Consider the following 144,179-nt stretch of genomic DNA (forward strand, 5'->3'; position numbering starts at 1 on the left):
AATGAATTTTAACACATGTAGATATTCATGTAACCACCACCACTACCAGGATACAGAAGTTTCCACTATCCCATTAATCTCCTTTATATCATTCCTTTATAGCTACACCTTAACCCTACCTCTAACCACTGATCTATTTTTCCATCCTTATAGTTTAAGGAATGAATGTCATAAAATATGTAACCTTTTGAGGCAAGCTTCTTTAACTCAGCATAATGCCTTTCAGATTCTTCTGTTGTTTTGTGATCAACAGTTTGTTCTGTTTTATTGCTGAATAGCATTCCATTGTATTGATCTACCAGTTTGTCTATCCATTTAGCCATTGAAGGACCTTTAAGTTGTTTCCAGTTTTTGGCAATTATGAATAAAGCTGTTATGAACATTCATATCCAGGTTATTGTATCCACTTCTCTAGGATAAATACCCAGGAGTGTGATTGCTGGATTATATGGTAAAATCGTGTTTAACTTGATAAGAAACTTCCAAATTATTTTCCATAGTGACTGTACCATTTTGCATCCAAACCAGCAATGCTTGAAAGTTACACTTTTTCCACATCTTCACCAGCTCTTGGAATTCAGTAATTTTTATTTTAGCCATTCTAATAGGTGTTTAGTGATACCTCATCATATTTTTTCCCTAATAGCTAATGATGTTGAACATCTTTTTATGTGCTTATTTGTCATACTTAAATCCTCTTTGGTAAAATGGCTGCAAATTCTTTTCTCTTTTGTAATTGTGTTTTTCATTTACTTATTGTTGGGTTTTCAGAATTCTTTAAATATCCTGGATCCAAGTTCTTTGTCAGATATATGATTTACAAATATCTCCTGTCAGTCCATAGTTTGTCTTTTCATTCTCTCAACAATATCTTTCAGAGGAAAAGTTTTCTATTTTATTTATTTATTTTTTAGGCCACGCCATGCAGCATACAGGATCTTAGTTCCCAAACCAGGGATCGAACCCATGCCCCCTGCACTGGGAGTGTGGAATCTTAACCACTGGACTGCCAGGGAAGTCCCTTGTTTTACATTTTTATAAAAAGAACAATTCATCATTTTTTTTTCTTCTATGGACTATGCTTTTTTGCATTATATCTAAAAATTCTTTCTCCAACTCAATGGTTCTTAACTTTGTCACCAGGAACATTGGGCAATGTCTGGATACATTTTTGGTTGTCATGACTTGTGGGGCATGGTGTTACTGGTCTCTCATGGGTAAAGGCTGGGAATGCTACTATATATCCTACAATGCACAGCAAAGTTTCCATGACAAAGAATTATCAAGCCCAAAATGTCAGTGGTGCTGCTGCTCAGAAACCCCGATTTAACCCTATGTCACAAAGATTTTCTTTTACATTGATTTCTAAAGGTTTTATAGCTTTATGTTTTAATTTTAGATCTATGATTCATTTTGAGTTAATTTTTGTATAATGAATGAGGTTTAGGTGAAGGTTCATTCTTTAGCAAATGTATATCCAACTGTTCCAACATCATGTATTATAGTAAAAAAAGGTTGCTTTTATCACTGAATTTTTTGCACCTTTCTCAAAAATCAAACACCCATAATTGTGTAGGTCTAATTCTGAACTCTCTACTCTGTTACATTGTTCTGTCTCTCTCTTCCCCAATAACCACACCATATTCATTACTTTGTAAGCTTTAAAGCAAATTTTCAAATTGGATGTTGTGATTCTTTCAGCTTTATTCTTTTTCAAAATTGTCTTAGCTATTCTAGTTCATTTGCCCATGAAATTTGAGAATCAGTTTGTCTGTATGTACAAAAAAAATCCTGCTGGGATTTTGACTGGTATTGAGTTCAATCTACAGACCAATTCAGAAGTGACATCTTTACTCAGTTGATACTTCCATTCCATGAATACCATGTTTCTCAATTTGCATGATTTCTTTTATCAGCATTTTGTAGTTTCTGCCACATAGAATTTGTAGATGTTTTATCAGATGTATACCTAATCATTTCATTTTGGGGACCTACTATAAATGGTATTTTAAAGTTTTAATTTACTTGTACATTGTCAGGATACAGAAATGGGATTGATTTTTATTTGTTGATTTTGTGTTCTGTTACTTTGTTAAGCAAACATGTTAGTTCTAGGAGTTTCTCTCTCTCTTTTTTATTGTAGATCCCTTGATATTTTCTACACATATGGTTATGTCATCTGCCCAAAAGAAGTCAGTTTTACTTATTCTTTTCAAATCTGTATTTTTTTTTACTTCTTTTTCTTGTCTCATTGCACTGGATAAAACTTCTAGTATAATGTTGAATAGAACTGGTGAGATTAGACATCCTTGCCTTGTTTCTAAGGCAAGGGGAAAGTATTCAGTCTTTCACCATTAAACATGATGTTACATGTAGGTCTTTGGAGACAACCTTTATCAGGTTGAGAAAGTTTTTATCTATTCTTAGTTTGTTGATAATTTTTATCATGGATGAATGCTGAATTTTGTCAAATGCTTTTTTCATATCAATTGATATATGATTTTCCTTCTTTAAACTGCTAATATGATTGATTACATTGACTGATTTTCAAATATTGAACCAGGTTTGCATTCCCAGGGTGAACTTCGTTTGAGTCATACTATTTCTGGATTGGATTTGTTAAAGATCTTGAGTCTATGTTTATGAGCGATACCGATCTGTAATTTTCTTTTTTTATACTGTCTTTGTCTGGTTTTGGTTATATGGATAAAGCTAGCCTTGAAAAATGGGTTGAAGTGTTCCCTTTTCTGTTTTCTGGAGAGATAGTGTAGAATTGGTGTTAATTCTTCTTTAAATGTTTGGTAGAATTCACCAGTGAAACTACATGATAATGGAGACTTCTCTGGGGGGAGGTTTTCAACTATGAATTCAATTTCTATATTAGTTATAGGACTACTCAGATTATCTATTTTATCTGGATGACATTTGGTAGTTTGTAGGTTTCAGGGAATTGGTCCATTTCATCTAACTTGTCAAATTTATGTGCATAGAGTTGTTCTTAGTATTCCCTTAATAGCCTTTTAATGAATATGAAGTCGGTAGTGATTTCCCCTATTTCATTCCTGATATTGATGATTTGAATCTTCGTCCATTTTTCTTTGTTTAGCCTGGCAAAAATTTACCAATTTTACTGATCTTTGCAAAGAAGTGGTTTTGGGTTTCATTGATTTTCTCTATTTTTTCTTCTGTTTCCTATTTCATTGATTGTTGCTGTTTCTTTCCTTCTGCTTGATTTATTTAATTCTTTTTCTACTTTAAGGAGGAAGCTTAAGTTATTGATTTCAGATCTTTCTTGTTTTCTAATATGAGCATTTAATGCTATACAGTGCCCTCAAACCACTGCTTTTTGCTGTATTCAACTAATTTGATATATTTTCATTTTCATTCTGTTCAAAATATTTCTAATCACTCTTCGGACATTTCTTTGACACATAGATTATTTAGAAGTATATTATTTAATTTCCAAGTGTCTGGAAATTTTACTATTATTTTCCCATTACTGATTTCTAGCTTAATTCCATTGTGACTAGAGAACACATTCTGTAGGAGTTCAATTATTTTTAATTGGTTAAGGCTTGTTTTATGACCTAGGATATGGTCTATCTTGGTGAATGTTCCACGTACACTTAAGAGAATGTGTATTCCTGCTGTCGTTGGGTGGAGTAAAATATCAGTTGGATTCAGTTGATTGATGTTGTTGTTCATTTCTTCAATATCCTTTCTGATTCTGTCTGCTTATTTCCATCAATTACTAAAACTATAATTATAGATTTTTTCCACTTCTCTCTGCTCTGTCAAGGTTTGCTTCTTGAAATTTGAACTTCTGTTATTAGGAGCAAATACATTTAGAATTATTAGGTCTTCTTGGTGAATTGACCCTTTTATCAATATATAATGTTGTTCTTTACCCCTGACAATTTCTTTGCTCTGAAGTCCATTATGTCTGATGTTAATATAGCCATTCCAATTTTTTTACATTAATTTTTCTCTGGTTTATTTTTTTAATTGAAGTATAGCTGATTTACAATATTATATTAGTTTCAGGTGTTACAACATAGTGATTGAATATTTTTATAGGTTATACTTCGATAAAGTTATTAAAAAATTATACCTATATTCTCTGTGCTGTACAATATATCCTTGGAGCTTATTTATTTTATACAAAGTAGTTTGTACCTCTTAACTCCTTACCTTTATGTTGCCTCTCCCCTCTTCTATCTCCCCACTGATAACCACTACTTTCTTCTCTATATCTGAGTCTTTTTCTGTTTTGTTATATTCATTCATTTTTTTAGACTCCAACATATAAGTGATAACATACAGTATTTGTCTTTCTCTGTCTGACTTATTTCACTAAGCATAATACCCTCCAGGTCTATACATGTTGTTCCAAATAGCAATATTTCATTCTTTTTTAAGGCATTTCATTCATTTCTTTTTCTTTTTAATGTCTTAATTTGAGTATAATTCCTTTACACTGGTGTGTTAGTTTCTGCTTCATAACAAAGTGAATCACTTATACATATACATATGTCCCCATCTCTCTTCCCTTTTGCATCTCCCTCCCTCCAACTTCCCTATCCCACCCCTCTAGGTGGTCACAAAGCACTGAGCTGATCTCCCTGTGCTATGTGGCTGCTTCCCACTAGCTACCTATTTTATGTTTGGTAGTGTATATATGCCCATGCCACTCTCTCACTTTGTCCCAGCTTACTATTCCCCCTCCCTGTATGCTCAAGTCCATTCTCTAGTAGGTCTGCATTTTTATTCCTGTCTTGCCCCTGATTCTTCATGGCCTTTTTTTTTTCTTCTTAGATTCCATGTATATGGGTTAGCATACGGTATTTGTTTTTCTCTTTCTGACTTACTTCACTCTGTGTGACAGACTCTAGGTTAATCCACCTCACTAAAAATAACTCAATTTCTTTTCTTTTGATGTCGGAGTAATATTCCATTGTATATATGTGCCACGTCATCTTTTTCCATTCATCTGTTGATGGACATTTAGGTTGCTTCCATGTCCCAGCTATTGTAAATAGAGCTGCAATGAACATTGTGGTACAAGACTCTTTTTGAATTATGGTTTTCTCAGGGTATATGCCCAATAGTGGGATTGTGGTGTCATATGGTGGTTCTATTTTTACTTTTCTAAGGAACCTCCATACTGCTCTTCATAGGGGCTATATCAATTTACATTCCCACCAACAGTGCAAGAGGTTTCCCTTTACTCTACACCATCTCCAGCATTTATTGTTTGTAGATATTTTGATGATGGCCATTCTAAATGGTGTGAGGTGGTACCTCACTGTAGTTTTGATCTGCATTTCTCTAATGATTATTGGTATTGAGCAACTTTTCATGTGTCTGTTGGTGATCTGTATATCTTCTTTGGAGAAATGTCTATTTAGGTCTTCTGCCCATTCTTGGATTGAGTTGTTTGTTATTTTGATATTAAGCTGCATGAGCTGCATGTAAATTTTGCAAATAAATCCTTCTTCAGTTGCTTCATTTGCACATATTTTCTCCCATTCTGAGGGTTGTCTTTTTGTCTTGTTTATGATTTCCTTTGCTGTGCAAAAGCTTTTAAGTTTCATTAGGTCCCATTTGTTTATTTTTGTTTTTATTTCCATTTCTCTAGGAGGTGGGTCAAAAAGGATCTTGCTGTGATTTATCTCATACAGTGTTCTGCCTATGTTTTCCTCTAAGAGTTTGGTGGTGTCTGGCCTTAGATTTAGGTCTTTAATCCATTTTGAGCTTATTTTTGTGTATGGTGTTATGGAGTGTTCTCATTTCATTCTTTTACATGTAGCTGTCCAGTTTTCCCAGCACCACTTATTGAAGAGGCTGTCTTTTCTCCACTGTATTTTCTTGCCACCTTTGTCAAAGATAAGGTGACCATATGTGTGTGGGTTTATCTCTGGGCTTTCTATCCTGTTGCATTGATCTATATTTCTGTTTTTGTGCCAGTACCAGACTCTCTTGATTACTGTAGCTCTGTAGTATAGTCTGAAGTCAGGGAGCCTGATTCCTCTAGCTGCATTTTTCTTTCTCAAGATTGCTTTGGCTATTCGGAGTCTTTTGTGTTTCCATACAAATTGTGAAATTTTTGGTTCTAGTTCTGTGAAAAATGCCACTGGTAGTTTGATACGGATTGCATTGAATCTGTAGATTGCTTTGGGTAGTAGACTAATTTTCACAATGTTGATTCTTCCAATCCAAGAATATGGTATATCTCCCCATCTATTTGTAACATCTTTAATTTCTTTCATCAGTGTCTTATAAATTTCTGCATACAGGTCTTTTGTCTCCTTATGTAGGTTTATTCCTAGATATTTTATTCTTTTTGTTGCAATGGTAAATGGGAGCGTTTTCCTAATTTCACTTTCAGATTTTTCATCATTAGTGTATAGGTATGCAAGTGATTGCTCTGCATTAATTTTGTATTCTCCTACTTTACCAAATTCATTGATTAGCTCTACTAGTTTTCTGGTAGCATCTTTAGGATTCTCTATGTATAGTATCATGCCATCTACAAACAGTGACAGCTTTACTTCCTCTTTTCCAATTTGGATTCCTTTTATTTCTTTTTCTTCTGTGATTGCTGTGGCTAAAACTCCCAAAACTATGTTGAATTGTAGTGGCAAGAGTGGGCAACTTTGTCTTGTTCCTGATCTTAGTGGAAATGGTTTCAGTTTTTCACGTTTGAGGATGATGTTGGTTGTGGGTTTGTCATATATGGCCTTTATTATGTTGAGGAAAGTTCCCTCTATGCATAGTTTCTGCAGGGTTTTTATCATAAATGGGTACTGTATTTTGTCGAAAGATTTCTCTATATCTATTGAGATGATCATATGGTTTTTCTCCTTCAGTTTGTTAATATGGTGCATCATGTTGATTATTTTGCATATATTGAAGAATCCTTGCATTCCTGGGATAAACCCCACTTGATCATAGTGCATGATCCTTTTAATGTGCTGTTGGATTCTGTTTGCTAGTATCTTTTTGAGGATTTTTGCATCTATGTTCATCAGTGATATTGGCCTGTAGTTTTTCCTTTGTGACATCTTTGTCTCTTTTTGGTATCAGAGTGATGGTGGCCTCGTAGAATGAGTTTCCTCCCTCTGCTATGTTTTGGAAGAGTTTGAGAAGGATGGGTGTTAGCTCTTCTCTAAATATATGATAGAGTTCACCTGTGAAGCCATCTGGTCCTGGGCTTTTGTTTATTTGAAGATATTTAATCACAGTTTCAAATTCAGTGCTTGTGATTGTCTGTTTATATTTTTTATTTCTTCCTGGTTCAGTCTCAGAAGGTTGTACATTTCTACAAATTTGTCCATTTCTTCCAGGTTGTCCATTTTATTGGTATATATTTACTTGTAGTAATTTCTCATGATCCTTTGTATTTCTGCAGTGTCAGTTTTTACTTCTCTTTTTTCATTTCTAATTCTATTGATATGAGTCTCCTGCCTTTTTTTCTTGATAAGGCTAGCTAATGGTTTATCAATTTTGTTTATGTTCTCAAAGAAGCACCTTTTAGTCTTATTGATCTTTGCTATCATTTCCTTCATTTCTTTTTCATTTATTTCTGATCTGATCTTTATAATTTCTTTCCTTCTGCTAACTTTGGGGGTTTTTTAGTCTTCTTTCTCTAATTGCTTTAGGTGTAAGGTTAGGTTGTTTATTTGAGATGTTTCTTGTTTCTTAAGGTAGGATTGTATTGCTATAAACTTCCCTCTTAGAACTGCTTTTGCTGCATCCTATAGATTTTGGGTCATTGTGTTTTCATTGTCATTTGTTTCCAGGTATTTTTTAATTTCCTCTTTGATTTCTTCAGTGATCACTTGGTTATTAAGTAGTGTGTTGTTTAGCCTAAATGTGTTTGTATTTCTTACAGATTTTTTCCTGTAACTGATATCTAGTCTCATAGCGTTGTGGTCAGAAAAGAGAGTTGATACGATTTCAATTTTCTTAAATTTACCAAGGCTTAATTTGTGACCCAAGATATGATCTATCCTGTGGAATGTTCCATGAACACTTGAGAAGAATGTGTATTCTGTTGTTTTTGGATGGAATGTCTTATAAATATTAATTAAGTCCATCTTGTTTAATGTATCACTTAAAGCTTGTGTTTCCTTATTTTCATTTTGGATGATCTGTTCATTGCTGAAAGTGGGGTGTTAAATTCCCCTACTAGGACTGTGTTGCCACCAATTTCCCCTTTTATGGCTGTTAGTATTTGCCTTATATATTGAGGTGCTCCTATGTTGGGTGCATAAATATTTACAATTGTTATATCTTCTTCTTGGATTGATTCCTTTATCATTATGTAGTGTCCTTCTTCATCTCTTGTAATACTCTTTGTTTTAAAGTCTATTTTGTTTGGTATGAGAATTGCTACTCCAGCTTTCTTTTGATTTCCATTTGTGTGGAATATCTTATTCCATCCCCTCACTTTCAGTCTGTATGTGTCCCTAGGTCTGACGTTGGACTCCTGTAGACAACATATATATGGATCTTGTTTTTGTATCCATTCAGCCAATATATGTCTTTTGGTTGGAGCATTTAATCCATTTTCATTTAAGGTAATTATTGATATGTATGTTACTATTACCATTTTCTTAATTGTTTTTGGTTTATTATTGTAGGTCTTTTTCTTCTCTTGTGTTTCCTGCCTAGAGAAGTTCCTTTAGCATTTGCTGTAAAGCTGGTTTGGTGGTGCTGAATCCTCTTAGCTTTCGCTTGTCTGTAAAGCTTTTAATTTCTCCATCAAATCTGAATGAGATCCTTGCTGGGTAGAGTAATCTTGGCTGTAGGTTTTTCTCCTTCCTCACTTTAAATATGTCCCACCACTCCTTTCTGTCTTGCAGAGTTTCTGCTGAAAGATCAGCTGCTAACCTTATGGGGATTCCCTTATGTGTTACTTGTTGTTTTTCTCTTGCTGCTTTTAATATATTTTCTTTGTATTTAATTTTTGATCATTTGATTAATATGTGTTGTGGCATGTTTCTCCTTGGATTTATCCTGTATGGGACTCTCTGTGCTTCCTGGACCTGATAAACGATTTCCTCTCCCATATTAGGGAAGTTTTCAACTGTAATCTCTTCAAATATTTTCTCAGTCCCTTTCTTTTTCTCTTCTTCTTCTGGGATCCCTATAATTCGAATGTTGGTGCGTTTAATGTTGTCCCAGACGTCTCTGAGACTGTCCTCAATTCTTTTCATTCTTTTTTCTTTATTCTGCTTTGCAGTAGTTATTTCCACTATTTTATCTTCCAGGTCACTTATCCGTTCTTCTGCCTAAGTTATTCTGCTATTGATCCCTTCTAGAGAATTTTTAATTTCATTTATTGTGCTGTTCATCACTGTTTGTTTGCTCTTTAGTTCCTCTAGGTCCTTGTTAAATGTTTCTTGTATTTTCTCCATTATATTTCCAAAATTTTGTATCATCTTTACTAACATTATTGCGAATTCTTTTTCAGGTAGACTGCCTATTTCCTCTTCATTTGTTAGGTCTGGTGGGTTTTTGCCTTGCTCCTTCATCTGCTGTGTGTTTCTCTGTCTTCTCATTTTGTTTACCTTACTGTGTTTGGGGTCTTCTTTTCGCAGGCTGCATGTTTTTAGTACCCATTGTTTTTGGTGTCTGTCCCCAGTGGCTAAGGTTAGTTCAGTGGCTTGTTTAGGTTTCCTGGTGGAGGGGACTAGTGCCTGTGTTTTGGGGTATGAGGCTGGATCTTGTCTTTCTTGTGGGAAGGTCCACATCTGTTGGTGTGTTTTGGGGTGTCTGTGGCCTTATGATTTTAGGCAGCCTCTCTGCTAATGGATGGGGCTGTGTTCTGGTCTTGCTAGTTGTTTGTCATAGGGTGTCCAGCACTGTAGCTTGCTGGTCGTTGAGTGTAGCTGGGTCTTGATGTTGAGATGGAGATCTCTGGGAGATTTTTGCCATTTGATATTACATGGAGCTGGGAGGTCTTTTGTGGACCAGTGTCCTGAACTTGGCTCTCCCACCTCAGTGGCACAGCCTTGACGATTGGCTGGAGAACCAAGAGCCTGTCCTCCACATGGCTCAGAATAAAAGGGAGAAAAAAAAGGAGGAAGAAGATAAAATTTAAAACAATAAAGTAAAATAAAATTGTTATTAAAATAAAAAATAGTTATTAGGAAAAAAATTTTTTAATAAAAAAAAAACGGACAGAGAAAACCCTAGGCCAAATGGTAAAAGCAAAGCTATACAGACAAAATCACACACAGAAGGGTACACATACACACTCACAGAAAGAGAAAAAGGGAAATATATATATATATATATTCATATATATATATATATATATATATTTTTTTTTTTTTTTTTTTTTTTTTTTGCTCCCAAAGTCCACCTCCTCAATTTGGGATGATTCATTGTCTGTTCAGGTATACCACAGATGCAGGGTACATCAAGTTGATTGTGGAGATTTAATCTGCTGCTTCTGAGGATGCTGGGAGAGATTTCCCTTTCTCTTCTTTGTTCGCACAGCTCCCATGGTTCAGCTTTGGATTTGGACATGCGTCTGCGTGTAGGTCACCTGAGGGCGTCTGTTCTTTGCTCAGACACGACGGGGTTAACGGAGCAGCTGATTCAGGGGCTCTGGCTCACTCAGTCGAGGGTGAGGGAGGGGTATGGATGCCGGGCAAGCCTGAGGCAGCAGAGGCCTGCATGACGTTGCACCAGTCAGAGGCGTGCTGTGTGTTCTCCCAGAGAAACTGTCCCTGGATCACGGGACCCTGGCAGTGGCAGGCTCCACAGTCTCCAGGAGGGGAGGTGTGGATAGTGACCTGTGCTTGCACACAGGCTTTTGGTGGCTGCAGCACCAGCCGTAGTGCCTCATGCCCATCTCTGTGGTCCACGCTGATAGCCGTGGCTCATGCCCGTCTCTGGAGCTCATTTAAGCGGCGCTCTTAACCCCCTCTCCTCGTGCACCAGGAAACAAAGAAGCAAGAAAAAGTCTCTTGTCTCTTCGGCAGCTCCAGACTTTTTCCCGGACTCCCTCCCGGCTAGCTGTGGTGCACTAGCCCCCTTCAGGCTGTGTTCATGCAGCCAACCCCAGTCCTCTCCCTGGGATCTGACCTCCGAAGCCTGAGCCTCAGCTCCCAAACTCCACCCAACCCAGCGGGTGTGCACACAAGCCTCTCGGGCTGGTGAGTTCTGGCTGGTACCAATCCTCTGTGCGGGATCTCTTTGTTTTGCCCTCTGCACCCCTGTTGCTGCACTCTCCTCCATGGCTCCGAAGCTTCCTCCGTCCGCCACTCACAGTCTCCACCCGCGAAGTGGCTTCCTAGTGTGTGGAAACTTTCCTCCTTCACAGCTCCCTCCCACTGGTGCAGGTCCCATCCCTGTTCTTTCGTCTGTTTTTTTTCTTTTGCCCTACCCAGGTACATGGGGATTTTCTTGCCTTTTGCAGGTCTGAGGGCTTCTGCCAGTGTTCAGTAGGTGTTCTGTAGTAGCTGTTCCACATGTAGATGTATTTCTGATGTATTTGTGGGGAGGAAGGTGATCTTCACGTCTTACTCTTCTGCCATCTTTTTTGTTTTTGTGTTTTTTTGCTTTTTGGTTTGCGGTACATGGGCCTCTCACTGTTGTGGCCTCTCCCATTGTGGAGCACAGGAGCCGGATGCACAGACTCTGGATGTGCAGGCTCAGCGGCCATGGCTCACAGGCCCAGCCACTCTGTGGCATGTGGGATCTTCCCGGATCGGGGCACGAACCCATGTCCCCTGCATTGGCAGATGGCCTCTCAACCACTGCACCACCAGGGAAGCCCTCTTCCGCCATCTTGAAGCTCCTCCTCATTCATTTTTGAATGCTATCTATTTTTTTCCTTTTGTTCTCAACCTATTATATTTGAAGTGAGTTTCTGTAGGTGACATACAGTTGGGTTGTGGTTTTAATCCATTTTAATTTTTGTCTTTTCATTGGCGTTTAGACCATTTAATATAATTATTGATATGACTGGATTTAGGTTTGCCATTTTACTATCTATATTCTGTTTGTTTCCTCTGAATTATTATTCCTGTTTCCCTTCTCCTGCTTTCTTTTAAATTATTTAAACATTTTTTCATAACAAATTTTAATTTATTTATTGTGACTTTGACTTCTCTTTGTCTAAAATTTTTAGTAGTTGCTCTAGGGATTACAAAACACATACTTTTCACAGTCTATTTAGAATCATTATTTTACCACTTTAATTACAATGTAAAACCCTTTCTAGCATTTTGGGCCCTTTACCCTCTCCACTTTATGCTATCATTTCCTTACATATTACATCTACATACACTGAAAAATCCCATCAGAAAATGCTGTAATTTGCTTTCAATCAAAATTCAGGAGAAGAAAAATAGTCTATTATATTTACGCAGATTTTTACCATTTCTGTCTTCTTCCATCATTTGTAATGTTCCACTCTCCCTTCTGGTATCATTTCACTTCTGTATGAAGAAATTCCCTTGGCAATTCTTTTTCAGCAGGTCTGCTTGCTATGAATTTTCTTAGTTTTCCTTTATCTAAAATTGTGTTTTAAATTTTACCTTCATTCCTGAAGGGTATTTTTTGCTGGATTCTCTGGATTGATAAATCTTTCAACATCTGAAAAATTGTTTGTTGCTTCTTTCTGATCTAGAGTTTCTGATAAGAAATCTACAGTCATTCAAATCATTGTTCCCCTATACATAATGCATCATTTCTCTCTGAATGCTTTCAAGTTTTTTTATTTTTATTTTTCAGTGGTTTTCTTATGATGTATCTATCTATGGGTTTCTTTTGGTTTATCCTGGTAGGGATTTACTCATTTTCTTGAATCTGTAGGTTGGTGTATTTCACCGAACTTGGGAATTTTTCAAGCCATTATTTCTTCAAAGATTTTTTTTTTCAGCACTGCTTCTTTCTCCTTTTCTTCTGGATCTCCAGTGGCATGACTGATAGACCTTTTATCATTGTCCCATGTGTCCCTAAGGCACTGTTTATTTTTTCTAATCTTTTTTTCTGTTGTTCACATTACATAATTTCTATTTATCTACCTTCAAGTTTATTGACTCTTTCCTGACATCTCACTTCTGCTATTAAGCCCATCCATTGAGGTTTTTTTTTTAATTTCAGTTATTGTATTTTTCAATTCTGAGTTTCCACTTGTTTTCTACTTCTTTATATCTATTTATCTAATTAGACTCTGTATTTTAACATTTGTTCCAAGAGTGTTTATGCCATTCGAGTTTTTAATAGTAGCTGATTTAAAGTCTTTGTCAGATAAGTGCAACATCTGCATCCTCTTGTTAATATCTGTTGATTGCCTTTTGCCATGCAACTTGAGATTATCGTGGTTCTTTGTATGCCTGGTAAACCTGGAGTATATCCTGGACATTTTGAATATGACATTATAAAACTCTAAGTCTTGCTTAAATTGTATGGAAAACATTTATGTTTTTGCTTTAGCAGTCAATCTGATTAGGTTCAGGTCACATGTTCCCACCAGCCTTCCATGGGCTGATGGTTCAATGTCAGTTCAGTTTTCAAAGCTTTTGCAGTGTTATTCAGATCTGTCTGGTGTGTGTGTGTGTGTGTGTGTGTGTGTGTGTGTGTGTGTGTGTGTGTGTGTGTGTGTGTGTGACTAAGTGGTCAGACTGGAATCTAGATGGATGCCTGTTATCTCAGTTCTTTGGTATGCTCATTGGGATCTGATCAACATAGGCACAGGTTAGTGGTGGGTATCTAGGAGCTCATTAACAAAAAAACATTATGGGGTCACTTTCCTGAACTCCTACCTCTCCACAGTCTCCCCAGTGCTACTCCATTCCTGGGACTTCCCTTTCAGTCCTCCAGTTGGAAATTGTTCACTTCTGCAGCTGTGCCACATCTGGAAACAAGCAGTGAGAAAAGCAAGATTAAAAAAGGCAACAGTGTGTGGCTTAGCTCTCTTGTGGCCAGAGCTCCATCAGAGACTAAGCATTCCCCTCTCCAAGAGTATTGGTTCCTGAAGGCTCTCACTGCTGCCACTGTTGCTACCACTGCATGATTGCCTGAGGGTTGGGATGTGAGAGAAGAGAAATAAAGGGAAAAATGGAGGATTTCCCCCCTGCTCTCACTTCTCAAGCAAGAACTAGAGGGCTTCTCCTAGAGTTCTCTGCCTGTAGTACAGTACTCACTTCCAGGTTTCCAAATGCATTAAGTTCAGGTCAGGGAATGGGGTGGGGGGTGTGGGAAGCTCACCATTTTTTTTGTTGGCTTCTCAAATGCTGGTGTCCTTCTTCAATCTTCCTGCAGCTACTTACTTTTCAGAACTCTCAAACAGCTGTGCCATGAATTCTGTCCAGGTTTTATGATTGTGCTCAGTGACAGATAAAGAGCAGCAAGTACTTAACCATCTTACCCAGAACTGTAATCTAGAATCGAATTTTAAATAAATCACTCTGTTGGTTATATGGAGGGTGAAGTAGAAGGGAACAAGATTGAAGATGGGGAGACCAGTTAGGAAAGTACTCTAGTAATCTAGGCAATAGATGAGATCTCAAACCTGGGCAGTAATAATAGAGATTATAATGAAAATGCCAATTCAAGAGATATTTGGGAGGTAAAATTGATGAGACTTAACGAGGTCACTCTCTTACAAGGCCATAATTGAAATATGTAAGAAAGGAATTGACAGTGATCAAGACTGATGGCTCCATTAAAAAAAAATACTTAGGGATAAATATAACAATAGAAATATAAAAGTTACACTCTGATAACTATAGAACATTGTTAAAAGAAAGACTTAAATAAATGGAAAGACATACCATGTTGTAGTATAAGTCCTGGCATTTGGATTTTCTCTTTTTTGTAATGCAAATGTCTGACTTAAGCTTTGATTGCCCAGACATCCACTTCAAAGAGGCACCCACTTCAAAGATGGCTACCTCAAAAAACACATTGCTAGTCACCCCCACCCCAGTTCCTATTCCTTTGTTTTAGCAATCTTGCTTGATTACGATAATGACCATTTGGGCTGCTTTTTTTTTTCTCTTCTCTAGCTTCAAATTCCCCTCTTCTATTTTAAATTCACCAATAATGAGTGAGGCCCAGAATCCCTAGGTTCCCACTTTCAATAAAAGCAGCCCGCTAGGCTTGCTCACTCATTCTCTGTCTTTCTGTATGTCTCTCTGTCTCCCTCTCCCCTTTCTGTCTCTGTGTGTGTCTCTCTATCCCCCAACCCTTGACCTTGCTGTGTGGCCCCAGGTGTGCTGTGTATTTTCCAGGACCTGTAAGCAAAAAACTTATGTCTCCTTCAAAGTTTTTCTGATGGTTATTGCTGAGAGTATCTTGCAATCATAAGAACCACAGGGCAGGTCAAGCCACAACATTGGTTATGAACAGGATGAGACCAGCACAAAAGACATGTTCGTAGATTAGAATATTTAATATGGTTAAGATGGCAGTTCTCCCAAAACTGACCAATAAATTCAATGCAATCTCTATCAAAATCTCAACTTTCTTTTCAGAAATTGACAGACTGATGCCAAAATTCATATAAAAATGAAAGGGACCCAGAATAGCCAAAACTATCTTAAGAGGAATGAAGTTGAAGAACTCACATTTCCCAATTTCAAAACTTACTAAAAAGCTACAATAATCAAAATGTTATGGTACTGGCATAAGAATAGACATATAGGTAAATGGAAGAGAACTGAGAGTCCAGAAATAAGCTTTCACATTTATAGTCAATTAATCTTCAACAAGGGTGCCAAGATAATTAAGTGGAGAAAGTATAGTTTTTTCAACAAATGGTACGGGGCAACTGGATATGTTACCAAGGCTGTTGCCCCAGAATCATACCCCTGTCCCTTCCTGGAATGGAAACCATGTGCTCTTATCTAAGTTTCAGGAGGAAGCTGCAAAGAGAAAAACAAGAACTTGTTAGAACCAGCTAGGCCCAATATGGTGGAATATTTGACTTCCAGTAGGCCTTGAGCCTCACGATATGCTCAGTAGGCTAAATGACACACCCACCAGTGCCTTGACAGTTGACAATTGCCATGACAACAACCAGAAAAGCCCATACAAGGACTAAAAAGGAGTGTTGCCTCAGTTCTGGTCCAAACCACACTTCTGTTCTCAGATAAATCATGAATATTCCTCCCTCTCTTTCCAATTCCCTCCATTTTACATCAACCCTCCTATATATATGGTGTCTCCACCCAAATTGGGTTGAGAAGCTGATTTGCAAATGAGGTTCCTACTTCCCCATTCTTTGGCTATTGAATAAAGCTTGTGCTGTTCCAGTCTCAGCATCAGTTTCATTACTGTCGAATCTGATCGGAAAAAGAACCTCCCTGGCCAAGACAACAGGACTTGGCCTGGGTTAGGACCCCGGCGTGGGTCCAGGCGACCAATTCAGTAACATGTCCACATTCAAGAAAATGAAGTTGGACCCCTATATCACACCGTATACAAAAATTAATTCAAAATAGATTTAAGACCTAAATGTAAGAGCTAAAGCTATAAAATTCCAAGAAGAAATATTGGCGATAAATCTTCATGACCTTAAACTAGGTAATGGTTTCTTAGATAAATTAAACTCATCAAAATTAAAAACTTTTATGACTCAAATAACACAATCAAGAATGTGAAAAGACAATCCACAAAATCAGAGAAAATGTTTGCAAATCATATAAATGATCCAGATTATATAAAGAATTCTTACCACTCAATAATAAAGAAATAAATAACCCAATTAAGAATGGGCAAATAATTTGAACAGACATCTCTCCAAAGAAGATACATATATGGTGAATAAGCACAAGAAAAAAAAAATGTTCAACATCATTAGCCATCAGGGAAATGTGAATCAAAACCACAGTAAGATACCACTTCATGCCCATTAGAATTGCCATAATAAAGACGGATAATAAAGAGTGTTGGAGAGGATGTGGAGAAATTGGAACCCTCATACACTGCTGGTGGTAATGTAAAGTGGTCCAGCAATTTCCCTCTTCAGTATATACCCAAGAGAAATGAAAACACATGTCTACCCAAAAACTTGTACATGAATGTTCAAAGCAGAATTATTCATAATAGCCAAAAAGTGGAAAAAAATCCACATTTCCATCAACTGGATAAACAAAAGTGGTATATCCATACAATGGAATGTTTTTCAGCAATGAAAGGAAATGAAATACTGACACATGCTACAACGTGGATGAACCCTGAAAACATTATGCTAAGTGAAAGAAGCTAAACACAAAAGGCTACACATTGTAAGATTTAATTTATATGCAATGTCCAGAACAGGTAAATCTATAGAGACAGAAAGTAAATCAGTAGCTGTCTAGGGTTGGGGGGTGGGGATGGGGACTGACTGCTACTGGGTATGGGGTTTCTTTTTGGGGTGATGAAAATGTTCCAAAATTAGACCATGGTGATAGATGTACAACTCTGTGAATATACGAAAAACTATAGAATTATACACTTTAAGTGGGTGAATTGTATGATATATGAATTATATCTCAATAAAACTGTTAAAAATCCGTAAGGTTACAAAGAAAACCAGTTATACTGAACTAGAAGAATCAAAATATAAACACAAATTCTTGATAAAAAATAGATGTGCTTCTTTAGAAAGGCATTAAACAACAAGATCCAGATCTAATAATTACCTTAGTTCTGAAGTAATGATGAGTGTAAAATAAATTTTGAGACGTGCAATGATTATAACAAAAATGATTGATGGTTCTACTAGCACCTCTAAAGAACAATGGAGTTGGAAAAAAGGAGAGGAAATAAACCAGTTGTTTCCCCGATGAAGCTCCAGGATTAAAAAGCAGGTACAAACAAGACACTTCCTTTTAGTGAGGCTGGAGATTTGCAAGACAGCTTCCATCCTAGTGCTTTTAGCATGTTTACACATAGTTGGCTGTACCAGCCAAATCACTGCCAAGCAGCTTGGACCTCTGTGGCTGTACTCTTTAGTCATCCTGAAAGGCAGTGGGATGGAGCAAGAGGGAACCTAATGATATCTGGTCATCAAGGCAAAGCAAGTTGGGAGGGAGAATGGAAAACTGACACAATGGGTAAGAAAGCACTAAGACTATTTGCAAACAAAGTGACCAACAAGGGTTTAATCTCCAAAACATACAAACAGCTCATGCAGCTCTGTGTCAAAAAAACAAACAACCTAATGAAAAAATGGACACAAGATCTAAATAGACATTTCTCTGAAGAAGATAAACAGATGGCTAACAAATACATGAAAAGGTGCTCAATATCACTAATTGTCAGAGAAATACAAATCAAAACTACGAGGTATCACCTCACACTGGTCAGAATGGCCATCATCAAAAAGTCTACAAATAATAAATGCCGGAGAGGGTGTGGAAAAAAGGGAACCCTGCTACACTGTTGGTAGGAATGTAAACTGGTACAGCCACTATGGAGAACAGTATGGAGGTTCCTTAAAAAACTAATAATGGAACTACCATATGATCTAGCAATCCCACTCCTGGGCATATATCCAGAGAAAACCATACTTCGAAAAGATACATGCACCCCAATGTTCACTGCAGCACTATTTACAATAGCCAAGACATGGAATCAACCTAAATGTCCATCGACAGATGAATGTATAAAGAAGATGTGGTACATATATAATGAGCCATAAAAATGAATGAAATAATGCCATTTGTAGCAACATGGATGGACCTAGAGATTCTCATACTAAGTGAAGTACTGAGCCCACATGCTACAACTACTGAAGCCCGTGGGCCTAGAGCCCATGCTCCGCAGCAAGAGAAGCCACCACGATGAGAAGCCCATGCACTGCAACAAAGAGTAGCCCCCACTCACTGTAACTAGAGGAAGCCCGTGTGCAGCAACAAAGACCCAACGCAGCCAAATAAATAAATAAATAAATAAGAAGAATGAAATAATGCCATTTGCAGCAATATGGATGGGCCTAGAGATTATCATACTAAGAAAGTCATACAGAGAAAGACAGATACCATATGATATTGTTTATATGTGGAATCAAAAAAATAATACAAATGAACTTACTTACAAAACAGAAATAGAGGCATAGATGTAGAAAACAAACTTACGGTTACCAGGGGGGAAAGGGAGGGAAGGATAAAATTGGGAGATCAGGATTGACATATACACACTACTGTATATAAAATAGATAACTAATAAGAACCTGCTGTATAGCACAGGGAACTCTAGTCAATACTCTTTAATGACCTATATGGGAAAAGAATCTAAAAAAGAGTGGGTATATGTACATGTATAACTGATTCACTTTGCTGTACACCTGAAACTAACACAACATTGTAAATCAACTATACTCCAACTAAAAACAAAAACAGACTCACAGATTTCGAAAACAAACTTATGGTTACCAAAGGGGAAACATGGAGGGGGTAGGGATAAATTAGGAGCTTTGGATTAACATACACACACTACTATATACAAAATAACCAATGAGGATCTACTGTATAGCACAGGGAACCCTACTCAATATTCTGTAATAACCTATATGGGTAAAGAATCTGAAAAAGAACATATACATATATGTATATGTATAACTGAATCATTTTGCTGAAACTAACACAACATTGTAAATCAACTATACTCCAATAAAAGTTTTTAAAAAATAAAATTTGAGGAAACAAAAAAATAAAAAGTTTTTTTAAAAAAAGAAAGCACTAAGACGTCTAAGGGCATGGCATGCTCTCCCTCCTGTGTCCAAACCTTCAGAAAAGGAGATATGACCAGACTAGCATGGGGATTCTTGGGTCAGAATTGGGGAGTCTTCAATGACTGCCCCCCCTACCAGATATCCACCTCCAGGACTAATTTTCAAAATATTTGACAAGTGATAACAATCGGCCACAGAGCAATCACAACAGTTGCCAGCCACAGTACTAGAACAGAGTCTTGGAGGTCTCCTGCTATGACAGACATTACTTGATTCAGTTGCTAGATTGTGGGGAGGTCCCAGAGGTCCTAGAGGCAAGATTGAGGCAGTGGCTCTTCATCAACCGGCACAGAAGATGTTCAAGTCCTCTGTTAACAACTGAAGTACCTGTACCAGTACACATTACCCCAAAGATAGGGGAGAGAGAGAGAGTAGAACCTCCTTAAAGCTTTATGAATGAAGGATTGAGCAACTGGTTGATGCTTACATTCATGGGACATCTTGCTGATTTCACAGGTGGAAATTTCTTCTCTTGACTGAAGGACCAAAAGAGACTTCAGTGCACCAAAGTTTTTTTTCAAATTTAGATTCTAGAAAGCCACCTTACTACAAAAGTAGGGGTACATTTCAGTGACAATCCTTATCCCTACCTTTTCATCATCTAGGAAGAAGCAAGGAAAGCTGGCAACCTGAAATGGGGACCAAAGGGTATTGGCCCATGCTTCCAGCTGCCCCAGATCTGAACACTGAGGCCTGTCGGGTAGTGGGGTCTCTTTGGACTACCCCTCCCACCACCAGGATCCTCCTTCTACAGACTCATTCATCAGTTCACACCTAGCTCAATTCCTCTTCCTGTGAAGAGAAAGTCTCCAAACAGCGAGGGAAATTGGATAAGCTAGACCCTGAGGCACAGCCTTTACTAGGCAGGAAAGAAACAGGGCTACGTGTGGGGCTCCGGAGCAATAAGAAGGGAAGTGAGCCATTTTAACAACAACCATTAATTTTTATTAAATTTCTAATCAAATACAACAATAATTTCTTCTCTTTCATAAAAAACACAAATATTTACAACATTATCAGTTTGGGAAAAGATAAACAGTAAAAATGAAGAAAAGTGATGAAAAGACAAATTCAAGGACAGAATAAATACAGCTTATTTACACGCCTGCCTGGCCCCGGTGGCTGCTGCCAGAGTACCAGACCCTCAGCCTCAGAATTAGCAGCAGTTCAAAATCTCCTCCAGTTTCAACATGTCCAAGGGTGGGATTTGGGTGACTTCAAAGAAGACCCTGCAAAAGGAAGAGGGGTCTGCTCAGTGTAAAATAGCCCAAAGCAAGCAGGCTCCATGGAATAACTGGGACATAGGCCCTTGGTTTCCTATCTTGCTTTAACTCTGGAGCATAAATTAAGGTAAAAAGTACCTGAATCTTTCTTTTCCCTTAAATGAGGTTAGTCTGGGCCTCCCCATGACTGAGTGCAAACCCAACCTCAACTGGAGCTTGGTACTTACCGGTGGGAATACTTGGATTGCACAGTCTTGAGCCTATTGCCCAAACACAAAGTCAGCAGGACGTTCAGCTGCCTGACCAAGGGGTGAAGATCAGAGGTCTTGTAGCCACTGTAATACTCCAGGGTAGGAGCCTGGAAGAAGCAACATGGACAGTGACTTTTACAACAGGAAGCAGACACTTCGTGTCTCCAATACCCAAATCCAAACTTCCTATCCATAGTACAGGCAGGGAAGAAAGTCAAACAATTCAAAGACTCATAGAGCACAGACACCAACCAATAATCATAGGGTACTGCCTAGAAGACTATGTTCCAGCTGCAGGCTAGTGGTATGGCTATATCCATATGCACCAGCTGGATATTAGCCCTAGCCATAGGTATTTAAACTGAAATCCACCAAAGAATTTAAGGAACAGGACTGACTTTATTACTTACTCTCAGGTTAAGAGCCAATGGCCAGGCAAACCTCAGAACAAACTTGAGGTCCCAACTAAACAGCCAACAGGAACTTAAGGCTGTTCCTCCTCTCTGGCTCAAACAGCTATCATTTCATGCATTCATTTTCTCAGTCAACTTTAAGGATGCCTATCATGTGGCAAAAGGAATATAGCAGAGTGTTTAAGAGCAAAGGTTCTGGAGGCAAACTGCCTGGGTTCAAATTCCAGCTCCATTAACAGCATGGCCTTGAGCCAGTTACTTAACCTCTAGGTGCCTCAGTTTCCAAATCTGCCAAATAGGGATGATTACAGTAATTACATAATAGGCTTAAATGAGTTAACAGACATAAAGCACACGGAACAGAGTCTAGCACATACCCAAACAATGCTAGCTAGGATATTACCAAGCCCCATACAGGATGCTGGGAATACAAAGATGACTAAGAGATGACTAAGGCTCCTGCCCTTGAGGAGTCTGTAGTCTAGTGAGGGAGACAGACATGCACACAGAGAATTACAAAATGTGTGGGAAGTGCTACAATGGAAGGGAGCATGGACAGTGGAGCAACAGAGCTGCAGGACCCATGAATTTTGGCTGGGAAAGTCACAAAAAGCTTTGCAGAGGAGGGCACATCTTCAATAGGTACTGAAAGTCTAGTGGGAGTTCCACAAGTAGAGAAAAGAAAATTCATTATTCTGTGAAGCAGTGGTTTTCTTAAAATGTCTTAAATTATTTTCCCTGAAATCATGTTTTCCCAAATATCTTACCTGGAAGCCCAAATATCTTACCTGGAATTGGGGGCGGGAACTAAGAAGCCCACCAATTTGGATCCCTTTACCTTTTACATGGCCCCTGAGATACTTCTGCAGGAATCCCAGGGCTCTACTGAATACTCTTTGGAAACCACTGCCACAGGCAAAGGGCAGTCATTGGCATGCTGAGCAAGGGAGTAACACATGGGATAACACATCATATTGGGTGTGTTAATTAAGATTAACAGCCCTACTGTCACTGCCCCAATTGTTCACATTGTTCACATTGTTCAATTGTTCAACTGTTCACTGCCCCAACGCTTCACATTGATTATTATAAAAGCCCACTCACTGGTGTTGATACGTTCACATACGCTCTCTCATCTAACATACCTTCTGTACTGCTATATACTAGTACTGTTTCCAAAACATACAAACAGGAAGATGTCACTCCCCTGCCTTAAAAACTTGCAGTGCCATAGTGTAAAATGGATCTTTCAGCATGGCATCAAAGGCCTCTCACAATCTGACCACACTCTACCATTCTGGTCTCACCTCTCACCATTCCCTACTCATACGTCCTCTTCTCTATCCATAGGAAATGTCTTATTCTGCCCTGAATACATCACACTGTTTTCTTATTGCCTTCACATCTTTTCAATTATTGTTCCCTCTGCCTAGAATGTCTCTTCTCAAGGTTCCTACTCATCTCTCAAGACCCAACTCAAAAGTCACCTCCTCTGTGAAGCCTTTCTCATCTATAGCAGTATATATAGTGTAGAGGACTGTGGAGCCAGACTACCTGGGTTCAGATCAGGGCTGACACTTAGCTGATACTCACTGGTACAGCCATGCCAAGTGTTAAAATACTGAAATATTTTTATACTGGTTGGCAAGCAGTTTGCTGCCCTGAGCCTCTCAACTGTCCTCCCTCAGGACCTACCAGCCTTCCCCAGGATCCAAGGGTAAAAGCCTGGGTCAGCATGGGGCCTCCAAGATCCTGGCTCCGGGGCTACCGCCACATCCATTCTGATTATAGAGTAGGTATATTCTTTGAACAGACTCCTAGTTCCCAAAGCCTAGCTCTGCCTCTCATTAACCAAACACGGGAAGTTATTTCTTATCTGTACAATAGGGATAATAGTGCTGATCTCATAGGGTTGTTGTGAAGATTGAGTTAATAGACAAAGTGTTTAGTTCACTGTCTAAGCACTCAATAAATGCTAGCCATTATTATTACGTATTCTCATCGTCATCCCTGCCATTTACTTAATGCTTTCTCTGTCCCAAGAAATTTCAGTGCCTTGTCCAAGTTCACACAACTGTTTATAGGGTTCTTCCTCATCACACAGAGGTTTCTCCATCAGTAGTGGTGCTAGAACTTCTAGGCCGCAGGGGCTTAGGAGTGGTTGGGAAGAGTATGCTCATTTGCAAGCATACTCTTTCTATTGGATTGCATGTTACATGTCAATAAAAATTCATAGTTTTCTAAAGTTGCTTTTATTCACAATTTTTTATAAAATTGAGAAAGCATCAAATATGCATTTTATTTGTATTGGGTAAGGAGGCTGTGGGGGCCTTCCTCCTCAGAGAAGAGCACAATAGTATATCTCTGAGTCCCCTGTTATACACATGGACAGTTGCTTTCACTACTCTGTTCTCTGGGTCAGTGCTTTCCAAATCCTGTTCCAATGAGCTCCCTTGGGGGGCCAACCTTGCTGAGGGGACTGCAAGGAGCAGGGGTGGAATGGGGTCAGGCAAGAAGTGGGTCCACCCCACCCCCTGCTGCAATCAGAATAATTTCACATTAGTCTGTTTTGTGATACTGGGTTTTCAGGTAAGCTGTCTTTGGAAGAAAGGGTACTGTGATGAAGAAAAGTGAAATAAAATACTTTAAAACCATGGCTCTAGAAACCCTTTAGGCAGCCAGGCCCTTAAGATGTCAAGATGTTAAAGGATTCATAACGGCAGGTATGTAGTAGTTTTGTCACAGAGTTTCCCACAGCCGTAGTTTACACCTTCCTCCTGAGCTGACCCTGTGCTTTTAAATCCCTATCCCTGGGACTTTCCTGGTGGTCCACTGGTTAAGAATCTGCCTTCCAATGCAGGGGACGGGGGTTCGATCCCTGGGCAGGGAACTAAGATCCCACATGCTGCAGGGCAACTAAGCCCATGCACCGCAACTACTGAGCCCACACACTCTGGAGCCCATGTGCCACAACTAAAGAGAAGCCCGCGTGCTGCAATGAAGAGCCCACATGCTGCAACTGAGACCCGATGCGGCCAAGAATAAAATAAATAAATAAATATGTTTTTAAAAATCCCTACTCCTTCTTCCCCACCTCCCACAAGTGTTTACCAAGTGTCCGAGCTTCTTCATGTAGAGGGCCAGGAGGAAGGAGCCAGCAGCTAGCTTGGAAGCCCTCTCCTGGACATAGTCGTATTCCTGCAGGGTCATTTCACAGATGAAGCGGGACAAGGTCAGTGTCTTCATGTTGGCATGGACACACTAAAGGCAGGAAGAAGACTGGCTCAGCAATCAATTCAGAACACTGGCACCAAGCAGAAAACCCCCTGCACTCACTCACTCCAGTTATCCCACCTTGGGCCTAAATGGCTCTCTGCCTGAACAATGTACCTCTTTTGCCACCATGACTCACACTAAGGACCCTGCCCCCAAAGCACAGAATCTTTAGGAGGGGGGATTATGAAATTGGCAATGGTATTTGCCATTTTCAGGGTTTTAAACCAAATTATCAAGTGTGATTGTGGTACCCTCCACCTCCCCTTTCTGTACATGTCATCCTTTGAAGAGCCGAAGGCCTCCAACTGTTGACTTTTCACTGGGCTCCAGACTAGGAGGTATTCCATGCTCCCAAAGAACTCCTTCCCTTTTCTTGTTTGAATATATGTGTGTGTGTGTGTGTATACACACACACACACACACACAGATCCTACAACAAGACACACTTGTATAATACAAAGTGACTTCCCCTATAACCAATATTCAGGTGAAGGAAGAGAACTTTGACAGCATCTCCCCTAAACTTCCCAAGTGTCCCTTCCTGATCAAAGAATCTTCTTCCCCTCCCCTACTCGGCCCTCACCTCACAACTTTATAGGCATACCATGGAAATCTGCAATTTTCTTCCCCCCACACTCCATAAAGATTGCCAATCTAGGAGGGTGGACTGAAGAAGAAATTCCCCTGTCCCCAGTTGTCCCTTTCCCTTTTCCTACGACTCAAGCAGCCACTCTGGGAATGGAGGGGACAAACCCAGCAGTGGGAAAATGAAGATGTACCTCCCCTGTCTTACCTTAGCATATCTGCGCAGAAAATGATAGGCAATGGGAATGTTGATATCATATCTGAGGGTTTTTAGGATGCTGATTTCCATGGCGAGCATCTCATCTCGCTTATAAATATCATCACAGATGTACAGGAAGTCATCCACACAAGGTGGGCAGGTCTCCTATGGGTGGAGAGGAGAGGCAGTCACAACCAGGCAAAGACAGCCCACTCCTCTCTGCTTGGAGATGAAAGGCAGGGGAGGAGAGGGGTGAAGGATAGGAGGTAATAACATTCCCTGGCATGAACCTTCAGGGTAGCTCTGAGAGCCAGCTTCTGGTTTTTGAGTAGTACATCTGAAAAACAAAATCAGAGAGATAGGAGGAGAGAGGATAGGGCCTCTTGGGGTAGATTCTTATAGCACTGGAAGCGGCATAATATGGCACAGGGACTGGAAGCACTGATCTCTCTTCTAATGAGTGAGAGCCAGAAATAGGAAATCTAAGGCCTACTATGGGGGGAAAAGAGGGAAGGAGACCACAGGAAGGGAGCTAGAGATGGAAAATAAGCCCTCACTTTGTTTTCTTGTCTAAGGAATGAATAAGGATGTTTGGGAGGGGGCACTGCTGGGGTAATAGGCAGTGAGAGACAGAGAGAGATAGGCACAGAGGAAACCTAAGCAGAGACTGAAGACCAAGGGATGGGAGATGTGCAAGAGGGCTAGACTGGGAAGGTCCAAGCCAAGCCAAGGGTGAGAAGAACGTCCCCCCCTCCACAATCTGGGGTACCTTTCCATGTCCTGTCCTCTGCAGGTTGAACCTTAGTTTTGGGGAAAGAACTAGGAGGCAGGAAGACCCCTGAATCTTTTCTCTAGCTGCACCTCACTGCCCACTCCAGCCTTCTTCTCACACCTTTATTTTCAGATCACAAACTGGACCAACATTCTGGGTTTGCAGACAGGGAAATTGAGGCCCAGAGAGAGGAAATGACTTGCTCAAGGTCACATAGCAACCTAGTGACAAGACCAGGAAAAGAAACTCTCCCTTCCACTGCTCTACTCACCAGTGGCTCCTTCCTTTCTTCTCTTCTCATATCATCTCCATACCTCCCCTTGAAAAAGTCTTTCTGTACTTCTCAATCCTGTGAGGGGAAGACACCCCTGCTCCAAAAAACTTAGTGGAGGTCCTTTGTCCTGATAACCAGAAGAGGGGTGCTCCTGGTTCCAAAATTTGCTAACGAGAGCACCTTGCACACTCCTTCTCCCTCCTGCTCTTCATTGTCCAGGAACCCCCAGCTGCTTTTTTAACCCCCTTGAGGCTGAGACAGGGAGCACTTAATTAAGCCACAAGGACATCCCTAGGTAGGTGGAGGGAGGAGGAGAGAGGGAGAGACATAAAAAGAGAAAGGAAGGGGAGCAAGGGAATGAACCAGGAAGCCAGTGAGCAGGGAAGGAAATGAGCTAGAGAGCGAAGCAGGGAACAAGGGAGAGAGTGAGGGAGGAGGAAGGGAAAGAGGAAGAAAGGGAAGGAGGAGGCTAGGGAGCAAGGGCAGGAAGGAGGGAGGGAGGATGGGAAGGAGGGAGAGGACCAAGGAGAAAAGGAGCCAGGGAGGGAAAGAGGGTGGAAGGGAACAAGCATGATTGGATGGGAGGGAGTGACCAGGGAAGTGAATGAGAGGGAGCTGAGCAGAGAGGGAGCAGGGAGTGAGGGGGAGCAAGGGAACCAGGGAGCAAGAGAGTAGGGAAGGAAGTGAGCCAGAGAGGGAAATGGGGAAAACGAGGGAGGGAGGGAGGGAGGGAGGGAGGAAGAAGAGAGAGAAGGAGGAAAAAGGAAGGAGACAGGGAGGGAGGGTGGGAGGAAGTTAAGGTGGGGGGAGTCACGGTGCCAGAGTACCATGGAGCAAGGATGGGAGATATGGAGGGAAGGAGCAAACAGGGAGGGAAGAGAAGGAACCAGCAGAAAAGGAAGGGTGAGGGAGGAGGGGAAGAGGAAGCAAAGGAGGAGCGAGGGGAGCACACACTAGAGAAGCAACAGGGAGGAGAGGGAAGGAGGAGGAAGGGAGAGAGGGAGTGACAGAGGGAAGAGCATTAGCTAGGGAAGGAGAGAAGAGAGTGAACAAAGGAAAGGGACAGGAAGGGAGGAAGGGAGGGAGGGTGGAGTAGGAGGGAAGGCGAGATGGGGTGGGTAGGTGGGTGGGAAGGCATGGAGGAGTGAGGGATAGAACCTGGGTGGAAGGGAGAGGGTCACGGAAGGAGGGATCAAGTGAGGAGGGGAAGGAGTGAGCGAGAGGATAGAGAAAAGGAGGGTTAGAAAGAGCAACAAGAGAGTGGGTGGGTGGGATGGAGGGAGGGGCCCAGCATGGAGTGAGCGAGTGTACAAAACAGGGATTGAGGGATCAAGGAAGGGATTGAAAGAAGGCTAGAGGGAGGAAGGGAGCTACCGAGTAAGGGCAGAAGTGGAGCAAGGGTAGAAGTGGAGAGAGGGCAGGAGTGAAGAGAGGGTGGAAGTGCAGTGAGGGCCGGAAGTGGAGTGAGGGCTGGAAGTGGTGAGAGAGGGAGGCAACTAAGGAGCAAAGGAGGGGTGGAGTTAAAGAGGGAGGTACTGATCGAGGTAGGAGCTAGTGAGTAAAGGAGAAAGTGAAGAAGGGAAGCAGAAAGCTAGTTAGGGATAGAGCTGAGTAGGAAACACAAAGACGAATCCACAGTTCTAAAGGTTTTTGTACTCATAAAAGTTGCTACTTCTCTGTTTCTAAACCCTAAGGTTTTATACTATTAGCCTATCTGAAGGAAAAATGAGAGTAGAACAAGATCATTTAGCATCTAAGGAAGAAGAAAGACTCAGATAAAGTAGTTAGATGGATACGGTTATGAAGGAAAGGCCAGCTACATGCTTTTATACTGCTACTTCAAAAATAACTAATTTACTTGGACTCACTACCATCTACACCAGGCCATTTTCTCTTAAATGTCTCCAGCACCTAGATTTGGAAATGCTTCCTTATATGTGCAATTCAAGACTCCACTAGACGGAGGTGGAGTTGCTGGAAGAAGAAAATGGGGTGGGGACAGAGAATTATGGTCCAGAAAGAAGCTTTAAAAAGAACAATCCATTTAACAAGGAATATGCCCACCTACACACATCTTCAAAGAGGAAAAGGGAGAATTTTGTTGATGCCAGGAAACAAATACACCACCATTTGAACCCAACACCAGTTTCCCTGCTTAGGAAGACAAAAAATCAGTAGGAAAACTTATTTGTGTGCATGTATATAATTGTATACCCACACAAATACACATATGTGAATGTATACACATGTGTATATATATGTATATAATACATACATATACACACATTATACATATGCATGCATATACATATACATACATATGTAAATGCACATACATACATACATACATATATATCTGGCTTGGATAGAAACCGATTGTTTAGTTTCCTCCAGGTCCTATGGACTCAGGCTCACCTCAAATTTTGCTGCAATCAGAAAAGCAGTGGAACCAAGGAGTTGTAGCTTGTCCCTCTTGCATATTACCTCCATAAGGTAGTGATCTACCAGCTTCACTGCCAAGTACAGGGTCTCATGACTCATCTCAAAGGTCATCTGGAGGAACACACAAACAGGGCAGGAATCCACATATTGTCCAACTCCCAAGGCACATCCAGATAGGTGTAACTACCTGGTCTGTGGTATTGAGGACAGTGGTGCTACCAGGCCTGGCCAGCTGAAACTCTGCTATGAATGCAAGAACTCATTCAGTTAGGGGCCTATATCTCTAGTGCCTTTGAGGACCCTGGCATTATCTATCCCTACACATTTGGGTAAATGACCAATCTTACATCAGAGGGAGATGCTCTGCCTTCTCTATGAGCACCTTGAGTGAACACACCCTCTCTCTTTCATCTCCAAAACTTAGATTCTTGCTTTCCCCATTTGCTACTTTGTAGTGTAAACTCTGAAGGTTGACGTTTTGTAATGCAAGTGGCTGACTTAAGCTTTGATTGCCAAAGCATCCACTTCAAAGAGGCATCCAGATATTAGGGAGACATCTTCAAGATGGCAGAGGAGTAAGACGTGGAGATAACCTTCCTCCCCACAAATATATCAAAAATACATCTACATGTGGAACAACTCCTACAGAACAGCTACTGAATGCTGGCAGAAGACCTCAGACTTCCGAAAAGGCAAGAAACTCCCCCATGTACCTGGGTAGGGCAACAGAAAAAAGAAAGAACAAAGACAGTAGAATAGGGACGGGACCTGCATCTCTGGGAGGGAGCTGTGAAGGAAGAAAAGTCTGCACACACTAGGAAGCCCCTTCACTGGCAGAGACGGGGTGTGGGTGGGTGGGGGGGGATGCTTCGGAGCCACAGAGGAGAGTGCAGCAACAGGGGTGCAGAGGACAAACCAGAGAGATCCCCGCACAGAGGATCGGTGCCATCCAGCACTCACCAGCCTGACATGCTTCTCTACTCACCCGCCGGGGTGGGTGGGGGCTAGGAGCTGAGGCTCCGGTGTTGGAGGTCAGATCCCAAGGGAGAGGACTGGGCTTGGCTGAGAGAACACAGCCTGAATAGGGCTAGTGCGCCACAGCTAACAGGGAGGGATTCTGGGAAAAAGTCTGGAACTGCCTAAGAGGCAAGAGACCATGGTTTCAGGGTGCAAGAGGAGAGGAGATTCAGAACACCGCTTAAAAGAGCTTCAGAGATGGGCACAAACCGCCGGCTACCACTGCAGACAACAGAGATGGGCATGAAATGCTAATGATGCTGCTGCAGCCACCAAAACTCCTGTGTGCAAGCACAGGTCACTATCCACAGCTCCACTCCAAGGAGCCTGTGCAGCCCACCACTGCCAGGGTCCTGTGATCCAGGGACAACTTCCCCAGGAGAACAAAAAGCACGCCTCAGGCTGTTGCAACATCACTCGGGCCTCTGCCTCCACAGGCTCACCCCGCCTTCTATACACCTTCCTCCCCCGGCCTGAGTGAGGCAGAGCCTGCTAATCAGCCACTCCTTTTTTTTTAACATCTTTATTGGAGTATAATTGCTTTACAATGGTGTGTTAGTTTCTGCTTGATAACAAAGTGAATCAGTTATACATATACATATGTTCCCATATCTCTTCCCTCTTGTGTCTCCCTCCTTCCCACCCTCCCTATCCCACCCCGCTAGGTGGTCACAAAGAACTGAGCTGATCTCCCTGTGCCACATGGCTGCTTCCCACTAGCTATCTATTTTACGTTTGGTAGTGTATATATGTCCATGCCACTCTCTCACTTTGTCACAGCTTACCCTTCCCCCTCCCCATATCCTGAAGTCCATTCTCTAGTAGGTCTGTGTCTTTATTCCCGTCTTACCCATAGGTTCTTCATGACCTTTTTTTCCTTAAATTTCATATATATGTGTTAGCATATGGTATTTGTTTTTCTCTTTCTGACTTACTTCACTCTGTATGACAGACTCTAGGTCTATCCACCTCACTACAAATAACTCGATTTTGCTTCTTTTTATGGCTGAGTAATATTCCATTGTATATATGTGCCACATCTTCTTTATCCATTAATCAGATGATGGACTTAGGTTGCTTCCATGTCCTGGATATTGTAAACAGAGCTGCAATGAACATTTTGGTACATGACTCTTTTTGAATTATGGTTTTCTCAGGGTATATGCCCAGTAGTGGGATTGCTGGGTCGTATGGTAGTTCTCCTTTAACCACCCCCTGTCGACACCAGAGGGCAACCTACATTCAGAGGAAGGGCCAAATCCAAAGCTGAGCGCGAGGAGCTGTGCAAACAAAGAAGAGAAAAGGAACTTTCTCCTTGCAGCCACAGAAGCAGCAGATTAAACCTCCACAATCAACTTGATGTACCCTGCATTTCTGGAACACCTGAATAGACAACAAATCACCCAAAATTGAGGTGGTGGACTTTGGGAATGAAGAGGAAATAGGCAGTCTACCTGAAAAAGAATTCAGGATAATGATAGCAAAGATGAACAATCTTGGAAATAGAATGGAGAAAATACAAGAAACGTTTAACAAGGACCTAGAAGAACTAAAGAGCAAACAAAAAATGATGAACAACACAATAAAAGAAATTAAAAATTCTCTAGAAGGAATCAATAGCAGAATTGATTGAGACAGAAGAATGGATAAGTGACCTGGAAGATAAAATAGTGGAAATAACTACAGCAGAGCAGAATAAAGAAAAAAGAATGAGAAGAACTGAGGACAGTCTCAGAGACCTCTGGGACAACATTAAACACACCAACATTTGAATTATAGGGGTCCCAGAAGAAGAAGAGAAAAAGAAAGGGACAGAGAAAATACTTAAAGAGATTACAGTTGAAAACTTCCCTAATATGGGAAAGGAAATAGTCAATCACATCCAGGAAGCAAACAGAGTCCCATCCAGGATAAATCCAAGGAGAAACACACCAAGACACATATTAAACAAAGTATAAAAAATTAAATACAAAGAAAAAAATATTAAAAGAAGCAGGGAAAGCAACAAACAACATACAAGGGAATCCCGATAAGGTTAACAGCTGATTTTTCAGCAGAAACACTGCAAGACAGAAGGGAGTGGCAGGACATATTTAAAGTGATGAAAGGGGAAAGCCTACAAGGAAGATTATTCTACCCAGCAAGGATCTCATTCAGGTTCAACAGAGAAAATAAAACCTTTAGAGACAAGCAAAAGTTAAGAGAATTCAGCACCACCAAACCAGCTTTACAACAAATGCTAAAGGAACTTCTCTAGGCAGGACACAGAACAGAAGGAGAAGACCTACAATAACAAACCAAAAACAATTAAGAAAATGGTAATAGGAATATACATATCGATAATTACCTTAAAGGTAAATGGATTAAATGCTCCCAACGAAAGACACAGACTGGCGGAATGGATACAAAAACAAGATCTGTATATAGGCTGTCTACAAGAGACCCATTTCAGACCTAGGGACACATACAGACTGAAAGTGAGGGGATGGAAAAAGATATTCCATGTAAATGGAAATCAAAAGAAAGCTGGAGTAGCAATTCTCATATCAGACAAAATAGACTTTAAAATAAAGACTATTACAAGAGACAAAAAAGGACACTACATAATGATCAAGGGATCAATCCAAGAAGAAGATATAAAATTGTAAATATTTATGAACCCAACATAGGAGCACCTGAAAACATAAGCCAACTGCTAACAGCCATAAAAGGGGAAATCTACAGTAACATAATCATAGTAGGGGACTTTAACAGCCCACTTTCACCAATGGACAGATGATGCAAAATGAATATAAATAAGGAAACACAAGCTTTAAATGATACATTAAACAAGATGGACTTAATTGATATTTATAGGACATTCCATCCAAAAACAAGAGAATACACTTTTTCCTCAAGTGCTCATGGAACATTCTCCAGGATAGCTCATATCTTGGGTCACAAATCAAGCCCTGGTAAATTTAAGAAAACTGAAATCATATCAAGTATCTTTTCCAACCACAACGCTATGAGACTAGATATCAATTACAGAAAAAAAAAACTGTAAAAAATACAAACACGTGGAGGCTAAACAATACACTACTAAATAACCAAGAGATAACTGAAGAAATCAAAGAGGAAATAAAAAAATACCTAGAAACAAATGCCAATGAGAACACGACAGCCCAAAACCTATGGGATGCAGCAAAAGCAGTTCTAAGAGGGAAGCTTACAGCAATACAGTCCTACCTCAAGAAACAAGAAACATCTCAAATAAACAACCTAATCTTACACCTAAAGCAATTAGAGAAAGAAGAACAAAAAAACTCCTAAAGTTAGCAGAAGGAAAGAAACCATAAAGATCAGGTCAGAAATAAATAAAAAGAAATGAAGGAAATGATAGCAAAGATCAATAAAACTAAAAGCTGGTTCTTTGAGAAGATAAACAAAATGGATAAACCATTAGCCAGACTCATCAAGGAAAAAAGGGAAGAGACTCAAATCAATAGAACTAGAAATGAAAAAGGGGAAGTAATAACTGACATTGCAGAAATACAAAGGATCATGAGAGATTACTACAAGCAACTCTATGCCAATAAAATGGACAACCTAGAAGAAATGGACAAATTCTTAGAAAAGCACAACCTAACAAGGCTGAACCAGGAAGAAATAGAAAATATAAACAGACCAATTACAAGCACTGAAATTGAGACTGTGATAAAAATCTTCCAACAAACAAAAGCCCAGGACCAGATGGCTTCACAGGCAAATTCTATCAAACATTTAGAGAATAGCTAACACCTAACCTTATCAAACTCTTCCAAAATATAGCAGAAGGAGGAACACTCCCAAACTCATTCTACAAGGCCACTATCACGTTGACACCAAAACCAGACAAAGATGTCAAAAAAAACAGAAAACTACAGGGCAATATCACTAATGAACATAGATGCAAAAATCCTCAACAAAATACTAGTAAACAGAATCCAGCTATCATACACCATGATTAAGTGGTGTTGTGTTTATGCCAGGGATGCAAGGATTCTTCAATATATGCAAATCAATCAATGTGATACACCATATTAACAAACTGAAGGATAGAAACCATACGACATTCTCAGTAGATGCAGAAAACCTTTTGACAAAATTCAACACCCATTTATGATAACAACTCTCCAGAAAGTAGGCATAAAGAGAACTTTCCTCAACAAAGGCCATATATGACAAACCCACAGCCCACATCATTCTCAATGGTGAAAAACTGAAACCATTTCCACTAAGATCAGCAACAAAACAAGGTTACCCACTCTCACCACTATTATTCAACACAGCTTTGGAAGTTTTAGCCACAGCAAACAGAGAAGAAAAAGGAATAAAAGGAATCCAAATTGGAAAAGAAGTAAAAATGTCATTGTTTGCAGATGACATGATACTATACTGAGAGAATCCTAAAGATGCTACCAGAAAATTACTAGGGCTAATCAATGAATTTGGTAAAGTAACAGGATAAAAAATTAATGCACAGAAATCTCTTGCATTCCTATACACTAACGATCAAAAATCTGAAACGAGAAATTAAGGAAACAGTGTCATTTACCACTGCAACAAAAAGAATAAAATACCTACGAATAAACGTACCTCAGGAGACAAAAGGCCTTTATGCAGAAAACTATAAGACACTGATGAAAGAAATTAAAGATGATACAGACAGATGGAGAGATATACCATATTCTTGGATGGGAAGAATCAATATTGTGAACATGAGTATACTACCCAAAGCAATCTACAGATTCAATGCAATCCCTGTCAAATTACCAATAGCGTTTTTCACAGAACTAGAACAAAAAAATTTGCAATTTGTATGGAAACACAAAAGACCCCGAATAGCCAAAGCAATCTTGAGAAAGAAAAATGGAGCTGGAGGAATCAGGCTCCCTGACTTCAGACTATACTACAAAGCTACAGTAATCAAGACAGTATGGTAGTGACACAAAAACAGAAATATAGATCAGTGGAACAGGACAGAAAGCCCAGAGATAAACCCATACACATATGGTCACCTTAACTTTGATAAAGGAGGCAAGAATATACAATGGAGAAAAGACAGCCTCTTCATAAGTGGTGCTGGGAAAACTGGACAACTGCATGTAAAAGACTGAAATCAGAACACTCCTTAACACCATACACAAAAATAAACTCAAAATGGATTAAGGACCTAAATGTGAGGCCAGACACTATAAAACTTTTAGAGGAAAACATAGGCAGAACACTCTATGACATAAATCACAGTGAGGTCCTTTTTGACCCACCCCCTAGAGAAATGGAAATAAAAACAAAAATAAACAAATGGGACCTAGTGAAACTTAAAGGCTTTTGCACAGCAAAGGAAACCATAAACAAGACAAAAAGACAACCCTCAGAATGAGAGAAAATATTTGCAAATGAAGCAACTGACAAATGATTAATCTCCAAAATATACAAGTAGCTCATGCAGATCAATATCAAAAAAACAAACAACCCAATCCAAAAATGGGCAGAAGACCTATATAGACATTTCTTCAAAGAAGATATACAGATTGCCAACAAACACATGAAAGGATGCTCAACATCACTAATCATTAGAGAAATGCAAATCAAAACCACAATGAGGTATCCCCTCACTCCTGTCAGGATGGCCATCATCAAAAAATCTACAAACAATAAATGCTGGGGAGGGTGTGGAGAAAAGTGTACCCTCTTGCACTGTTGGTGAGAATATATATATATATATTTTTTTTTTCTTTTTTTTTTTTTATTTTACAAATTTAATCAGTTATACATATACATATGTTCCCATATCCCCTCCCTTTTGCGTCTCCCTCCCACCCTCCCTATCCCACCCCTCCAGGCGGTCACAAAGAACCGAGCTGATCTCCCTGTGCTATGCGGCTGCTTCCCACTAGCTATCTACCTTACGTTTGGTAGTGTATATATGTCCATGCCGCTCTTTCACTTTGTCACAGCTTACCCTTCCCCCTCCCCATATCCTCAAGTCCATGCTCTAGTAGGTCTGTGTCTTTATTCCTGTCTTACCCCTATGTTCTTGATGACATTTTTTTCTTAAATTCCATATATATGTGTCAGCATACAGTATTTGTCTTTCTCTTTCTGACTTACTTCACTCTGTATGACAGACTCTAGGTCCATCCACCTCATTACAAATAGCTCAATTTCATTTCTTTTTATGGCTGAGTAATATTCCATTGTATATATGTGCCACATCTTCTTTATCCATTCATCCGATGATGGACACTTAGGTTGTTTCCATCTCCGGGCTATTGTAAATAGGGCTGCTATGAACATTTTGGTACATGTCTCTTTTTGAATTATGGTTTTCTCAGGGTATATGCCCAGTAGTGGGATTGCTGGGTCATATGGTAGTTCTATTTGTAGTTTTTTAAGGAAACTCCATACCGTTCTCCATAGTGGCTGTACCAATTCACATTCCCACCAGCAGTGCAAGAGTGTTCCCTTTTTTCCACACCCTCTCCAGCATTTATTGTTTCTAGATTTTTTGATGATGGCCATTCTGACTGGTGTGAGATGATATCTCATTGTAGTTTTGATTTGCATTTCTCTAATGAGTAAAGATGTTGAGCATCCTTTCATGTGTTTGTTGGCTGTCTGTATATCTTCTGTGGAGAAATGTCTATTTAGGTCTTCTGCCCATTTTTGGATTGGGTTGTTTGTTTTTTTGCTATTGAGCTGGATGAGCTGCTTATAAATTTTGGAGATTAATCCTTTGTCAGTTGCTTCATTTGCAAATATTTTCTCCCATTCTGAGGGTTGTCTTTTCGTCTTGTTTATGGTTTCCTTTGCTGTGCAAAAGCTTTGAAGTTTCATTAGGTCCCATGTGTTTATTTTTGTCTTTATTTCCATTTCTCTAGGAGGTGGGTCAAAAAGGATCTTGCTGTGATTTATGTCATAGAGTGTTCTGCCTATGTTTTCCTCTAGGAGTTTGATAGTGTCTGGCCTTACATTTAGGTCTTTAATCCATTTTGAGCTAATTTTTGTGTATGGTGTTAGGGAGTGATCTAATCTCATACTTTTACATGTCCCTGTCCAGTTTTCCCAGCACCACTTATTGAAGAGACTGTCCTTTCTCCACTGTACATTCCTGCCTCCTTTATCAAAGATAAGGTGACCATATGTCCGTGGGTTTATCTCTGGGCTTTCTATCCTGTTCCATTGATCTATCTTTCTGTTTTTGTGCCAGTACCATACTGTCTTGATTACTGTAGCTTTGTAGTATAGTCTGAAGTCAGGGAGCCTGATTCCTCCAGCTCCGTTTTTCGTTCTCAAGATTGCTTTGGCTATTCGGGGTCTTTTGTGTTTCCATACAAATTGTGAAATTTTTTGTTCTAGTTCTGTGAAAAATGCCATTGGTAGTTTGATAGGTATTGCATTGAATCTGTAGATTGCTTTGGGTAGTAGAGTCATTTTCACAATGTTGATTCTTCCAATCCAAGAACATGGTACATCTCTCCATCTATTTGTATCATCTTTAATTTCTTTCATCAGTGTCTTATAATTTTCTGCATACGAGAATATATATTGATACAGCCACTATGGAGAACAGTATGGAGATTCCTTAAAAAACTAAAAATTGAACTGCCATACAACCCAGCAATCCCACTACTGGGCAAATACCCTGAGAAAACCATAATTCAAAAAGAGTCATGTACCACAATGTTCATTGCAGCTCTATTTACAATAGCCACGACATGGAAGAAACCTAAGTGTCCATCAACAGATGAATGGATAAAGAAGATGTGGCACATATATACAGTGGAATATTACTCAGCCATAAAAAGAAATGGAGTTATTTGTAATGAGGTGGATGGACCCAGAGTCTGTCATACAGAGTGAAGTAAGTCAGAAAAAGATAAACAAATACCATATGTTAACACATATATATGGAATCTAAAAAAAAGGGGGGGGTTCTGAAGAACCTAGGGGCAGGACAGGAATAAAGACGCAGACGTAGAGAATAGACTTGAGTACACGGGGAGGTGGAAGGGTAAGCTGGGACGAAGCGAAAGAGTGGCATTGCCATATATACATATATACACTACCAAATGTAAAATAACTAGCTAGTAGGAAGCAGCCACATAGCACAGGGAGATCAGCTTGGTGCTTTGTGACCACCTAGAGGGTTGGGATAGGGAATGTGGGAAGGATATGCAACTGGGAGGGGATATGGTGATATATGTATATGTATAGCTGATTCACTTTGTTATACAGCAGCACCTAAGAATGTAAAGCAATTATACTCCAATAAAGATGTTAAAAAAAAAAAGAAAAAGAGGCATCCACTTCAAGGATGGCTATCTCCAATGAACACAGTGCCAGCCCCAAGACTAGACAGAGTCAGGCCACCTCCCACTGAGGCTTCTTTGTTTTAGAGATCTTGGTTGGTTTTGATAAGTGACCATTTGGACTGATTTTTTTCTCTTCCCAGGCTTTAAATTCCTGCTCCTATGTTTTAAATTAACGAATAAAGAGTGAGCTCTGGAAACTCTAGGCCCCCACCCCTTGACTCAGTAAAAGCAGAACCCCCTGGCCTGCATGCTCATGTGTGTGCTCTCTCTTTCTGTGTGTCTCTCTCCCTCCCTCCAACCTCAACCTCACCATGTGGCCCCAGCTGTGCTGTGTAATTTCCAGGTTCTGTAAGTAATAAACCTGTATTTTTTCAAAGTTTCCTGATAGTTATTGCTGCAGGGCGTCTTGCTATCATAATAAGAACCACAAGGTGTAGTCCAGCCACAGCATTAGTTATTGATATGCTGAGACCAGCACACTACCTCATACAATGAACTCCCAAAAGAGATGTTTATTTAGCTCTAAAATAGAGACTTTTTATCAGTTTATTCACTCATTAGTTTCTCTTCCCAACTAGATATGCTATTAGATTATATGGATTGGGAGCAAGTACCAATAGCACCATTTGTAAGTGAGCTGAGGGACTAAAGAAGCCAGAATGAGATTAAATCATTAGCAGTATAACCCTCCTTTTCTTCTTTATCTTATTTATCCTTGTTCTTGCCTTCTCCAACTCCAAGAAACCATCTCCTATAGCCCTAGTCCCAGAGTTAGCAATGGCCCATATGGCATCTTTGTGCAAATTAGAAAAAAGGTGTCTCTTTGGGTGAATGCAGCCCTGCAGGCACACGTGTTATCAAGTAGACAATACTTTTATATAAAGTAGCAAAAGGTGCCCTTGCCTCAGTGCATAGCAGCCCCACAGTCAGAATGCACAGCTTGGCAAGTAAGGGTATGAGCTGGATTCCACTGCTTGCTTTTACCTTGGCTGGAAGCTGTGCATAGGCACAATTTACACTGTACACAGTGGTCCTACACAATCCTCAGTGATGCTTCTTCCTCACAACACCTTAGGTTCTTAGGATTCAAAAGCAATAAAATCAATACTAGCCTTGTAATAGGGAATAACAAATCTGACTCCATGTTAGATCTGTTTCTTTTACTTTAACCTTTGTATTCTATTGCTTTTGCTACAAGTTAATCACTAAAGGGATGTTGCCTATAGCTTAAGGTATACTTAATGGCCCATCTCTGGTAATCCTGCCCCCACCCCCAGGCCTGAATGTTAAACTAAAATACCTTTGTTCAGCTCAAAGGAAACATCCTGACCCAGCCCAGCTATGAATGGCTGCCAGAAATAAGAAACTAACACACCCCCTTACAGAATCTGGTGGAAACCAGGAAATATTTTCAACAGTTTATGGCCTTTTACTTTACCTGCTCACCTGTGCCCTCTTTGTTCTATAAAAAAAAAATAGCATCCAGACCCCAACAAGATGGTTCTCGAGGACACTAGTTCACTGTCTTCTTGGACTCCCAGCCTCCCAAATAAAGGTCGCTATTCCCTCATCTCCGAATTTATTGGCCTGTTTTGCAGCAAGCAGAATGAGCTTGGGCTTGGTAACAGTCCAATGCATGAATCCCCTCTTTAACATCTCCACCAAATATTCAGTTCCTGCCACAGAACCTCCAAATACAACCTGATTTCTCTTTGAATGGTTTTAACAGAAAATTCTTCCTTCTACTGAGTAGAAATCAACCTCACTGTAAGCTTCACTTACTTCATTGGGCCTCCTTTTGTATTGGCTACTCTTATTGACTGGAGCCTAGATGACCAAAAAGTAAGTCCATAAAAATCAGTGGAGAAATTGATGTATAATTGGATGGACAAATGATTATCAGAAGATGGCTGAATACATTGGTTCAGCAATTGATATATTACATTTCTGAATAACAGAAATACCATGAGGCTACTCTTATTGTTCCTGGGATATGGCCTTGGATCTTCTCAGAAATCTGGCTTTATTAGTTTCCTATTGCTTCTGTAATAAATTACCACACACTTAGTGGCTTAAAACAACACAGATTCATTACCTTACAGATCTAGAGGTCATAAGTCCTTGGGACTTGCTAGGCTAAAAAAAATCAAAGTGTTAGCAGGGCTGTGTTTCTTTCTGAAGGGTCTAGTAGAAAATCCTTTTTTAAGCCTCTAGAAGCTGCCCACATTCCTTCGTTTGTGGTCCCTTCCATCTTCAAAGCCTGCAATAGCCAGCCGAGTCTTTCTCACATTGCATAACTCTCTGCCTCCCTCTTCCACACTTAAGGACCCTTGTGATTATAATTGGGCCCACTTGGATAATCCTGGATAATCACCCTATCTTCAGCTGATTATAATCTTAATTCCATAGTCTAATTTTCCACTGCCATATAAGGTAACATATTCACAGGTTCTGGGGATCAGGATGCAGACATTTTATTCTGCCTACTACATTTTCCAAAGGAATGTCATAAGAAAGAAATGGTGAGAGTTCATGAAGATAAAGAGTAATGACTATCACCTCTAAGTATCAAAAAATTGAGGTCAAATAATTACAGAAAAAAATGTGTAAGAATGGAAAGCAGCAGTTCTCTGAGGATGGTGCCTTTGTGAGCAAATGACAAAGACAGTGCTTGTATAGCCTCCGTACAGCACCTCACATAGGTACCTGGCCAACCATGCAGCACACTGTTAGCAAATGGTAACATCAAAAAGTGTAGGTAATATCTGAATGAATGGCTGAAATTTGGAGTCAACAAATATTTAAATGAGCAGCTGTGTCAGTTACAGCAATCCTCCTTCCTTGAATGTGAGACAACACTCTTCTAACATAATTCTACCACTTGGGACTACATGCAAGTCTAATCCTGCTTGTGACAGCCCCTCAGCTATTGAAGACAGTTATTATGCTTCCTATCCATTTTCATTCTAGACCAAATAACTTGACTTCCTCTAACTATTCTTCACATGATATGGGTTTTTTGACCCCTCAGCATCAGGCTCCACATGAGGAGCCTAACTTTGTGCCAGTTAGAAAAGAGTGGCAGTGCTCTGGGTAATTCCAAGCAGCTACACCAAATGAGGACAAGAAGCCTTTAGCACAGTAGCAAGGTTCTCTCCCTCACGACTGCCTTTGGCTAGCATATCCTTCCAATTATTCAAAAACAACTCTTTTCCATACCTGGAAATGGATAAGAAAAAAACAAAAAGGAAGTGATAAATCAATCAAAACTATAGAAATGTAAAGATTACTCTTAATCTTGAACTAGGAGGTAAATATGACAAAATTCATCCCAAATTCAAACACTCAAAGACCATCTTCTACAAAGATGAATAAACAGAGAAAATTTACCAGATATATGAAAAAGAACAAGTAATTTTTCAAGGAGAAATGCTCTGAGGAACCAGAGCAAGTGTCTACATATGAAACCTTTTCACTCCAAAGAACTAGAATAAACTTTTTAAAAGTATACTGTCAACAAGGTCTAAGAGGACACTGAATCTATGAAAAGAGAACACTCCAGGATCTAGATAGGCTGATTTCTAATGAAAAAGAAGTTCCTTTAATAAAATGCAATAGGGGCAGTGAACAGTATATTAGATTATGATGAAAACCAAATCAATGATTCAAAGGCCACCTTAAGAAATTCTCCCAGAACTGAGAGGAAAAAGAAAGTTGAAGATAATGAATGAAAACTTGAGACCCAAGGAGAATAGATTCTGGAGATACACACACACACACACACACACACACACACACACACACACACACACACACAGAATCAAAATGAGAGAAAAGGTAGAAGAGAAATAATAAATAATAAAATTTTCTCTGAGCCAAAGAAAGACTGAACCTTTAGACTACAAGGACCCACAATATACCAGATAAATTTAAGGAAAACAGACATACATCTAGATGTGTAAAAAATAATTATTTATAGGGAAGGTAATATATTAAACAATAATAATATGGATTTAAAAATCTAGATTATTTTGACTAAAAATAGAAGAAGAAATAAACTAAAAGTATGCTGATTATCTCATCTTTCTTGAGGGTCAATTAATAGATCAGGTCCACCAAAGGAGTTGGTTAACTAAGTAACAACTATATCCATATGGTAGACTATTATGTAGCAGTTTAAAACAATGAGGTAGATCTATACTTATATGGGAAGATTACTAAGACTTATTCTTAAGAGAAGACAAGTTGCAGAGCAATGTGTACAGCATGACTTATTTATACAACAAAAAATACCAAAAAACCCACACTCAGTAAAAAGCTGTATTTTTATATGTGCATATATCATATATGTATATGCATTCATGTATTATTCAGATAATTTAAGATTTTTAAAGAAAGGATAGTCAAAAACTTAATAAAAGTGATAAGACACACAAAAAAGATCTGGAAAGATACACTCTAAACTATAGTTATGGGATTTCCCTGGTGGTCCAGTGGCTGAACTCCATGCTCCCATTGCAGGGGGCCGAGGTTTGATCTCTGGTCAGGGAACTAGATCCCACGTGCCACAACTAAGACCCAGCACAGCCAAATAAATAAATAAATATTTTTTAAGGTTGTTGTTTTGTACATACACACACACAAATATATGTGAATACATACATACATATTATAAACATGTATTAATTTTGTAGTTTAAAAAAACTGTATGGGACAGAGTGGTTAAGGTGAGATAGAGGGGGTGAAGAAATGCCAGGAGAAATTAACTAAACAATGATTATGGGTGGTTACCACATTGCTCTTAGATTTGATAAGTTAAGCAGAAAAAATAAATTCGTGTATAAATTATATAATTAAGCCAAAATTAATTGATATAATGATTTTTGTACCTTAAAGAGGATACATATTTTCTTCAAATATCAGTGAATTCTTTACAAAAACCCATTATATCTGAAGCTGTGAAGAAAATCTCATTAACCTAAGAAAAGCAGAAATTATCATTCAGGTCACATTCTCAATAGGCAATACAATAAATCTAGAAATGGGCAATAAAAGGGTAAACCAAATGAACTACGGAAAAGCAAGGCATCTGAAAAAAATGGTAAGCATTATTCCTAAAGAAAAAAAACAAAACCTGGGTCAAAGGGAAAATAAAAATTGTAATTGCAGATTATTGAGGGGAAAAAAGATAGCTACAACACTATCTTTCAAAACTAATGGGATGTAGTCAGAATTGTTACTTAGAAGAAAATGTATACTTCTGGAGCTTTTATTATGAAGTCAGAAAAAATTAACATAGACTAAGCATCTATTTTAAGAAGCTAGGGGAAAACAACAAAATAAACCTCAATAAAATAAGAATAAAATTTTTAAAATGAAAGAAGATGTTAATGAATTTTATTAAAAAGAAAAAGTTATACATTTACCCATGACCTGGTTCTTTGACCAGAGGACTGAATGAATCTTTTATCAGGAAAATTGAGGAAAAGAGTGTATACATGCATGCAAACACATGGGAGAGAGATAACACATCACACACAACATTTTGAATGAGAAAAGAAATAATTACAAAGGATTATAAAAGAATACCATGTACAATCTATAATAATAACTGTGCAAATATCCATGAAATGGGTGATTTTTAAGGAAAATATAAACTACAAAAATGACTCAAGAAGAGTAATAAAACCTTAGTAGGCCAATAACCATCAATGTTATTAGAAAATTTATCAAAGAATGACACACAAAAGGCATCATGCCTCAATGGGTTCATGGGCAAGTTCTTCTAGGAAAAGAACTTTTCTGTTAAATTTAATACAATAGGAAAATCTCCCTAATTAATTTCCCTTATTAATTAATTAATAAGCTAGAGTAATCTTGGTACCAAAACTTAATAAAGACAGCATCCTTTTCACCAAAAACTTATAATCTTATTTGTGATTATAGAAGCAAAACTCTAAGTATAAGCACACTAAATCCAAGAGTACATTAAATAAACCGTGACTAAATTCAACAAAGTAGATGAATAAAAAATAAATACAGAAACAATAAACTGCTTTCCTAATATACTAGCAATAGATTTTAAAATTAAAGGAAAAAGGACAACACTCATAACATTTAAAAAAATTCATCAATACCCAAGAAAAACATTTTTAAGTCAGTGAGACTGATATGAAGAGAATCTCTTAAAACTGAAAATTATAAAAGAAGGCCTGCTAATGAAATAGACACAACATAACTGGCTTGGAAAGTTCAATATTGTGAAATCTGTGATTTCTCCCTGAATTAATCCCTACAGGCTATTTTTGAAAATTTGACAAAATTATTCTATATCTCACCTGGAACAATTAATGTGTAAGAACAACCATGAATATTTTGTAAAAGGTTAGTAAAGAGGTAATAAATGTATTAAAAGTTATAATAATAAAAATGGCATACTACTGATGTTAGAATAGACAAACATACCAAAGAATAGAAAAGACCATAAACAAATCCAAGTATATATAATTAAAGATGTCATTTCAAACCAGTGGATAATGAAAAACAATAAATGGTATTAGAATAACTGGGTAATCATTGGGGAAAGGTGTATAAATGCTGACACCAAAACCAAAATAAATTCCAGATAAAGATTTAAATGTGAACATGAAACTAAAATGTTCTAGAAAAAATTCAGAGAAATATTTATATAATTATGACTAAAGAAGGCTTTTCTAAGGAAGAAACAAATCTTAAAATCATAAAAGAAATAACTGATAGACCTGACTACTTAAAATGCCAATGTTCCTGTACATCAAACTAAAATAATACATTAAAAACTTTCACTTAACAGAAAGCAAAAAATATAACATGCTATGTTGGTAAGATTATAAGAAAAGAATCACTTTCATTCGGTTCTGGTAAAAGTACAAATGGGCATGACACTTCAGAAGCACAGCTATCCACACAAAAATTTTAAATATGCATTGTTTTGATCTAATATTTCTATTTCTAGTAATTTATTCCAGAAAAACATGAGTACAATTATGACCAATGCAAATGTATGCATGTTCACAACAGGATTATTATTCTAAGAGCAAAATTTGGAAATAAGCTAAATGTCCATTAATAGGAGGGTGGGTAAATAATGACAGTTGAAGAACAGAATACTATACAGTTGACAAAACTGATGTAGAAATATGTCAATTTAACTGGAAAGATATTTGCAATTACAAGAGCATTGTTACATGAGAAAAAAAGCAAGACACAAGGCAATATAAAGAAGACATGACAATCCTAAATGTATATGCTCCTAACAACAGATTTTCAAAATACACAGAGCAAAAAAATGCCAAAATTGAAAAGAGAAATAGAAAAATTTATAATTATAGTTGAAAACTTCAGTATACTTCTCTCAGTAACAGAATTAGTGCACAGAAAATGAGCAAAAATAATAATGAAATTAACAACAACATGAACCAACTGAATCTGACATTTTATAGAACACTCACTCCATCCAACAACAGCAGAATACACATTCTTCTCAAGTGAACATGTCACCAAGACAGACAATATCCTGGGTAATAAACCTAAATTTTTTTTGAAGAATTAAAATCATACAAAGTGTTTTCTTTGACCACAGTGGAATTAAACTAGAAATCAATAACAAAAATAATAGTGAAATCTCCAAACAGTTAGAAATTAAACAACGCACTTCTAAATAATTCAAGTTGTTAAAGCAGTGCTTAGGGAGAAAATTATAGCATTAAATGCTTATATTAGAAAAGAAGACTCATCCACCAGAGGGCAGACAGTAGAAGCAAGAAGAACTACAGTCCAGCAGCCTGGGGAAGAAAAACCACATCCAAAGAAACAGAGACAAGATGAAAAGGCAGAGGGCTATGTACCAGATGAAGGAACAAGATAAAACCCCAGAAAAACAACTAAATGAAGGGGAGATAGGCAACCTTCCAGAAAAAGAATTCAGAATAATGATAGTGAAGATGATCGAGGACTTCGGAAAAAGACTGGAGGCAAAGACCAAGAACATGCAAGAAATGTTTAACAAAGACCTAGAAGAATTAAAGAACAAACAAACAAAGATAAACAATATGATAACTGAAATGAAAACAACACTAGAAGGAATCAATAGCAGAATAACTGAGGCAGAAGAACGGATAAGTGACCTGGAAGACAGAATGGTGGAATTCACTGCTGCAGAACAGACTAAAGAAAAAAGAATGAAAAGAAATGAAGACAGCTTAAGAGACATCTGGGACAAAATTAGACCCAACAACATTCACATTATAGGGGTCCCAGAAGGAGAAGAGACAGAGAAAGGACCGGAAAAAATATGTGAAAAGATTATAGTCAAAAACTTCCCTAACATGGGAAAGGAAATAGCCATCCAAGTCCAGTAAGCACAGCAAGTCCCATACAGGATAAACCCAAGGAGAAACACGCCAAGACACATATTAATCAAATTGGCAAAAATTAAAGGCAAAGAAAAATTACTGAAAGCAGCAAGGGAAAAACAACAAATAACATACAAGGGAACTCCCATAAGGTTAACAGCTAATTTCGCAGGAGAAACTCTACAAGCCAGAAGGGAGTGGCATGATATACTTAAAGTAAAGAAAGAGAAGAACCTACAACCAAGATTACAATACCTGGCAAGGAGCTCATTCAGATTCGATGGAGAAATCAAAAGCTTTACAGACAAGCAAAAGCTCAGACAATTCAGCACCACCAAACCAGCTCTACAACAAATGCTAAAGGAACTTATCTAAGCGGGAAACACAAGAGAAGTAAAGGACCTACCAAAAAAAACCCAAAACAATTAAGAAAATGGTAATAGGAACATACATATCGATAACTACCTTAAACGTGAATGGATTAAATGCTCCAACCAAAAGACACAGGCTTGCTGAATGGATACAAAAAAAAAAAAAAAAGACCCATATATATGCTGTCTACAAGAGACCCACTTCAGACCTAGGGACACATACACACTGAAAGTGAGGGGATGGAAAAAGATATTCCATGTAAATGGAAATCAAAAGAAACCTGCAGTAGCTATACTCGTATCAGATAAAACAGACTTTAAAATAAAGAATGTTACAAGAGACAGTAAGGACACTGCATAATGATCAAGGGATCAAAGCAAGAAGAAGATGTAACAATTATAAATATATATGCACCCAACATAGGAGCACCTCAATACATAAGGCAACTGCTAACAGCCATAAAAGGGGAAATTGACAGTAACACAATCATAGTAGGGGACTTCAACACCCCACTTTCACCAATGGACAGATCATCCAAAATGAAAATAAATAAGGAAACAAAAGCTTTAAATGATACGTTAAACAAGATGGACTTAACTGATATTTATAGGACATTCCATCCAAAAACAACAGAATACACATTCTTCTCAAGTGCTCATGGAACATTCTACAGGATAGATCATATTTTGGGTCACAAATCAAGCCTTGGTAAATTTAAGAAAATTGAAATTGTATCAACGATCTTCTCTGACCACAATGCTATGAGATTAGATATCAATTATAGGAAAAGATCTGTAAAAAATACAAACACATGGAGGTTGAACAATACACTACTTAATAACCAAGTGATCACTGAAGAAATCAAAGAGGAAATAAAAAAATACCTAGAAACAAATGACAATGAGAACACGACGACCCAAAACCTATGGGATGCAGCAAAAGCAGTCCTAAGAGGGAAGTATATAGCAATGCAATCCTACCTCAAGAAACAAGAAACATCTCAAATAAACGACCTAACCTTACACCTAAAGCAATTAGAGAAAGAAGAACAAAAAAACCCCCAAAGTTAGCAGAAGGAAAGAAATCATAAAGATCAGATAAGAAATAAATGAAAAAGAAATGAAAGAAATGAAAGCAAAGATCAATAAAACTAAAACATGATTCTTTGAGAAGATAAACAAAATGGATAAACCATTAGGCAGACTCATCAAGGAAAAAAGGGAGAAGACTCAAATCAATAGAATTAGATATGAAAAAGGAGAAGTAACAACTGACACTGCTGAAATAAAAAGGATCATGAGAGATTACTACAAGCAACTCTATGCCAATAAAATGGACAACCTGGAAGAAATGGACAAATTCTTACAAATGCAAGACCTGCTGAGACTAAACCAGGAAGAAATAGAAAATATGAACAGACCAAACACTAGCACTGGAATTGAAACTGTGATTAAAAATCTTCCAACAAACAAAAGCCCAGGACCAGATGGCTTCACAGGCGAATTCTATCAAACATTTAGAGAAGAGCTAACTCCTATCCTTCTCAAATTCTTCCAAGATATAGCAGAGGGAGGAACACTCCCAAACTCATTCTACGAGGCCACCATCACCCTGACACCAAAACAAGAGAAAGATGTCACAGAGAAATAAAACTACAGGCCAATATCACTGATGAACATAGATACAAAAATCCTCAACAAAATACTAGCAAACAGAATGCAACAAAATGATAAAAGGATCATATACCATGATCAAGTGGGGTTTATTCCAGGAATTCAAGGATTCTTCAATATATGCAAATCAATCAATGTGATACATCATATTAACAAATTGAAGGAGAAAAACCATATGATCATCTCAATCGATGCAGAGAAAGCTTTCGACAAAATTCAACACCCATTTATGATAAAAACCCTGCAGAAAGTAGGCAAAGAAGGAACTTTCCTCAACATAATAAAGGCCATATATGACAAACCCACAGATAACATCGCCTTCAATGGTGAAAAACTGAAACCATTTCCAGTAATATCAGGAAGCAGACAAGGCTGCCCACTCTCACCACTCTTATTCAACATACTTTTGGAAGTTTTAGCCACAGCAATCAGAGTAGAAAAAAATAAAAGGAATCCAAAGTGGAAAAGAAGAAATTAAAGCTGTCACTGTTTGCAGACGACATGATACTATACATAGAGAATCCTAACGATACTACCAGAAAACTACTAGAGCTAATCAAGGAATTTGGTAAAGTAGCAGGACACAAAATTAATGCACAGAAATCTCTGGCATTCCTATACACTAATGATGAAAAATCTGAAAGTGACATTAAGAAAACATTCTCACTTACCACTGCAACAAAAACAATAAAATATCTAGGAATATACCTACCTAAGGAGACAAAAGACCTGTATGCAGAAAATTATATTGCACTGATGAAAGAAATTAAAGATGATACAAATAGATGGATAGATATACTATGTCCTTGGATTGGAAGAATCAACATTGTGAAAATGACTCTACTACCCAAAGCAATCTACAGATTTAATGCAAACCCTATCAAACTACCACTGGTGTTTTTCACAGAACTACAACAAAAAAATTTCACAATTTGTATGGAAACACAAAAGACCCCGAATAGCCAAAGCAATCTTGAGAATGAAAAATGGAGCTGGAGGAATCAGGCTCCCTGACTTCAGACTATACTACAAAGCTACAGTAATCAAGACAGTATGGTACTGGCACAAAAACAGAAATATAGATCAATGCAACAGGACAGAAAGCCCAGAGATAAACTCACGTACATAAGGTCACATTATCTTTGATAAAGGAGGCAAGAATACACAGTGGAGAAAAGACAGCCTAATCAATAAGTGGTGCTGGGAAAACTGGACAGGGACATGTAAAAGTATGAAATTAGAACACTCCCTAACACCATACACAAAAATAAACTCAAAATGGATTAAAGACCTAAATGTAAGGCCAGACACTATCAAACTCATAGAGGAAAACATAGGCAAAACACTCTATGGCATAAATCACAGCAAGATCCTATTTGACCCACCTCCTAGAGAAACGGAAATAAAAACAAAAAAAAACCAAATGGGACCTAGTGAAACTTAAAGGCTTTTGCACAGCAAAGGAAACCATAAACAAGACCAAAAGACAACCCTCAGAATGGGAGAAAATATTTGCAAATGAAGCAACTGACAAAGGATTAATTTCCAAAATTTATAAGCAGCCCATGCAGCTCAATATCAAAAAAACAAACAACCCAATCCAAAAATGGGCTAAAGACCTAAATAGACATTTATCCAAAGAAGATATACAGACTGCCAACAAACACATGAAAGAATGCTCAACATCACTGATCGTTGGAGAAGTGCGAATCAAAACTACAATGAGATATGATCTCACACTAGTCAGAATGGCCATCGTCAAAAAATCTAGAAACAATAAATGCTGGAAAGGGTGTGGAAAAAAGAGAACACTCTTCCACTGCTGGTGGGAATGTGAATTGGTACAGCCACTATGGAGAACAGTATGGAGGTTCCTTTAAAAACTACAAATAGAACTACCATATGACCCAGCGATTCCACTACTGGGCATACACCCTGAGAAAACCATAATTCAAAAAGAGTCATGTACCAAAATGTTCATTGCAGCGCTATTTACAATAGCCAGGAGATGGAAACAACCTAAGTGTCCATCATCAGATGAATGGATAAAGAAAATGTGGTACATATATACAATGGAATATTACTCAGCCATATAAAGAAACGAAATTGAGTTATTTGTAGTGAGGTGGATGGACCTAGAGTCTGTCATAGAGAGTGAAGTAAGTCAGAAAGAGAAAGACAAATACTGTATGCTGACACATATATATGGAATTTAAGAAAAAAAATGTCATGAAGAACATAGGGGTAAGACAGGAATAAAGACACAGACCTACTAGAGAATGGACTTGAGGATATGGGGAGGGTGAAGGGTAAGCTGTGACAAAGCGGGAAAGAGGCATGGACATATATACATTACCAAACGTAAGGTAGATAGCTAGTGGGAAGCAGCCGCATAGCACAGGGAGATCAGCTTGGTGCTTTGTGACAGCCTGGAGGGGTGGGATAGGGAGGGTGGGAGGGAGGGAGATGCAAGAGGGAAGAGATATAGGAACGTATGTATATGTATAAGTGATTCACTTTGTTATAAAACAGAAAGTAACACAGCATTGTAAAGCAATTATACTCCAATAAAGATGTAAAAAAAAAAAAAAAAAAAACAGAATCCGCCTGGCAATGCAGGGGACATGGGTTCATTCCATGGCCCGGGAAGATCCCACATGCCGTGCAGCAACTAAGCCCGTGTGCCAGAACTACTGAGCCTTCGCTCTAGAGCCTGTGAGCCACAACTACTGAAGCCCGCATGCCTAGAGCCCATGCTGCACAACAAGAGAAGCCATCGCAATCAGAAGCCCACGCACCACAACCAAGAGTAGCCCCGGCTCAACACAACTAGAGAAAGCCCGTGTGCAGCAGCGAAGACCCAAGACAGCCATAAATAAACAAATAAACAAACAAACAATCCCAGAAAACTACAGTAATCAAGACAGGGTGGTATCTGCATAAGGATACACATAAACCTCGATGGAACAGAAAACAGACCAGGTATATCCACACATATATTATGAAGGTACTTGACAGAGTGTCAGGGTAATGCAATGGAGACATGATAGTACTATTCATCAAATGGTACAACGACCAATGTCTGCATGTCAAAAAATGAATTCTGAAAATAACCTCCAACCATACACAAAAGTTAACTCAAAGTGGATGTCAAAATAGTACTTCATATGTGCAAACATTGTCATTTATCCTATTAAATACAGATCATTCATCACTCCAGTGAAGATCATTCTGCTTCTTACTGGCCAGGTAATTTGCTATCCCTCCACGTTTGTGGGAAAATGTACTGTTAGGTCTGTCTTCCCAGCACAAAATCATATTTGTGAGGCGCCATGTCTATTCACTACGACAAAGTCTAAAAATGTTTCTTCTGAAAATGTGGGAAAGTTAACCACAAAATCTTTTATTCATTTATATTCTACTGTCACTAGTGCCTTTTATTTAAAATAACAGACTTTAGGGCTTCCCTGGTGGCGCAGTGGTTGAGAGTCCGCCTGCCAATGCAGGGGACACGGGTTCGTGCCCCGATCCAGGAAAATCCTACATGCCGCAGAGCAGCTAGGCCCGTGAGCCATGGCCACTGAGCCTGCACGACTGGAGCCTGTGCTCTGCAACGGGAGAGGCCACAACAGTAAGAGGCCCGCGTACCGCAAAAAATAAATAAATAAATAAAATAGCAGACTTTATTTTTTTTCAGTTGTATATATTCTTTTTTCAGATTTCTTTCCATGATAGGTTATTACAGGATATTGACTATAGTTCCCTCTGCTATACAGTAGGTCCTTGCTGCTTATCTATTTTATATATAGTAGTTTGTATCTGTTAATCCCACACTCCTAATTTACCCCTCCCCATCCCTTTCCCCTTTGGCAACCATAAGTGTGTTTATTACTTGTAGATATTTTGACAAAAGTCATTCTGACTGATATGAGGTGATACCTCATTGTGGTTTTGATTTGCATATCTATAATGATTAGCGATGCTGAGCATCTTTCATGTGCCTGTACGCCTTCTGTATTTTTTAAACCATTTTATATGTAAGGAAAAGTTGTGCAGGTAGTATAGAGATTTCCATATACTCCTCTCCCCTCTCAATTTTCCCTCTTATTAACATGTTGCATTAGTGAGACATATTTGTTACAATTAATGAACCAATACTGACATATAATTATTAACTAAGGTCAATAGATTCAGTTTCACTTTTTGTGTTTAGTTCTATGGGTTTCAACAAATAATATAATATTATTTACCTACCACTATTGTATCATACAGAATAATTTTACTACTCTAAGATATTTTTACTGTCTCCATAGTTGTCTTTTACAAAATACATCATGTAACATTTTCAGGCTAACTTATTTCACTTAGCAATATGCATTCAAGGACCCTCCTTGTCTTCTCTCTGTTTAATAACTTATTTCTTTTAGCACTGAATAATATTCCATTGCACAGATACATCAGAGTTTGTTTATTCATTAACTTACTGAATGAAATCTTGGTTGTTTCCAGGTTTTGATGATTATGAATAAAGCTGCTATAAGCATTCATGTGCAAAAAAAAAAAAAAAAAACTAAACATAGAACTAGCATATGACCCAGCAATCCCACTACTGGGCATATACCCTGAGAAAACCATAATTCAAAAAGAGTCATGTACCAAAATGTTCATTGCAGCTCTATTTACAATAGAAAGGTCATGGAAGCAACCTAAGTGTCCATCAACAGATGAATGGATAAAGAAGATGTGGCACATATATACAATGGAATATTAGCCATAAAAACGAATGAAACTGACTTATTTTTAGTGAGGTGAATGGACCCAGAGTCTGTCATACAGAGTGAACTAAGTCAGAAAGAGAAAAACAAATACTGTATGCTAACACATATATATGGAATCTAAGGGGGAAAAAAAGGTCATAAAGAACCAGGGGCAAGATGGGAATAAAGACACATACCTACTAGAGAATGGACTTGAGGATATGGGGAGGGGAAAGGGTAAGCTGTGACAAAGTGAGAGAGCAGTATGGACATATAAACACTACCAAACGTAAAATAGATAGCTAGTGGGAAGCAGCCGCATAGCACAGGGAGATCAGTTCGGTGCTTTGTGACCACCTAGAGGGGTGGGAGAGGGAGGGTGGGAGGGAGGGAGACACAAGAGGGAAGAGATATGGGAACATATGTACATGTATAACTGATTCACTTTGTTATAAAGCAGAAACTAACACACCATTGTAAAGCAATTATATTCCAATAAAGATGTTAAAAAAAGAACAAAAAAAGAAACTTACAGACCAATATCACTGATGAATATAGATGCAAAAATCCTCAACAAAATACTAGCAAACAGAATCCAACAACACATTAAAAGGATCAAACACCATGATCAAGTGGGATTTATCCCAGGGATGCAAGGATTCTTCAATATAGGCAAATTAATCAATATGATATACCACTCCCCACGGATACACCAGAAATAAAGCTACACATGGAACAACTCCTACAGAACACCTCCTGAATGCTGGCAGAAGACCCCAGACCTCCCAAAAGGCAAGAAACTCCCCACATACCTGGGTAGGGCAAAGCGGAGAGATCCCCACACAGAGGATCGGTGCCAAGCGGCACTCACCAGCCCGAGAGGCTTGTCTGCTCGCCCGCCGGGGCGCGCAGCGCTGGAAGCTGAGGTTCGGGCTTCGCTCAGAGCGCAGGGAGAGGACTGGGGCTGGCGGCGAGAACTCAGCCTGAAGGGGGCTAATGTGCCACAGCTAGCCGGGAGGGAGTCCGGGAAGACTCTGGAGCTGCCAAAGAGGCAAGAGGCTTTTTCTTCCCTCTTGGTTTCCTGGTGCGTGAGGAGAGGGGATTAAGAGCGCTGCTTAAAGGGGCTCCACAGACGGGCGCGAGTCGCGACTGAAAGCGCGGAGCCCAGTGACGAGTGTGGGACGCTGGGGCTGCTGCTGCCGCCGCCAAGAAGCCTGTGTGCGAGCGCAGGTCACTGCCCACACCGCCCTTCCGGGAGCCTGTGCAGCCCGCCACTGCCGGGGTCCCAGGATCCAGGGGCGGCTTCCCTGGGAGAACGCACGGCGCGCCTCGGGCTGGGGCAACGTCACGCTGACCTCTGCCGCTGCAGGCTCGCCCCGCACTCCGTGCCCCTCCCTCCCGCCCGGCCTGAGTGAGCCAGAGTCCCGGAAGAGGCTGCTCCTTTAACCCTGTCCTGTCTGAGCAAAGAAAAGACGCCCTCCAGCGACCTACATGCAGAGGCGGGGCCAAATCCAAAGCTGAGACCCAGGAGCTGTGAGAACAAAGAAGAGAAAGGGAAACCTCTCCCAGCAGCCTCAGAAGCAGCGGATTAAAGCTCCACAATCAACTTGATGTACCCTGCATCTGTGGAATACATGAAGAGACAACACATCATCCCAAATTGAGGAGCCCGGAGTCAGTGCTGTGCCTCTGAGGTGGGAGAGCCAACTTCAGGACACTGGTCCACAAGAGACCTCCCAGCTCCACATAATATCAAACGGCAAAAATCTTCCAGAGATCTCCATCTCAACACCAGCACCCAGCTTCACTCAACGACCAGCAAGCGACAGTGCTGGACACCCTAAGCCAAACAACTAGCAAGACAGGAACACAACGCCACCCATTAGCAGAGAGGTGGCCTAAAATCATAAAAAGTCCGCAGACACCCCAAAACACACCACCAGACGTGGACCTGCCCACCAGAAAGACAAGATCCAGCCTCATCCACCAGAACACAGGCACTAGTCCCCTCCACCAGGAAGCCTACACAACCCACTGAACCAACCTTAGCCACTGGGGACAGACACCAAAAACAACGGGAACTACGAATCTGCAGCCTGCAAAAAGAAGACCCCAAACACAGTAACATAAGCAAAATGAGAAGACAGAAAAACACACAGCAGGAGAAGGAGCAAGATAAAAACCCACCAGATCTAACAAATGAAGAGGTAATAGGCAGTCTACCTGAAAAAGAATTCAGAATAATGATGGTAAAGCTGATCCAAGATTCTATTTCCCAGATCCAAAATCTTGGAAATAGAATAGACAAAATGCAAGAAACAGTTAACAAGGACCTAGAAGAACTAAAGATGAATCAAGCATCGATTAAAAACACAATACATGAAATAAAAAATACTCTAGATGGGATCAATAGCAGAATAACTGAGGCAGAAGAATGGATAAGTGAGGTGGAAGATAAAATAGTGGAAATAACTGCTGCAGAGCAAAATAAAGAAAAAACAATGAAAAGAACAGAGGACAGTCTCAGAGACCTCTGGGACAACATTAAACACACCAACATTCGAATTATAGGGGTTCCAGAAGAAGAAGAGAAAAAGAAAGGGACTGAGAAAATATTTGAAGAGATTATAGTTGAAAACTTCCCTAATATGGGAAAGGAAATAGTTAATCAAGTCCAGGAGGCACAGAGAGTCCCATACAGAATAAATCCAAGGAGAAATACGCCAACACACATATGAATCAAACTGTCAAAAATTAAACACAAAGAAATCATATTAAAAGCAACAAGGAGGGCCTCCCTGGTGGCGCAAGTGGTTGAGAGTCCGCCTGCCGATGCAGGGGATGCGGGTTCGTGCCCCGGTCTGGGAGGATCCCATATGCCGCGGAGCGGCTGGGCCCATGAGCCATGGCCGCGGAGCCTGCGCGTCCGGAGCCTGCGCGTCCGGAGCCTGTGCTCCGCAACGGGGGAGGCCACAACAGTGAGAGGCCCGCGTACAGCAAAAAAATAAAAAAAAATAAAAAAAAAAAAAAAGCAACAAGGAAAAAACAACAAATAACACACAAGGGAATCCCCATCAGGATAACAGCTGAACTCTCAGCAGAAACTCTACAAGCCAGAAGGGAGTGGCAGGACATAATTAAAGTGATGAAGGAGAAAAACCTACAACCAAGATTACTCTACCCAGCAAGGATCCCATTCAGATTTGATGGAGAAATTAAAACCTTTAAAGACAAGCAAAAGCTGAGAGAGTTCAGCACCACCAAACCAGCTTTACAACAAATGCTAAAGGAACTTCTCTAGGCAAGAAACACAACAGAAGTAAAAGACCTACAATAACGAACCCAAAACAATTAAGAAAATGGGAACAGGAACATACATATCAATAATTACCTTAAATGTAAATGGACTAAATGCTCCCACCAAAAGATACAGATTGGCTGAATGGATACAAAAACAAGACCCATATATATGCTGTCTACAAGAGACCCACTTCAGACCTAGAGACACATACAGACTGAAAGTAAGGGGATGGAAAAAGATATTCCATGCAAAAGGAAACCAAAAGAAAGCGGGAGTAGCAATTCTCATATCAGACAAAATTGACTTTAAAATAAAGACTACTAGAAGAGACAAAGAAGGACACTACATAATGATCAAGGGATCGATCCAAGAAGAAGATATAACAATTGTAAATATTTATGCACCAAACATAGGAGCACCTCAATACATAAGCCAAATACTAACAGCCATAAAAGGAGAAATCGACAGTAACACACTCATAGTAGGGGACTTTAACACCCCACTTTCACCAATGGACAGATCATCCAAAATGAAAATAAATAAGGAAACACAAGCTTTAAATGATACATTAAACAAGATGGGCTTAATTGATATTTATAGGACATTCCATCCAAAAACAACAGAATACACATTTTTCTCAAGTGCTCATGGAACATTCTCCAGGATAGATCATATCTTGGGTCACAAATCAAGCCTTGGTAAATTTAAGAAAATTGAAATTGTATCAAGTATCTTTTCCAACCACAATGCTATGAGACTAGATATCAATTACAGGAAAAGATCTGTAAAAAATACAAACACATGGAGGCTAAACAATACACTACTTAATAACGAAGTGATCACTGAAGAAATCAAAGGGGAAATTAAAAAATACCTAGAAACAAATGACAATGGAGACATGACGACCCAAAACCTATGGGATGCAGCAAAAGCAGTTCTAAGAGGGAAGTTTATAGCAATACAATCCCACCTTAAGAAACAGGAAACATCTCGAATAAACAACCTAACCTTGTACCTAAAGCAATTAGAGAAAGAAGAACAAAAACATCCCAAAGTTAGCAGAAGGAAAGAAATCATAAAAATCAGATCAGATATAAATGAAAAAGAAATGAAGGAAACAAGAGCAAAGATCAATAAAACTAAAAGCTGGTTCTTTGAGAAGATAAACAAAATTGATAAACCATTAGCCAGACTCATCAAGAAAAAAAGGGAGAAGACTCAAATCAATAGAATTAGAAATGAAAAAGGAGAAGTAACAACTGTACAGAAATACAAAAGATCATGAGAGATTACTACAAGCAACTCTATGCCAATAAAATGGACAACCTGGAAGAAATGGACAAATTCTTAGAAATGCAAAACCTGCCAAGACTGAATCAGGAAGAAATAGAAAATATGAACAGACCAATCACAAGCACTGAAATTGAAACTGTGATAAAAAATCTTCCAACAAACAAAAGCCCAGGACCAGATGGCTTCATAGGCGAATTCTGTCAAACATTTAGAGAATAGCTAACACCTATCCTTCTCAAACTCTTCCAAAATATAGCAGAGGGAGGAACACTTCCAAACTCATTCTACGAGGCCACCATCACCTTGATACCAAAACCAGACAAGGATGTCACAAAGAAAGAAAACTACAGGCCAATATCACTGATGAACATAGATGCAAAAATCCTCAACAAAATACTAGCAAACAGAATCCAACAGCACATTAAAAGGATCATACACCATGATCAAGTGGGTTTATTCCAGGAATGCAAGGATTCTTCAATATACGCAAATCAATCAATGTGATACACCATATTAACAAGTTGAAGAAGAAAAACCATATGATCATCTCAATAGATGCAGAGAAAGCTTTCGACAAAATTCAGCACCCATTTATGATAAAAACCCTGCAGAAAGTAGGCATAGAGGGAACTTTCCTCAACATAATAAAGGCCATATATGACAAACCCACAGCCAGCATCATCCTCAATGGTGAAAAACTGAAACCATTTCCATTAAGATCAGGAACAAGACAAGGCTGCCCACTCTCACCACGCTTATTCAACTTAGTTTTGGAAGTTTTAGCCACAGCAATCAGAGAAGAAAAGGAAATAAAAGGAACCCAAATTGGAAAAGAAGAAGTAAAGCTGTCACTGCTTGCAGATGACATGATACTATACATAGAGAATCCTAAAGATGCTACCAGAAAACTACTAGAGCTAATCAATGATTTGGTAAAGTAGCAGGATACAAAATTAATGCACAGAAATCTCTGGCATTCCTGTAGACGAATGATGAAAAATCTGAAAGTGAAATCAAGAAAACACTCCCATTTACCATTGCAACAAAAAGAATAAAATATCTAGGAATAAACCTACCTAAGGAGACCAAAGACCTGTATGCAGAAAATTATAAGGCACTGATGAAAGAAATTAAAGATCATACAATTAGTTGGAGAGATATACCATGCTCCTGGATTGGAAGAATCAGTATTGTGAAAATGACTCTACTACCCAAAGCAATCTACAGATTCAATGCAATCCCTATCAAACTACCACTGGCATTTTTCACAGAACTACAACAAAAAATTTCAAAATTTGTTTGGAAAAACAAAAGACCCCGAATAGCCAAAGCAATCTTGAGAACGAAAAATGGAGCTGGAGGAATCAGGCTCCCTGACTTCAGACTATACTGCAAAGCTACAGTAATCAAGACAGTGTGGTACTGGCACAAAAACAGAAAGACAGATCAATGGTACAGGATAGAAAGCCCAGAGATAAACCCACGCACATATGGTCAACTTATCTTCGATAAAGGAGGCAGGAATGTACAGTGGAGAAAGGACAGCCTCTTCAATAAGTGGTGCTGGGAAAACTGGACAGGGACATGTAAAAGTATGAGATTAGATCATTCCCTAACACCATACACAAAAATAAGCTCAAAATGGATTAAAGACCTAAATGTAAGGCCAGAAACTATTCAACTCTTAGAGGAAAACATAGGCAGAACACTCTATGACATAAATCACAGCAAGATCCTTTTGGACCCACCTCCTAGAGAAATGGAAATAAAAACAAAGATAAACAAATGGGACCTAATGAAACTTCAAAGCTTTTGCACAGCAAAGGAAACCATAAACAAGACCAAAAGACAACCTTCAGAATGGGAGAAAATAGTTGCAAATGAAGCAACTGACAAAGGATTAATCTCCAAAATTTATAAGCAGCTCATGCAGCTCAATAGCAAAAAAACAAACAACCCAATCCAAAAATGGGCAGAAGACTTAAATAGGCATTTCTCCAAAGAAGATATACAGATTGCCAACAAACAGATGAAAGAATGCTCAACATCATTAATCATTAGAGAAATGCAAATCAAAACTACAATGAGATATCATCTCACACCAGTCAGAATGGCCATCATCAAGAAATCTAGAAACAATAAATGCTGGAGAGGGTGTGGAGAAAAGGGAACCCTCTTGCACTGCTGGTGGGAATGTGAATTGGTACAGCCACTATGTAGAACAGTATGGAGGTTCCTTAAAAAACTAAAAATAGAAACTACCATATGACCCAGCAATCCCACTACTAGGCATATACCCTGAGAAAACCATAATTCAAAAAGAGACATGTACCAAAATGTTCATTGCAGCTCTATTCACAATAGCCCGGAGATGGAAACAACCTAAGTGTCCATCATCGGATGAATGGATAAAGAAGATGTGGCACATATATACAATGGAATATTACTCAGCCATAAAAAGAAATGAAGCTGAGCTATTTGTAATGAGGTGGATAGACCTAGAGTCTGTCATACAGAGTGAAGTAAGTCAGAAAGAGAAAGACAAATACCGTATGCTAACACACATATATGGCATTTAAGAAAAAAAATGTCATGAAGAACCTAGGGGTAAAACAGGAATAAAGACACAGACCTACTTGAGAATGGACATGAGGATATGGGGAGGGGGAAGAGTAAGCTGTGACAAAGCGAAAGAGAGGCATGGACATATATACAGTACCAAACGTAAGGTAGATTGATAGTGGGAAGCAGCTGCATAGCACAGGGAGGTCAGTTCGGTGCTTTGTGACCGCCTCGGGGGGTGGGATAGGGAGGGTGGGAGGGAGGGAGGGAGACGCAAGAGGGAAGGGATGTGGGAACAGATGTATATGTATGACTGACTCACTTTGTTATAAAGCAGAAACTAATAAAAAAATAAATAAATTTTAAAAATACTTGCCATAAGAGTCAAGTGAAAAAAAATGAAAATAAAAAATAAATGAAAAAATAATAATAAAGTCTATTTTGTCTGATATGAGAATTGCTACTCCAGCTTTCTTTTGATTTCCATTTGCATGGAATATCTTTTTCCATCCCCTCACTTTCAGTGTGTATCTTTCCCTAGGTCTGAAGTGGGTCTCTTGTAGACAGCCTATATAGGGATCTTGCTTTTGTATGCATTCCGCCAGTCTGTCTTTTGGTGGGAGCATTTAATCCATTTACCTTTAAGGTAGTTATCAATATGTATGTTCCTATTACTGTTTTCTTAATTGTTTCAGGTTTGTTTTTGTAGGTCTTCTCCTTCTCTTCTGTGTCCTGCCTAGAGAAGTTCCTTTAGTATTTGTTGTAAAGCTGGTTTGGTGGTGCTGAATTCTCTTAGCTTTTGCTTGTCTGTAAAGGTTTTAATTTCTCTGTCGAATCTGAATGAAATCCTTGCTGGGCAGAGTAATCTTGGTTGTAGATTTTTCCCTTTCATCACTTTAAATGTGTCCTGCCACTCCCTTCTGGCTTGCAGAGTTTCTGCTGAAAGATCAACTGTTAACCTTATGGGGATTCCCTTGTATATTATTTTTTGCTCTTCCCTTGCTGCTTTTAATATTTTTATATTGTATATAATTTTTGATAGTTTTATTAATATGTGTCTTGGCATGTCTCTGCTTGGATTTATCCTGTATGGGACTCTCTGCGCTTCGTAGACATGACTATTTCTTTTCCCATGTTAGGGAAGTTTTCAACTATAATCTCTTCAAATATTTTCTCAGTCCCTTTCTTTTTTCTCTTCTTCTTCTGGGACCCCTATAATTCAAATGTTGGTGCGTTTAATGTTGTCCCAGAGGTCTCTGAGACTGTCCTCAATTCTTTTCATTCTTTTTTCTTTATTCTGCTCTGCTGTAGTTATTTCCTCTATTTTATCTTCCAGGTCACTTATCCGTTCTTCTGCCTCAGTTATTCTGCTATTGAACCCTTCTAGAGAATTTTTAATTTCATTTATTTTGTTGTTCATCATTGTTTGCTCTTTAGTTCTTCCAGAAAGAACTAAAGAACCAGAAAAAGACAGTACAAAAATATTTTTAAAAAGAACACTACAGACCAACATCCATCATAAACACAGACGCAAAAATCCTCAACAAAATATTAGCATATAAGATTTGCAATATATAAGAATAATACGCCAGAACCAAGTGGAGTTTATCCCAGGAATATGAGCCTGCTTCAATATTTAAAAATCAATATAATCCACCACATCAATAGGCTAAAGCCAAAAAAATAAATCAGTAGATGCAGGAAAAAAGCATTTGACAAATTTAACATTGTCATGATAAATATATATCACCAAACTAAGAATGGAAAGTAAATTTCTCAACCTGATCAAAGGTAGCGGCAAAAACTCTACAGTTAAGATCATACTAATGGTGAAAGATTAACTGCTTTATTCCGAAGATCAGGGACAAGGCAAGGCTGTCCACTCTTACTGATCCTATCAACATCATAATGAAGTCCTGCACAGTGCAATAAGACACAAAAATGAAGTTAAATGTATACAGGCTGGAAATGGATCAAACTGTCTCCATTTGTAAATGACATAATTGTCTATGTAGATAACTTCAAGAAATCTACCAAAAAAAGAACTCCTAAGATTTAATAAGTGAGTTTTAGCAAGATCATAGAATACAAGGTCAACACACAAGTATCAATATTTCATATTGGCACTGTACAAATGGAAACCAAAAAAAAATGTTTAAATACCATTTACAATAGCTACAAAAAAAGAAAATATTTGGGTATAAATCTAACAAAACATGTACAGGATCTGTATGGTTCTTTATAAAAAATCAAAGAAAATCTAAATACATGAGAGACATACTACATTCATGGTTCATGGGTTGGAAGATTCAACATAGAAAAAATTGTTGATTCTATTCAAATTCACCTATAGATGTGTATTGGGGGTCCCCAAGACCACCCCCAGGTACAATGATTCCTAGGATGACTCACAGGACTCAGCACATAGTCACACTCATGGCTATGATTTATTATAGCAAAAGATACAAAGCAAAGAGAAAAGGAGCATGGGCAAAAATTGGTGAAAACCAGAAGCAAGCTTCCAAGAGTCCTATTCCTGCAGAGTCTCTCAGGATGCAGTTAATTCCTCCAGCAATAAGATGGAACAATATGTGTAAAGTGTTGTGTAACAGGGAAGCTCATTAATGACTCAGTGCCTAACATTTTACTGGGAGCTGGTCACATAAACACTCTGCCTAACATGGACCAAAATTCCAGACTCGCAGAAGGAAAGCAGGTGTTCAGAATAAACCATATTGTTTGCACAAAGAGTTTAGGCACAGTTATCATTAGGGGAGAATTTTACAGCAGTGTAGGGAACTGCTTACCAATCAAGTTCCCAGATGCCAGCCAAAGGGCAACCTTGCAAACAGGCCTTTCTAAGGCTAGCAGCATCATGCCTGTTATGTTAACTCTTTTCTGCACAAGATGTAATTCAATTCCAATCAAACCCTCAGCAGGATTTTTTAGTAGATATAGACAAACTGATTCTAAAATTTGTCTAGAAAGGCTAAGACACTAGAATAGCTAAAACAATTTTGAAAAAAAAGACAGAATAGAGTTGGAAGTATCATGTTACCTCGTTTTAAGACTTACTATAAAACTATAGAAATAAAGGCTGTGATACTGGCAAAGGGATAGACACAGATCAATGAAACAGAATATTTTTAAAAGTATAGAAACAGACCCACACAAATAAGGCAAACAGATTTTTGGCAAAGGTGCAAAAGCAATTTAGTGGAGAAAGTATATTTTTCCACAAATGGTATTAGAACAATTAGACATCCATATGCAAAACAATGAAACTTGACTTCAAAACCTGCATACCTTGTACAAAAATTAACTCAAAATGGATTATAGATTTAATGTTAAGCTATAAAACTTTTAGATAAAATACGGGAGAAAATATTCATGACCTAGGTTTAAGCAGAGTTCTTAGACATGACACAAAAATTGCAATCCATAAAGAAAACACTGAAAAACTGGACTATCAAAATTAGAAATTTTTGCTCTGTGAAAGACACAGATAAAAGAATCAAAAGACTACAGACTGGTAGGATATGTTTGTAAATCACACATCCAACAAAGGATTTGTATCCAGAACATGTAAAGAACTCTCATAACTTGACACAGAAAATAAACTACCCAATTTAAAACTGGGCAAAAGACATAGACACTTCATCAAAGAGGATATACAGATGACAAGTATGATGTTCAACATCATTGGTAAATGCAAATTAGAACTATGGTGAGATTCCTCTACACATCTATATGGCTAAAGTTTAAAAAAAAAAAAAAAAACAATACCCAGTGCTGACCAGGAATGCAGAGCAGCTAGAACTCTCATATATTGCAGGTGAGAGTGCAAGATGATACAGTCACTCTGTAGCACTTTCTCATTAAGTTAAACATACGTTTATCATATGACACAGCAATCCCACTCCTGGGTATTGACGTTAGGAATGAAAACTTATATTCACATAAAATGCTTTAAATTAATGTTTATAGATGTTCTTTTCACAGTCTCAGAAACTGGAAACAACCCAAATGACCTTCAATGGGTGAAGGGTTAAACAAACCTTGATACATCCATACCATGGAATACTACTCAGCAATAAAAAGGAATGAACTATTGATACACACAACTTGGACAGATCTCAAGGGAATTATGGTGAGTGATAAAAGTCAATCTCAAAATGTTACAAAGGTCAAAAAGAGAAAAACAAATACCATATGCTAACACATATATATCGAATCTTAAAAAAAATGGTCCTGAAGAACCTAGGGCTAGGACAGGAATAAAGATGCAGACATAGAGAATGGACTTGACACGGGGAGGGGGAAGGGTAAGCTGAGACGAAGTGAGAGAGTGGCACTGACATATATACACTACCAAATGTAAAACAGATAACTAGTGGGAAGCAGCTGCATCACACAGGGAGATCAGCTCGATGTTTTTGTGACCACCTTGAGGGGTGGGATAGGGAGCATGGGAGGGAGATGCAAAAGGGAGGGGATATGGGGATATATGTATACATATAGCTGATTCACTTTGTTTTACAGCAGCAACTAACACAACAATGTAAAGCAATTATACTCCAATAAAGATGTAAAAAAAAAAGCGGGGGATAATAAACACACAAATGTTAACACTGTTTGTAGGTTATGGGATCATAAGTAATTATAATTTCTTACTTTGCTATAATAATTGTGAATTTTGTGCAATAAAATAATAACAGCTTTTTTTTAAAAAAAAGATTCAGTTCATCATTCCTGCTGCTAGAGATATTTTATCTGTTATCCATTTATTTCCTATCCCTACTCCCAGTTTCATGCCATCTGTGAATTTGATGAGATAATCTTCCCTGTTCTCATCTACATCACTTATAAAAATATTGATCAGAACAAAGTCCACTGGCAGTCTACTAGAAATCTATTTCTTGCTTGGTAATGATCAGCAATCTTTGTGATCAATTTTATTTATTTAATATTTACTCAAATTCTACTCTTATCTAATTTACTATTTTGCATCATTTCCATAAGATGACATTTTCATGCTTTGCTGATGTTCAAATATACCATGTCTACCACATTTCCCTGGTCTGTCACTCCAAAGTGAGCCTGAACCATTACTCTGGTACTTAAAGTATATTAAACTATATTACATTTTCTTCCCAATTATATAGTAAGACTCTGCTGGGCATATACTATGCCTTATATTTCCTTGCAAACTCCACAGCAATCCTTTCAATTCCATTCATTCAACAAATATTTATTGACACCCACTACGTCCAGGTACTATTCTGGGCTATCCTTTGTTAGTATAAAGTGATAATTAAGTATTCATAACAATATTCTCTCAACATCCAACCCTCAACAAACAGCCATCTGCCCTGTTTGGGGCTACAATGTCCTTCCTATTACCCATCCCATCCAAAGCTTGAGAGGCTTTGTCAGTAACCCCTATCCAAATCACAAGATATACTTTTACAGGATTTTGAGACTGATTAAACTGCCACACCATCATTGCCTTTTCTAGAAATCTCTCTCCTTCCACTGGGTTCTCCGAGTGTCTTATTAATAACATTCTTATAGTACTTAGTATATTCTACTTTGTATTGTTCTTATCTGCCTGCTTGTCTTATCTTGTCCCCTAGGTCATAAGCCCCCTGAGGGCAGGAATCATGGCTTATTCAGCTCTGTAGACCTAGTAAATTTTTACTACGTTTGGGACCTGGCAATGCTGAATGAATAATTGATAAAGAGAATAGCAGCCCCTTAAGGTAGCAGTTGTCAGGCTTACCTGCACCTCCACCAACCAGTCCACGAGAATGGCCCTCATGTCACTGTTGATATCATTCTGCCTGGTCATGTATTTTTTAAGTATGAACTTTTCCTGGCAGCAAGAAGAAAGAAGTGTTAACAAATAAACTCTTCTTGTAGTTCAAAAATCATAACTTGGGAAAAAATATTTGCAACTAATATCTCAGAAAAAAAACTTGTAACCTAACATAAGTAATTTCCTCAGGGTTCTAAATCATTATTTTCAGCTGGTATCAGATAGGGGCAGATAAAAGTATCCTTTTCCAGACAAGTTTCTGTTATCCTTAGGAAATGGACACACATGATATTTAAGTGTCAGGGTAGATATGGAGGAGTCCAGGAGAATATGGAATATGGGCAGGAATACACCTATGACTATAGATGAATACCAAAGAGATTCTGCCCCTTCTTTGCAATTCAGTCTAAAGCACAATACCAGGCTGTGTAGAGGAGTCCTTCTCAAACTTTAACATGCATATGTGAAAGATACTTGGGGATCTTTAAAATTCACATTCTAATTTAGAAGGTCTGGGGTGAGGCTAGGTTTCTGCATTTCTTTTTTTTTAAATTTAATTCTATTTATTTTTTTATACAGCACGTTCTTATTAGTTATTGATTTTATACATATTAGTGTATATATGTCAATCCCAATCTCCCATAAGATCCTCAAGTGACACCAATACTGCTGAGCTAAGGCCTGCACTTTTAGTATAGTAAAATTATCTCTTGCTTCCTCCAAGGTATACTGGAAAAAGTACAGTCTCTGGAGTCAGTTAATCTATTGCTGTGTCTCTAGAGAGAAGATGAGATATTCATCCTTCCTCTTATGCATGGCCTGCTAAAATTCTAGTTAGTAGATAACCTTGGTCCCATCTGTTCCACTGACAGACAGAAGAAAATTTGGAATTGATGAATATTAGTGGTAAAAGAGACTGGCAGATTTCAAAGGAGAAAGAAAATTTCAACAGGCTGGAGAGCTGGAATAAAAGGTCTGGTTTTACATATGATGCCAGAAACTTGCATAGAGAAGGGAAAAGATCCCTAAGAGCAGTCACTCAGAAAGAGCCCGCTTGACAATTTTGTGTCTGAGATTACCTCCTCAGCAATTAGAGGTGTAGGCTTATGGTCTCCAAGGTAATTAGACTTTAGTTCATATCCCAGATCTACCACATACTATTTGTGTTGACTGAGCAGTTTCCCCCAACTATGAAAAGGAGATAATAATACCTACCATCATGAAGTTATTGGGAAAATTAAACAAGATAATGTTTATAAATCCCTTAGCACAATACTTAACTCATAGTATGCTACCAGTAGATGTCAGTTGCTGCTATTATTGTTTTCATCATCATTATTACCTCCCCTTTAAACTTGCAATTGAAGGATGTGTGATGAGAAAATGAGAACTGGAAATCATTGCCCTTTACCCTCACCACCTACACACCTCTCTCTCCTTCATGTAACTGAAGATATCCTTAGCATATATTGAGTTGAAAACTGGATCACTGTGGTCCTTGTCAATATCCTCCAGTGGGGTCATCTGCTTGGAAATCACCAGAAAGACATATTAAGAGAAAGATTCCAAGAAAAGCTTAGCACACATACATAAAAAATGACTCTTTTCTTCCCACTGTCATCTTCTCCTAAGGTTCCTCAAGGCTTATATGTCCTGGGCCATAACAGAGCACCCCTTGGCCCTGTAATCCTCATACTGTTGAGTAACCAAGAAATGCTTAGTCCTCCTGTACACACCTGCTCTGCCCTGAGAACCAGACACTATTTTTACAGGTAAGCTCAAGATTCTCCAAGAAAGACATTCTTGTCTTACTCTTTCAAATTATGTCACCTGTCTTCTTAGGTCCCTTGTTATGTCTCAGTGCTTTGATCTGGCCCAGTTCATCTTCTTGTTAGCCTTTTCCTCCCTTCTACACCTTTAACCAGGTTGTTCTGCCTACAAGAGGGGTCTTTCTTCTCCTGCTTGCCAAATCTCATCCCTTAGTCCTTCCAATTTACAACTTAAAGACCATCTTCCTTGGAAGATGCCTCTGTGAACTTAACCCATCTTTAGCTAAGGTCCAATGTAATGCAGATTGCAATTACTAAGAAAGGCAATTTCCTGAATGAAATTGTCTAACCACTACTGAAAGGCGTATATATACATACATACATATATACATACATACATACATACATACACACACACACACACACACACACACACACACACACACACACACACACACAGTATTCCAGACCCTTGGGGGTATTCCTGGAATAAATACTTTCTAATTGCTCAGTTACATCACTATGCTAATCACGAAGTCAAGAGATTCTACAAGGCCCACTTGATTTAATACCAATTGCTTAGGAAGGCAAAAAAAATCTCTTTGCTAGCAGCCACCTCCAGGACAACAAAGAACACTTCATCTAATTTAATAAGAAAGAAAGCAGAATACCTCCTTCTCTGATCTCTTGTCCTGAGATGAGAAAGGTTCACTGGAACTGGATTCACAAGTACTGGACTGGCTTGTGGTACTGAACTTGCCCACACTGGACATGGTGACAGTGCTGGACAAGCCTGTTCTAGAGTCAGGGGCAATGGTGGACACATGTGGGCTGGTTTCAACTTGGAGGATGATGAAATCTTTGAGAAACGTGTCTTCTTTGTGAGTGAGATTCTTTTGCAAGGCCAATGGCTCCTTGGAAGACAAGTCTTTCTCACTGCTGGGCTTCTCCTGCAAGGCCAAGGGCTCCTTCAGGATAGCCTCCTCCTCAATTGTGGGATTCTCCTGCAAGGCCAAGGGCTCCTCAAAGAGGGTCTCTTTCTCACTCGTGGGCTTCTCCTGCAAGGCCAAGGACTCCCTCAAGATGATTTCCTTCTCAATGCTGGGCTTCTCCTGCAAGGCCTGTGGCTGCTTAATAAGGGACTCCTCTTCACTGGTGATGTTTTCTTGCAAGGCCAACTGCTTTTTCAAGAGGAACACCTCCCCCTGAGCAGTGGGCTTCTTCTTTAAAGATAATTGCCCCTCTATGCTCACTGCCACCTCAGGGGAGAGCTCTTCCTTCAGAACCAATGGTTTCTTGAAAAGAAACTCCTCTTCAGTGGTGCTTTTGTCCTGCAAAGCCAACAGTGCCTTCAAGGAGTCCTCTTTGTTATCAGTCTTCTTCTGCAAGGCAAAAGACTTCCTGCAGAGGGGCTCATCTTTGTTGGTAGGTTTAACATGCAATAAAAATAGCTCCTGAAAGGGGAATTCCTCCTCAGTGGTAGACCTCTCCTCCAAGGTCAGTGGCTCCTTAATATATGATTCTTCTTCAGTGGTGATATTCTCCTGCAAGGCCAATGGCTTCTTTGAGAAGGACACCTCTTGCACAGTGGTGTGTCTCTCTCTCAGTACAGATGGATCCTGGAAGAGGAACTCCTCTTCAGTTGTAGACTTTTTTTTAAAGGGCAACAGCTCCTTAAAGAGTGATTCCTCTTCAGAGGTAGTCTTCTCTATGACCAGTGGCTTCTTTAAGAGGAACGTCTTCCCCTGAGTGATTTGCCTCTTTTTTAAAGATACCGGTGTCTTGGTAAGAATTGCCTCATCAGTTGAAGACTTCTTCCTAAATGACATTGGCTCCATAAAGGAGGAGTCCTCACCTTCACCAATCATATTCTGCAAGTCCAACTGTTCTTGGAAGGTAGGCATCATCATTTGAGTGGTACACTTTTTCTTCTTTAAAGATAATGACTCCTTGGTAGAGACTGCCACATCTGTGGTATGTTTCTTCCTAAATGACACTGGCTCCATAAGAAATTCATCTTTACTGTCTATATTCTCCTGCAATGGCCATAGCTTCTTCAAGAGGGCCACATCCCCCTGAATGGTGTGCTTCTCTTGCAGTGCAGATGGTTTCTTCAAGGGGGACTCCTCCTCAGTGGTAGGCTTTTTTTTAAAGGATAATGGCTCCTTAATGAGTGACTTCTCTTCAGAAATGGTCTGCAATACTAGTGGCTTGGTCAAACAGGACATCTTACCCTGACTGGTACACTTCTTCTTTAAAGATAACAGCTTATTAGAGGAGGTTGCCTCCTCAATGGTACGCTTCTTGTTAAAAGCCAAAGGCTCCCTTAAAAGGGACTCCTCCTCAGTTGGAGTCTTTTGCAAGACCAATGGCTTCTCCAAGATGGACACCTCCTCCTGAGTGGTGTGCCTCTCCTGCAATGCTGATGGCTCTTGGAAAAGGGACTCCTTAGTGGTAGGCTTCTTCTTAAGGGATAACGGATCCTTAATGAGTGACTTCTCTTCAGAGGTGGTCTCCTGTAATACTAGTGGCTTCTTCAAGCGGTACCTCTTCCCCCAAGTGGTACGCTTCTTCTTTAAAGGTAATGACTTCTTGGAAAGGGTTGCCTCCTTAGTAGTATGCTTCTTCCTCAAGGAAATTGGCTCCATAAGAAATTCATCTTCACCATCCTTTTTCTCCTGGAATGCCCCTGGCTTCTTCAAAAGGGTAACCTCCCCACCAGTGGTGTGCTTCTCTTGCGACACAGATAGCTCCTGGAAGAGGGACTCCTCCTTAGTAGTAGGCTTCTTTTTAAAGGACAATGACTCTTTAATGAATGCCTTCTCTCCAGAGATGGTCTTCTGAAATACTAATGGCTTCTTCAAGTGGGCTATCTTCCCCTGAGTAGTGCACTTCTTCTTTAAAGATAATGGCCTTGTGGTGAGGGTTGTCTCCGCTGTGGTAGGTTGTTTCTTAAAAGCCAATGGTTCCTTAAAGACGGAGTCCTCTTCAGTGTCGATCTTCTCCTGCAAGGCCAATGATTTCTTCAAGATGGACAGTTCTTGTTCAGTGGTGTGCTTCTTTGGCAATGTAGATGGCTCCTGGCAAAGGCACTCCTTCTCAGTGGTAGGTTTTCTCTTAAAAGACAACAGCTCCTTAGCGAGTGACTTCTCTTCAGAGGTGATCTTCTGCAATACTAGTGGCTTCTTCATATAGGACATCTTCCCTTGAGTGGTACACTTTTTCTTTAAAGATAACAGCTCCTTGGTGGTGGTTGCCTCCTCAGTTTTAGGCTTCTTCCTAAAGTTCGTGGGCTCCATAAAGAAAGAATCCTCTTCAACACTGATGTTCTGCAAGGCCAACTCCTCCCTCGTGCAGGACTGCTTCCCCTGATGTGTGCACATATTCTTTAAAGATAATGTACTCTTGTTGATGGCTGCCTTCTCAGTTTTATGCTTCTTCCCAAAAGTCACTGGCACTACAACATCACTGTCAGTCTCCTCCTGCAAGGATAGTGGCTTCTCTAAGAGGGACACCTCTCCCTGATTTATGCTCTTCTTTAATGACCTCTTGATGAGGATTGTATCCTCAGTAGTGGGTTCCTCTTTTAAAATGAATGGCTTTTTGAAAAGAGATGACTCCTCAGTAGTGGGTGTCTTGGAGCTGGTAGATATCTCCAGAATGTGCGGTTTATCTATAATATTTGGTACCATGGTGGTTGAGACTACTACTGGTGAGAGTGCCAGCTTATTACACCTGTAAAGGAAACAATGTCTGGGTAAGAAGAATGTAGTTCCTAGAATCCTCACCTACCATCTCGTTTTGTCACTCTACTTACTAAATGTATGGAAGTGGAAAGGGCTTCAACCCCAAGAGACTAGAGGGTAAAAATCAATGGGTACCATAGTAAATCAACTAAGTAGCACACGGTATAGTTTCTATGACCTAGGCCCCCATACTTTTCTAAAAAATTTCCCCTGAAATCCATGTTATTTATGCTTTCTCATATATATTAGCTTTATTTATATACAAAGGCTTTTATTATAATACCACATTGTATGAGTGACTGGCTTATATATGTCTCCCTCACTAGCTGCATTTATTTGTCTTTGTCTATCAGTACTAGGCATCTGATAAAATTCAGGTTGAAATTAATATTGTTTGAAGGCTTATGAGAGAGGATTATAAGAGAGAGGCTTATAAAAGGCTTATAAGAGAAAGTTGGGCTGGTACTTATTGTTCATGGTATCTAACCATATTCCTTTCACTCTAGGCTATTCACAAGATGCTTTCCTAGTGGAGATAATAAAAAAGACCAACATAAACATTTGTTCACATGTGTCAGATGCAAAGCTTTGTTTTGAATAGGACTGCATATCCAATCAGAGTGACTAATCTGGTGTGACCAAATATCTGGATGACTAGAAATCAGAATAAGAAAAGGGAGAGAATTAAAGGTAAATACGATCAGTCTGAACAAGAGTAAGTACCTTCAAAAGACTAGATATTATATGATTCCTTTTATATGAAACATCCAGAGGAGACATATCCATAGAGGTATATCCGTAACAGAAAATAGGTTGGTGGTTGCCTGAAGCTGGGAAGGGGTAGGGAGGAGGGTAGAAAGGGACTGGGAAAGAGAAGGGACTATAGGTATGAGTTTCTTTGGGGGAGTGCTGAAAAAGTTCTAAAATTAGATGGTGCTGATGGCTATACAACTCTATAAATATAATTTTTTAAAAAATTACTGAATTGTTAAAAAAAGAAAAGGAAGTGCCTCAAATGGTTCCATCTGACCAGATAGGTTCCAGGTCCCTCCTGATGAGAACTTTTAGAAGTAGTCTTCAGATAGGCTAGTTATGATAGAGCATGCATTCTGAATCTAGACTGCCTGGATCCAAACCCTGGCTCCTCCATTTACTGGGTGGGTGACCTTGGGCAAGTTAATGCTCTAGGCTTCACTTTTTTCACCTGTAAAATGAGGGTCATAATATTACCTCTTCTATAGAATCATTGTAAAGATTTGAGCAATTGATATGCATAAAAACACTTAAAACAAATCATTGTTAGAACAATTACATGCCAATAAATCAGATAATTTAGACAAAGTGGACAAATTCTTAGGGAGGTACAAACTACCAAAACAGACTCAAAAACAGAAAATCTGAACAGGCTATAACAAGTAAAGACACTGAATTAATAATCAAAAACTGCCCACAAAGAAAAATCTAAGCCCAGATGGCTTCACTGATGAATTCTACCAAACATTTAAAGAAGAACTAATACCAATATTACATGAACTCAGGAAGAGGTAAGAATAGTTCCCAAGTCATTCTATGAGGCCAATATTATTCTGATACCAAAAACAAAAACATCAGAAGAAAACTCAAGTCTGATATATCTTATGAACACAGATGCAAAAATCCTCCACAAAATCCTAGCAAACCAAATCCAGCAGTATATAAAAGGATTATACACTGTGACCAACTAGGATTTATCCCAGGAATGCAAACTTAGTTTAACACCTGAAAATCAATTCATGTTATCACACCATATTAATGGAATAAAAACGAAAGCTACATGACCATCTCAATAGATCTAGAAAAATCATTTGACAAAATTCAATACCTTTTCATGATAAAAGCACTCAACAAACTAGGACTAGAAAGGAGATTCCTTTACTATGAAAGAACATCTATGAAATACCCAAAGCTAATGTCACAGCTAATTGTAAAAGACTGATGCTTTCCCCCTAAGATCAAGGAGAACACAAGGATGTCCAACTCTCTTTTTGGGGGGTGGAGGATTTGTCATGTAGTAGTGAATAACTAATATAGCATTGCTGACGCTTTAGAACTGAACCCCTCTGTTCTTTGAATAAAGTACAAACTCTTTGCCATGGTCCATAAGGCCATGGTGATCTTGCTCCTGCCTGCCTCTCCAAATCCAGCTCTTAAAAAACACTGGTATAGAAAGTAGATATTTAGTGTCTATGATGTCTAAAGCCTGGGGTGATCAGAGTAGGCTTCCTCAATAGAGTGACCAACTGTCCTTGTTTGTCTAGGACTGAGAGGGGTCCTGGGATGCAAGACTTTCAATGTTAAAACTGGGAAAGTCCTAGGAAAACCAGAATAAGTCAGTCATTCAACTCTTGGATGGTAAGGATGTTCAACTCTGAACACTTCTATTCAACACAGTACTAAAGGTTCTAGCCAGGGCAATTAGGGAAGAAAATAAAATAAAAGGGATCCAGATTGGAAAGGCAGAAGTAAAACTACTTATATTAGCAGATGACATAGTCTTACACATAGAAAATCCTAAGGAACCCACACACAAATATTATTAGAACTAATATACAAGTTCAGCAAAGTTCTGTGATTCAAGATCAATATACAGAAATCACATGTATTTCTATATCCTTGCAATGAACAACATGAAAATGAAATTATGAAAACAATTCCATTTACAATAGAATCAAGAAGAATAAAATGCTTAGAAATAAATTTAATAAAAGAGGTGAGAAATTTATACTCTGAAAAGTACAAAAATATGTTAAAAGAAATTAAAGATCTAAATAAATGAAAAGACATCCCATGTTCCTGGATTAGAAGACTTAGTATTAAGATGGTAATACTCCCCAAATTGATTTACAGGTTCAAGGCAACTTCTATAAGAATCCCAGCTGGCTTATTAGTAGAAATTGACAAGCTGATTCTAAAATTTATATGGAATTGCAGAGAACCCAGAAGAGCCAAAACAATCTTGAAAAAGAAGAACAAAGTTGGAGGAATCACACTTCCCAATTTCAAAACACACTACAGAACAACAATAATCAAGATAGCATAGTACTGGCATAATGAAAGACATGTAGGTCAATGGAATAAAATTGAGAGTTCAGAAATAAACACATTTACAGTCAGCTGATTTTCAACAAGGGTGACAAGACAATTAAGTGAAGAAAGATTAGTCTTTTCAATAAATGGTGCCAAGGCAACTGGATATCTATCAATACATGCAAATCAATGAAGTTAGACCCCTAACATACACCAACAAGAAAAATTAACTCAAAATGGATCAACAATCTAAGTTAAGAGCTAAAAATTTAAATCTCTAAAAAGAAAAAAATCTTAAAAGTAAATGTTCATAACCTTGGATTTGGCAATGGTTTCTTAGATTATGATACCAAAAGCATAAGCAACAAAATAATAAATTGGATTTCATTACAATTAAAAACATTTATGCCTCAAGGAACACCAAGAAGTAAATGAAAAGACCTACAGAATGGAAGAAAAGTACTTCCTAATCATATATCTGATCAGGGACTTGTACATAAACTATATAAAGAATTCTTACAACTCAATAATAAAAAGATCAATAACCAAATATTTTAAATCGGCAAAGGATCTGAATAGACATTCCTCCAAAGAAGATATGCAAGTGGCCAATAAGCACATGAAAGATTCCCAAATCATTAGTCATCAGAGAACTGCAAATCTAAACCACAATGAGATACCATCCCACTCTCACTAGAATGGCTGTTAAAAAAACAACAAACAAACAAAAAACCCAGAAAACGGCAATGATGTGGAAAATTCAAAACCCTCATCCACTGCTGGTAGGAATGTAAGATAGTGCAACCACTATAGAATACAGTTTGGCCGTTCCTCAATGAGTTCAACATAGAATTACCATATGACCCAGCAATTACATTTCTAGTTACATATGCAAAAGAATTAAAAACAGGTGTTCAAACAAAAACTTTACACAGGTGTTCACAGCAGCACTATTCACAATAACCAAAAGGTGGAAACAATTCAAACGTTCATCAACTGATGAGTGGATAGACAAAATATGGTACATTCATGCAATGGAATATTATTTGACAATAAAAGAGGATGAAGTACTGATACCTGCTATAACACGGATGAACCCTTAAACATCATTCTGAGTGAAAGAAGCCAGATACAAAAGATGACACATTGTACAATTCCATTTCTGGGAAACATCCAGTATGGATAAATCTATAGAGAAAGTAGACTAGTGGTTGCCTACAGATGGGGAGGACTGAGAGGTGGTAGCTAAAGGTAGAGTTCCTTTTGGGGTTGATGAAAACATCCTAAAACCCACTGTGGTGATGGCTGCATAACTCTGTGAATATACTAAAAAAACATTGAATTGTACATTTTAAGAGGGTGAATTGTGTATGTGAATTATATCTTAATAAAGCTGTTACCAAAAAAAAAACCCACTTAGGATAATGTGTGATTACAGTGAACTCTCAATAGATGTTAGCTATTAGCTCTAGCACTATTATTAGGGTCCATTTCACTGAACTCTGAATGAGGACAAGAATGTTTATGGCATTTTGTGAGGATTTCCCTGCTAAAGTCAGAATGCTGAAAGAAATTTAAGACAAAATAACACAGGGAGGGCCTCCCTGGTGGCGCAGTGGTTGAGAGTCCGCCTGCCGATGCAGGGGATACGGGTTCGTGCCCCGGTCTGGGAGGATCCCATATGCCGTGGAGCGGCTGGGCCTGTGAGCCATGGCCGCTGGGCCTGCGCGTCCGGAGCCTGTGCTCCACAACGGGAGAGGCCACAACAGTGAGAGGCCCGCATACCGCAAAAAAAAAAAAAAACAAAAAACAAAAAAACAAAAAAACACAGGGAATTAAGGTCAAAATACACATGCAAATCCCAGGAATTTCATTTCAGCAAGAAACTGAGTAGGGCTAAATGCTAATCTTCTGGTATGATTTCTTTCTACTGGGTAATTAGCAAAGTGTCCTGTGGACCTGGCATGTTAATTTTTTGGAGTTCCCCAAACTTTTCCCCTTACCATTTGGAACCCATGCTTAGCCGGGTTATAGCTATCTAGCTGATCTATTCTATTCTTCCAGAAAGAAGTAATTCCCACTGGAATGAGGAGAGGATATAAAAAGGTCTCACTCCACTTTCTAACTCTTCTTCTAATAGAAGATTTCCTAGGAGTAAATCCTTTTCCCGATCCTAGATGAGAATACTCCTAGCTACTTGCAGAACCTGTGATCAGTTCCCTATAACAGCTAGAAAACACACATTTTTGGCCTAAGGAGATAGTAGTTTCTCTACAGTAACAAGGAACAAACCTCCCCCTAAGGGTTCTAATGGGATAAGCAGACTGGCAAGCTATCAGCCAGCTGCTGAGAATCCCCTGAAAAGTTAAGTTGAGTCCACACTCTCAACCACAGAGTAGCTCAGTCAAGGACTGAAGTACTAAAATAGAGGAAAGATGAGCACAAGACCTTTTGTCAAATTCCTCAATGACAACAGCTCTTTCAATATGCACACACCATGTGGGTGGGTGACAGAGAGAGGGAGAGAGAGAGAGAGAGAGAGAGGGAGAGGGAGAGGGAGGGAGGGAGGGGGAGGGAGGGGGAGGGAGGGAGGGGGGAGGGGGAGAGGGAGTGGGGGAGAGAGAGAGAGAGAGGGAGAGGGAGGGAGATGGGTAGAGAGAGAGAGAGAGAGAGAGAAAGATTGGGGGTGGTGGTGAGATGAGGCCTATAATTCTTCAGCAATTTAGTCCATCTAAGTACCCAGAGTTAATGTAGTACTCACCACTGTAGCTCACTAAAAATGTTCTCAATGGGGACAAAAGGCAGTCAAAAGGATGTCACACCCTCTCCTTTACCATATAAAACAATGCCATCTGAGTGCCCTCATACTCACCGAGGAGCAGGTGTGCTCCTGTTTATCTTCTTGGAAACAACTTTAACAAGCTCATTACTGGCTTCCTTCTTGGGCTTGGCAGGTTGACTTTGAGAAGCCTGCAAGAAAAAAATAAAGGTGGGGGGCTGGTCTGGAGGAGGAAGCAAGGAAATGGAGAGATAGAGGGAGAGAACCTCAAATTAACCAATAGGTGGTTCTCACAGGAAGGTCCTGACACACATCCACACCCTGGACACCTTGTTTGGGTGTTCCCAGGAACATTGATCAAAACATCTTACAACCAGTATGGTACTGGTGCCAACTAGTCATGATGGAAGCTAGCAGTACAGTAGTCCTGGTGCATATTAGCTAAATAGCAGCCCTAAGTGATTTCAAGATACATATGATGTAGTTCTGATCTCCAATGTCAGGCATACTGGCTGGCAAATTCTCAAAAAGATGTTTTGTAAACATCACATTCCATTTTGACCCCATAAGATGTTCAGAGGGGGGGGGAAAGGCAATATAACTGGCTTTGCTGCCTGAGTATACCAAGATCAACTAGCTTTTCAGGATAGACCTCTAATACAACACTACCTGTGATACATCTATCCCACCTCACTGAGGGGATATTTATTTAACATGGAGCTCTGGAGAGCTCCACCAGAAACTCTAATCATGACTAATTCTATTAAACAGTAGAAGAGACCATGGGACTGTGAATAATGTCAGTAAAAATAATCTTAAAAGTTATGCCTTTAAAATGAAACAAATTGAATCTAATTATATTCCAAATAAATACCATAACCACACTGAAAGACAAAAGAAAGAAAACAGAAGGAAATACAAGATAATAAACAACTAATCCAAGTAAACACAGACTATACACCCTCACCAAATACATCCTCAGTCAGGATGCGTTTGTGGGATGGTGGAGAACATTGCAAATAAATCTGGAACTCTTTTTAGTAGGTGTGTTTATTATGGTGGTGTGGAAGAAGTAATTCTGAAACTCTTTTAGATGTATTATAGTATTGAGTAAATGTGTTGATGATCTTGGGAACCATGGTTCTCATTGTAGAGAAGGAACATATAAACATGGATTGAGGAATACAAGAAAGAACCCTGTACGTTTTGGAATGGGAGCTGTGTGGACTCATGACTTCTTAAATAGGTATATGTGTATAACATCTGAGTATACAGGAGTGTGTGTATTTGTATATATAGATATATGTGTGTATATATATATATATATATGTTTAAGTACAGATATGTGTGTATCTATATGTATATATACATGCAGACATTTCCTAACTCTGTATGCAGAAAAGGCAGAAAAAGCAGACACCCCAGTAGCACACCTAGCACTGAGATCTTGGTCTCTAATACCATTCCCCACTAAAAGGAACAGGAATTCTTCACAGAAATGGTTGACTCCATGGCAATAAAATAGGTACAAGAACGTCCTGGAACATCCTGTTATGCTGGAAAGAAAATGCTCAAAAAATGATGATAGTATGTCACAAAGACACAGTAGTCAGATTAAAGGGGACCCTAGTGACCAAATCTGGGACAATTTGAGCACCAAAATAATAAAATACAATGCTGAACAACAAACCACTGAAAAAATAGGAAGTCATAAGTCTATACCAATAATAAATAAACAGGGAAGAAGGGAGGCCTCTGCTTGTAGACTGGTAAATGGGGAGCAAGTGCTAGAGTTGGAAAAATCATCATAAAGGTTGTGTTAGGCAAAAATCATCAATGAATGCTAAATCTAGGGGACATTTTGATGAAGAGTGGCTATTTGGAGTCTCTTAAGAGTGTGTCCCACAGATTAGCAGTTGCAAGAGGAAAAAAAAAAACAGTAATTATACAGCGGAGAAACCAGACAACATCTTGACTGGGTGATCAAAATTAACCTCACCAATGAGAGACAGATGGATGTCGTGTGCCTCCAGATGTGATACTCTAAGGACAGAACATCACCTATACAGTACTCCAGCCAAGCGTACATGACATCAATCTAATCACATGGAAACATGAGACAAACACAAAATGAGGAATGTTCTACTTTTAAAAGGGGGGGGGTTGGGTGGGACTGTATTCTTCAAAAATATCATAAAAAACAAAGAAAGGCTATGGAAGTTTTCCAGATTAAAAGAAGCTAGAGACATGATAAGTAAACGACCCTAGACTGGATCCTTTACTGGAGGGGAAAAAATGCTTATAACATTGACTTTACAAAGTCAATGGAAAAAAATTGGAATATGGACAATAGATTACATAAAAACACTATATCAATGTAAATTTATAAAGTTGTTGACTGCACTGTGTTTATATAAGACTATTTCTCTGAGGAGAAATAGTGTATAGAGAGTCTTTCTCTATATACACTGAAATACCCTAAGTACTTCATGGTAAAGGACCATGATGTATGTAAGCAGATAGGATAAAATGTTAGTAATACATGAATCTAGGTAAACAGCATATGTGTGTATGTAAGCAGATAGGATAAAATGTTAGTAATACATGAATCTAGGTAAACAGCATATGTGTGTTCTTTGTACTTTTTTTTATTTTTGCAACTTTTTATAAATTTGAAATTATTTCCAAATGAAGTATAAAAAAATTATGCCTTTGTATCATCGTATCATAATAAGTAACTACAATCCAACAGGGAATTCTTTCTTAGGCCCTCAAGTTGTTGTCCACTTCTGCTCTTCAAAGAGCTTGACACAGTTTCCATTTTAATTTCACCTAAAGTTTTACAAACTCCTTATGTGTCAGGCTGAGATCCAGCATTGGAAAAGATGTGCATTCTTGGCAGGAGAGAGGTGGAGACCCTAATCCCCAGGGTGAAACTTTCAACTTGCCGTATGTGAAGGTTCAAAGCACTAATATTTTCAGATCTAAGCTCAAGGGGACCTTTACCAGTGTCTCCCCATAATTCTTTCACCAAAAAATAGGAAAATAGAGATGACAATCCTACTGACAAAAAATAATTTAGGAAATAGACTTTATCTCCTCATCCACTGGCTTTGGACCAGCTCTAACAAATCAAAAGTCCTTCCCATGCTGAAAGGATAAAGGAGAGGGAAAAAAAGAACACTCACAGCAGACTAACTAATTAAAACAGATCAGCTCTTTTGGCAAGCCAGGACCTCACTGTGGTGAATGTTGAGGAGAAGACAGATATGGGGACATGGAAACGAAGTAATACTGACAGGAAGAAGCAAATCATCATAAAGGGAATCCCCAAAATTCAGAGAGAAAGGAGTCCTCAACCCTCAAAGAAATGAGCTCAGACGTCTGCAGAAATGTCCAACCCTGGAATGGCTTAGGTACACTGTAATGATAGAACTTTGTCTGGAAAGCACCAAAAATCATTCAAGGTGACCAGGACTTGAACGCAAAAGGGAAATGGGCTTTCTGAGCTTCTGAAAAGCTAGAGGCAGAGATACTGCTCAGGGATGCCTTGCATCCCCATCCCTGGACAAGTATGTGGCCTAACAGATGTTGAATTCAGTTGGAGAATCAGGAGGGTCCTAGCATGTGTTTCCTATTAATTTATTTGTGTTTGTTCTTTATAAATGATGATATAAACTTCACAACAAAAAAAAGGACTGAGACATGGCAGGGAAGTTTTTCATATGCAGTTAGACTTTGCTTTGCACAGTGTCACTGGACTCCCATCCGGGACTCTGGAGGCCAAGGGAAGCTACATTAAGATGGGCTGCATCTGCTCCTGATTTGTGTGGCTACCTTATTTCAACCAAGTTTCTAGAGCCATGGTTAAATAAGTCAGGAAATGAATCTAACCTTACATGTCTGTGTGGTAGGTAGCTCTTTCAACCAATCTAGAGTAAATCTGATTATGCAGGAAGCTGTAACACAATCATACATGTTGTAATCTGCATGGGGAAAAGACTGTTTTAGCACAAAGGTGGTCACATAGCATCTAAAGAGCAGAGATACAAAGGGGAGAACTTTGCCAATGCTTATCCAATCCTGCCCAAGGGGGTAAAATATTATCTAGCAGATGTAAGAATTCTGGTAGCCACAGAAGGACACTATTATAGAGGGCAGGATAGGGTTCACTAGGGTTCTCTGTATCCTAGATGAAACAGACTTCAAAACCAACATTGGGCAAGTCTTTATCTGTGAAGTGGAGATAATTATAGTATCTGCCTCAAAGGATTTTATGAGGATTAAGTGAGTGGATACAGGGGAAAACTCTTAGAATAGCGCTTGACATGTGGTAAACACTCAGGAGACATCAGTTATTATTATTTTCTAAGAGCAAAGATTACCTCTGACTCAATTCTATATTCAGTTAGTAACTTTCTAACTAGTAAATTTGATTTTTTTTTGCTGGCACCTTAATAACACCAGAAGGGAGGTAACTTGGAAGTGAACTCAAGAATTCTAGCCAAAATTGAGTTTCTAGATCTCCATAGTTGAAAACCAGATCATGGAACTGTGGTCATCAATGGTTCTGTACATCAGATGACATTTTTGATTGTCATTATGACTGGGATGCTGCTGGAACTTAATGCTAGGGACTAGGAATGCTGGATGAAGTCAGTCGTATACAATAGAAAAACTTTCCTGTTCAAAATGCCCAGAGTGCTTGAATTGATAAACACCGCCCTAGACTACAATGAATCTACCAAAGTACTTGCCTCCAAGGCCTACGCAACCAGCTGAGCCACCTCTGGACTTTATCTAAATGCAAGATCCCAAAGTTCTCATATTTGTCTACAATTTCATACCTGATAATCACTCTTATTGCTTCCAGAGAGCTCCATCAATTAATCCAGATGGTATGTGCCAGCAGAAGAGCCACTGCAGTTTCTGAAAATGGGTCATTGATTCCAAATAAAATTGGCTCTCAACATTCTAGAGAGGGTCAGAGTTTGGTAAACTGGAAAGGTCCCTCAAGGAAGAGGTTGTCTAAACCTTATGCAATACCATGGCAGAGGATTGGACTAGCATACTCACGTTGGTGAGATCTTCAAAAGCTGACCTCTTTTTGAGTGGTCCCTGAGGTGAAGATGGAGATATCTTTGCTTGGTAATTCTCCTCTCTCTAAAAAAGTAAAAGAGGTAAATGCGTATATCCAATTGTGAACAGTCTTTTCAGGGACTTCAGGTCATCTTTGGGGCTCAGGGGGGGAATGGCTGAAACTCCAAGCAACTACAGACGCCTATAATAAACCCCAATAAACTACAACAAAAGGAAATTTTGGCACCCACTGCTTAGAGAGTCCCTGAAGGAGGTAATCATTGATGATAGGGACAAGGCTGGGAGGAGAAAAGATGACTGTCAGTGTAACTCTCAGAATGAGCAAACTAGCTTGGTGAAGCTAATTTTCTCTCTTACTCCTCTCATATTCATGGCTATACTAGCCAAGATTAACCATCACCACCCCCACCACCCTACAACTCCCAGTCATTCCTTTAATATGGACATTCCCAGGTAAATTAGTTCAATAATTTAACAAAATTTAAGTGTCTCTTATGTTAAGTAGTTGATTTAAGACATTCTCAATAAGGACAATAACACACATACCTAGATACTGATCCAGAATCAGCTCTTTATTAGCTATTGACCTCGCACAAGTCACTTAGTTTCTGAGACTCAATTGCCTCATCAGTAAAATTGGAATAATAACCTACCTCATTTGAAGATCAAATAAGAGAAAACATGTTTTTTAAAAATCTATATAAACTGTAATGGGCAGAAATAGTATTTTAAAAGTATATAGTCCAATATGTTTTTAAACCTCATAGGGAAAATTCTGTATTTTAAGAAAGGAGTTTGGTAATTCATATTAATCCCTTTTAGTGTATACAAGAGAGAGGTGGGGGAAAGGAGGAAGGGTGAATATTTTGGATCAAAGGGAGCTTCATTTCTAGGTAGTGTTTATCTACACATGCCTTACCCCACTCCCAAATGAGCAAGACTATCTCTGTGGGGTTAGAGGTTAAGGTAAATCACGCTGTAGGGCTTTTCTGTTCCCTAACAGTTTTTACTTGGTGAAAGTCTCCTAAGTATCAGATTTCCTTTATGAATTGAGAACCCTGCCCTACCTATGTCAGAGAGTTGTTATAATATGAAGCAGAACATTGAGGTCAGACCATTTATTTTCCCTGTTCTCTATTTACATCATGGACAGTTAGTACATGACACAGTAAGTGATTACAAATTTAGAGAACTGGATTCATATTACAATAGAACAATCTAGCACAGTGGAGCAATCCTGAAAGAGCTGAGAAGAATTACTTCTGTTTTTTAATTGATTAAGCTAAGAAATAAGTAAACTATTAGTCTCTTATCTAGTTCATGATAAATAATCCTAGTGGAAATAATTAGCAAAAAATAAGTTAGTATTTTCTCTCAAATTGGCTAAGAAATTAACTGTTGGTCTGTTATCCAATTCCTACTTAACATTACTGGTAGAAATAACCAGCCCCAAATAAAATCAATGGGTGAAACTGAACTCAATAAACTTTATATTTGCAAAATGTGCCCTGAGAGAGTTGGATTTGGAAAAATAACTGCCACAAAAGAAAACTTACAGTGGCAGAACTCTAATTAGAAAATTTGATATGGACAAAAATCTGATCAATGTATCAAATCTTTCTTGCCAAATTTACATAGGAAAAACACATTTGGCCCCTCCAAGAAAATCATTTCAGTGAGACAAAAATGAAAATGATTAGAAAGTGTTTATCTGTGCTGAGAAAAAACCGATCAAGGAAAATAAATTGGCCTAATGATGTTTGCTCCAGGAAATACTCTCTTAATGACAATTCATCAGGTTAGTAAAATTCTGATTAAAATATGAATGATGAGGAACATAGAACATCACAGGGTCGGAATGACAAACTATCCACAAGGTTAAAACAGCAGGCTGAAAATGGGCCCATTCTTCAAATGTAATAGCTGTAAGAAGCATTATAATACATTTGTTGACCTAGTCTTCATACTCTCCCCAGGATGTACCAAGCAGCCACCTGGCAAGGTGCTTTGAGCATCTCAGAGAAAGTAAGAGTATAGATGTGATCACTAATGAGAACTGAGTATTGTTTGCTTTTGAAGGTTATGGAGGACGGCCTTCATCTTAGCCATGCATTTATGGGAAAGAAGAGTTGACACTTTCTCCCTAAGTCCTAATTTGCTGGTCTTCTCCAACTACAAGGTCTGCCACCCTTTCCCACTTTCTCAGATTAAACCACACATATTTCAAAAGATGTAGGGATAAGGATAGGGACTGAACCAACAGAGGAAGAGCTTATTTGAAACACTGTTGGGAGGGACAGCTTGCTCTAACCTTTTCAGATGGGCCATGATCACTGGGCATAATTCTGCTGGACTGAGATTTCTTAGTCTCACATCTGGAGCGTTGCGGTGGTAGTGGCAGTGGCATTTCTTATGGATTCAGCAGCATCTATCCAAGGCAGGGCTGCAATCAGAAAAGGACTCTTTAAAACACCATTCACCAGAAATATCAGAATTCTCTGGAGATCCTTGAGAAAACCCAGTCTCTCTATAGCATCCCTAGGAGAAAACATACTTTGATTTAGGCAGATCTGGGCTCAAATCTTGGTTCTACCACACTTAATCATGGGCAAGTGACTTAAACTCCCTAGGCTTCAGTTATCTCATCTGTAAAATGGAGATAAGTATACGTACCTCTGCAGGGCACTGTTCAAATTAAATTAGATACTCTATGTAAAAAGCTCAGTACAGTGCCTTCCACCCGCTGTGGGCACTGGGACTGTGGCCTACCCCCTAGTTTAGCCTAGGAACACTGGGGACAAATTAACAGTTTTGCATACAAAATAATCAAGAACATGACAGATCATACAGTATGGAGGCTCGCTGGTAGGGTTAATGTTCTTTAAAAGGCATGGGGTCTGGGCTTCCCTGGTGGTGCAGTGGTTGAGAGTCCGCCTGCCGATGCAGGGGACACGGGTTCATGCCCCAGTCTAGGAAGATCCCACATGCCGCGGAGCAGCTGGGCTCGTGAGCCATGGCCGCTGAGCCTGAGCGTCCAGAGCCAGTGCTCCACAACGGGAGAGGCCACAACAGTGAGAGGCCCGCATACTGCAAAAAAAAAAAAAAAAAAAATGGCATGGGGTCCTGGCCACAGCAATTATAATGATGCTACAGAGAAAGCAAAAGAATACACTGCACGCACACACACGCACGCACACACACACACACACACACACACACACACACGTATGCACAATAGGCCAGAGGGTATTCAAAGGCTGCATTCAATCAAGAAACTGTAATCCAGTTCCAGACACCCAGTCAGAAAAAAATAAAATAAAAAGATAACAGCAGAAGGAACTAACTTGTTGAAAATCACTTGACATAAAAATTTAACAGTCATTACAGACCTTGGGAGAGTCCTACCTTCATCCCATCTCAGTGTGGGATCCCATTCTACATTCCTTAAATTTCTTTTAGTTTGTGAGTTCCCAATAGTTATGGTATACTTATGTATCTTACAAGCAAATACATAATTAGGAGAAATCAGTTCTTGGATATCCAAGAGACCCTTCCCACTCAAATACAACTGCCCTTCCAACCCCACCCATTTTCAGTGTCCAAGTTCAACTGCATTTGACAAAGAACAGGCTTCCATAAGAGAGACCCTAAAGGCAATGCACCAGATACTTCAGGCAATGGAGATACAAACACAAATAAATCATGTATCTTACCCTAGAAGTATTCACAGGCACAGCTCTAACAGTAACATAAAAATATGACAAATGATTTAAAAACGGTAGATAAAAAGTACTTTAGAAACACAATGGAAAGTCAGTAATCCTGTGGGAGATTCCATCTGGACTTTAAACGACAAAAAGGTTCCCAAGTACACAGGGGAGCTTTCCAGGCAAAGAAAGCCTGAGCCTAGGCGGAGGGTTGAACACACAGAGCACAGCAAGTTTGGGAACATCCAGGTTGCCTGGAGTGTGGAGTATAAATAATGTGTTGGGGAGGAGTTAGAAAGAGGCTGCAAGCTAGGCTGGGGCCACGCTGGTAAGACTGCAAAGAAGACTGCAGTTTGAGGGGAAGGTTTAAGAAAGGAGAAAGGCTAACTTGGGCTTTCCTTTGGATGAAGAATATTAAATATTTTGTCGGCAAGGAAAAGTCAGTACAAGTATGTGCCTTCACATTTACTATGTCAGTTAATCCTCCCAACAAAACTGTGGGGGTAAGCAGGGCAAGTACCATTCTTTCCATTTTATAGTCCCAGATGAGTTAAGTGACTTACTACACAGGACAAATTATTAAGCAGCATAGAACACCCAGCTCTTTCCAGGGCTCGTTCCTAAAATACCATCCAGTCTCTCTGATCGTATGCAAAAAAGATTCCAAAATAGCCTACAGTCCAAAGTGAAAGGCCATAGTGTGGTAGTATGAGGAGTAATGAGGAGTTAGAATGAACAGACTTTTTTTAAAGAAGCAATTGGGCTCCTAAATTAGACAACTTAGCATCTTAGAGCCTCAGTTTCCTCATTTGCAAAAGAGCTATACCACCTCTTACTTGCAGAGGTATTGTGTGGCTCAAATGTAAATTTGTATGTGCAAAGCTTAACCTGGTACTCAGAATAAATGGTGCGTCTTATTCTCCTTCTCTTCCTCCAAATCCAAACCTATTTTCCATCTCATCCCTCAAAACTCAGCCAAGCAGCAATAAAGCTAACTTGAGTGAACCCACCCTTAACTGCACTGTATGAAAACCACTCACTCCACTATTATTATTCACACCTCATACAATTTTTTTTATAGATGACCAAAGACTCATGTTCTGAAATCTTTATCTTTCAAGCGGAAAGAAAAAATCAAACTGGAGTCAACAGGCCAGAAAACTTTCAGCTGATGACATCACAGGTTGACTAAACCTCGGAGAGAATAAGGTTTTTCAGATGATGGTCATGTATCACCTTCATTATCCTGAACAATAATCACTCGCTTTGGGGGACACAGACACTGACTTAAGTAACTAATTTCCCTGCCACTAGGTGGGGGGAGGGGATTGACATCACCAAAAACATGCTTTCATAAAAGAACACTCTGCACAACACTCTCAACTTCTACTACCTACAGAACCCTTAGCCTTACTTGGACAAAAAAATTAAAATCCTTTCTACTTTCCAGACTTTCCATCTCCCCTACATACACACTGATGAGTGCTGAAGACTCCATTGGGCATCCCAGGACTGGTGCTGAAACCCACACAGGGGCAAGTTGGCTTGTTTAGAAGCCCAATTGCTCAGAGTCCAAAACTGTAGATCAAGGCAATCTCAGGAATAGTAGCGACTTCTTTTTATATATAAAGGCAGGTTACAGACAGCAAGGCACTGGGGAGAGAAAGCAGCATGGTGTCAATGAAAGCGGCACTGAGCTGGGACGGATGCCTAGGGTCTAGTTCTAAACCTGCCCTAGCTGGCTGAGTGACACTGGACAGGTCCCTTTTCCCTCTCCAAGCCTCCTTCCCCCACCTAATAAAATGAGATAGTGGGACCAGAGTCTCCTCGACATTTAAACCATGGTCAATGGACCAGCAATATTAGCATCACCTGGGAGCTTGTTAGCAATTTAAAATCTCAGTCCCCGAGGTAGGCCTTACCAAATCAGGAAGTGCAAGTTAATAACCCCAAGTGATCTGTATGCACTTTAAAATTTAAGAAGCACTGTTCTAGGATCCCTTCAACTTCTGACATTCTAAGATTCCAAGAGGGTCCATAGCAGAGAGCAGTGGAAAGCCAGAGTTGGAGGGGTTGGAGGTGGTGATAGAAGAGAGCCAGTGGAGACAACAAGGGAGGAAGGACACATGTTTCCATCTTCCTTCATACCCTTCAACGTGTAGTTCAAAAGGCATCCCTCAAGTAGCATTCTCTAGCTTAAATACGTCCTGTGGATGAAATTGATCCAGCACAGTTTCGCCTGTGAAAAGACGTTATGTAAATGTACTCTGATTCAGGCATGTGTGCTGGTAGCTCCATTTAAAAACTGGGACCCAGTTTTGTTTTTTTGTTGTTTTTGTTTGTTTTTTTGCTTTGCCATCTCTCCCACTAATACACACTCCCTGCCCAACCTCGTACAGGGCTCTCTCCGCAGGCTGCTGACTGACAGGAAAAAGCAAAGGTTTCGTGTCAGGGATCCCATGCATCCCGGCAAAGGAAGACAGTGAGTTACAAGGGACTGGAGTGAGGCTCAAGGACCCACCCGCGTGCGACACAACCGGACATTCAAGCGGGCAGTACAAGTTCAAAGGCGCCTACCTCATATCGAGATTGAGGGCAGAAGACGAAAGACCACGGACGCAGTCCTAGCCCAGGAGAGGCCCGGGAAATGACCGGAGCTCCGCGTCGCAGCAACTGGCGTCCGTCTCAACTTACCCTGTGCTCTCTCCAATCAGCCCAGTAGCGAATTTTGAAAATTACAGCCCAGGAGGCAGAGCAGTGGTGATTGGCCAGCAAGGGCAAATCAGCGTGCAGTTGAGACTTGAGCTCGCCTAGCAAGGAGGGGCGGGACTGGGTATTTTTAAACTGAACTCCGCAGCTAATTGACTTCACAATGGGGCGTGGTTTCCTGTAACCCTGGTGGGACTGGGCTGGGCTGACAAGCGGGAGCGCTGGGTCTCTTTAAAAAGACTCGTTTTCATTTAAATAATCCTGCTGGAGGATGACGAGAGCCGCTGCATTATGTAGTGAAGTTCAGAGCAATTAAAACATTAATATTAATAAGCTTTTGGGAATTCCCTGGCGGTCCAGTGGTTAGGACTCGCCACTTTCACTGCCGTGGCCCAGGTTCAATCCCTGGTCAGGGAACTAAGACCCGCAAGCCTGCGCGGCGCGGCCAAAACGTGCCTTTGTGAGGGAAGCAGAGCAGAAATTATTGCCCTTATTTTATGGATAGCCCCCAAAGTGCAGAGAGCTAATAGTAGCTAACATTAATTGAGCAATAGCTCTGTGCTAATTGCTATAACTTTTTAAATTGTTTTCAACACTGTCCAAAAAGGTAGGTACTTTTATTATTGCCGTTTTACAGACAACAAAACTGTAGCTTGCTAACTGCCTAATGTCACAATGCTACATTGTGGCAAAGCAGGTAATACAACCGATATGCTCATTCATTTCATTCCTACATTAATTCATTCATTCAACAAATATTTATTGAGCACCTGCTTTGTTCCAGGAGCTAAAATATATATATATGAGTAACTGACAAAAGACTTTAAGAGTGTATAGCCCTGCCCTGTCTTCTGAGGAGGGAGAGAGAATGGAGATGCCAGGAATAAAATCTAGGAATTCCTGCATATACAACAGATACTCCACCACTAAACTGCATCTTTACACTTATTATTAGTCCATTCTCCTTTTAGTATCTCATAGCTTCTACAATAAATGGAAAATAGTCACATGATCCCAGGCCCTCTTCTCTTTTTAATATCCCTAGGTTATCACATCCAGATCCATGACTTTAAGTAGCATCTAAAAGCTGGCCCTGAACTCCAGACTCATAAATCCAACTGACTACTCCACATCTCCACTTGGATGTCTAATAGACATCTCAAACTTAATGTATTCACAACCTTCACCAAACCTGATCCTTCCTCCAATGTCCCCCATTTCGGAAACTGGTACCACATCAAGCCTGTTAATCAAGCCAGAAACCTGGGTATCATCCTTGATTCAAACTCTTTTCCACCACCTTACCCTACCAAATCCAATCCTTCAGCAAGTCCTGTTGATTCTACCTCAAAAATATATTTTATATCCATCCACTTCCCTCCATCTCCACTACAACCATAGTCTCTCGATTGGACCACAGTCAAAAGCTTCCAAGCTGCTCTCCCCCTTTCCAATCTGGCTCTTCTCTAATGCAAATACAATACAGTATGATCAGTCTTTTTTTAAAAAAAATATGTATCATGTCCCTCTCCTACTTTTGTGGTTTCCCACAGAAGTTAAAATAAAATCCAGACTCCTTGCCCTGGCCTACAAGTCCCGCCTATCTCACTAACCTTGTCTCATACCACTCTCTTTCTCATTTACTCCATTGCAGCCATAATGATCTTCTTCCCAAACTTTGAACATACAGAAAATCCCTCTTCTCGGGAACTTTGCACATGATGTTCCCACTGTCAGAAACATTCTTCCCTCTCTTCTTTAAATTACTTTTTTTTTCTCATGCTTTAAGTCTCACCTTAAATATCCACTCTTCAGAGAGGCCTTCCTTGACCATGTGATCTAGAGTAGGATTCTTCTCCCACTTCCTAATATTTTACCTCAGCCCCTTGCATTTCTTTTTTCTTTTAATTTTTATTGGAGTATAGTTACTTTACAATGTTGTGTTAGTTTCTTGCTGTACAGCAAAGTGAATCAGTTATATGTATACATATATCCACTCTTTTTTAGATTTCCTTCCCATTTAGGTCCTTACATTTCTTTTAGAGTAATTATTGCTATTTGTAATTTTTTAACCTACCTCCTCACTCAAGAATGGAAGGTCCACAACTGCAAGGACTACTCCTATTGTGCTCTTATCTCCAGTGATTAGCATTAAGAAGAGTTCACATTTATCAATTGCTTACAATATGTTTGACACTGTTCTGACACTCACAACAATACAATGAGTTGCTAATGTCCCTGTTTTGCAGAAGAGGAACTTGTAGTACAGAGAAGTTTAGTAACTTGCCCAAGATCACACAGATAGTAAGCTATTGGATTGGGGTTCAAACCCAAGCAGTCTGATTCCAGAGACCAAACATATAAGCACTACCCTATACCTGCCTCCTTGACAGATGGATGAAAAATATTAATATTTGTTAACCAAGTAAAGGAGTATCTTCCTTTAAGGGTCATCACTGTGGACAAGGGGCCCACTGGGATGCACTATAAAGGAAATATAGTATTAACACAAGTCACAACAAGTCTTCTTTAGTCAAAAGAGGAAAAGGTCCATCCACCAAAACAACAGCAACACAAAAATCACAAAACAAGCAATTTTATTTTTCCTGTTTCTTTCCACTTCTTCACAAAAACAAAAAAGTTAATGAGTAAAAATTATAATTTTCCAAAAATTAAAAAAAAATTTTCTCACAACCTTCAAACCTCCAGTGGACTTAAGCTTTCCTTTGGGTAGCAGTCAGAGGGAACATTAAGAAAAGAGGAGACAGCCCTTTGACTCTACCATTTTCCAATATTTCCCTCCACCCAGGCATACAACCATCTCATGAACTCTCCTTTCCCCTCCCCACTACATCCCTGTATTAAAACCTGATAGGAAAGATCTGCTATTACCTACCTCACTTTTACATGAAAATATATTTCTCATGGATCCAAGATTTAATTGTGAAAATGAAACCATGGAAATACTAGACAAGATATTTTAAAAATTTTTATAACCTTGCAGAAAGAAAAACCTTTCTAAACAGGACAAAAATCTAGAGATAGCAACAGGCTCAATAAATTTTAGTAGCTAAAAATTTTTAATTTTTGTTTGGCAAAACAAGAAAACAAAAACAAAAACAGGGTTAAAAAACTTAACAACAAACTGACCAAAAACATTGTCAACACGAATGACAAAGGAATAATTTCCAAAATGTACAAAGAGAATTGCATGATCAGCAAGAAAAAGAAGAACCACTCACCAAAAAATTTGACAAGAAAATGAACAATTAGAGAAGAAATACAAATGGTCAATAAACATAAAAATATGCTCAATTTCACTAAAAATAAATGTAGATTAAAACAACAATGCATTGTTTTATTTAGGACATTGGCAAAGGTTTAATAGATTAATAATAATTTCTGTTGGTAAAGGGGTGCGTAAACAGGCATTTTTATTCATTGCCAGCAGAAATAAAAACTTCCACTAACTTTGGGAGGGTTATTTGAAAATATCTAGTGATCTTTTTTTTTTCTATTTTTGGCTGCATTGGGTCTTCATTGCTGCATGCAAGCTTTCTCTAGTTGCAGTGAGCAGGGACTACTCTTCATTCCAGTGAGCAGGCTTCTCATTGCAGTGGCTTCTCTTGTTGTGGAGCACGGGCTCTAGGCGCGCAGGATCTAGAGTGCAGGCTCAGTAGTTGTGGCACACGGGCTTAGTTGCTCCACGGCATACGGGATCTTCCTGGACCAGGGCTCGAACCCGTGTCCCCTGCATTGGCAGGCAGATTCTTAACCACTGCGCCACCAGGGAAGCCCTCTAGTGAATTTTTAAAGTTTGAACCCCTTTACCCAGAGATTCTACTTCTGGTAATCTTTCCTACATAAATACTTAGGCAAGTTTTCCAAATTTGAGAGAGACATAAACCTACAGATTCAAGAAGCTAAGCGAACCCCAAACAGGGTAAACCCAAAGAAATTCAAACAAAGACACATCATAATCAAACTTCTGAAAACTAAAGAAAAAACAAAACAAAGACCTTGAAAGCAGCAAGAGAGAAATGACACCTTTCTAAAAGAGTAAAATTTTGTTGAAGACAATAGATTTCTTATCAGAAACCATGCAGGCCAGAAGAAGGTGACAATATTTTCCCAGTACTAAAAAAAAATAGAGCTGTCAGCTCAGAATTCTATATCCAAGTAAAATATCCTTCAGGAGTGAAGGGGAAATCAAGCCATTCTTGGATGCCCCCCTTAAAAGAATAGAAAGTTTACAAAGTAGGAAAAATAGTAATAGAAGGAATCTTGTAACATCAGGGAGAAAGAACAGTGGAAAGAGTAAAAATACAGGTAGATACAATAGACTCCTTCTGATGCTGCTTTCTCAATTATGTCTGACAGTTATAGCAAAATGTATAACTGTCTGATATGGTTCTCAATGTATGTAGAGGAAATGTTTAAAATAATAATATAGATGTAGGAGAGTAAAGGGAGGAAAAGTTTCTAGACTTTCTCAAACTGATAAAATGTCAACTCCAGTAGATTGTGATATGTTGTGTATATATAATGTAATACCTAAAACATGCACTAAAAAAGCTATATACAACTCAACATCAAAACCACAAACACTCTGATTAAAAAATGGACAGAAGACCTGAATGGACATTTTTCCAAAGGGGAAATGCAGATGGCCAAGAAATACATGAAAAGATGCTCAACATTGCTAATCATCAGGGAAATGCATAATAAATCAAAACTACAATAAGATACCACCTCACACCTGTCAGAATGGCTATCATCAAAAAAGACAACACATACGAGTGTTTGTGAGGATGTTGAGAAAAGGGAAGCCTAGTACACTGTTGGTGGGAATGTAAACTGGTGCAGCCACTGTGGAAAACAATATAAAGGTTTCTCGAAAAACTAAAAATAGAACTAACATATGACCCAGCAATTCCACTCCTGGGTATATATCTATTTTAAAAAAACATTAACTGAAAAAGATACATGCAAATCTAAATTGGAAAAGAAGAAGTACAGCTGTCACTGTTTGCAGATGACATGATACTATACAGAGAGAATCCTAAAGATGCCACCAGAAAACTACTAGAGCTAATCAATGAATTTGGTAAAGTTGCGGGATACAAAATTAATGCACAGAAATCTCTTGTATTCCTATACACTAATGATGAAAAATCTGAAAGAGAAATTAAGGAAACACTCCCATTTACCATTGTAGCAAAAAGAATAAAATACCTAGGAAAAAGCCTACCTAAGGAGACAAAAGACCCGTATGCAGAAAACTATAAGACACTGATGAAAGAAATCAAAGATGATACAAACAGATGGAGACATATACCATGTTCTTGGATTGGAAGTATCAACCTTGTGAAAATGACTATATTACCCAAAACAATCTACAGATTCAATGCAAACCCTATCAAACTACCAATGGCATTTTTCACAGAACTAGAACAGAAAGTTACACAGTTTGTATGGAAACACAAAAGACCCTGAATAGCCAAAGCAATCTTGAGAAAGAAAAACAGAGCTGGAGGAATCAGGCTCCCTGACTTCAGACTATACTAGAAAGCTACAGTAATCAAGACAGTATGATACTGGCACAGAAACAGAAATATAGATCAACAGGATAGAAATCCCAGAGAGAAGCCCACACACATATGGTCACCTTACTTTTGATAAAGGAGGCAAGAATATACAATGGAGAAAAGACAGCCTCTTCAATAAGTGGGGCTGGGAAAACTGGACAGCTACATGGAAAACAATGAAATTAGAACACTCCCTACCACCATACACAAAAATAAACTCAAAATGGATTAAAGACCTAAGTGTAAGGCCACACACTATAAAACTCTTAGAGGAAAACATAGGCAGAACACTCTATGACATAAATCACAGCAAGATCCTTTTTGACCCACCTCCTAGAGAAATGGAAATAAAAACAAAAATCAGGGCGTCCCTGGTGGCGCAGTGGTTGAGAATCTGTCTGATAATGCAAGGGACGCGGGTTCGAGCCCTGGTCTGGGAGGATCCCACATGTTGTGGAGCAACTAGGCCCGTGAGCCACAACTACTGAGCCTGCGCGTCTGGAGCCTGTGCTCTGCAACAGGAGAGGCCGCGATAGTGAGAGGCCCATGCACCGCGATGAAGAGTGGCCCCCGCTTGCCACAACTAGAGAAAGCCCTGGCTCAGAAACGAAGACCCAACACAGCCATAAATAAATAAATAAATAAATAAATAAATAAATAAATAAAAAGCCAAGCATTTGAAGCCCTTTAAAAAAATTTTTTAATGGGACCTAATGAAACTTAAAAGCCTTTGCACCGCAAAGGAAACCATAAACAAGATGAAGAGACAACCCTCAGAATGGGAGAAAATATTTGCAAATGAAGCAACTGACAAAGGATTAATCTCCAAAATTTACAAGCAGCTCATGCAGCTCAATATCAAAAAGAAGCCAACCCAAATCAAAAATGGGCAGAAGACCTAAATAGACATTTCTCCAAAGAAGATATACAGATTGCCAACACACACATGAAATGATGCTCAACAGCACTAATCATTAGAGAAATGCAAATCAAAACTACAATGAGGTATCACCTCACACCAGTCAGAATGGCCATCGTCAAAAAATCTACAAACAATAAATGCTGGAGAAGGTGTGGAGAAAAGGGAACCCTCTTGCACTGTCGCTGGGAATGTAAATTGATACAGCCACCACGGAGAACAGTATGGAGGTTCCTTAAAAAACTAAAAAGAGAACTACCATATGACCCAGCAATCCCACTATTGGGCATATACCCTGAGAAAACCATAATTGAAAAAGAGTCATGTACCAAAATATTCATTGCAGCTCTATTTACAATAGCCAGGACATGGAAGCAACCTAAGTGCCCATCGACAGATGAATGGATTAAGAAGATGTGGCACATATATAAAATGGAATATTACTCAGCCATAAAAAGAAACGAAATTGAGATATTTGTAGTGAGGTGGATGGACCTAGAGCCTGTCATACAGAGTGAAGTAAGTCAGAAAGAGAAAAACAAATACCGTATGCTAACACATATATGGAATCTAAGGGGAAAAAAAGGTCATGAAGAACCTAGGGGTTAGACGTGAATAAAGACACAGACCTACTAGAGAATGGACTTGAAGATATGGGGAGGGGGAAGGGTAAGCTGGGACAAAGTGAGAGAGTGGCATGGACGTATACACACTACCAAACGTAAAATAGATAGCTAGTGGGAAGCAGCCGCATAGCACAGGGAGATCAGCTCGGTGGTTTGTGACCACCTATAGGGGTGGGATAGGGAGGGTGGGAAGGAGGGAGATGCAAGAGGGAAGAGATATGGGGATATATGTATATGTATAACTGATTTACTTTGTTATAAAGCAGAAACTAACACACCACTGTAAAGCAATTATACTCCAATAAAGATGTTAAAAAAAAAGATGTGGCACATATATACAATGGAATATTCCTCAGCCATAAAAAGAAACGAAATTGAGTTATTTGTAGTGAGGTGGATGGACCTAGAGTCTGTCACACAGTGTGAAGTAAGTCAGAAAGAGAAAAACAAATACCGTATGCTAACACATATATATATGGAATCTTAAAAAAAATGGTTATAAAGAACATAGCGGCAGGAGGGGCATAAAGACGCAGACCTACTAGAAAATGGACTTGAGGACATGGGGAGGGGGAAGGGTAAGCTGGGACGAAGTGAGAGAGTGGCATGGACATATATACACTACCAAATATAAAATCACTAGCTAGTGGGAAGCAGTCACATAGCACAGGGAGATCAGCTCGGTGCTTTGTGACCACCTAGAGGGGTGGGATAGGGAGGGTGGGAAGGAGGGAAACACAAGAGGGAAGAGATATGGGAACATATGTATATGTATAACTGATTCACTTTGTTATCAAGCAGAAACTAACACACCATTGTAAAGCAATTATACTCCAATAAAGATGTTAAAAAAAAAGACTTGCATACTGAAAACCACAAAACATCACTGAGAGAAATTAAAGACCTAAATAAATGTAAAGGCATCCCATGTTCGTTGGTTGAAATATTTAATATTGTTAAGATGGCAATTCTCCTCAAATTGATCTATAGAATCAGTGCAATCCCTATCAAAATCTGTATAGCAAAGAGTTAACATAGCAGGCCTGAGAATGCTATCAATTGAAAATCCTGCTGGCAAGTTTGGCCCTTGGCTAGGATCTGGGAACTTGAATTTGGGGAGGGTTCCCACCACCCTAACTGATAAGAATAGCTCACTGTGCTTTAACTGTTTGTCCAAACAACATGGTTTCTGATGAACACCAGTTTTCCTCCTGGGACTCTGGACTTTTGGTATGTGCTATAGGCAGAGGGTGCCTGCATGACTGAGTCTCTAATGAGCTTCCTTCACAAAACAACATTTCACACATGTTGTCACAACCCTTTACTGGGAAAAGTTATGCTAAGTGAAGGAAATCAGTTACAAAAGACCACATATCGTATGATTCCACATATTAAATGTTCAAAATAGGCAAATCTATAGAGACAGAAAGTAGAATAGTGGCTGCCTAAGGCTGACGAGGTATAGGGTTGGGGGAGCTGAGGTGTGATAGGTAAAGGGTATGAGGTTCCATTTTTTTTGGCGATGAAAATGTTCTAAAATTTATTATGACGATGTTTGCACAACTCTGTGAGTACACTAAAAATCACTGAATTGTACACGTTAGGTGAATTACATGGTATTTGAATTACATTTCAATAAAGCTGTTAGAAAAAATAACAGTAGCTAATAAAATATATTGTTCTTCTAAAAATATTCTGTTGAAGAGTGGCAAGGGAAAAACTCAGTGGAACCAGTTAGGAAGGTATTGAAATAAGCCAGGCAGTTTGGAGACCAACATGATCCAGTATTCTTGGCCGTGGCCAGGCACTTCTGTATGGTTCTGGGCATAGCAATTCTTGAACAACCATTACCAATGATTGTCTTTCTTTTCTTACTGAGATAGAATTGACATAGAACATTATATTGGTTTCAGGTGTACACACTAATTTTCAGTTATGTAAGTATCCTTAAGCACTTACTAATACAGACCAACCTAGTACTATTTCTTGCAGGGTAAATGAAAATGAGTAAAACAGTCATTCTCCTCAAGCATTTCTGTATTTGGAAAGATAAAGCTCCTAATGAAATAACTATAACACAAGGCAGAGTGTGATAAGCCCCAAAGCAAGGTGAATGTAAAACTGAGAAGGACTTCAGAGGACACTTGCTGAGTGATTATTTTAACACCATCACTATTGTCGTAATCACTCTGACATCACCAAAAGTGATTACTGATTACTGAGTGGCTAAGTACACGAGGTCCTGTTAGGTGCTCTATAGAGTTGGACAGTCACTGCTTTCCTTGAACCTATACACATCTTTATGATAGGGCCATTAAGGAAATATATCAATAAATATAATATACACAAACATGCAGTTTTTAGGATGGGGAGTGATTCTGGCAGGAAGCACTCACCAATTTCCCTTTGAATTTGAGGAACGCCTTGGCAAAGTGGGCTTGTGTACAGGGGTGATATTTGTACTGTGTGCAAACACGTTTTCCAAGCAGCTGCGACCTCCTAGTGGCCACAGGAACTCATTACCCCCATTGCCATCTTGATTAAAAAGATAGCCCCACGGGGCCACGCTACACCGCAAAGCTGAAGACTAGGGTAGTCTTCATCCTATTTTAATGATCCTTAAGTGTGCTTGTTGGGGCAGGTGGGGACCCGCTACAAGGGCTGTGAGGGAACCTGAGAGGCTTCGTGTTCCCAGATCCCCTTCCTCTCCTCCACGGTGGTCTTTGTTTAAAACATTCACTCGCTGATAATGATACAAGCTGGAGGGAAGGGTAAAAACTCTGTCATCAGTTAATAATTTAAGTATTTAAGTATTTAAATATTTAAGTATTTAAATATTTTTTTGTCAGGTGTTCGAGACAAGTTTGTGGGTTTGACAGGAAAAAAAGAATCTGATTAACAGCCAAGTTGCCTCACCAACATCTCCAGCTCTGACACGGGATATAATTATATATTTATATGTTTATATATATAAGGCAAAAGGCTCTTTTAATACCTAGAAAAATATGTTGTACCTTTAACAAGCCACAGAGGGATTCGAATAATGCTATACATTGGATAGGAGCTCCTAACCAACCAGAAACGGAAAAAATACAAAACAAAGAAAACAAATACACACGGAAGAGGGGCTGGGGGTTGGGGGGTGGGTACTAACCGTCTCAGAATAATCTCCTCAGTATAGCCGCCTTCAGAAAAAAACGCCTCAGGAAAGGCTGCCTCAGGAAAAGCGATCTCTCAGGCTCGCGGTTGGACCACACCATTCTCACCAGCAGGGGGAGATAACGTAGCAGCACTTGGTTCAGTCAGACCTGAAGCCACCAGATGGGGCCAAAAGATCAGAGTAGATACCTCGATACTTTTCTTCTCAAGGAATTTCTCTTCTGCGTCTTCGGACCCGAGAAGAAAGAAAAGGCCTACTAATCTCTGCTCACACACACAGACACCCACCTCCAAGGTGATGGTAGTGGCCAGTGCCAGACCACCAACCAAATGGCCTCTCTGCTCCAGCTACCCCTTCATAAAATCAGAATCGAGGGCTTCACTGGTGGCGCGGTGGTTGAGCGTCCGCCGCCGATGCAGGGGACACGGGTTCGTGCCCCGGTTCGGGAGGATCCCATATGCTGCGGAGCGGCTGGTCCCGTGAGCTATGGCTGCTGGGCCTGCGTGTCCGGAGTTTGTGCCCTGCATAGGGAGGGGCCCCGGCAGTGAGAGGCCCACGTACTGCCAAAAAAAAAAAAAAAATCGGAATCGAAAATAGTACCCATTTCAGAAGATTGTGTGAGAATTAAATGAGATAATGCATACAAAACACAATGCCAAACAAATTTTCAGGCCCCATTCCAAACCTGCAGAATTAGAAACTCTGGGTTGGGGACCAACTATCTGTTTTTAGTTTTGGGTTTTTTTTTTTTAACACTTTACTTACATTTACTGGTTTATAACTCCGGAACAGCCAAAAAGAAGGGATGTACAGGGCAAAGTATGGGGTGGGGATAAGTGTACGCAGAACTTTCATGCCCCTTTCAGGTACATTACTCTCTTGATCCTGGGAGCTCCCCAACTGTTTTAACAAGCCCTTCAGGTGATTCTGATGCACACTGAAGTATAAGAATTATTGCTCGAAGAAGAAGGCTGCCCCCTCAAATAGCTAACCAAGGTTTTTGTCATTATTATAGATTCCACGTTTATGTGGTTTCTGACTTGTTTCCTGCCTGAAATTTCAAAGCCATCATTTGTTTCTTGAGCCCAGCTGTGTGCCCAGTAGTGTGACAGATACAATGAAAGAGACAGAAAACCTGCCTTCCAGGCTTTCAATGTAGGTTATCCAGGAATAGGGAAAGTTAATTAACTCTAGGAGGTCAGACCTAGTCAATGTTAGATGAATTATACAGATGATAAACAAATGTTCTAGGAAATCACAGGAGGGAAATTTCACAATTATAAGAGGGAGGGGCCTGACTAGAAATGGCCACTGCCAAGCCAAGCCCACCCCTCAAAAATAGCTGTAAGTCATTCTCTACAAGGCAATAGAACAGACCTTAGCTGCCTAATTTAGTCACTACCTGAAAGGAAATCCCAACATATCTGAGTCTGCTTTTCTTTAACAGCTGCCCTCTGAAATTTAAAAAATGAGAATGTTTATAGCTTTTAAAGAGTCTTTTATTTTCTCCCTCCACTGCTTCAATCACTCATAGGAAAGGACAGACAGATATGCACAGTACAGACATAACATAAATACTTGACAGAAGTAATTATGCAGCACCATTGCTGAGATGTTCAGAATAGCTATCTAATTTTTCACTTTAGTGTGGTTGCATGAAGCTACTCTAAATGACATTGTGTATTCTCATGTCTGGAAAACAGTTCAGGAGAAAAAGAAGTGGAGTTCCCATTTGTATTGGTCCACAATAAATAATGTCTGATAATCATTAGCATCACGGCCCATTTTCCAAATGGTCACTGTGTCATCACATAAACTAAATTAGGTAGGCTAAATTTGAGTCTGGAAGATCCTTAGTGGGACTAACAGGCAGAAAGTGATTTCATGTAGGCTGATCATTCACTCATTTAAATTTCATTTTGCCATTATTCATAATAATTACATTACAGACACAGGTCCCATTTTTATTATCTTAATAGCTCTTTCAAACCAAATACAAACTGAACGCATATTTAAAGTGTTGACTTGTAAAATTATTCACAAGTTTGTGTGGAAGAGATGTTCGGGTAGAATAAACAAGGTTAGAAAACAGATGATGATTAGGGGAAAAAATGATAACCAAAGCTTCTGTGTTTAACATCTCTGTGTTTGGCTCTTAAAGGTTAACCTAAGTGCATACTACTTCACACATACTCGTACACTTACATAGCATATTCCTTCTTTTTATTTATTTATTTACCTGTTTGTTTGTTTGTTTGTTTTTGGCTGCATTGGGTCTTCGTTGTGGCACACGGGCTTTCTCTGGTTGCAGCAAGCAGGGGCTACTCTTCATTGTGGTGCACGGACTTCTCATTACGGTGACTTCTCTTGTTGCGGAGCACGGGCTCCAGGCGCGCGGGCTTCAGTAGTCGTGGCATGTGGGCTCAGTAGTTGTGGCTCACAGGCTCTAGAGCGCAGGCTCAGTAGTTGTGGCGCACGGGCTTAGTTGTTCCGTGGCATGTAGGATCTTCCCAGACCAGGGCTCAAACCCATGTCCCCTGCTTTGGCAGGTGGATTTTTGACTACTGCGCCACCAGGGAAGCCCCCATATTCCTTCTTTTAACTCTTTGGATATCCCTTCTCCCCCATCTATCCCCATCTCTAGTCAGTACAGACCAGTCTGAGAGCTTCAGCAGGAGAAAAAGAGGCAGTGGATACACTGTAACCTATGACTAAACCTCCTTACATTTCATTATTGGTTTCCCATCCAATTCGAATGCTGCTCTTGTTTGCTCCTGGTTAGCCTCCAAGATGACAGGATTGGGGTGCCAAGGGACAGGCCTCTAATCATCCATAATAGTTCTCTCTTTGTCATTTAGGGGATATGGTAAGACATTTTCCAGGCCAGGATCACAGTTGTTCCCTTCTGGGCTGGGAGACAGAGGTTTTTGGTTTTTTGGTGGTTATTGTCTATTTGTTTTTATCTTAGGGGTATACATTCTTGTGATTGAAGAATAAACAAACATTTTCTTACTTTGCTTCTTATTCCACAGACATGAGCCAGACACAGGAGTTCCAACTTTTTCTTTAATCATTAAAAGCTCCCCTTGACAAATGGGTGGTATAGGAAAAGCAGGTCCTATATTATGTATTCTAACTCATCACCATTGACAAAGCCTCCCTCCTTGACCCAAAATTATTTTTAAATAAAAATTGTATATATTTAAGGTGTACAACATGATGATTTGATATAGTCAGGCTCCTCTGAGCTGCCTTCTCAACTAGGCCTCAACCTTGGCCTTATAAGAACTACAACTTTCAGCACAATTCCATCCACTCCCTACATTAAGAGACTTGAACAAACACCAGCATAGCTTCTGTCACCTCAAGCCCATGTCCCTAGGATGATGACCCCAGCCTCTTTAAAATGCCTGCCTGAGAAAGTTCAAAAGTGCCAAAAGGGCCTCCCTGGTGGCGCAAGTGGTTAAGAGTCCGCCTGCCGATGCAGGGGATACGGGTTCGTGCCCCGGTCTGGGAGGATCCCATATGCCGCGGAGCGGCTGGGCCCGTGAGCCATGGCCGCTGGGCCTGCGCATCCAGAGCCTGTGCTCCGCAACGGGAGAGGCCACAACAGTGAGAGGCCCACATACCGCAAAAAGAAAAAAAAAAAAAAAAAAAAAGTGCCAAAAGAATTTACTGTTTATTCCAGCCAAAACCTTACTATAGCCCCCTGACCTCCCTTTTCTCAGAACATTTACTTTAGAAAACTTGTGATTGTAAATCCTTTCTCTCTCCTTTTGAGATGTATCTTCTACAACCCAGTAAAATCTTTCTCAGAGACCTGGGAGTCATCCCTTTGAAATGTAATCATCAAGAAAGATAGGGCCCTTATCTCTCAGTGTCTATGAAAGGGTAGGAACCTAACTTTGTTAAGTACCAGCTAGCAAACACAGATGCCCTGATCACATTGATCAACCTCCCACCCCAAAAATTTCCCTCAGCACTTTTCCTTTAGCACTCCCCAGTATTTAAAAAGCCTTTTGTTTCAGTGGAGTTGAGTTCTGTTCATCTGAAGTCTCTCCCTTACTTCAGTAGCCTGAATAAAATAGGTCTTGCCACCTTTAACAAAGGTCCAGCTCTGTTTGTCTCTGATGCCATGAATTGACAAGGTCAAAATTGTAGAGGAGGGTTAAGACATGTAATTTTAGGGTAACAGATAAAAGAAGAAATGGAAGTAGAACCAAGGATATGAAACTCTATGAATTAGGTGGTAATCTCAACTGATTTTTAATTCAGATACAGTTATTCACACGAGGTTAACGTGAAGGCAGGTGAAGAAAGGACAAGGAGAAAACAAGATGAGACTTGAGCACAATGAGAGCATTTGGTTATGGGCTAATGTTTCCAAACTGGGGCTAAACTGAACGCATCTCAAAGTGTAATGGATAATGCTTTAAGGAATACTGTAACCAGCCATCTAGCACTGACCATAATGTAAAAGAATAAGTGGCGCTCAGGTCTTTTCATGGCTTGAAGAGTCTCTGAAAGGCTGACCCTGACCTAAGTGGATTGACTTTGGAGGGGGGGGGGCTAATTATGTCTCATGATAAAGGTTAAAGCTTGCTGGACCACTTAGACACCCAGAATCCTAAGGGTAGAGCCCCTGTCTTTGTGCTGTCACTGTTCTCTATAGAAAGAATGATGTCATGAAGTAGAAGTTCTGGTACCAACTGGCAGTCAAGTCTTTAGGATAGTTTGGAGGGTTGAGGAAAGTAGCAACATCTTGAGTCAGACTGGAAGGGTCATCACAGCATCCAAATTTACAAGAAAAAATCATTCCAAGTTCCTACGAAATAGCCTACTCTGATATTACAAAGGTAGGGGCATCTTCTGACTTCTTTTTGACTAGCCAAGGGGGTGTCTTGATGATGAGGTGAAACTACAGAAGCTGCTAAGGCAGCCTCAAACTTTCTACTTTCATATTTTTATTCAGGATACCCAGAAAGGACTTTAACATTTCTCTGTTTCTACATAAATCCAAAGATCTCTTGCCACATAACTCTAAATATCTAGAGGGAAACCCACAGAGAAATAAGCTAAGATGTGAAAATTAATACTGTTTTATTCACAGAGGCTGGTGGTCATCTGTATATGAAAAATACAGACCTCCACTGGTAACTAATATGACTAGATTGTTCTGGAAGTCTAGCCTGAAGAGTAATGAGAAGGAAGGTCTTAAGGAGTTGTGAGCTGGACAAAATGTAAATGAAATATGTGTACCCTTCTAGACAGAACAGAAAAAATGTACAGCAGACAGCCTGATGTGCTTTTCATGAGAAGGGCTACTGAGTTTGCCAGCCTGCCCCCCTTTGCTAAGGTTCCTACTGTTTCAGGCATTATGACCCAACAAACCCTGTTATCATGTGCCAGGGTCAGAAGCAGCGAGGAGAGCCTGGCTCCTTCAGTCTCATCCAACAGCTGATGGGGTGGCAGCCAGCAGCAGGTGCCCAAGAACTTGGCATTGCCCACTTCCATCTCAAGGGGCACATCTCCCTTCTAGGTGGCACATTTTCAGCCAAAGTCTAAAATAACTTCATTATCAAGGTAATAAGTTCATAAATTTTATTTTTTGCAGTTTTTTTTTAGGATTTGGACTGAGGCTATATCCAAATCACATGAGGGACCTCAATGCCTCCCCCTCTTTTTCTCTAGGCTAGTGATCTCTAGCTCTTGAAAAAAAGAAACTCCCTCTTCTGAGGATGTGGAAAACCTCTTCCTAAAACTTTTTCAGGGATTTCTAGAGATTTTTGAAGGGAGAGTCCAAGAAGATCTGGGGAAATGAGATGGAGGGGGGTAAGGGGAATGGTAAAGTGTCAAAATGTAGTAGTATCCTGTGAAAGGCTAGCCATCAGAGGATAGTTGTTACTAAAATGTTGAGAGTGAGACAGGAAGAGAGAGGCAGAGGGAGAGAGGGAAAGAGGAAGGGAGGGAGAGAGAGGGAAGGAGGGAGAATGGAGGGAGGGAGGGAGGGAGAATGGAGGGAGGGAGAGAGAGGGAAGGAAGGTCTGAGGGAGAGAAGGGGAGAGAGGCGGAAAGAAGGGGGAGGGAGGGAGGGAGGGAGCCAGAGGTTAAAGGGGTCTAAATTTTGAAGGAAGTGAAGGGAAAGGAATTCAACTGCCCTCTAATACTTGGCCCAAAATGTTTCTCTTGTTAAATTTTAAAGATAAATCAAATTCAACCCCAGATACCAAAACAATTCTACTGAGCTCTTAACTGTATCTTCCCAAATGTGTCTTACATAGGGAAAATCAGTCAGTGGCTTCTGCCATTTCCTTTTTACTTTTAGTTCCAGGCTGGGGTGGGAGGTGGCAGGGGAGTTGAAGGAAGTTGGCAGAGATTATTCTCTCTTTCAAATAAACGTTGTCGTATGGGATCAGGGTCTGGTCTTCCCGCAGACATTTGTCCCTTAGGTATACTTATGGCTATTAGACTGAGTGTTCCCAGTATTCAGAAACTTTTTCTATATGTTGTTTTAATAAAAAGAATTATTCACTTTACTGGTATTGACCTTAGTCTTTTCTAGTGGCCCTATGTGGTAAGTAATTTCACTTTCTTTAATGTAATGAGAAAGACTCGGGTTAGACTGGGTTTAGCTAAAATCCAGTTAAAGGGGATTGAGCTTGACTATTTGAAGGTACCCAAGAGTGGATAAAGAAAAGAGGATACAGGTGAGATTTAGTTAATGAGGTTGGGGAGAAGTAAATCACTAAATTTAACCCCACAGTCTCTAGACCTCCTTTTAAATTTACTTCCCAGCCTGTCATTTTTCCTGACTGGCATTTTCCCAAGTCAATATGATACTCCCATGATTCCAAATACCTGCTGTGGGGAATCTAAATTAAAGAAGACTATGGATTGAGCTAAAAGATAATGATCTTGATCATCAGGTTCAAACATTTCAGAGTGTTCTTCCCCCATGGCTTACCCCACCAGTTCCTAGCCTAAACCTATATGAAACAGAGATGGGTTTCAGAACCCCCTTCAGGGATTCTTATTCAAACTGATCCAGTTTCTAAAAGTCATATATAAGACTTTCAGATTTATTTTCTTTCTCTTTCCAGATGTCTGATAATAATATTGACTGGTTACATAGCCACAGGGGCATGTGCAAGGTAGATCTCTACAGCCCAACAGGACAGCAAGATCAGGACCAGAATGTGGTAATATACAAAATTACTCCTACCAAGAAAGGCTTGGCATTTGGGTATAGATATCCTGGGGCCCAGGATAGACTAATGGATAGTGGTACTGTGACTTCTCCAAGGAATCAAGCTCAGTAAGGTCTGTGGGGGACAAATGGGCTCATACATCACACAGGGACAATTCAAGGGAGGGGCAAGATGAGGAGTGATGTGAAGGAGCTGAGGAGGGGAGGCTGGTGGGGGAGCCTGAGGGGAGCCAGGGGTGGTGGTTGCCTAGTTACCAGCCTCTATTATCTCACACCTCTGAAGTCATAATAATGTCGCCTAGCTACCAGTAAGTTACCCTAAAGCTGGACTCCTTCAGGAGGGCAAAATATGTATTTTTCCTAATGAATAACAATAAAAAGCACCCATTAAACACAGAAATGTTTATCCATGTACCACTTAAAATCTTCTATGTCATCAACAGTAAAAACACCACATTTTGGCAACATTAGTGTAGTAGAAAGTGCTCCAAACTGGGAGCCAGGGGAATCGAGTTCTAATACAAGTTCCACTTTTGAGTCTGTGTCAGTAGGGCAAGCCATCTCTCTTCTCAGTTTTCTCAATAAATGTGGATGTTGTATTTGGGGCCTCTTTCTCTCACAGGTAGGTATTCTCATTTAGGAAATATAGTAACATTAAGATTCTGTCTACCTAGAAGTTGAGACACAGATGTAGAGAACAAATGTATGGACACCAAGGGGGGAAAGCCACTGGAGGGTGGGGATGGTGGCATGCTGAATTGGGCGATAGGGATTGACATGTATACACTGATGTGTATAAAATTGATGACTAATAAGAATCTGCTGTATAAAAAAATAAATAAAATTCAAAAATTTACAAAACATTCTGTCTGCCTAATAAAAATCATTTGTCTATTGTTTATTGAGTACTTAACTATGTCTAGGTGCTCTACTGAAAGCTTTACACGCACTATCTCAATCAATCCTCACAAGAACCCGATAAGGTAGGTGCTACTATCATCTCCCAGAGAAATTAAAGCCTTTTCTCTAGAATTTTTCTAAATTCACCATCCTAATTTGATGCAGATATGCTTTGTTGATGTGTCCACCCTTAACATGGAAGATAAAGATTCTAAGGTGGGTACTCTCTGCTTCCCTCAGAGTTGGAATGGGTGGGAGGATGCTGAGAAGGGTTATCAGTTTCAGCATTAGGAAAGGGAAAGGTTGTGGCAGAGGGTGGAAAGGTGACGGGGACTCAGGTGGGAAGCCATCATTCTCATGAGCCCATGATCCGTGGTTTGGAATTTACTGTCATTCTTGATAACAAATCTCATTTTATAAGCCACTTAAGTTGCTGGTAGGGCTAAAAGAATGAAAGCATGGAAGATAGCATGTCAGAAAAGTGGTGTGGGCGGGGGGAAACCCTGTCCAAAAGGTTGATGTTTAATGGAATATGGTTCCTGAGACTGATGGCTTTGTGAATACCTTCAGTGGAGTGGGAGGGAGTAGTAATTTGTAGAGGGAGCTTTATCTCATTCTTCAAAGACTAGCTAGCCTTACAAGCCTACGTTTCCTTCAGAAAGAAAGGGGATAATAGGAGACATGACATTCATGCTTTGAAGTAGTAGCCTAGCGGTCAGCTTGGAGAAGTCTCAAAAAGCAACTTTTCACAAGAATCTTGCCCTTTAATTCCATAGGATGCTGCTGTTTCCAATTCAGAAGGTGACTTAAACCTGGAGAACCTGGAAGAAGAAGAAATTATTGTGATCAAGGATACTGAGAAGCCAGACTCCTCTAAGGTATAGACTTAGACTCTGAGTCTACCCTTTCTCATTCCCAGAGCCCAATGCTGAATCTGAGGACTCTGGTTCAGAGATAGTAAGAGAACTATTGTCAAACAGGCCCAAAATTTAAATATTATGATATTCTAGAGAACACAGGTCTAAGCCTACAGTCACAGTAAGTTCAATGCTCAGGTAGCTTACAATGACACTATCACAGAGGCTCAGAATGCCCTCTCCTAATTTCAGGTACCTACAGCAAAAAATCTTGCTATGCTTATCTTAACAAAGATATGGGCTTATAAGCAAGATCCTTTGCAATGTTCTTTGCTGGCTTGTAATGGACTTGTGTGCCCCACATTGCCCAGTGTCCAACAATGAAGAAAGAGGATATGAAGAAGAGCGAATCCACAACAACCAAAAACTGTACTTGCCCTACCCTGTTGTCTAAGAGATTACCCAGGCTGTTGGGTAGCATAAAGTTCAACACAATTACGCTTGCACACCACTGTCAGATATGGAATCCTTTTGTTTTTGTGTAAATATCCCAAATTACACCTGGCAGGCTGGTTTGGGGTAGGCATTAGAGCACATGACAAGTCACTCTCACAGTCCTAGAAGCCTGGAGTTGCTGATATTGGAACAGGATATTTGGCTTCAGTGCAAAGGAGTCAAATATTTCTTGTTCTGTGTTCCTAGGCTCATATTATAACCAGAAACATCATTTCTGACCCCAGATTCCTTTGGAGTGATGAGAGTAGCCCCTGAGGAAGGGAAAACCAGTTAAAAAATATTCTCCAAAGAGTCTTGGGTTCAGTTGGGGGTGGCCAACTCCATTTTGGGGTCTTAATAAAAGGATGTACCTGGTGTTTGGGGTTTTTTTGTTATTCTGTTTTTTGAATTTTATTTTATTTATTTTTTTATACAGCAGGTTCTTATTAGTCATCCATTTTATACACATCAGTGTATACAGGTCAATCCCAATCTCCCAATTCATCACACCACCACCCCCATCCCCCGCCACTTTCCCCCATTGGTGTCCATATGTTTGTTCTCTACATCTGTGTCTCACTTTCTGCCCTGCAAACCGGTTCATCTGTACCATTTTTCTAGGTTCCACATATATGCTTTAATACACGATATTTGTTTTTCTCTTTCTGACTTACTTCACTCTGTATTACAGTCTCTAGATCCATCCACGTCTCTACAAATGACCCAATTTTTTCCTTTTTATGGCTGAGTAATATTCCATTGTAAATATGTACCACATCTTCTTTATCCATTCGTCTGTCGATGGGCATTTAGGTTGCTTCCATGACCTGGCTCTTGTAAATAGTGCTGCAATGAACTTTGGGGTGCATGTGTCTTTTTGAATTATGGTTTTCTCTCAGTATATGCCCAGTAGTGGGATTGCTGGGTCATATGATAATTCTATTTTTAGTTTTTTAAGGAACCTCCATACTGTTCTCCATAGTGGCTGTAGCAGTTTATATTCCCACCAACAGTGCAAGAGGGTTCCCTTTTCTCCACACCCTCTCCAGCATTTGTCCTTTGTAGATTTTCTGATGATGCCCATTCTAACTGGTCTGAGGTGATACCTCATTGTAGTTTTGATTTGCATTTCTCTAATAATTAGTGATATTGAGCAACTTTTCATGTGCTTCTTGGCCATCTGTATGTCTTCTTTGGAGAAATATCTGTTTAGGTCTTCTGCCCGTTTTTTGATTGGGCTGTTTGTTTTTTAAACACTGAGCTGCATGAGCTGTTTGTATACTTTGGAGATTAATCCTTTGTCTGTTGATTCGTTTGCAAATATTTTCTCCCATTCTGAGGATTGTCTTTTCGTCTTGTTTATGGTTTCCTTTGTTGTGCAAAAGCTTTGAAGTTTCATTAGATCTCTTTTGTTAATTTTTGTTTTTATTTCCATTACCCTAGGAGGAGGATCAAAAAAGATCTTGCGGTGATTCATGTCAAAGAGTGTTCTTCGTATGTTTTCCTTTAAGAGTTTTACAGTGTCCAGTCTTACATTTAGGTCTCTAATCCATTTTTAGTTTATTTTTGTGTATGGTGTTAGGGAGTGTTCTAATTTCATTCTTTTACATGTAGCTGTCCAGTTTTCCCAGCACCACTTACTGAAGAAACTGTCTTTTCTCCATTGTATATCCTTGCCTCCTTTGTCATAGATTAGTTGACCATAGGTGCGTGGGTTTATCTCTGGGCTTTCTATCTTGTTCCATTGATCTATATTTCTGTTTTTGTGCCAGTACCATGTTGGCTTGATTACTGTAGCTTGGTAGTATAGTCTGAAGCCAGGGAGTCTGATTCCTGCAGCTCTGCTTTTTTCCCTCAAGACTGCTTTGGCTATTCGGGGTCTTTTGTGTCTCCATACAAATTTTAAGATTTTTTGTTCTAGTTCCGTAAAAAAATGCCATTGGTAATTTGACAGGGATTGCACTGAATCTGTAGATTGCTTTGCATAGTATAGTCATGTTCACAATATTGACTATTCCAATCCAGGAACATGGTATATCTCTCCATCTGTTGGTATCATCTTTAATTATTTCATCAGTGTCTTATAGTTTTCTGCATACAGGTCTGTTGTCTCCCTAGGTCTGAGGTGGGTTTGTTTTAGACAGCATATATATGGGTTTTGTTTTTTATCCATTCAGCAAACCTGTGTCTTTGGTTGGAGCATTTAATCCATTCACGTTTAAGGTAATTATCTATATGTATGTTCCTCTGACCATTTTCTTAATTGTTTTGGGTTTGTTTTTATAAGTCCTTTACTTCTCTTGTGTTTCCCACTTAGAGAAGTTCCTTTAGCGTTTGTTGTAGAGCTGGTTTGGTGGTGCTGAATTCTCTTAGCTTTTGCTTGTCTGTAAAGCTTTTGATTTCTCCATCGAATCTGAATGAGATCCTTGCTGGGTAGAGTAATCTTGCTTGTATGTTCTTCCCTTTCATCACTTTAAGTATATCATGCCACTCCCTTCTGGCTTGTGGAGTTTCTGCTGAGAAATCAGCTGTTAACCTTATGGGAGTTCCCTTGTATGTTGTCATTTTCCCTCGCTGCTTTCAACAACTTTTCTTTGTCTTTAATCTTTGCTAATTTGATTACTATGTGTCTCGGTATGTTTCTCCTTGGGTTTATCCTGTATGGGACTCTCTGCACTTCCTGGACTTGGGTGGCTATTTCCTTTCCCATGTTAGGGAAGTTTTCGACTATAATCTCTTCAAATATTTTCTCAGGTCCTTTCTCTCTCTCTCCTTCTTCTGGGACCCCTATAATGTGAATGTTGTTGCATTTAATGTTGTCCCAGAGGTCTCTCAGGCTGTCTTCATTTCTTTTCATTCTTTTTTCTTTATTCTGTTCCTCAGCAGTGAATTCCACCATTCTGTCTTCCAGGTCACTTATCCGTTCTTTTGCTTCAGTTATTCTGCTATTGATTCCTTCTAGTGTATTTTTCATTTCACTTATTGTATTGTTCACCTCTGTTTGTTTGTTCTTTAATTCTTCTAGGTTTGTTAGACCTTTGTTGCATCTTCTCGATCTTTGCCTCCATTCTTTTTCCAGGGTCCTGGATCATCTTCACTATCATTATTCTGAATTCTTTTTCTGGAAGGTTGCCTATCTGCACTTCATTTAGTTGTTTTTCTGGGGTTGTATCTGTTCCTTCATCTGGTACATAGCCCTCTGCCTTTTCATCTTGTCTCTCTTTCTATGAATGTGGTTTTTGTTCCACAGGCTGCAGGATTGTAGTTCTTCTTGCTTCTGCTGTCTGCCCTCTGGTGGATGAGGCTATCTAAGAGGCTTGTGCAAGTTTCCTGATGGGAGGGACTGGTGGTGGGTAGAGCTGACTATTGCTCTGGTGGGCAGAGCTCAGTAATACTCTAATCTGCTTGAATGCTGATGGGTGGGGCTGAGTTCCCTCCCTGTTGGTTGTTTGGCCTGAGGTGACCCAACACTGGAGCCTACCTGGGCTCTTTGGTGGGGCTAATGGTGGACTCTGGGAGGGCTCACGCCAAGGAGTCCTTCCCAGAACTTTTGCTGCCAGTGTCCTTGTCCTCACAGTGAGACAGAGCCACCCCTTGCCTCTGCAGGAGACCCTCCAACACTAGCGGGTAGGTCTGGTTCAGTCTCCCATGGGGTCACTGCTCCTTCCCCTGGTTCCCCATGTGCACACTACTCTGTGTGTGCCCTCCAAGAGTGGAGTGTCTGTTTCCCCCAGTCCTGTCGAAGTCCTGCAATGAAATCTCACTAGCCTTCAAAGTCTGATTCTCCAGGAATTCCTCCTCCCGTTGTGGACCCGCAGGTTTGGAAGGCTGACATGGGGCTCAGAACCTTCACTCCAGTGGGTGGACTTCTGTGGTATGTGTTCTCAAGTTTGTGAGTCGCCCACCCAGCATTTATGGGATTTGATTTTATTGTGATTGTGCCCCTCCTACCGTCTCATTGTGGCTTCTCCTTTGTCTTTGGATGTGGGGTATCTTTTTTGGTGAGTTCCAGTGTCTTCCTGTCGATGATTGTTCAGCAGTTAGTTGTGATTCTGTTGTTCTCGCGAGAGAGATTGAGAGCATGTCCTTCTACTCTGCCATCCTGAACCAATCTCTGGTGTTTGTTTGTTTTTAAAAGAGGAGCCCATATTTACTACACACAATGCAGGTCTACTTGATTGTAACTGAAGCCCATTTGCAAAAAGTGGACCTTATTATGACCTCACGTTTCCAGGAATTCATGGTGATGAAGCAATGAATGGAGCAAAGAGGGCAATGGTACTTAGTGTTGAGTAGATGTGTACACAATATGTATACACATATCCAAACATGGGCATACACAGTCACAAGTATAGATATACACATATACGTTTACACAAAGTGACATACACATAGATATATACATGTATATACATTAACAAAAAATAATTTATAAAATAATTCATAATAATTTGTAGCCAGGCCACACACATGCCTGGCTACATGTGACACTGACAAACACACACAAGCATTGAAATAACAAACTTATGTATAGCGATCTAGTCATAACAATGACTTACACACATATGCAAAGATATACAGTTATACAGAGTCAGACACACTAATGTGCCCACATGTGATACACATAAACATTTATATATACATCCAAGCACACTATGCATAAACACACACTCACATTGATACACACGAGCCTTGATCAAAACAGACCATGCAGACTCAGGTACAGACATACTCACTTATAAATATACCTCATGTTGATAAACACACATACAAACTTTAACAAAGTGACACATTAACGCACATGCTTGTGTACACTGATACACATATTGACACAAATGCAGTGATATCCCCACTCATGTACTCACAGACACACTCAAATGCCAGTGTGTATGCAACACTGACATACATCAATCATTGACATAGTATATAAATATAACATAAACTGATACCTAATATATCGATATACACAGTCATTATACAATCACCTATTTATACATATTCATTTTTAACATACATATTTATTAATATATTATACATTAATTATATATTAATATATTGATGAGTATGTATGCTAATACCTGAATGTATGCTTCAACATATATAAATACATTTATAGCTGCATGATACATGCTATTGGATTTATATCATAAACACATATGCAGCTCTCTCAACTCGGCACTTGCCTGTTTTCATATTCAGAGACACACTGATATACACACTCATATTTTTACATTCACACACATGTACAAAATATACATACTAACATGCACATGCTGGCCTCTACAGTTGACATATACAATGGGTATGATGTCAGCACATTATGACACATGCTTACACACGGTGACATCACACATTGTGCACTGACATACACATATGCACACACTTACACATTGACACATGTTCACACTCATGAATTGATATATTGATGTGCATATACACACACGACAGAGACACTGACATATATTGAAATAAGCACGCATACTCAGATGAAATTGACAAACATATTGATAACACTTGTGTATAGTTAAGCGTACAAATGTATCTACTCTGAGCTTTTGTTGCTACTACTTGTGCTTGAACATGTATTAATGGATATAATTGTGTGTTATGCGCCCATGCATATACTAAAGGCCAAATCCCTAATCTGTGCAACTTAGAAGATATATCTTCTAAATACAATAGGGGAAAGAAGTAGCCTACCCAAAGCCTTATTGATAGGTCTTCTTTTTTTAGATGGAGAGATCAATGTGCCTTTTCCAACAAGCTCCTTCTAATCCTATAAGTGTCCTCAATTGTCTATTCAGTGATCTTCAGAAGTACACCTTGTGTTTCCAACATGCACTTAGCTCCTCATCCTCTAGCTGTAGACATAAAGTAGGAGACACAGAGGGCAAATATCACAAACTGCCCACTGGGAACTACTACAGAGCCTATGCCAATCAACTGAAAATAGATTACATGGCCAAAGGACCTCAAGGCCAACATCTGGAAATGACAACGGCCAAAAACACCAATAACCAGAGTCCTTCCACCCCACCAGCCAAATCTCCTAGCAATCAGAGGGCAGTTATCTCCCCTGATGGAGAATGTTCTACGGACGACCCTTCCTTCTATGTCAACCGACTATCTCCTCTGGTGATCCAGATGGCCCATAAGAAAATCAAGGAGAAGTTGGAAGGTGGAAGCAAATGTCTTCATCATTCAATCTATCCACCCAGTGGGGACAAAGGGAAAAACAGCTCTCGTAGTGCTGTGAGCAAGATCACTTCAGAAATGGCCCATGATGCTGTGAAAGTGACCTCTGCAGAGAGGCAGGGCACTGGGGAGGAGTGTAGGGAAGGTGGCCAAAAAACGTTTCTGTATAGTGAATTATCCAACAAGAGCAAAGGTGGAGACAAACAGATGTGCCAAAGAGACAACAAAGAATTTGCAGATTCGATCAGCAAAATGTCCATGGTTTATGCAAATCAAGTGGCATCTGACACGATGGTCTCTGTCATGCAGAACTTGAAAATTCATAGCTCTGGGAAGACAATTCCAGCTTGTGTGGTCCTGAGGAGGGTGCTGTTAAAACACACCAAGGAAATTGTGTCCGATTTGATTGACTCCTGCGAGAAGAACCTACATAATATCACCAGGGTCCTGATGGCCAACTCAGACTTTGTCTCAACTGTCAAGAGGAATCTGTTCAACCATGGGAAACAAAACACTGCTGATATCATGGAGGCCATGCTGAAGCATCTTGTCTGTACTCTTCTTGGGGGAAAAAAGGAAACTAAGTCTCAGAGTTCGTCATATGCATCCTTGAAGCCTGGGTGCCATGATCCCAGATGCAAGAACAAAAGTCTCAAATTCTCAGCTATGAAGGCCAAGATGAAGGGGAAGGGCAAAGGCAAAATGAAACCAGAGGAGTGCAAGTCATTGACCAGTGTGGAGAAAGTCAGTGAACATACCCTCAAGGAGAGCCTGACAATGTGGAACCAAAATCAAGGCAATCAAGGCAAGATGGCTGGCAAAGCATGCGCCAATAAGGAGGAAAAGAGAGAGATCAGCCTTTCCATGGATTCACTGGCAAAGGACGTGATTGTCTCTGCCCTTAGGCTGATCCAATACTATCTGACCCAGCAGGCCAAGGGCAAAGATGCATTTAAAGACTGTCCTTGTTCTACCACTGGCTATATGACTCAGAATGCCCAATACAAAAAGTGCAGAGGTAGCCAAAGTGACAAGGCACTTTCAATGAAACATCTAGAATCTCGTGGAGCACCTGGATCATCCACTTCTCTAAAGGAGAATCAATACCTGGACTCCCAGAGGCTGGATATGTCAAATATCGTTCTGTCACTGATTCAGAAACTACTTAGTGAGAGCTCCTTCAACTGTGGAGATCTATGTGAAGGTGAGAACAAACGTTCTGAGCCCAGGACAGACAAAGGAGCCTCCATGTCCAAGAGGCCTGACAAAGGGGAAGAACAATGCCAGGACAATCAAGAACTTGACTTTATCAGTGGGATGAAACAAGTAAACCGACAATTTATAGATCAACTGGTAGAATCTGTGATGAAGCTGTGCCTTATCATGGCTAAGTATAGCAACAATGGGGCAGCCCTTGCTGAGTTGGAAGAACAAGCAGCCTTGACCAACAACCCCAACTACCAGGCTGGTGGCCCCAGATGTAGTCACGATGCTGCGATGTCACAGAACTATCAAGACTCTCCTGGACCTGAAGTCATTGTCAATAATCAGTGCTCAACAAGTAGCTTGAGAAAGCAGCTCCAGGCTGTCCTGCAGTGGATTGCAGCCTCACAGTTTAACATACCCATGCTCTACTTAATGGGAGATGATGCTGGACAACTGAAGAAGGTAAGCAATGCAACAAGGAACAAGAAGAAAGAGGGTTGGAATGGGTAGGGGCAGGGAGGTGGTATTGTACTTAGAGCCCAAGAAGCAGTCCATTTTTTTGAGTCTGTTCTTTATCATGTGACTCATGAATTACTCTCACCTCATAAAGACACAAAAGTGATGAACCATTAATTACGTGGGGCTCTGGACACCTCAAGGCCTGTGTACTTCCAAGAGGAGGAGAGTGAGATTAGCTCATTTTATGAGTAATCCTTTCAACAAACTATTTGGTAAAACATCAGGGAGCAATTTTTAAGTCTTATGTTTTGCACACGTGCATGTGCGTGCACACACACACACACACACACACACACCAGCTGTGTTTCCTACATTAGATGGATTCCAGAGAAATAAAATACTGAACCAAATTATCCTCCCTATTTCCAATCTCATGTACTTTTTTTAGGGAGGCAGGGGAATGGCAACCCCTAACCTTGACCTAGAAATCAGTACAGATTAACTGAAGGATCCCAGTACCTGATGAGAAGTATTAGTGAACACAATTGATTCCAGAGTTTGTTTTTTGAAGCTCAAAAAGAAAGGACCTTTGGCATTTTAGTCTATGCCATTAGTGGAGGGTCCAGAAAAAAGGAAAGCCATGTCAGCAGCCTCCAGTCCTGTACCTGTGGCAGCCTTTAATCCTAGAATCATAGGCAGGAAGGTGGTGGGGTGTAGTTGACTTTCTCTGTCGGGGCCCTGGCTCCAAAAGCATCATGTGACTCAAGCTATCTGCTCTCTCAACAGCTTCCTGAAGTTTCAGCTAAAGCAGCAGAGAAGGGGTACAGTGTAGGAGATCTTCTTCAAGAGGTCATGAAGTTCACCAAGGAACAACCACTGGATGAAGCCGTGGGAAACGTGGCTAGAAAACAGCTGCTAGACTGGCTGCTCACTAACCTGTGAGCCAACAATTCTTTCTCCTCCTCGCCGTTTACTCCCCTCCCCCAGCAGCATTCTATCCCAGCTGGAGCACCCTCTACCATCAGGCCAGTGAACTGCACGCTGCACGACTGTATTTTCCAATACATCTGAGCAGTTGGACTGTGCAAATACAGGGTGTCCAACAAACTGGGCAAGAACGTGAATAAAAAAACTTTTTTTAAATTGTGTCATTGTTTTCTTGGTCAGATATATCCGAGGCAAGGGAGGGGAATGCGTCCAATTTCAAGGACTGGTGATACAGTGTTGGACTTGTGTCCGGATCTCACCCTGGGTTATTTTCTAAGTACCCAAGACACAGGGATATAACCCATGTCCAAGTTCCTAAGTCATCCGGTTTATCCAAATCTCAGTTCACAAGCTATTTAGAGTTTTGCCACCTGTGGTCTCCCTATTTCTCCCAGAATTGCACAGTTAACTTGATAATCCCCCTTCTAATCCCAAGGATGCAGCTTTCTTGATCACTTTTAAGAGTTTGCAGATGGGCTAGCTTAGATGAAAAACAAACCAAAGAAAGTATATTACCCATGGACACACATACACTCCCAGTGTTCACTGCACATGGCTAAACACTATCCAGAACTACAGTGGGATCTGATCCTTCCCAACACAAAATAAAGCTTCCTTATAAGTCATTTCCTTCAACTGATGAGATTTCCTTGTTTTCCAGCAGTCTGAGAGAAAAATTTGCAGAGAACAAAGCTACGGAATGGTAAATTCTTCACAGCCACCTTATGTGAATCCCAATGTCTCTTTTGAGACTAGCACTAAATTCCTAGATTTGTTCTATGCTTCTCAGAAGTCTATCACAATACTATAACTCATTAAAAATCAGATCAAGACAGTGGTTTCAGCCCTGTGGTCCTCTGTTAGCTAGTTTGCTGTGGCATACCTTGGCACCTTTGAGGTGCTTGTGGCTTAGTAGAACAAGCACAGGATGTGGCTTCCTTCTCGACTCAAAAGTTAAAGCTTTGGCCTCTTACTAGTTGCATGGCCTTAGAGTCACCTAGGTAGACTCTGAGGCTTTTCCTTTATCTGTAAAATGTAGACAAAAATTAGCCCCCCCCCCCCGTTTAGAGGTTAAACTAGAGGAATGGATGTAATGATGCTTTGCAAAGAGAATCTTGTTACAAATTAGATATGGGATTGAAGTTGTACCTCTCAAAGCCCATCCTAACACAGTTGCAAGTGCCCTTGATATATTTCCAAACTGAAAGCGAGATTCTCTGAGTGTGGGACCCGGAAAGGCACATTTTGGGGGAGGTAAGAAGCATAGAGACAAACTTTAACAACTTCTCCACAATGCCTGGACCAGTCAGATAGAAGTAAAGGTAGGCTCCTTCAAAGCCAGGATTTTAAAACTCCCCAGCCCTGCTAAAGCTAATCAAACCTTTTCTAGTCGCATCCCGACCCCATGAAAAGCTTTGGAGTTAAGCTACCACAGAACCTTCTCTTTGTCCTTGAAGAAAATCCTTAATAAACAAATCCCGGGACCAGGTCTGCATTTCTGATGACTCAGTCCTCCCTGAGCACAGCTGGGTCCCATAGTAGTTTACTTCCTTGATTAACTTGGCTCTTGACTTACTCCTGATTTTTATTATGAGGCGGCCTTGGGGATTCTTTGGAACGTGGAAATAGAGCAAAGGAAGTTATATGTTCTGTTAAATGAGGGCCATTGGGGCAAAATGGTCTCTAAGGGCCCTTCCAGCTCTGACATTTGAGGATTCTAAGAGTTTCTCTTCCATAATTTCTCAGGGAAACTTGTGTGGATGAGGTAAGATGAGGGTGAGGAAACTTGATTTTTGCCAGAGCTAACTGACAGACTCCAGCAGAGAAAGGAATGCTTTGGGCCAGACAGGGCCCTGGCAAGGATCTGGAGGAGCTCAACAGTCCTTGGGGTTTATTCCTGGAGGGTGAGTCCCTGACCTTTCACCCCTCGAATTGGGGAAATGATCCCAGGCATCCTATTAGCAATGTGGCCATGCTCACTGCCAGCAGCTAGAAATGGACAAGGGCTTCTGCTGAGCTGAAAGCCCCACATACAGTAGGAAAGGGATGACAGGAGCAGAAGGAGAAGGAAAACAGGATTATCTCCTGGCAGGCAGTGTCACTGGTTTGATATCGCTGACAATTTTAGTCTTTCTGAACATCAGGCCTCCATTTCACAAGAAAGTTGTGAGCAGAACTCATCTGGGAGGTTACCACAGGGCCAGGCCTAGGCTGAGGTGAGGCAAGAGAGACATTTTCCTCAGGGGCAAAATTTAAGGGGGCGGCAGAAAAAGCTTGGTAATCAAAATCAATAGTTTTTTTCTTAATTGAAGTATAGTTGATTTACAATGTTGTGTTAATTTTTGCTGTACAGCAAAGTGACTCTGTTATACATATATACTTTTTCATATGCTTTTCCATATGGTTTATCACAGGATAATGAATATAGTTCCCTGTGCTATACAGTAGGACCTTGTTGTTTATTCATCCTATATCTATAATAGTTTGCATCTGCTAATCCCAAACTCCCAGAATCAATAGATTTAATGTACCATTTAAGAAATCAAAATTAATTCAGAGTATCAAAATGTCAAATATTGTAATACAGAGGATTAGTAATAGTGCCAGGCCCAAACATAATGGAGCATGTGGTAAAAGGAAAAATTGGTAAGACATTTTATGGGAGGACCACTTTATGGGAGATTGCCAAGGCAGTACTTAGAGAATGTATAGCCCTGAAAGCCTTCATCAGTACAAAAAAGCAACAATGAATTAAATCCCTGCCTAGAGAACTTCGGGAGGGAACAAATAATAAATCAAACAAGTTTAGGAAAGGGGAAATAAAATTTGGAGCAAGGAAACAAAAGACAGAGAAAGCAAAGTTTCACTTAAACCTTAAAAAACAATCAGGGGTGAGGAGAGGGGTACTGCAGTGTTCTCTCTCTTGCTTAACTTAAGAGTATATCTTTCCAAAGAAAGCTCAGATTAATTCTGGTTAAAAACAGGAACCACACAAGATTGCCCCAGTTAAAATTCTACTTTACAATAGTTCTAATAATGGAAGAAGAAAAGTAAAAAGTAGAAATATAGGAGTAAGAAAAATAAAAATGCCACCTTTTCAAATGATATATTTTTACGTCCATGAAAATCAAATCCCCAAATATGAGAGGCAGTGAATGAGCTTTGCAAAGGTATAGGATAGAATTTACTTGTGAGCTGTAAGAATTTGCCATCAACTATAAAACAATTGCAGCTGCTTTCTCCTCACTGACTCAGAGACATGTAAAAAGTCCAGCAGTTCCACTGCACTGAGGTCTCTGTGGTGTCAGAACATGAAAAAAATATGGAAGAATTGATTGAATTTCTGTATCCTAGAGCCACCCAGCCAGAAAGAGGAGAGTCTAATTACCATAGTGACAATAATATTAAACACCTATGTATTAAGGAAGGCAAGAAATGACATTTACAGAGAACTTACTGAGTGCCAGACACTACCAGGTGCTTTAGCTCTTTTAAAAACCTTGTGAGATGGTTTGTTATTAGCTGCTTTTTACAGCTGTGAAATTAGAGGGTCAGGTTTAAAGGCCTTTTTTAAAAGTTATACATCAGTAAGTGGGAGAGTTGGAATTCAAATCCAGGTTTGCCTCATGCCAAACACTATTCTTTTTCCATTCTATCACACTGTCTTCCCATTAATTCAGAATCCATGTTTATTAAACAACTATAATACATGAATGAGAAAAAGAAAAACAGGTAAATAGAAAAATAAACCATGCTCCTAACTAGTCAAACTAAGTAAAATAAAACACTTTCTAATTCAACATATAGGTTTCATATAAAGCCAATTTAAATCTTTATGGGGTAGTCTCAAAGTATCTCCCCCAAGATAGTTATTACTTACCAAGGGGAAAGAGTAACTTTACAATGGATGAGCCCACCAGTAACACCTTAATTATGTGATCAAGGTTAACACCATCAGTAAAGACACCTTGGTATCATGTACCTCCTGATATAATGTCAACAGAAGGGCATTCTTGCCAAAAACCCATAATCCCAGTCTAATCATGAGAAACTACCAGATAAACCTAAATTGAGGGACATTCTACAAAATAGCTGACCAGAATTGATTCCAAAGGGTCATGAAGGGAACATTTTAGAGTTGTGGAAATGTTAACTATGTATCTTGATAGGGGATATGTAAACATTTAACATAGGTGTATACATTTCTCAAGACTGATCAAACTGTACACTTAAAATTAGTTAACATTATTCTGTCTAAATTAGATCAATAAAGTTTATTTTTAAATATATTTACACTTAATACCTGTAGGAAAAAAAAAAATCCCCTTCCGCTGTTCACAAGTTTCTCTGCTCCTCTGCCTCTTTCCAGAAAGTCTCCAATTCAGCAAGTCTTTCTGACTTCAGGCTCTCAGCCACCTTTAACTTGCAGCCCTCCCTCCTGCCCCTTCCACTTGTTTGCGGTGGCCCAGAGCAGGACCTTGGGAGCTCCCCCTTTATAGAATTTCCCTCCCAGATCCCAGATACGTATCCAAGGGGAAAAGGTTTTCAGCTCACCCCACTTCTTGTCATAAAAGTCTCCTTCTCAGAAAAAACTTCCTTCATCACCCTATCTGCCACAGTTACTCTTTATTACATGACCCTGCTTTATTTTCATCACACTAACTGATACATCCTCTTTATCATAACTTACTTGCCTATTGACCGTCTCTTCCCTCTAGAATGGTAACTCCAGGAGCACAGGGACCTGCCTGTCTTGTTCACTACTGTATCCACAGTGCCCAGCACTGTGCCTGGCACATGGTAGCCATTCAATAAATATTTATTGAATGAATAACTATCCACCTATTTCAGTGTTCCCTGATGGGGACAAATAACATTAAATGGGGAATCAGAAAATTTGTCTTTAACCATGGCCACTTAATACTACTTCATCACTTGATATAGTAGCCAAGTATGTTTCCTCACCTCAAAAATCAGGATGCTAATCAATACCTTTCAATATCTACCTCTCTGGAGGTGTTGTGCAAAGAGGCAACGAGCAAGGTGAAAATGTTTAAAAATAGACCTAAATGTGCCCATTAAAGCTTCAGTGCAAAATAAAACTAATAAATCTCTAACATTTACTGAACTTTTACTATATGCCAGACATTCATCTAAGTGCTTCCCACTATTTTGTCCTTTAATCTTCCCAACAACTCTATGAGGTAGGTACTCTTATTGTCCCACTTTGCAGATGAGGCAACTGAGGCCCAGAGAAGCTGAGAAACTTGCACAGTTAGAAGTGGTAGAGTTGGTATTCAAACCCAGATAATCCTGGCTCCAAAGCTCCCACTCTGTACTGCTTCATAGAATACCAGGGCCTTGTCCATAAAGTCACTTGTCAGGATAAGTCCTGGTGTAGTGCAGAATGGAGTAGACACATCTAGGAGGTGACAGGAACCTCTGGAGTGGGCTGGCTGGCTGGCTGGAAGGAATCCAGGTTGGTGGAAAAGCAGAGATTTCCAAAGGGTACTGCAGGCATAAGCCAGGGCCCAGAAGAAGGCCAAAAGCTACCCCCAAAGCAGCAGTCATCTCAACAAACAAGCAGACACAGCTCCTGGGACTCATGGAACAGGGAGTACCCCCAAGTTCAAGTAGAGGTGATGCTCAAAATGCATCCTCAGGGGATAACTGGTAATTCACATTTGCTCACAGTCCCCAGGGCCACGACTGATGGAGGGTGGGTCCTGGGGGTTAGGGGGGAAGGGAACCAGAGTGAAAAATACCTCCAGACAAGCTGGCAGGCATGTGCCCTGGGGGGAATAAGGGTGGTCCCTGATGGTGTCCATTCAGTGTTCCCCAGATCCAGGCTGCATGAGGCAGAGGGGAAGGAGGCATTATGGAAGACTTGGGGTGCTTAGGGCCTTTGTCAATGAGTATGAAAGTTATTTCAATATTTTAACAGCCAGTAGGGTTGTACTGGTGCCTAAAGTCTGAATGCCAGCCCTAGGTTGGAAATTCTTTACTTTCTCCTGTCTTTCTCAAGCCTCAGGGCCTGGCTAAAAACTGAATTTGAGGTGTCATCTGAGGTGCATCCAGCTAAGGGTGGAAGGGAGGGACCCCACAAGTTGCTCCTTCTGGCCCACACAGCTCCATCCTCACTTTGATCACGCTGTATTATAACGTCCTGTTTACATGTCTGCCTTTCCTCTAGACTGGAAGTAGCATGTAATAAATGGATGCGACATATATATGGAATCTAAAGAAAAAATGGAGAAAAAATGAAGAACCTAGGGGCAGGACAGGAATAAAGATGCAGACGTAGAGAATGGACTTGAGGACACGGGGAGGGGGAAGTGTAAGCTGGGACAAAGTGAGAGAGTGGCATGGACATATATACACTACCAAATGTAAAATAGATAGCTAGTGGGAAGCAGCCGCATAGCACAAGGAGATCAGCTTAGTGCTTTGTGACCACCTAGAGGGGTGGGATAGGGAGGGTGGGAGGGAGATGCAAGAGGGAAGAGATAAGGGGATATATGTATATGTATAACTGATTCACTTTGTTATACAGCAGAAATTAACACACCATTGTAAAGCAATTATACTCCAATAAAGATGTTAAATAAATAAATAACTAAATAAATGGATGGGTGGATGGATGGATGAATGGATGGATGGATGGATGCAAAGGACCTCCCACCTACTGGGCAGCCAGCCAACCGATGTTTGTTGAGCAACAGCTAATGTGGATTGTGTGCTGATTCTGTGCCATGTCTCTCATCTGATCCTCACAGCACCCCTCTTGGTAGCCCCACTCTGCAACTGAAAAAATGAAAGCAAAAAAGATCAGAAACTTGCCCACAACTTGGATTAAGCCCAAGCAGCCTGATTCTGGAGTCTGTACTCTTAACTACTGTGCTTGATTTAAGTGGCTGGTGGGTGGCCATACGTGTGCAAAAGTTCAGAGATGAATAAAGTGTGGCTTGTTTAGGAAGTGGGGAGACATATGTAGCTGGAATGCAGAGTGTGTGAAGGGGAGGTGATGGGCGACAAAGCTAGAAAAGTTAGCTGGCGTCCGATTGCAAAGGGCCTTGTATATCATGTTTACAATTTTGGACTCACTTCTAAGGTCAATGAAAAACCATTTGAAAGGTTGGAAGCCCAGCAGTTTCAGGGTGAGATTTATGTTCTGGAATGTTCACTCGATCTGCTGTGGGATGGATAGATTGGAGGGAGTGCTGCTCAACTGTTCTTTACTTCCTTTGTTTATTTCTGGTTATTTCCTCCCTTTCATTTTTCATTTTTAAAATGCCAACCTCACTGGACTTTACTGACAGTTGAAAGGATTTATCCATATCAGGGCCAGCACATCTCTTGGAGGGCAGGTGGGGGAGGTAAAGGATGACTGTCAGGAAAACCCCAGCTGTGATGGAGCCAATTGGTAAAGGGGAGAGTGGTAGGTTTTCACTTACCTTCCCTATGCCTGCACTTTGTCTCACCGCCTGTATTTCACACTCTTACTCTCACCAGATGCTAAGAACAGTCTACTCCAGATTCCATTCTCCCCCCAACCCCCAAATGACAAATGGGTGTATTTTTTCTGACCCTGAAGGGGTTTCACACAACACCTCCGAGAAAATATAAATCCTTTTCCAGAACTCGGCAGGAGGCAGAAGCAAAGTCAAACAGCCTGACCTGCTAACCTTCCTCTTGGGGTTTGATAGCATCTGTCTCCCAGAAACCTTGCTTTTGAAAAAGAGATTTCTCCTGTCTGAGATTTCAGGTGCCTGTCAGCCAGCCCTGTGGCACAGACTATCTGCTGGAGGGAAGAGGGGGCTTGCCAGGGAAATCTCCCCTGTCAACGAAGGGCCCACTTCTGAACTGATATAGCAACTTACTTCTCATCCTGATGCAACTTCTAGACCAGGCACACCTAGAATGATTTGTCATATATCTTTATCTGCCTTTGAGTATACTCTTGGGGTTTCCATCCTACTTCCCTGGCCCCTCCTTCTCAGTCTCTCATGGAATCCTTTTTCTCTGCCCATCTGATAAATGTTGGAGTACCCCCAGATTCACCCTCACTTCATCTTCTCACCACTCCCACTCCCTAGCTGCACCTGCTTTACAAAGGAAGGCCGAGCTGCAACATTGCCAAAGAGAACTAGTGCCGAGGTTTGGGTCCTGAAGGAAACCAAGAACCAGAGGAGGTAGAGCTGTGTCTGAGATGAAATTCCACAGTGGTGCTTCTTTGCTGGGGAGGGGGGTGGCCCCGAACTTTTAAAATGCAGATCCCTAGGTCCTGCCCAGGGAAGGTCTTCGTTCATTAGCTTGAGGCAGTAACACAGGCATGTGTATTTTGAAAAATCTTCAGGGGATGGTCTATCACTCCTTTTTATTTTGAAAATAATTAAAACGTACAGAAAGTTTTAAGATTGGCACAATGAGTACCCATATACCCTTTATCCAGTTTCACCAACTATTAATATTTTGCAATCTTGCTTTATCTATCTATCTAGCACACAACTGACTAAAATGGTGAAACATGTGGGGATATATGTTTATGTATTTTTAAAAATGGTGAAAGTATAATTATTATTCTATAACATAATAATTATTATTTTGCTGAACCATTTGAAAGTTAGCTGCAGATATCAGAATATTCAAGTACCTCAGTGTGTATGTCCTAGGATCAAGGACATTCTTCCACATATAATTCATACTCATTTTCCTTAAATATCCCAATAATGACTTCTGTAGACATTCCCCTCTATCCCATCCAAAAGCCACTTATTGCATGGAGTTATCCTTTAGCCTCCTGTCATCTAGAACAGTTCCCCGGCCTTTTTGCTGGTCTTTTATGACACTGACATTTTCTAGTCCAGGCCAATAGTTCTGAAGAATGTCTGAGAGATTCTGATCTACAGCCAAGGTAGAGAACAACTTAGAGAATACTTTAGTTTGGAGAGATCATAACCAGTCAATGAACTGAAGGGCAAGCCTAGGGCCAAAAATAGAGACTCAGGAAGTGTGTGAAAACTGAAAGGAGGTCAGGAGGGAAGTGAAGAAGTGTGGTGGCTGGGCAGATTGGATGGCTTAAAAGTAAAAGGTCACAGCAGCTACTCTTCCCAGGGTTACAAATACTGAAATACACCCAGCAGTGATTCACCCGGTAATTTCTACAGTCCTCTCACCTGTCTCCTGTGCCCCAAGCCCTTATGCTGATCTGTCATGGCATTTATTGAACATATACTCTGTGTCAGGCACTGTTCTAAGCACATTACATGTATTACCTCATTGAACCTTTACCACCACAATCTCTCTAGGAGGCAAGAACCGTGATTGTCCCTATTTTTTTGATTTTTAAAATGAAGTATAGTTGATTTACAATATTGTGTTAGTGTCAGGTGTAGAGCAAAGTGATTCAGATATATATATAATATATATATATATAATTATATATATTATATAATATTATTATATAATATATATATTATATATATATATATTATATATATTATGTAATTATAATTATATAATTATATACATTATAATATATATATATATCTCAGATCTTTTCTTCCCTGACCAGGGATTGAACCCAGGCCCTCTGCAGTGAAAGAGTGGAGTCCTAACCACTGGACCACCAGGGAATCCCCCCAGATCCTTTTCTGTTATAGGTTATTATAAGATATTGAATATAGTTCCCCGTGCTGTACAGTAAATCTGTTGTTTATCTACTTTATATATAGTGGTGTGGATCTGTTAATCCCAGACTCCTAATTTATTAAATTAGGAGTGATTGTCCCTATTTAATGGATGAGGGAACTGAAGCCCAGCGGGGTGGTAACTTGTTCAGGGTCACACAGCTAGTAAGTAAGGTCCCAGAATTTGAATCCAGGCAGTCCTGTCTCTAGAGCCTTCACTTTTTTTTTCATTTTATTTTAAAAACTATTATTCAATAAAATTGACTTTTTCTCTGTTGGATTTTCAGTTCTAGGATACAGAACAGTTCCATCATCCCCCAAAACCGCCCTGGTGCTATCCCTTTATAGTCACTCCTCACCCCCTCCTATGAAGAATGTTGTCATTTTTTGTTTTGTTCCTTCTGGAGGCTGTGTTTCCAATGTCGGGGTTTTTTTAATTGTGCACCGTTTAGCAGATCTTTCCTATGCATTCTCCAACCAGTAGTCAGCTGGGTCCTCGCGAAGAACAGTTCAGTTTTCCATCTGCGTTATGCTAATTAGGAGCAGTTTAAAGCACCCAGGGGTCAAGAGTAAACAGCTCTATCGGGCGGCTTTCCTGAGCTCCTCATACTTCGTTATCTTTCCAGTACTTCCTCGTTCCCCAGGCTTCCATGTTTGGTTCTCTGGGCTAGAAAGAACCCATGTCCAGGATTGCGCTGGGACTGGGAGGGGACAAGTGGGAGGGGACAAGGAAGCGGGTGACAGAGACGCCTCTCCCTCTTAGGGCTGCAGGTGCATTGAAGAGAGAGGAAGGGTCTTCTCCTTCAGAGTTTTGGCTTCTGCCGTTTCCCATACCCGGCTGTGGGACTACCTGGTGACCGGGGCGTGAGGGAACAGAAAAAAGAGGAGGGAGAAGAAAGCACCTGTGTATTTTCTGCACTCTGTCTGGGGCTTAGGATTTCCCTTTGCTGCTCCTCCATCCAGAACTAGAGGCTTCCTCCTGGATCTCCTTTTGCACCACTCTGCTCACTTCCAGTTTTCAGAATGTGTTGAGTGTGTGGTGGGAGATGCTGGAGGAACAAAAGTGGTAAACTTACCACCAGTTTGGTGTTACTTTTATTTCTAGTGTTCTCTGATTTGTCTGCTGATATATGCCGAGTTCTTAAAGAGTTGCTCATGCTTTCTGTACAAGTTTTAGAGTCAAGCTCAGTAGGTGATAAAGAGAGGTGTGTGTTTACTCGATCATATCCAGAATCAAAAATCAACCCTCACTTTTAAACCCCATGCCATAATGCCTCTCCACACAAATGTCCCAGAGACACTATGAGCTCATCATGTGCCAACCAGATTTCATTACCCATTCATTCACCTAGTTTTACCTCTTCCAATGATCCCTATCTGAACCATCACACCATAATTTGCACAGTTGTCCAAACCCAAATCCCAGGCATTGTCTTTGACCCCTCCCCCTCTATACTGTCCACATCCAATAATTCATTGATCCTTGCTTCTCCCTCATTTCCACAATCATAAATTATTCAGGTCTTTATTCTTTACTACCTGGATTATTGCTACAGTCAGCTAATTGGTGTGACAGGCTGATATTTTTATTTTTTTATTCAACTTTCTACTTTGTATTGGCTATATACACAAAAACACACAAAATTATAAGCCCAATATATTATTATTTTTATGCATTTTTATGGCAGTATAGTTAATTTACAATGTTGTGTTAGTTTCAAATGTACAGCAGTTATAAATATATATATATATATATTCTTTTTCAGGTTCTTTTCGATTATAGTTTATTACAAGATATTGACTATAGTTCCCTATGCTATATAGTGGGTCTTTATTGTTTACCTATTTTATATATAGTAGGGTGTATATGTTAATCTCAAACTCCTGATTTATCTCCCCCCCCCGCTATCCCCTTTGGTAACCATAAGTTTGTTTTCTATGTCTGTGAATCTATTTCTGTTTTGTAAATAAGTTCATTTGTATCATTTTTTTTTAGATTCCACATATAAGTGATATCATATGATATTTGTCTTCTCTGTCTTACTTCACTTAATATATGATAATCTCTAGGTCCACCAATGTTGCTGCAAATGGCATTATTTCATTCTTTTTTATGGCTGAGTAACATTCCATTGTATATAAGTACCACATCTTTATCCACTCATCTGTTGATGGACATTTAGGTTGCTTCCATGTCTTAAGCCCAATATATTATTGATAAATTACCACAAGTTGAACTTACCCTGGTCAAGAAACAGAACATTACCAGCATCCAAAAGGTCCTCTTTCATGCTTCCTCTCAAATACTACCCCTTCCCTTCACCCTGTAGGTGACCGCTATACTGGCTCTCAACACCACAGCTAGGCGCTGCCATTTTAAAAACTTTATGTATAAATAGAATCATACTGTATGATTTTCTTGTGCTTAATTTCCTTAGCTCAACATTATGTTTGTGAGAATCAACCATGTTGTTGTGTGTTGTTTTATTCTCACTTCTGTATAATATTCCATTGTATGTTAAATCATACATTTTATGATTGATGGATATTTGGGTTATTTCCACTTTGGGCCTATTAAGAATAGTGCTGCTACAAATACTCTTATACACGTCTTTTGGTGGCATAGGCACTCATTTATACTTGATGTATAACTATATATTATATTTCTGACATGCATATGTTCATCTTTAAAAGATACTGGTAAATTATTTTCCAGAGAGGTTGTACCAATTTATACCTCCACTAGTGGTGTATGAGAGTTCCTGTTGCTCTATAGTTGGATAATATTTTAGGAGATTAATATGCTTATATATATATTTTTTCACCCCATGTATTTCTCCTTTTATTTTCTTCCATTAAGCAGGTTCTGGCCCTCTTGGTCACCAGGAGGTTTGTAGAAGAGCAGAAAACTGACAGTTCCCACAATACTTGCTGGCTTTTGTTCACAAGAGCCTTGAGCCCCAGAGGGAGGGAAACATCTGCAGTAAAGAAAAAACATCTTGGAATAAATAGAAAAGGAAGAGGAATTTCCCAGATTAAAAAAGAGATTTCTCCAATATAAAGGAAGGAGAGAAAGAGCTCTGTGGATTCCAGAGTGGCAGAGCCTGGCCTGGCTTCTGGGCAGCGTATGGGGAAGGCCCTAGTGAGAAGTGGTGAGGTAGGGAATCTAGGAAGTTGAGACCAGAAGCAAAAGTTTTTCACAAAAGCATCACAGTGCTGCCGGACCTGAAGGACCCTGCACAGGGGTCAATGTGTATGTCAACATTTACCAGTGTGAGCAGATGGCTTGATGACTAGAGGGCCATACTGCCATGTGCTGGTGCATATAGAATTCCAGAACCTAGGCACAACTCAGAGTCAGGGGTCCCAAGAATAACTTAGGTTGAGTTTCCCTCCAGACTTATGGGATTGGGAGCTCAAAATGGAATTAACTCTGATTTATAAAGAGCAGTGATATTTCTTATCCATTGGAGTTGTGGAATGAGGTTTGTGCCTCCAACACTGGTCTGGTATTCCCCAGGGCTACTGCTAGCACATATAGCATCTTTGTGAAAATTAGGAAACAGGCATTGCCTCTGGGCTAACCAGTTAAGGAAAGGCTCACTTTCCTCTGAGCTGGCAGTGTTGGGCCAGTACTTGGCATGATAAGTGGAATGTGGACTAGATCTCAGCCCCATTTCATGCTTCTTGTACCATACAACCTGGGCAATTATACATAGCAATCCTGAGGAGTCCCTGTCACGATCCACCCTTCCCATCATCACCAGAGTTCTTGCTCTGAAGCACACATCAGACCATGGCATTCCCTAGCTTGAAACCTTTCAGTGGCTCCCCATCACTTAGATCTGCACTAACAGATACACTAGCCACTAGTCACCCATGGCTCTTAAGCATTTGAACTGTGGCTACTTCAAATTGAGATGCATTATAAATGTAAAATACATGTCAGATTTCAATGATTCAGTACTAAAAAGAATGTAAAATATGTCATTAATAATTGTTTATATTAATTACATGTTGAAATATTTTTATATATTTGTTTAAATAAAATATAATATTAAAGTTGATATTGTCTGTTGCTTTTTTCTTTTTTTTAATGTGGTTATCAGACAATTTAAAACTGCATATGTGGCTCACATTATTTTTTTTCCTTCTAGTTTTATTGAGATATATTGGCATACAGAACTGTATAAGTTTAAGGTGTACAGCATGATTTGACTTACACACAGCAAGAAATGATTACCACGATAAGTTTAGTGAATATCCATCATCTCACATAGATGCAAAATAAAAGAAAAAAATTTCCCTTGTGGTGAGAACTCTTAGGATTTACTCTCTTAACATACAGCAGTGTGAATTATCTTTATCATGTTGTACATTACATCCCTAGTACTTATTCATCTTATAACTGAAAGTTCGTACATTTGACCACCTTCATCCAATTCCCCCTACTCCCACCTACCTCCTCTGTTAACCACAAATCTGATCTCTTTTTCTATGAGTTTGTTTGCTTGTTTGTTTTTGAAATATAATTGACCTACAGCACTGTGTTAGTTCCTGGTACACAACATAGTGATTTGGTATTTCTGTACATTTGAAAATGATCACCACTCACATTATATTTTTAATAGACAGTACTGGTCTAGGTAAAGTCCAAACTCCTGACTTTGACACAAAAGCACATCATATTCTTGTCTTTGTTTCTTCTATAGCCTTATATACCCTCCAGTCTTCCTCCCTTCTCCCCACCCCTCCAGCACATGCATACACACACTCATTCATCTGGCTTACAACCACTTTAAATCCGTTTTCATTCCCTTTCTTACCTTTTGCTTTTGCACAAGCTTTTTCCTTTTCCTCAGATGCACTTGTCTCCCCTGGGTCTTAGGTTCCTCGTGTCTCAAATTTTAAAAGAGCAATAGATAATCTCTAGCATTCCTTCCAGGCCAGTGGTTCTGTAACTTGGCCTCAAAGTAGTACACAGTGGTATAGATAATTCAATAGTCATTGACATTTGCATTCCATGTAAGAAATAATAATATATACTGTGCACTAGTGGCCCACTGTGTTCCAGGCTCTGTTCCAATTGCTTTCCATACCACTTAACCTCATTAGCAATCCTATGAGATGAGTACCATCCTTATTCCTGTTTTACACATGGGGAAAACCAGGTTCAGAGAAGTTAAGTGATTTGCCAAGGTTACTGGAGACTTCAGAGTTTCTGCTCTTAACATCTATACTGTGTTTGAGAAGCTGGGAACTGATAGCAATTGCAGTTGAAGGAATCTACACAGTGAAAGAAAGGATCAGGAAAAGATGACAAGCGGCCCAGATCTCTTATCCTGTTCTTGCTCTTTCAACATTCAGCTGCCTCGTCCTTCTCTAACACTGGAAGACTGGTGTCTCTACCTCTGTCACTGTCTGACTTTCCTTCCAGGTTTATATTCCCACAGAACCTCAATCATGGAGGCCTAGCCTACAGCTCAGGATGGCTGCCCATGGACACCATTGGACGCTTTCTCTCTGCCCTTGCTCAGCTGTCCCAAGAGTCCAAATGGTCTGGTCAGAAGGGGATTCTCAATCTTTTTCAGGCCCCTCTCTTCAGGTTCAGGGATTTCCCTGAATTCTCTGGAATTAGGTTGCCTCATCAGCAAGAAATGTATTTATCGAATAATCCCACGAAGTCATAGGTAAACACAGAGGAAATGTGCAAATAAAAGAGCAGAAGCACATTCATCTAATCAGGTCTCTCTTCAACACACACTCACACTCTTCTCACTCACACACACTTTTAAAAAAAAATCATTCTAAAAACAACCTAACAGCAACATTAAAGAGGCGTTGTGGGAGAAATCATCTGAAGTGATTTAATAGAAAGGCTGTGGAATGTGTCAGACCTGGGTTCTGCTCCTGGCTTTGCTATGGGACCTTCAGCAAGATAACCTCTGTCTGAGTCTTCTGATAAACTGTTGAGCCCTCTCCATCCCTTCAATCCCCCACCATGTATCCAACCATCTAGCCCTCCTGCTTTGGATTCTTCCACAAACCCAGGCATTCAGCTTGCTTTTCTCTCCTTCTGGAGCTGTCAGCCTTTGCTCTGTGTCTTGAGGTTCAGCTTTCGCAGGATTGACTGAGATGTGGAATCCAGGCCTGCAGTCCCCCCTTCTTTGCTGCCCCCAGAGACAAGGGGCCATGGCCTGGCACCCGGGAAACTTTTAGTAATTTGATACTCATGATTTTCATTCAAAGGTTTTGCTGTCAGCCCCTTCAGGAAAACAGAGAGGGGTTAACAAAAATTACTAAAACTGGAATATTGACAAAAGTTCCAGAATCTTAGAAAGTGCTCCGAGTCCCTGTCCCTGTTGTTTTGTCCCTACGTCTCTTGCTAGATGCTTCCTTGAAGCCCCAGAAGCCTTCTGTTCAGTTTTATCTCTCAGGATAGAGCTCAGCAATCCTCTCATTTGTCGCTGACTAGCTGTGTGGTATTGAGCAGGTCACTTACCCTGAGCCTCAGGGGATGTAATATCTCCTACTAATATTTCCCCTTATGCTTTCTTCTTCTTTTTAATCTTTCTCTCTCTCATTGCTCCCCTCACCTGGAGCACTCTCCCCAACTCCCACCCAGGCAGCTTAATCTTTAGGTCTCAGCTGAGGTAATGCCTCCTGAGATCGGCCTTATCTGTATACCAAATCTAAAGTAGGCCCTCTGCTCATTACTTTCTCTTGATATTTCTTCTTCCTGTTAGTTATCACAATTTGAAATTATGTATTTACTTTTCTGCTTATTTATTATCTGTCTCATCCTTAGACTGGGAGCCTTAGGAAGGCTGGCATCATATGCCTTATTCTCTGTCTGGGTACCTATATAGAGATGGTAGTTATTCACACAAAACTACTGTGGCTGAACTCTGGGAGGGCATTTTGTATTACCTGTGCTTTCTCTGGTTCTCACAAGCAATCCAGTTGCATCAAGGCTTTTATTTTTAAAAAATTAGAGGCGGAGAACAGAATCTACTGAAGACGTGGAGAGACTAAGGAAAGGGTCATATTTTCCTCTCTCTCCCCTGCTTCTCTCCCAAGCCCTGTCCTCTGTTTTCCCCACACTCCAAATGCTTCTCTGTCTACGATCAGAATTTCCCTCTCTCTGGACCTTTGCCTCAGTTTGATGCCCTCAGGAGACTTTCTTTTTCTGCAGGTAATTAAATTATGTATAAAAGGACATTACTGAGAAGGTTAAACAAAGCCTCCTTTGTTGCTTCCCCCGGCCTCCATCCCATTTTTCCCAGCACCCACCAGAAGCTAATGGTATTATGAATTTAACGTGTAAAGTTTTGATTCAAGATTGTGGCCTTCCTGAGGACAATGACCACTCTTTCATCCTCCAGATCCTCTGCCTCAAGCACAGGCCTCAGTAAGTATCTGAGGAATGAAAGGAGGAGTGGACTTTCTCTTCTGTCTTGAACACTAATTATTGATTGACTTCCCAAGGAGGGGGAAGCTGTCCTGTGAGGGACACAAGGGCAGTGCCTACCCTTCAGGTACTTATGATCTGAATAAGGAGAGAAAAGAGTGCATAAGATAGCATATTCTCCAGGTCAAATGAAGGAACCAACTAGCATTGTTGGAGTTCAGAGGAAAGACTACCCTGGAGGCCTCAGAGCTAAGGTAGGATTTAAGTTGGGTGTTAAAGAAAAGAAGGTCTTAATTAATCAGAGAGTGAGTGGGGAGAACATTAGGAGAAGAAAGCAACCCTAGTGAATCTGTGGGGTAAGGAATATAAATACCTCCCTGGGCACACCAGTGTCTTGTAGGTCTCTTCCTGACATACCATCATCTACCATTAGCTGCCAGTCTGCAGCTGGAGTCCCCAGGGCAGCCTGTTATTCTAAAGCAGCTTCTCTGGTCACTTTTTGGGGATTTGTGAATGTGATCTACAGGTTACTGTTTTCATAAATAGCCCTAAATTATATTCTGGATATGTTATATGAAGCCAATGGGTGTACACTGAGGTATAAGATGGGCTGCTGCACTGGTAGGGCCTATACAGAAGTTTTCTTAAGTATTACTTTATATTTTATTTACCAAACATATAGCATTTACTAGTGCTAGGCATTGTGCTAAGCACTTTAAAATATTAACTCATTAACAGATACCAACCTCATATTGGCCTATGAGGTAAGTGCTATTATTATCCTCATTTCAGAGATGAGTAAACTGAGGCACAGAGAGGTTAAGTCACTTACTCGTGGTCACACAGCTGATAAGCAGCAGAGCTGGGATTCAATCCTTTCTTTTTTTTTTTGTTTTTATAACAGCTTTTTTGAGATATAACTCATGTGACATACAATTCACCCCTTTCCAGTGAATAATTCAGTGGTTTTCAGTTCATTCACCAGGTTGTACAACCACCACCTAACTTCTTCACCACCTCAAAAAGAGACCCTGTCCCCATTAGCAATCACTCCCCATTCCCCCACCCCAGCCCCTGGCAACTGCTGATCTCTTTCTACCTCTTCCGGACATTTCACATAAATGGAACCACACACTATTGTGGACTTTTGTGTCTGGCTTCTTTCACTCAGCATAAAGTTGTTTTTTTTTAATTGAAGTACAGTTGATTTGCAATGTTTCAGGTGTACAGAAAAGTGATTCAGTTATATATATATATATATATATATATATATATATGTGTGTGTGTGTGTGTATTCTTTTTTCAGATTCTTTTCCATTATAGGTTATTACAAGATATCAAATATAGTTCCCTGGCAGTAGGGCCTTGTTGTTAGCATAAAGTTTTTAAGGTTCATCCATGTTGTAGCTTGTGCCATAAAACTTCATTCCTTTTTATGGCTGAACAACAGTCCATTGTACCTAGGGACCACATTTTGTTTCTCTAGTCATCATGGACATTAGTTTTTCATAATCCTTGATTTGTCTATTTTTCTATACTAATCCACCTGTCTGTCCAATAGAACTTTCCAATGTTGGACCGTTCTAGATCTGAACTGTCTAATGTGGGAGCCACCAGCTACATGTGGCTACTGAGCACTTGAGATGTGGCTAGTGTGGCTGAAAAGCACCTTATTTAATTATACTTGAGTTTAATTACTTCAAATCCTGTGGGATGGACCACAGTCTATAGCTGCAGAGGAGCTATGATAGATTGATCAGAATCAGAGGCTCGATTCACGAGTCACTCTGAGACTGTGCGGCCAAGAAAGGACACTCCAAGCAACCTGAAAAATAAGCCCCCCAGCTGTAGGAGATCTGCTCCCTGCACGGTCATGATGAAATACTGCACAGGGGTCTCGGCCCCTGGTCCAGCCAATCACAAAAGGGATCCAAATTCTGGAAGAAGTCACACATTGGCCCTAATCAGAAGGCTGAAGCTACCTATCATGATGTTGCAATTGCTACAGACCTGAGTGGCTGAGGAGGAAGGGAAACAGAGGTAAAGAACTGCTGGATTACTTATGCCTGACTCCTGGCCAGGCCCAGGAACAGTGGTGAGGAAATAGGAGGGCGTTCCCTTGTGTGATGAGTTATTTACATCCACTCCCCCAACAGCAGCTGCCTGTGCTCCCACAGCACAGCAAGGGCTCCTTGGCCTGAGAACAAGGTTGGTGGAGCTGGGACTTCTTGTTCCTCAGAGACAAAGCGAACCCAGAACTGACCAAAGTGAGGCACAGACGTGCACGTGAGGCCAGCACAGGGGACAGTCACGGCTCAGAGAAGACAGAATAAGCCCCTCGGTATGAAGTGCCCAGGGAGCCTGACAGCTCATCAAGGGGATACCCATCTGCAACCCAATATCCAAAGGTTTTTACGCAAGTTGGCACTCAAGTTCACTTGGAGGCAAACCTGACCCACACTGGCGTGTGTGACCGTTATCGCTCTGACGCTAAACGTCACTGAACGCAGGCTCTGCCTCAGTGCTTGTCAACACCAATACCTAAAACCCAAAATTCTGAGTTCTGTAATGCACCCAGCCCCAGGGTTTTCAGGAAAGGGACTAGGCCAGTGTCGGGTCCTCCCAGCTACATTCAAAGCTCTCCAAAAAGGGTTTATTTGTTGTCCTCAGGACAGCTCCTCCAGATACCAAGAAGGACTGCTGTTTCAATGGAAGGATTCGGGAAGGGGGTGTACTCCTAGGGTATGCTTGGCCTTCAGAGACTGCTGCAGGCAGACACTGCAGAGAACACAGGTGGAGCGCCTGCATATCAACCCTGGAAGATGCACCTGCGTGCCTCCCACAGGCCAGAGGAGGCATGGGAAGGCAATTCTTGGAACTCATAGGGTAGTGCTCCCAGGAACGTCCGCCTACGCTAGGTTTACATGCAGGGTGGCTTTCTTTTCAGGATAATATGAATGATAAGCCTTGTGTTCTAAGTCAGTCCCCAGACACTCAATCTTCCTGAACTCACATAAGGTGTACAGGATAAAAAGGATTTCACCTAAAAGGTATCAGTCACTAGAAACAGCTCTTCATTCAACAAAAATATAAGGTGTGTACACTGTGTGCCAGGTACCAGGGCAGTCCTAGGACACGGTGAGTCCTAGACCCTGCACTCACAGGAAGAGACAGATGGCAGAGGCCAGGAGCCATCACAGATGCAGTGAGAGCAGCAGACGCACAGACAGTGCCCCCGCCCGGGGCCTGTGGGTGCAGGGTTTCCTCCCTGAGCCAGGACAGGGTGTGGAGGGGCAGCATGGAGCCTGGCTATGGGTTACTGGCTTGCAATCTTCTCTCTCCGGAGCTTTACTCTGCTCACCTGTCTTTTCCTTGATCTCACAGAGCACAATGAAGAGAGCAGTCTTCATCCCATGGCAATTCAGAGCATGCTTTCTGGCCCGCGCCTCCTCCAGGCTACGGTCGGTGATGGCCATGATCTGCTGCTGCAGGACGTCGCCCGTTTCGGGGCGCGGTGGGGTCCCGGGCGCGCGGCGCGGGGCGGTGGACGGCGGCGCGGGTCGCGGCGCGCGCTTAACCAGGAGCCGCCGAGCTTGGAGAGCTCGAGCTGACGTCATAGCCAACTGCCCCCATCTGTGCGGCGCGAGCGCGCGCGCGCGCGCGCGGCGTGCCCTCAATCAATTCTTAACCATTATGCTCTAGTGCCCCTCTCTACAAAAATCCTGGATGGATGGTTGAATTAAGATCCTTTAAATCTTGTTAAAGGAATCTTGAAACTATTCCTTTTGTTTCTTTTTAATAAACTTTATTTTAGAATAATTTTAGATTTACATAGAAGCTGCAAAGATAGTACCAAAAATTCACCCTGTTTCCCCTTATATTAGCATGTTACATAACTGTGGCCCTTGTGTCAAAATTAAGAAACCAACATTGTTACATTACTGTAAACTAAACTACAGAATTTATTTGTATTATACCAGTTTTTCCACTTATGTTCTTTTCTGTTCCAAGCTTCAATCCAGGCTACCATTTTGTATTTAGTTATCATGTCCTCTTAGTCCCCTCTGGTCTGTCAGTTTGTCATTCTCCTTGGTTCTCATGACCTTGACAGTTTTGAAGAGTACTGGACAGGTATTTTTGTAGAATGTCCCTCAATTTGGGTTTGCCTGAGGTTTTCCTTATAACTAGACTGGGGGTGACTGGTTTGGAGGAAGAACACCACTGAGGTGAAGTGCCCTTCTCATATCATGGTATCAGGGAGGGCATGACATCCACATGACATCACTGGTGGTGTGAACTTTCATCACCTTTCTAGTTAGTGTCTACCAGATGTCTCCATCAGAAAGTTACTACATTTCCATTTCTATACACATCTCTATTCTGTACACATACTGGTTAGAAGTGAGTTATTAAGTCCAGCTCATACTCAAGGGGGAGGGTGTTAAGCTCCACCACCTAGAAGAAGGGAATACATATATTATTTGGAATCATTCTGTATGAAAGATTTTTTCCCTTCTCCTCTATTTATTTATTTGTTCAATCATTTATTTTTATCAGTATGGACTCGTGTGTTTCATACTTTGGGTTATTATTTGGATTATTATTGACTATTTTAAAAATATATATCCTTCCTGTACCTTTAAAAGGTTATTGGCTTGAAAATCCAGGATTCCTTATTGTGGATTTGTTTGAAGTAGGGACTGTCTGAATTAAGTTTGAGGGAGTGTATGTGTGCATGCAGATGAGGAAATTCAGTGATGTTACGTAAATTGACCATGCTTATATAGTATGTGATGGAATCTCATACAGGAATGGTGTCTACAGAATCCTAATAGTAGGTCTCCATCCTCTGCTTAAGCACCTCTTGTGACATGAAGCTCATTACCTCATAAGACAGCTCTTTGGATGTTGAGTCTGCTCTACTCCTAGTGGGATTGCAGTCATCCAGGTAGTGGGATTGCAAGAGAAGAAGGGAAATGGTGGCCATGGGAAGAGCAGAATATGATAGAGCAGTTGACAAGAAAAGGGATTTGATTAGAGGAAGTGGTGACTGACTCTATAGGATGAAGCAGCTAAAAACTGATATGTCTCGGGACTTCCGTGGTGGCACAGTGGTTAAGAATCCGCCTGCCAATGCAGGGGACACGGGTTTGATCCCTGGGCCAGGAGGATCCCACATGCCGCGGAGCCACTAAGCCTGTGCACCACAGCGACTGAACCTGCACTCTAGAGCCCGTGAGCCACAACTACTGAGCCTGCATGCCACAACTACTGAAGCCTGTGTGCCTAGAGCCCGTGCTCCACAACAAGAGAAGCCACCTCAGTGAGAAGCCCACGCAGCACAACGAAGAGTAGCCCTTGCTCGCTGCAACTAGAGAAAGCCTGCATGCAGCAACAAAGACCCAATGCAGCCAAAATTAATTAATTAATTAATTAATTTTTTAAAAAACTGATGTGTCTCCCTGGATTTCAGGGAAGTATTGGGTTGGCAAAAAAGTTCGTTTGGTTTTTCCATAATATCTTACTTTTTGGCCAACCAATAGTTGTCTACCAGGCTGACAAAATATATACAGAGAGAACTTGTAGTGACTACTCCCCCACACCCCATGCCCATCTAGACCCTATTCTTCTCCCCCAGTGGACAACCTTCAGTTATTGTATTACTCCTTTGCCCATCCCCAATACATCCATTCTTAGATATAAACTATATTCATTAATTCAACAAATATTTCTTGAGCACCTACTATATATGCCACAGGATCTATTCTAGGTACCACAGATGAGTAGTGTGTGCGTGCATGTGTGTAGGAGGTGAAGCAAGCCCTTCTATTGCTCTCTTTTATTTGGATTAAATTATTTCTCATTCTTTTTATCCCTGATATGTTTTTTAAAAATCTTTGAGATGTAATTCACATGTCACATATCATACAATTCACCCATTTAAAGTCTACGTACAGGCAACTCAAGATGGCGGACGAGAGTGATACAGCAGTGAAGCCCCGGGCACCTCCAATGCATTCCAGAAATGCAGCCAGAAATGCAATGGAAATGGCCATGAGCACTGCAGCGATTGCAAGAATGAGGAGGACAACAGCTACAACCGAGCTGATTTGAGTCCAGCCAGTGACACTGGAGCCAAAAAGAAGAAAAAGAAACAAAAAAAGAAGAAAGAAAAAGGCCGTGAGACAGATTCAGCCCAGGATCAGCCTGTTAAGATGAACTCTTTGCCAGCAGAGAGGATCCAGGAAATACAGAAGGCCACTGAACTTTTTTTGGTGGCTCAAGGGACCTGCAAAACCATGGAGGAGGCTAGCAAGTGCAGCTACCAGTTCTGGGACACGCAGCCCGTCCCCAAACTGGGAGAAGTTGTGACTATGCACGGTCCTGTGGAGCCTGACAAAGACAACATCTGCCAGGAGCCCTACACCCTGCCCCAGGGCTTCACCTGGGACGCCTTGGATCAGGGGGACCGTGGTGTGCTGAAAGAACTATACATCCTCCTGAACGAGAATTATGTGAAAGATGATGACAACATGTTCCAATCTGATTATTCCCCAGAATTTCTTCTGTGGGCTCTCCGGCCGCCTGGCTGGCTCCCAGTGGCACTGTGGGGTTTTAGTGGTCTCAAGTCAGAAACTGGTTGGATTCATCACCGCCATCCCAGCAAACATCCATATCTATGACACAGAGAAGAAGATGGTAGAGATCAACTTCTTGTGTGTCCATAAGAAGCTGCACTCCAAGAGAGTGGCTCCAGTCCTGATGCATGAGATAACCCAGAGGATTCACCTGGAGGGCATCTTCCAAGCTGTTTACACTGCTGGGATGGTATTACCAAAGCCTGTTGGCACCTGCAGGTACTAGCATCGGTCTCTAAACCCACGGAAGCTGATTGAATTTCTCCTACTTGAGCAGAAATATGACCATGCAACGCACCATGAAGTTCTACCAACTGCCAGAGATTCCCAAGACAGCTGGGCCGCAACCAATGGGAAAAAAGGACATTCCAATAGTGCACCGGCTCCTCACCTGGTACCTGAAGCAGTTTCACCACAGGCCAGTCAGGAGCCAGGAGGAGGTGGAACATTGTTTCTACCCGCAGGAGAATATCACTGACACTTCTGTGGTGGAGGATGCAAACGGTGAGGTGACAAATGTGTTGAACTGTCTACCATCATAAACCACCCAACCCACAAGAGTCTAAAGGCTGCTTATTCTTTCTACAATATTCATACCCAGACCCCTCTTCTAGACCTCATGAGCAATGCCCTCGTTCTCACCAAAATGAAAGGGTTTGACATGTTCAATGCAGTGGATCTCATGGAGAAAAAAAACCTTCCTGAAGAAGCTCAAGTTCAGCATAGGGGACAGCAACCTACAGTATTATCGTAACAATTGGAAGTGCCCAGCATGGGGGCAGAGAAGGTTGGGCTGGTGTTACAGTAACCAGTTGCCAGTGAGATTCTGGATAAAGCCACTGAGAATTCAAACCAGGAAATGGAGCCCCACCACTTGTTGGTCCAATTTTCACAAACGTGAGAATCTCTGGCAAGGGGAGCAGAACTGAACTTGCTTTACAAACCGCCACTGAATTTGACGATTGTTTTGCAATGGCATAGGCTGTGTGATGTCACCTCTGGCAGTGTCTCTGGTCTCCCTGTTTTTCAATTAATCACATCATTGTGCAGCCGTGATCAAGGGAATGTAACTGCTGAAAACTAGCTCGTGACTGGCATATTATGGAGTTAATGGGTTAATAATAAAAGTATATATATATATATATATATATATATATAAAGTGTATGTACAGTTCAATGGTTTTTAGTATATTCACAGATATGTGTAAACATCACAGTTAATTTTAAAACATTTTCATCACATCAAGAAGAAACCATTTAGCTATCATCCCTCTATTTCCTCAGTCCCTCCTCTCAGCCCTAAGCATCTACTAATCTACTTTCTGTCTCTATATGTTTCCCTTTTCTGAATTTTCATATGAGTGGAATCATATAGTATATAGTCTTTTGTGACTGGCTTCCTTTACTTAGCATAATGTTTTCAAGGTTCATCAGTACTTCATTCCTTTTTATAGTTGAATAATATTCCATTGTATGGATACCATATTTTGTTTATCCATTTGTCTGTTGATGGATATTTGGGTTGTTTCCAACTTTTGGTTATTGTGAATAATGCTGTTGTAAATATTCATGTACAAGTTTCTCTGTGGGCATATGTTTTCATTTCTTTTGGGTAGATACCTAGAAGTGGGATTGCTGGGTCATATGGTAACTCTATGTTTAATCATTAAGGAACCACCAGACTATTTTTCAAAGTGGCTGCACCATTTTATATGTTCCTGCCAGCAGTGTATGAGGGCTTCTACTTCTCTACTTCTACTCCTCCATGTCAACACTTGTTATCTGACTCTTTTTGTTCTAGTCATCCTAGTAGATGTGAAGTAGTATCTCATTGTGATTTTGATTTGCAGCATTTCCTTGATGACTAATGATGTCTGAGCATCTTTTAATTTGCTTTTTGGCCATTCATATATCTCATTGAGAGAACTGTATATTCAAATTCTTTGCCCATGTTTTAATTGGGTTAGTTATCTTTTTATTATTGAGTTGTAAGGGTTCTTTATATACTCTAGACACAAATCCCTTATTCTTTTTCCCATCACTTGGCTGAGATCCATGTCTGGTAGGAAAGTGCCCAAGGCAGACCTTGTAGTCAAGATGATGGTGTAATAAGGCAGGAAAGAGCCTCAAACAGAAAAAGCTGTACACGTGGAGAAAGGGCCCATCCTGCTTCTGGATTTTCTAGAAGTCTGGCAGCCCGTGGAGGGAATCCTAGGCCAAGGGGAGCTGGCTACATCTAGCTAGCAGGCTAGCAATGCT

At 40.1% G+C, this 144,179-nt stretch overlaps 2 protein-coding genes and 1 pseudogene across 4 annotated transcripts; 2 read left to right on the forward strand and 1 right to left on the reverse strand.

The window, feature by feature from the left end:
- Nucleotides 1-20,725: 20,725 nt before the first annotated feature.
- Nucleotides 20,726-89,569, reverse strand: CCNB3 (cyclin B3). Of its 3 annotated transcripts, none has more exons than XM_060087787.1 (12): nucleotides 89,452-89,569; nucleotides 85,479-85,610; nucleotides 83,144-83,230; nucleotides 78,161-78,258; nucleotides 69,148-72,211; nucleotides 68,136-68,231; nucleotides 66,672-66,764; nucleotides 29,156-29,293; nucleotides 25,704-25,859; nucleotides 24,746-24,895; nucleotides 21,198-21,328; nucleotides 20,726-20,976 (listed from the first exon to the last, which is right to left on the reverse strand). In XM_060087787.1, the coding sequence occupies exons 2-12, from the start codon at nucleotides 85,572-85,574 to the stop codon at nucleotides 20,904-20,906; spliced, it is 4,182 nt and encodes a 1,393-aa protein (XP_059943770.1). In that variant the 5' UTR covers nucleotides 85,575-85,610; nucleotides 89,452-89,569; the 3' UTR covers nucleotides 20,726-20,903. The 3 variants fall into 3 exon arrangements, with proteins under 3 accessions (XP_059943770.1, XP_059943768.1, XP_059943769.1); XM_060087785.1 differs by having other exon boundaries at nucleotides 68,136-68,234; XM_060087786.1 differs by lacking the exon at nucleotides 89,452-89,569 and adding an exon at nucleotides 88,347-88,430 and having other exon boundaries at nucleotides 68,136-68,234.
- A 17,407-nt stretch (nucleotides 89,570-106,976) lies between these two features.
- Nucleotides 106,977-118,137, forward strand: AKAP4 (A-kinase anchoring protein 4). Its single transcript, XM_060087994.1, has 5 exons — nucleotides 106,977-107,075; nucleotides 108,149-108,199; nucleotides 108,760-108,861; nucleotides 115,069-117,198; nucleotides 117,982-118,137. Exons 1-5 carry the CDS (start codon nucleotides 106,977-106,979, stop codon nucleotides 118,135-118,137), a joined length of 2,538 nt encoding a protein of 845 aa, XP_059943977.1.
- A 23,112-nt stretch (nucleotides 118,138-141,249) lies between these two features.
- Nucleotides 141,250-142,845, forward strand: LOC132482544 (glycylpeptide N-tetradecanoyltransferase 1-like; annotated as a pseudogene).
- Nucleotides 142,846-144,179: the final 1,334 nt, after the last annotated feature.

This window comes from Mesoplodon densirostris, chromosome X (genome assembly GCF_025265405.1).
Source record: "Mesoplodon densirostris isolate mMesDen1 chromosome X, mMesDen1 primary haplotype, whole genome shotgun sequence".
Lineage (NCBI taxonomy): Eukaryota > Metazoa > Chordata > Mammalia > Artiodactyla > Ziphiidae > Mesoplodon > Mesoplodon densirostris.

What these genes read in the sequence shown, in the direction of transcription:
- CCNB3 (XM_060087785.1), bottom strand. Translation starts at nt 85,574, where the DNA reads ATGCCACTGCCACTACCACCGCAACGCTCCAGATGTGAGACTAAGAAA. An exon ending in ATCATGGCCCATCTGAAAAG is followed by an intron (nt 83,231 to 85,478) that starts GTTAGAGCAAGC and finishes TTACTTTTTTAG; the next exon opens with AGAGAGGAGAATTACCAAGC. An exon ending in TGATTGCAGCAAAATTTGAG is followed by an intron (nt 25,860 to 29,155) that starts GTGAGCCTGAGT and finishes CTCCACCCATAG; the next exon opens with GAGACCTGCCCACCTTGTGT.
- AKAP4 (XM_060087994.1), top strand. Translation starts at nt 106,977, where the DNA reads ATGTCTGATAATAATATTGACTGGTTACATAGCCACAGGGGCATGTGC. An exon ending in TGGAAGATAAAGATTCTAAG is followed by an intron (nt 108,200 to 108,759) that starts GTGGGTACTCTC and finishes TTAATTCCATAG; the next exon opens with GATGCTGCTGTTTCCAATTC. An exon ending in AGAAGCCAGACTCCTCTAAG is followed by an intron (nt 108,862 to 115,068) that starts GTATAGACTTAG and finishes TTCTTTTTTTAG; the next exon opens with ATGGAGAGATCAATGTGCCT.